This window comes from Medicago sativa, chromosome 8 (assembly GCF_051527215.1).
Source record: "Medicago sativa cultivar Bolivia chromosome 8, Bolivia_mono, whole genome shotgun sequence".
NCBI lineage: Eukaryota > Viridiplantae > Streptophyta > Magnoliopsida > Fabales > Fabaceae > Medicago > Medicago sativa.
This window is the reverse complement of record NC_140756.1, coordinates 60,345,009-60,489,187: the sequence shown is the minus strand read 5'-3', so window position 1 is coordinate 60,489,187 and position 144,179 is coordinate 60,345,009. Positions and strand designations below refer to the sequence as shown.

Sequence of the window (144,179 nt, the reverse complement as noted above, 5' to 3'; positions counted from 1 at the left end):
AGTCAAGTGATAAAATCGAAGATCAGCTCAAAATAATTGCCGCGGCTTGTGTTGTGGTCGTTGCGGACATCCGTGTTAGAAGATGAAGCAAGCGCGTCTCAGATAAATCGCGTAATGTTTGACCACTACGTTGGCTTTCAGTAGTCCAAGCTTCTTTCTTAGAAAAGGCTACTACTGGCAAGTACTTTAACTTTAAGGGGAATGATCCAAAAGAAACTATTTTGTATAGAACAAAATGTGATTATAACTTGGGGAATTAGTCACTTTGATCCCTGAATGGGGAAGGAATAGTCACTTTAGTCCCTGAATGCAGAGAAATTGTAAAACAGTCTCTGAATGTAGACTCTGTTGGTCAATTTCAGGGACTAAAGTGACTAACAGAATCTATATTCAGGGACCAAATTGACTAATAGAGTCTGCATTCAGGGACTAAATTGACTAACAAAATCTACATTCAGGGACTATTTTGTAATTTATTTGTATTCAGGTACTATAGTGACGACTCCTTTACTATTAATGGACTAAAGTGACTAATCTCCACTTTAACCTATGTTTCACTTGTGTTTTTATAATAAAATTTCTTTTAAAGTATCACTTAAAGCATTTATTAGTGTAATCTTTTTGTTACCAGTCTCACTCTCATTCTTTAAAGCGTATAACTTTAACCTATGTTTCACTTGTGTTTTTATAATAAAATTTCTTTTTAAGTATCACTTAAAGCATTTATTAGTATAATCTTTTTGTTATCAGTCTCACTCTCATTCTTTTTTTTTTGGTAGTGTCCGGGGTTTGAACCCCGAACCTTGCATATTTTATGCATTGTCCAATCAATTGAGCTAAGCTCACGATGACGTCTCACTCTCATTCTTTTATTTGATTTCTAATGTACTTTTTTTGAACAAAAAATGAATTACTACTAAACATTTTGATAAGTTTTGACAATTTGGTTTCTAATGTACTATATATAGGTTTGTATCAAGAGGTTCACTTGAATGATTTTGAGTTTGGTTATTTTGTCTCTATTTCTGAAATCATTTTTTCATAAAATTAATTTATTTTAATAATTTATATATGTCAATTAAATACATTAATATCATCAATATCATCAAAATTCAATGTCACTTGAATATTTTCCCTGGACCAACCCAAGATCCTGAGTTCCATCTATTAGAGGCTAAGAGTGTTTTATATGACATAAAAAAAACTATATGCAAATGGACTAAAAGGACCAAAATGACGTAAAAAAGATAATGGACAAAATTGTTACCTGAAATTATGTTAAGGGACAATAAGAGTAATTTTGCCGAAATAATGTATAGAAATACCACATTAATATTGTATTTTGAAAATACTCACGAGTTTTTAAAATTTTATAAGTGCAATTCAAATATTTAACAGATTTTCACATATAAAATAAACAAATATTTTATAGAAATACTACTTTAATGTTAGTATTTTGAAAATATTCACGAGCTTTCAAAATTTTATCATATCAGACATAAAAAATTGATTATGCATATAAGCACATAAAATCCGCAACGGACGCCGTGCAAATACTTAACGGATTTTTCATATAAAATAAATAATATTTTGTAAAAATACTACAATTTCATTTTTGAAAACTCGGTATGTGGTCCAATAATCGACTAATATGATGAGTCCAATGTCAGCATCCGTATATGAGGGGTCCATTTAAAGACAGAGTAAAACACTGTATGCACTTGCCTATCGAAATATACATTGGGAGAACCGAACATGATCACCTGGAGATGAGCACACTCCAAGGTCCCAAGTCAGTACTACTAGACCAACCAAGTGGGTTTATCGAAATACTCCATTGTCAACTTTTGATATCAATTACAAATCAACATACCATAAAAATTTGTATCTGTAGATATAAACATATCTTTATATATATAAATGTTAGACAGTCCTGAAAGTTGCCCTAATTAACCCTAATCCCGCCTTTTTTGCTGGAAATTTTTATGAAAAAAATGGATTTGCAAGGAATCGAACCAGGTACCTTATGCCATCACTTCATAACTTTTACCACTTAGCCACAACCCTCTTTGTTGAAAAATTGTTGCTTCTCAAATAGATATGTAAGGTTTTTTTTAAGCCACTAACACCTTGACGGTTCTTTAACAGTTACTTTTTTTTATTATTGGTAGTTCCTTTATTTTATTTTTCCAGTTACTACATAGCAGTTTCTTTTTCTTATTTTTTTTCCTTTTGTCACCGAATAACAACTTCTTTTCATTGTTCTTTTTTTTCCTTTCTGTCACCCCATATCAGTTTCGTATTATTTTCTTGGTGCAAACTTTTGTATATTATTTTCTTTTGATTAGAATGTTCTCTATGATTTATCATTTTAATTGTGTTGATATCCACCTTTGATTACTTCCGCTGAGCGTTAGTTATATGAAACTCTACAAAACCCGTGCGATGCACGGGTAAGAGTCTAGTAAAATCCATAATCGGACCCATGTGAATGCACATATCATTTACTAGTTCATGCAATGTTCAAAGCATTCTAGCTTGAACATAACATAATGAGAAAAGGTCTCATTGCTTAAAAGGCTCAAACACATCAAAGCTACACATTTGGTCGCCCTTCACCAGCCTAGCGCCGCGCACAATCATGAAGCTCAGGATCCTTACAATTTCGTAACGCTTCTTATCTTCAAAGCATAATAACGATGGATGGTTTTTACACTTAGACTCAAGTTGTGCAACTTCTAACCATTTAATACTTCACGCTTTTTTCTCTTTTAAAGACTTGAGAGTCAATGTGTTTGCAAGTACCCCCAACTTGCAACTCAGTGATTGCTCCTCGATACAAAAGAAAAAATGAATTGGAGATCTTGTGTTCAAATTCACATGAAGGGTAGCTCAATTAGTTAGAAAGGCAGAATTTTTTATATTTTTCATCATTTATAATGGGGTTTTCCAGAACCTCTTATGGATCTCGTATTGCTGATGCCTCACCAAACCTCTATCTGCCTCCTCTTAAGTTACGAAATATTCTATGCTTTTAGGACTTAAGATTGCTGCCTGCGTGGATGGTGACATGTATGGTAGGGTCTTCATATATTTTTTTTTTTTTTTTTTATATATTTTGAGAACTACATGGTCCATCTTTGAATAAATAGAGAAGCGTGTTTGACCTTTGATTTTTATTTTTTAATTGAGTATGTCTTATATTTAATAATCTTATGAACACAAAACTATCATACTTTGATGGATTCCACTTGTGTCTTATACTTTGATGATAGCCGTAAAGACGTTGATAAGCATTGTCTCAATTTAAATTTGGAATTTTCCACTTTTCATATATTAAGCTTGTGATTTTTTTTTAAAAAAATGTAAATATTAAACATGTGAGTCTAGTCACTATATTATTTGACGAAAATAAAATAGAACTATGGTATAGAATATAAATGGCTTTAAAGATCAAAATTTAATAAATTCAGCAAAAACTCCAAGTCATTGTCTAATTTTTTTTGTCAAATAGTTTAATCATTTGACTCACATATGGTAGTAAGTGTGGACAAGTGATGAATTAAGGATTAAACACCGACTTCTGTTAAAAAAATCTATGAAACTATTTGAGATGAAGTTATGACAATCATTGTTTAACTATAATAGTAAAAGGATATTTTATATATATATATATATATATATATATATATATATATATATATATATATATATATATATATATATATATGACATATCTAGTGAGAATGGGTTAGTTATATGAGAATGGTGAGAACAATTCTCAACCCTTAGATCAAAAATAGATGATTAAGATTAAAAAAACTTACATGTGCCTCTCTCTAGTCTATCATTTCTTATAAACCTGTTTTACCTTTTCATCTTCTTCCATCGACCATCATCTGCAGCTGATTTTCACCTTACGCTCGTAACAACAAGTATCTTCATAAAAAGCTGATACTATTTATAGACTAATTAGTTATTGGAAGTATCTTCATATGTGCCTCTCTCTCTCTCTCTCTCTCTCTCTCTCTATATATATATATATATATATATAGGGTTATGATAGAAGACACATTTTATGAAAGTGTCTTTTATCAAGTTACTCTATGAGCATTTGCGAAAAGACACCAACTTACTTTTATGAATGTGTCTTTTAGCAAAGTTATAACTAAAAAGTGAAAATCACACCTTAAGGTGTGACTTGTTAAAAGACACCACCAAAGGGTGGCTTGTAACAAAACTCATATATATATATAAAGTGAGTGATTACAACACACAAATTTTAACATATAATCTTTGATTCGTTAAAGTTCACATAAATCTCATGTAGATCTTATATACATTTGATGAGACCCAAGTAAATTTGAATCAACATGTTAAAGAATGTATGCTAAGTAGTGTATTGCTAGCGTTTGATTAATTTATATGTAAGTTTTAATCATTTATTTATGATTTATGTGAACCACACTTTGACAGAATATATATCAACAATATCTATCTATTGAAAGAAAAAAAACAAATACTAAAAGTAGTTTTTCTTTTGACAAAACATGAAGAATTTTAGTGGTACTAAATTAAATTGGATAATGCAAAATAGAAAGGGACGCGTTGTGGTCTCAGAGAGAATCACGGTCTTTGATTTAGTCGTCAATTATTTTGTCTTAAAAACATAGTAAAATACTGTTAACCAATTATTATTGAGCCACGTTTTCCTTGATGCCTGACCAATGACGTGTATGATTTTTTAATTTTTTTTCTCGGTTGAGCACATGTAAATACCACTTTTTGCATGTGAAAAACCAACCCTCTCTATTATTTTATTTGGTGCCTATTATTTTATTCTTATTTGTACTAAGCCTGGAACATTTCTTGTTTTATTAAAGAGTAACTTTTCATTAAGTATAAGCATCCTACAGATCATCATGGATTTTATTATTTAAATTACACTTCAAGAAAATTGGATTTGCTGTCATGATTTCAGTACTAATTGTGTTAGTGTTAATCTCAAGTGACATTAACTACCAGTATAGGATGCAAAGCAATGTATTATTTAATCATTTTTCTATGTAGAGGTAGCAACACCACAAGTTGGGGGCTTTCCAAAAGGGAATGATACAAGTGACTTTGGGAGCTAAAATTATTTAAAACAAAACAAATCATCTTTAGGAGACACATATGTTAGCGCAGTAGGGATTTCTTGCTTTACAAGCAATCAACATTGGAAGTGAGTTAAGAGAAAATTGAGAAAATTGAGAAAAGAATGAGATATAGATTGTGATTGTAAATTATGTTCTTATTAGTAAATGAAGATATGAGAATTGAGATTACAAGCTTATATACAACTATTTATATATGACATACTTCCAATACAAGTAATTACTGTTTTTAACAAACTAATAACTGTTTTTAACTATTTTATTTTGTAACTAATTTTAATTAAAATACACCATCGCCCCTTAATTCTAGTTCTCTAATTTCATAACTCTAATCCTACTTCTCAGCTTGACGAATCTGTCAATCTTCACAGTCTTAATAAACATATCTACAATTTGTTCTTAAATTGGACAGTGTATCCCTTTCAGCATTCCCTTGTTTACTTTCTTTTTGATAAAATGAAATTTTGCGTATATGTGTTTGCTTCTACCATGTAACACTGGATTGTTGGCCAAATCATTAGCTCATTTGTTTTCAATCTCAATAAGAATAAATTGACACAATTTTCTAAATAAAATTTTCACTTTAAGTTCCTTAACATGTGCCCTAAGGGCACAAGTTAGCATTTTCCATTTTCTATTTCTATTTTAAGCTCCTTAACTTGTGCCCTAAGGGCACAAGTTAGCATGACCTTAAACTATTACTTATATCTTAAGCTAATGAATCTTATCTCTTAAGAAAACGGTGCTTCTATCCTCTAAGGTCCAATGATATGTTTTCTTAGTGACTAAGTATTAGAATCTAAATTGCTTCTCAATTCTTCTAAATTTTGCTTGATTTAATTTCTAACAAATAATAATTGATGTTGGGCGATTTGAGTTGTTGTTGAACTCGTAGGTGGTTGAATGCAAAATTAGAACGAGGGTTAAGGATTGTTTTTGTTTTTGTCATGAGACTACTTGTTAGTGTTGTGGTGGTATGAGTGGGGGTGGGGTGGTAGTAGTGAGGAAGAGGTTGTGAGGCTCGAAACAAGAGATACGAGAGAAGAATGTCATGGAGCAGGGTATGAAGGAGAGAGAATGGGAAAATATTTCGATGACTTTCTGTTTTGGTGACTTTAGAGTATTTTGATGAGAGGATGATAGTTGGATGATTAAAACAACTTATTTTGATGAAAGAGAATGATTGATTTTTTTTTTTTTGAAGAAACTAAAATGAGTTATATTAACACAACTAAATGGCCTTCCTAGCACTAGATGTGCTAAGGAAGAAACACCATAGTTCAAACAAAATCTGTACAATAATTACAAATCACCAAAAATCAAACCAGAAAGAATAACTATTAACCAATGCCGCATATCGCAAACGGGCTAAGCCACCAACCATGGTAATTGGAAGGGAGAGTAACAAATTTCCCTTTCAACCACGAAAAAGTCGACGACTTTATTTTGTCCACCACTTGCAATATAGAAGAATTTTTATTCTTAAAAATCTTGTTATTTCTTTCTTTCCAAATTTCCCACATTGTTGCACACCATATTACCTAAAGGATGAACCGTCTAGACTTGGCCACACCCCCTAAGTAAATAAACTGATGAAAAAAACTTGATGCATCATTAGGCATAACAGTTGCAACAATAATCCACCTGAGAATAAGATTCCAAACAAACCCAAAAGTACTACAATGTAAAAATAAGTGAGAAGATGTTTCCACCTCCCCACAACCTCCAGCACACATCTGATCATCGACACGAACCACATTACGACGGTGAAGGTTGTCCTTCGTAGGCAATCTATCTCGTAACAATCGTCAAACAAATAACACCACCTTCAAGGGAACTTCCTTGAGCCACAAATGAGAAACAGATACCTCAATGTCGACAAGAGCATCAACAGTCAAAAAATAATAGGCACTACGGACAGAATAAACAGAAGATGTTTCAAATCGCCAAAGTCTTCTATCGACCCTGTCAACCTGCAAAGATACACTTTCAAGTAAAAGCCTAAGTTCCCCTAGCAACTCCTCTTCCCACACAAACAACCTACGCCTCCAACTCCACGCCGCCCCCTCCTCCCCCCACCCTAACAAATACATATCATGCACAGACACACTCTTCACCACTGCCAACTCATATAATCTATTAAATCTAACATTGAAAGACACTCCCCCCACCCAAACATCCGTCCAAAAGTGAGTATTTTTGCCATCTCCTAAAGAACGAGAAACATTTCCACGGAACCACTCTTCCGAGCGCATGGTAGATATAACCTGCCACCAAGCAGAAGGCGCTCGACCACTATCACACACCCGACCATCCTCCACCCCATACCTAGCCGACAACACCCTAAACCATAAACTATCACTATCAACCAACAACCTCCAACACCACTTCTCTAATAATGTAACATTAAAATTCCTAATTCTCCTTACCCCCAACCCACCAACCTCCTGACTCCGACAAATGGAATTCCAATCAATCCACGTAATTTTCCGGTGCTCTACACTCCCCCCCAAAAAAAAAGGTATTAAAAATAGATTCAATCGAGGATACGATACCTGATGGAGCTTTGAAAAAAAAAGAGCATAAACAGGCAACGATGACAGGACAAACTTCAACAGAACCAATCGACCACCCAAAGACAAGTAACTCGAGCTCCACCCTGCCAGTCTAGAGTTAATACGCTTTAAAAGGGGATCCCAAAAATCCAGACGACGGGCGTCTCCACCAATAGGCAAACCAAGGTACAAAAAAGGAATAGAGCCAACTTTGCAATTCAAAACCATAGATGCTTCTGCCAACCAAGAACCAGGAACATTCACCCCTACCAATAGACTCTTAGAAAAATTAACCTTCAACCCAAACAAGTCTTGAAAGAGTAAAAGAGCTGCGCGCATAACACGGATATTTGCCCACAATTTTTCACCCACTATTAAAGTATCATCTGCGAACTATAAATGAGAGACTGAAACCGAATGTGTTGGATATTTGTATGTTGGCTTCACTTTTGCCTAAAACAAATATTCACTTCAGATGTGGAACATAATGTTCCAACATCCAGACCTGACATGTACGTTCTGTGATTTGCCTATGTTTACGCACGCGCTTGCTTGATTGAAGGAATCCACGCCAGCTTGAGTTGGTCTGAACCATGTGCAATTATGAGGAGATCAGAACATATGTGATTTCTTAAGGAATTGTTAAAATGACTTAGGAAAGTATTTTTAATGTGACTTTTAATAAGCCTACTTTCTAGGAGTTTCCTTATCCGGCCATGTTGATTGAGCAATAAGTCACTGATCCGATCTGAAGCATGATTGAAGGAATGACACGCCTTGCTTTAGTATATAAAGGAGGCTGCAAGACCTGAAGAATTATTCAAGACATTATTTTACAAAATAGAGTTTTGTTTAGGTTTTGAGTCTTATATCTTGTGAGCCTTTCGTGTATCATCTTGATGCATGTTTAGGATTGTACTTTGAGTTGTAATATTGTGCACTACTCCGAAGCTTTTAAGCAAGGAGCTAGGTAGATTGTGAACTGCATCCAAGCTTTTAAGCAAGGTTGCATGTTGTTATTTTTTAGGGTAACCTCATTTGAATTGAGTTTGTAATTTTAGAATCACAGGGGTTTGTGATTTGTTGTGAGGGTGTGAGATGGGATCTCAGATCTAGGAGTTCCTAGGTTGAAGTCTTGTTGGGGTAGGTCCTAGGTCATAAGTGCAAACGTGGTTTGCTGAGAACTTTTGAATACGGACTGCACTAGTGGATTTCCTTCCTGGCTTGGTAGCCCCCAGATGCAGGTGATGTTGCACCGAACTGGGTTAACAATTTCTCTGTGCCTCTTTTATTTCTTGTCTGTTATCTTTATCTTATTATGTTTGTTAGCTTAATGTTCTAAACATCGTACACAACATCTGTTATCTGTGTTGCGTGTTGAAACATCTCTTAGAACATCGTAAGACTAACATGCCAGAATTTCAATTGGTATCAGAGCAGGCACCCTGCCTGTTATTGGGTGAGATCCAGAGGAGATCTATTCTGGCAATATGGAGAAAGAAGGAGGTTTTGTTAACAGACCACCGTTACTAGATGGAACAAATTATGATTACTGGAAGTCACGTATGAGTGCCTATCTCAAGTCTATTGACAGCAAGACTTGGAAGGCTGTGATGAAAGGTTGGGGACATCCAGTTGTTCTTGACAAAGATGGCAACAAAACCACGACTTTGAAGCCAGAAGATGAGTGGACACTGCCTGAAGATGAACTGTCTCTTGCAAACTCCAAGGCCCTAAATGCTCTTTTCAATGGAGTGGACAAAAATATGTTCAGACTTATCAAAAAGTGTGAAGTTGCCAAAGATGCTTGGGACATCCTGAAGACATCCTGACGACCAAGTTTGAAAGTCTGAGAATGCAAGAGGATGAGACTATACATGAACATCCTTGACATTGCTAATTCATTTGATTCTCTTGGAGAAAAACTGTCAGATGAAAAATTGGTAAGAAAAATTCTCAAATCTCTGCCAAAGAGATTTGACATGAAAGTCACAGCCATTGAGGAAGCCCAAGACGTATCCAACATGCAGGTGGAAGAGCTCATAGGTTCTTTTCAAAACTTTGAGCTTGTTGTTGATAACAGATCTGAGAAGAAGGGAAAAGGCATTGCCTTTACAGCAAACACAACTGATGATGAAGGATTGGAAGAAGGTATAGAAGATGAGAATCTGTCAGAGGACTTTGTAATGCTAGGGAGACAGTTTAACAAGATTCTCAAACAAGTAAGCAGCAGATCCAAAGGTAATGGGCAGAACGTCAGATGGAACACTGACAGGCAACAAGGTAATCAAAGGTATGACAGAAATGAAGAGAAAAACAATCGTTACAAAGGAGTACAATGTCATGAGTGTGAAGGTTACGGTCACATCAGAACTGAATGTGTAACTTTTCTCAAGAAGCAAAAGAAAGGGATGATTGTTTCCTGGTCTGATGATGAAGGAACAGATGGAGATGTTGAAAGTGATGATGCTAAGCGTGTCAGTGCTATAACTGGGAGAGTGGAATCTGGGTCTGAAAATGAGGATTCTGACTATGAGAAGGTAACTGTGTCTTATGGTTATCAAGACATTCATGATGAAAGCACTTCCAGGAATGTGATGGAGCAGGAAGAAATCGTTAATCATCTTCAGGAAGAAAGGATTGGTCATCTGGCTAAAATCTCTGATCTAAACAAAGAGGTAATGTTACTCAATTCTCAACTTGATAATGTCCTTAAACAAGTTAGAATGATGACCACTGGAACTGATGTTCTAGATAGGATGTTAGAAGGTCAAGTGATAGGTAAACCAAATGGCATAGGCTTTACACATGAACACCTGAAACAGGAACAACAAAACAGTAGCTATATTCAGGCTTTAGAACACTATCATAAGGCCAAGAAAGGAAAACCAGTAAAGAAAATTAAGTTTGTAGCTTCAATTAGAACAGATAATGACACTAGTAGAGGTCCAATGTTGGAACATTCTGTACAACATCCTAAAACTGACTCAGTGAAAGAGAATCCCTCTTGGAAGTGTCATTTTTGCCACAGACAGGGTCATAAAACACCTTTTTGTTTTGATCTGTATGGTGTACCTAGACAACATCAACCTAGTTCAACCTTGAGAGGGGTCAAGAAGGAGTGGAAACCTAAATGCTTAGGTCTAATAACCCATACCTCCTTAAGAGCATCCTCCAGTGAAGATTGGTACTTTGATAGTGGGTGTTCTCGTCACATGACAGGGATGGACAATTTTCTAGGAAATGTCAGACCTTATGCCAAAAGTTATGTCACATTTGGGGATGGTGGTAAAGGTAAGATTGTGGGGATTGGAGATTTAGTTAGTGAAGGATCACCTAGACTGAACAATGTTTTGTTGGTCAAAGGACTGACAGCAAACCTGATAAGTATTAGTCAACTATGTGATCAGGGGCTAAGTGTAAATTTTAGTAAAACTGAGTGCCAGATCCTAGATGAGAAGGGTAAGGTGAGTATGAAGGGCACTAGGTCTAAGGACAATTGTTACTTATGGATATCTCAAGAAAAGGCTCTCATATCTTCATGCATGCTGAGCAAAGATGAAGAGGTCAAACTGTGGCACCAAAAACTAGGTCATTTGAACATGCAAGGAATTAAGAAAGCAATTTCTCTGGAAGCAATCAGAGGCATACCCAGACTAGAGATCACTGAAAGGAGTATATGTGGAGAATGTCAGATTGGTAAACAGACTCGAATGTCCCATCCTAGGTTGGAACATCTGGGAACCTCTAAAGCTCTTGAACTTCTTCATATTGATTTAATGGGACCCATGCAAGTGGCAAGCATTGGTGGAAAGAGGTATGTTCTGGTGGTTGTTGATGATTTTTCAAGATTCACCTGGGTGAACTTTATCAGAGAAAAATCAGACACCTTTGAAGCTCTCAAGGAACTTTGCATTCAACTTCAAAGAGAGAAAAATAGAGGTATTGTCAGAATAAGAAGTGATCATGGAACAGAATTTGAAAACTCCAGATTTCAAGAATTTTGTGCAGATGAAGAAATCAGGCATGAATTTTCATCTCCCATAATACCTCAACAGAATGGAGTGGTGGAAAGGAAGAACAGGACTCTACAAGAATCAGCCAGGGTCATGCTACATGCTAAACACCTTCCCCTTTATTTCTGGGTTGAAGCTATGAATACAGCTTGTCATGTTCATAACAGAGTCACTTTGAGGACAGGTACTTCAACTACCTTGTATGAACTATGGAAAGAAAGAAAACCTACTGTAAAATATTTACATGTCTTTGGTAGCAAGTGTTACATTCTAGCAGATAGAGATTACAGAAGGAAAATGGATCCAAAGAGTGATGAGGGAATCTTTCTGGGCTACTCTACTAACAGCAGGGCATTTAGAGTATTTAACAACAGAACTCAAGTTGTTATGGAATCCATCAATGTGGTAGTAGATGATGTGGTTAAAGAACCAACATTTAAAGTTGTACCAAGTGTTGAAGCATATCCTGAAACATCCGTTCAAGAAAATGTAATTCTTGAAGTTGTTGAAGAACCTGAAACTAACTCTGAGGATACTGAGTTGGAGCATGGAGAAACAAGCAAAGGACCTTCAATTAGAATTCAGAAGAATCATCCTCAAGAACTCATTATTGGAAATCCAGATCAAGGAATCAGAACTAGAAGAGCTAATGATGTTATCTCCAATTCATGTGTTGTATCCAAATTTGAACCCAAGAACGTGAAGGAAGCTCTCACTGATGATTTCTGGATTGAAGCCATGCAAGAAGAACTCAACCAACTCAAAAGAAGTGAAGTATGGGATCTGGTGCCAAGACCAAATGACATAAATGTCATTGGTACAAAATGGATCTACAAAAACAAGTCAGATGAAAATGACACTGTTACCAGAAACAAGGCAAGACTGGTAGCGCAAGGTTATACACAAATAGAGGGATTAGACTTTGATGAAACATTTGCACCTGTAGCCAGACTGGAATCTATTAGATTACTTTTGGGAGTGGCTTGTATCCTGAAGTTCAAATTGTTTCAGATGGATGTGAAGAGTGCCTTTTTAAATGGGTATCTCCATGAAGAAGTCTATGTTGAGCAACCAAAGGGATTTGTTGATCCAAATTTTCCTGATCATGTGTACATGCTGAAAAAGGCACTGTATGGGTTGAAGCAAGCACCTAGGGCTTGGTATGAAAGACTCACTGAATTTCTGACCCATCAAGGATACAAGAAGGGAGGAACAGACAAGACCTTGTTTGTTAAGAAGGACAAAGGAAGACTCATGATAGCTCAAATCTATGTTGATGACATTGTGTTTGGAGGAATGTCGAATCAAATGGTTCAACATTTTGTTCATCAGATGCAGTCTAAATTTGAGATGAGTCTTGTGGGAGAACTGACTTACTTTCTTGGTCTGCAAGTCAGGCAGATGGAAGACACAATATTCATCTCCCAGAGCAAGTATGTCAAAAATATTGTGAAGAAGTTTGGGCTAGACAATGCCAGTCATAAAAGAACACCAGCAGCCACTCACTTAAAGTTATCCAAAGATGAAAATGGTGTAGCTGTTGATCAAAGTCTGTACAGAAGCATGATTGGAAGTCTTCTATATCTTACAGCAACCAGACCTGGCATAACTTTTGCCGTAGGGGTTTGTGCTGGATATCAAGCAGAGCCCAAAATGAGTCATCTTATTCAAGTCAAGAGGATTCTGAAGTACATAAATGGCACCACAGACTATGGAATTCTCTATTCTCACAGTGGAAATTGCAGGTTGATTGGCTATTGTGATGCAGATTGAGCAGGTAGTGCAGATGACAGAAAGAGTACTTCAGGAGGTTGTTTCTTCCTTGGGAACAATCTAGTGTCTTGGTTCAGCAAGAAACAAAATTTTGTGTCTCTATCAACAGCAGAAGCGGAATATATTGCTGCAGGAAGTAGCTGCTCTCAGTTAGTCTGGATGAAGCAAATGCTGGAAGAGTATGATGTTCAACAAAATGTTCTAACATTGTACTGTGATAATCTAAGTGCTATCAACATCTCCAAGAATCCTATACAACATAGCAGAACAAAGCACATTGACATCCGACATCACTTCATTAGGGATCTTGTTGAAGATAAGGTAGTAACTCTGGAGCATGTGACAACTGAAGAACAACTGGCTGACATCTTCACAAAAGCCTTAGATGTCAAACAATTTGAAAAACTAAGGAGCAAGCTGGGTGTTTGCATCCATGAGGAATAGAAATCACTGTTCAGAGTGTCAGGTACTTTTAGCTATATTTTATGCTTTCTTAATTTGGCATATTTTATGGCTAAAAAGGGGGAGTATATATATCCATGCTGTACTGTATGTTTCCTGACTATGTGCCTACGGATGCTGAGACATCTGATTCTGGCTTTCTGGTGATTTTATTTTTCTGGTATTCTTGTCTGTTTGTATATATATATATATATATATATATATATATATATATATATTAGTATGCATGAGTTCAAGGAGAGTAAAAGGTATTTGTTTGTACTCTTTGACTTCACTTTTTCCTAAAACAAATATTCACTTCAGACGTGGAACATAATGTTCCAACATCCAGACCTGACCTGTACGTTTTGTGTTTTGCCTATGTTTACGCACGCGCTTGCTTGATTGAAGGAATCCACGCCAGCTTGAGTTTGTCTGAATCGTGTGCAATTATGAGGAGATCAGAACATATGTGATTTCTTAAGGAATTGTTAAAATGACTTAGGAAAGTATTTTTAATGTGACTTTTAATGAGCCTATTTTCTAGGAGTTTCCTTATCCGGCCATGTTGATTGAGCAATAAGTCACTGATCCGATCTGAAGCATGATTGAAGGAATGACACGCCTTGCTTCAGTATATAAATGAGGCTGCAAGACCTGAAGAATTATTCAAGACATTGTTTTACAAAATAGAGTTTTGTTTAGGTTTTGAGTCTTATATCTTGTGAGCCTTTCGTGTATCATCTTGATGCATGTTTAGGACTGTACTTTGAGTTGTAATACTGTGCACTACTCCGAAGCTTTTAAGCAAGGAGCTAGGTAGATTGTGAACTGCATCCAAGCTTTTAAGCAAGGTTGCATGTTGTTATTTTTGAGGGTAACCTCATTTGAATTGAGTCTGTAATTTGGGAATCACAGGGGTTTGTGATCAGTTGTGCGGGGGTGAGATGGGATCTCAGATCTAGGAGTTCCTAGGTTGAAGTCTTGTTGGGGTAGGTCCTAGGTCAAAAGTGCAAACGTGGTTTGCTGAGAGCTTTTGAATATGGACTGCACTAGTGGATTTCCTTCCTGGCTTGGTAGCCCCCAGATGTAGGTGATGTTGCACCGAACTGGGTTAACAATTTCTCTGTGTCTCTTTTCTTTCTTGTCTGTTATCTTTATCTTATTATGTTTGTTAGCTTAATGTTCTAAACATCGTACACAACATCTGTTATATGTGTTGCGTGTTGAAACATCTCTTAGAACATCGTAAGACTAACGTGCCAGAATTTCAGAATGATTCCTCCCAACCGAGTAACCATGAAACAAATCGATATCAGTTAAAGTTTTCATTAAAACATGGAACCCTTCTGTAGCTAAAAGAAAATGAAAGGGTGACAGAGGATCACCCTGCCGCAATCCCCGTAGGGGACCCGTTAACCAATACAGAAGCTGTTGCTGTCCCAATACATTCCTTTATCCATTTTCGCCAAAGCGTCGGAAACCCCATTTTCAACATTATCTCATCCAGATATTTCCAATCAATTGAGTCATAAGCTTTCTCGAAATCAACCTTAAAAAGAAGAAATTCTATCTTGAATTTGCTAGCCTCGTCAACCATCTCATTAGCCACCAAAATCCCATCTAGAATTTGACGACCTTTAATAAAAGCCGACTGAGTCTCAGAAATCATAAAACCAATCACAGTACGGAGCATATTTGCTAGAACTTTTGCCAATATTTTATACATACTCCCCACCAAAGAAATGGGACGAAAATCATTCAACCTTTGCGGGTTATCTACCTTAGGAATAAGCGATATGAAAGTGCTATTTATTCCTTTAGCCAATTTTACGTTCCGGTGAAACTCCACCAAGAACCGCAAAACATCTTCCTTCAAAATATCCCAAAAATCCTTAATAAAACCAACGGTAATGCCATCTGGACCCGGACATTTGTAACTATCACAATCCCACATTGCCGCTTTCACCTCTTCCAACGAGAATGGCTTAATTAGAACCGCCCCTTGTTGACAAGAGAGTCTGAAATTGCATTGTATCCAAACTAGGCCGATCCACCTGACAGGCTTGGAAGTGAGTAGAAAAATGATTGAACACAGTTGTTCGAACTTTATTAACTCCATCAACTAAGACGCCATTCACCATGAAAAATTGAATTGCATTCCTACGGCGCCTACCAGACATAATACTATGAAAAAATTTAGTATTTGCATCCCCTTCACGTAACCACTGAGCCCGCGACTGTTGCCAACATATGCTAGAATTAATGCACTATAAGGAAAACAATTCTTCAGAGTACCCATGAAGCTCTTCGACTTCCTCATCCGACAACATCGTTGACTCTCCCTTTAATTCAATTGAGGAGATCTGGTCCTTCAAGTTTAATATTCTACTTGGTAAATTTTTTGAATGCCGTTGGTGCCAATCTTTTAAAGCCAATTTAATGAGCTTTAATTTTTCTTTCAATACGTATCCACCCCAACCAACCACCTGAAAGCTTCTCCAACTATCACGGATAAAATCATGATAACCTGTGAACTTCTCCTTAACAAACGCAGCGGTCTCGAGCCCCAATTCTCCACATCAATACATAACTGAATTGGGCAATGATCGGAAAGCCCACGCGTCGAAGCCAACTGAAAACAACTTGGCCACGTCAAACACCATCTCTCTGATAACAAAAAACGGTCAAGACGACTCATAGATTTACCATCTCCACGGTACCACGTAAAATTGCGACCCCGCAACGGTAAGTCAAACAAACAAGTGCTGCCAATAAACTGATTAAAAAATGCACTCCCTGCATAAGCACCAGCGCTTCCCACACTTCGACGTTCATCAACCCACCTAACAGTATTAAAATCCCCACAAACACAGACATTACGATCCACCAATGTTGACAACCTCAAAGAAATATTATTCCAGAGAACCTGCTGACGAGAAGTATCACAAGGAGCGTATACATTCAAAAGAGTAAACTCGTCACCAGACTTCACAAGGCGGCCCTGTATCCCTAAAACATGCTCAAATTGCAAAGAAGCCCAAACCTCAACCTCTGTACAATCCCACATAATAATCAGACCTCCCGATGCACCCGTCGATGGTTGAAAAGAAAAATCAATATTTACATCCCTCCAAATAGATTTACAAAACGACAAATCCACAACAGACAACTTCGTTTCTTGAATGCAAAAAACAAACGGATTCTTCTCCCTCACCAACTGACTCGCCTCCCTTCTTTTTTCAAACCCGCCTAACCCCCTAACATTCCAAGAAATAATCTTCATCACACACTTCCTTACCCCCCACCACCTCACACCGGCCACAACACCTATCCCTCGTTCCCAAGACCCTTATTATTTTTTCTTCCCACCCCTGACAACACATCAAACATATTATTTTTGTCCCCTTTAAATTTTAACCCCACCGTCTGACCAATCCCACTAACATCATCTGACTTTGCCTGCTCACTACCATGCAGAACCAACCAATGTTTTCAATCATTACTAACTGAAGCCTGTGACCCACTTTGAGAAGAGCTATCATTCGAAGTTGCCCGTTCTTTTAAATTCTCTGAAATCCCTTTTCGACGACGTTGAGTCTTTCTTAATGCCTGGAGAACTTCTTTACGATCTTTATCAGAAAGCCTTGCAATGCGCTTCAAGTTTTGAGCACAATGCCGAAGATACCCACTTCCCTTTTTCTTAGAAACTTGATGCACACCAGAAGTAATAGATTGAGTACCCTTGATATTTGCATGCTTAAATTTGTCAATAAAATCATGTTTGCGCCTGTTAACCCATTCCAAACTCCAAGGGCCTGCTGAAGCTGAATGAGTACGCCCCGATGAACACGACGTAGTCCACTTTGCTGGACGCTTCTCAGCCATTGAAACATTGCCTGGCCGAGAGTCAGAAACAGCTCCACCAAACTGTTTTTATTCACGTGATTCATTGATTAAGAGACCATTTGAATCAAAAAGATTATTCACGCATGACTGCCTGCTCACCGAACCGTCACAAAGAGCCTCAACTGAAACATGTTGATTATTTTTCTGAACTAAAGAATCTGGCTGCTGCACAACAGCTGTAACCTTCTGCTGTTCGACATCTGCAGTCCCATTCTTTTGCCCACCGCTATCAACAGTCCCCTCCTTATGCCATTCCTCCGACAAGTGATTCAAAAGAACGTCAACATCACCACCAACAGGGCTGTCATCATGAATACCTTGTGTATGACAATCATCACCAACTTGTGATTCTTCTTCACCGCCTAAGCATGCATCCTCCCCAAGTGCGAAACCCCATTCCTCAATAATTTTAAAATCATAATCAACACCATCCACCAGAACCTTTGCACTAGTATTTAAGACTTCCAACGACGACGTTGAAATAAGGATGCGAGCATAATCAAACCGAGCTTTGTCCAACGTCATATCATCCACACGCAAGAACCGACCACAATCATAAACACATAATTTGAAAAAGTCTAGATTCCATGCATGCAGCGGAACCCCATAGATTCTTACCCACGCACCTCTTTCACGAACCACCAACTCCTTTTTCCAACTTACAATATTAGTAAAAAAATTGTTGAAGAATTCAGCGGCGTCCGATAAAATATTACCGACATCAGAATCATCTTCCGTACGCACCATCACCTTATCAGCCCCCAATGGTATAATGTCAAGCTTTAGAAACCCGACATCATAAATTCTTCGTTGAATCACCGGTATCACCTCACCGTTTACAACAGTGGCCACCACCCCCCTTCGTGCCCATAAGACATCTTGTTCCTTTGATGTATATTTGGGGACTAATATTCCGCCCGTTGCACCCACGTCATTCACCACCTTGCCTCCAACAACACCACCGGCCACCACCTCACTCCCCACTACCTCCCTTCGTACAACAAGACCAGACCCTACCTCCTTACTTTTTTCTCCCTCTTTAACATCCCCTACATCGACATTAATTTTTTCTCCCTCAATAACTCTCCCACCACCACCATTACTTTTTGCTCCCCCAATATTCAACTCCACCCTTTTATTACCTCCGCCTTCTCGCTCTCTTTCCACCTCCTTCCTGTTACCAAACCTGTCAAAGGTGGCCACCTTAGCAACCACCCTCCAGTCACCAAACCACACATTATTCACCGCCTTTAGTAATTTCTCAACATCTTTCACATTACCGTATCTAACAAAGCCAAAAGCACCACCATTGACATTGCGTTTACGAGCCAGGTAAACATCTTCCATCATTCCACAAACCTCAAAACCTTGTCTCAGCGAACTATAAGATATGTCATGCGGTACATTTGTAAAGTAAAAAGAGACCAAGTTTGAATTCACCGTAACTGAATGATGACATGGATTCACTGCTGAATGTCGAATCCCTGACCTGGGCCGCTTCTGATGTTGTTGTTCTTGGTTTACAGCTGAACGCTCCACCACAACATACTCACGATTGGAAGGAGCCTTGCGTTCCTCTAGAACATGTGGAACATCATAGGTCAATGTGTCGCAATCCCTAACCCTAGCAGGTTTAGCATATCGAATTGTCACTCTGCCATCATGCCTTAATTCCTGATATCCACAGTCATCCTCTTCATCTGTACCAAACCATGAATCTGAACCAAACCGACGCCTAACCCTAGACCTTCCTTGTCGACGCTCCCAAGCTCCTCCGTGCCGGTGATCCTCCCGAAGCCTGTCCCGTTGTCTGTCCACCTGTTCCTGCGCTTTCCCCGTTCGCGGTCTCACATTGGTCCACTCTCCCCTATCCCCCCCCCCCCCTTAGTGGCACCCTGCTTGGCCCCCTTCCCCACTGTAGTACCTTACTTCCGGTGAAGGTGAATACCGACGCGATTATCCCCGATGACGACGAGGAAAACCTCCACGCTCTCTCTCTAGACCACCTCTCTCTCTCTCTAGACATTATTGAAAGAGAATGATTGATTAAGAGAGATACATGAACAAAGTCATCAATGTCACCAAAATTCAAAGTCATCCAAATGAATGCTGAGAGACTGATAGTATAAAAAAAATGTAGTATTAAAATACTATGATAAGAATATGTTATTTATTTGATCTATTGGTCAAAAATTAACTTTTTCATGGTGAAAAAGTTTTTAACTGTTCCATGTTAAATGCCAATTTATTTTTGGCTTAATTAATGATTTGGTCCCTTAAGTTATTTGTTGGTTACATTTTGGTCCCATAAGTTATTAACGTTACAAATTGGTCCCTTAAGTTATTTGTTGGTTACATTTTGGTCCCATAAGTTATTAATGTTACAATTTGGTCCCTTAACTTAATTTTTGTTTTCGTTTTGGTCCCTTAACTTATTTTTTGGTTTCGTTTTGATCCCTTAACTCTAATAACATAAAGGACCATAATGGTTGACAGAGGAAGAGTTAAGGTACCAAAACGAAACCAAAAAATAAATTAAGGGACCAAATTGTAACGTTAATAACTTATGAGACCAAAATGTAACCAACGAATAACTTAAGGGACCAAATTGTAACGTTAATAACTTATGGGACCAAAATGTAACCAACAAATAACTTAAGGGACCAAATCATTAATTAAGCCAATAAAATTTTTTTACTTATTGAGAGAACCAAACTAAGGGAAGACGTTATTTTTCACACTTTCTTTCCATCCATTATGATTCTTCTATTTGTCAAAAAAATTATCATTCTAACTATTGATGTACACATCAACCATTCATTCCAATACTATTGATGTACACATCAACCATTCATTCAATACTCAACTGCTGTTCACCATCTATAAATAAGTGGACAAAATGAGAGGGAGAAAATTGCACAGATCTAAAAAACATATAGATGAGGGGATACAATAATATATTGACTAAATTATCATTATCAAAGATAAGTGTATTTTTCGTGTCAAAAATAAAATTATAAGTGTATTTTTTTAGTTACTTTATGAGCAAATTTTCTACAGCCATTTAGAAACCACTTTTTAAGGGGTCTAATTTCTTACCACTAGGATCAATCTATTGTTGGTAAGTATAAGTGTATTTATCACTATAATTTTCTTTTTCACTGAACAAAAATTCATGTGAGTTGGACTCCAAAGATTTACAAAGGTCCTGCCGGGTCTTAAGTACCGAAGTATTTTCACTAAAAAAAAATACGAGATACTATACACGACTGATTTTATTGATTACTGGTTGATATTCTCATCCATTTCAGGAATAAAAAAGCCATCATTAAATCTAATGGTTATATTTGTACCAAAAAAAAAATCTAATGGTTATATTGTACCCAAAAAAAAAAAATTAATGGTTATATATGGCGTTATACTGTTAATGTTACTAGTTACTAATAAACAATATTTTCTTCAAAAAAAAAAAACTAATAAACAATATTTATTTATTTTTTGAAAGATAATGAACCATATTTATAGAGTGGTTAACCTTCGAAAATGTATATGAGATGCACACATAGTAGCCCATAACCTATATACATGTTTCTTTGATAATAATACTAATAATTATTAATAACTACAAATTTTGGGTAATATTAATAATATTCAGGCATAAAGTTTTTTATGGATCACCCTATCATCGCATGGCTCAAAAGGAAATATGAGGTGCAGCTGCAGACAATAATGGATTCGTATCTGCTGGACAGCAAGCAAGCAAGCAAAGAGAGCACGTTGTTCATGCATATGATGCTGACGAGCAACTCTTATATAGACACAATCCTAAATGAAAAACACTTGGGCACACACATACAACTAGAAAAATTTAATAGAGAAATAAATTAGTCACGTCATTTTTTTACTTTTATCTTTTAATTTTTCTCATCTATGTATGTGTGCTTAAGTACTTTTTATTTGTGTTTGTGACCAACTAAGACTTTCTCGATGCTGACACGCCTGCTTACTGTACTCCCTCCGTCAATATTATAAACAATTTTTTAAAAAATTTATTGAATAATTGATATATTTGGTTTATAATACAGATTAAGAAGTATATCAGTTATTTTACAAATCAAAAAAATAAATTTTTGTTTATAATAGTGACTAAAAGAGACTAAAGGGAGTACTCCATTGTACTAAGAATTTACCTTCCATGGCCTTCTAATGATAGAATTAAGCTCTTTACCCAACACATTTTGCTCATTTCCAATTGAAATTCCCAAAATACCCGTGTATGAGTTAACTCACGCTATAGTGTTAAATCTGTGTGACTTAACTCATGTTGCGTGAGTTAACTCACGCAAAGATTTACAGTAGCGTGAGTTAACTCACGCAGAGATTTACACTAGCGTGAGTTAACTAATGTAGCATAAGTTAACTCACTCAGGGACATTATAGTAATTTCAGTTGGGAATGAGCATTTTTGGTTGGGTAAAGAGCAGAATTCCTAATGATATGAGAAGCTTGCAAAGTGGGCTGAGTCGTTGTGAATGAGCCCATGTGCTATATCGTTTGGTGGGCTTAAGAAAATCTATTGGCCATTGTTTGGAAAGTTACTCTGTAGAGTTTCAAAATTTCTCTCATCCATCATGAAATTATTCATTTACCCTTAGCATCAATTAGATGTTGTTCAGAAAACTTAATAAATCGGTTAAACTGATTTAAAATATGGTGAAACCAATCTAAAAATTTTGGAACGACAATTATGTGCCGCTTATCATATGGCTTATCATATGAGAGTTGAAAAAAAAAAAAAAAAAAGAGAAATATGAAAAGTAAGAAGAATAATTTTTCATTGTTTGCAATGTATGGATCTCGCATTTATGTGTAAAGGGCTTGTCTTGACCATTACCTCATATGAATTAAGAAAATTTTGTAATGTGTTTAATCTTCTATGGCAAAAAGATTTTGTTTGAGGTAAATAGACTTGTAGCATTTCATTAGATATCAGTTTAATAATATGGCGGTACATCAATAAAAATGTGGAGACTAGTTAAAAATGTGACCTCTCTAACTAACGTATGATCGACCTCATTCGCTTGTCTTTGTTTAAACTCAACATGAGAGTTTTCAAAATACATGTTATGACGGCGCTTACAATCATCTATCTCTACACCAAATTCGGTAACGTCGTCTGTTAATTTCATCCACAACTTTCTTTGACAAAAATAAATATTTAATATTGGTTCATATTATATATTTATTGTATATCAATTAAATAATATCAGTAATATTTATGTCAAAAGTTATTTTTAATTGAATAAACAACCAAAGCTAAGATTAAGCTTAAATATCTCATTGGTCCCTGCACTTTCACCAAATTTTGGCATTGGTCCCTGCACTTTTTTTTGTTTGATATTGGTCCCTGCACTTTATAAATTTTTTGGTTTTGGTCCTTCTGTCAAGTCCAAGTTAAAAAAAAAAAAACAAAACTAACGGTGTGCCACGTGCACCAATCATTCCACGCCACGTGGCACACTAAAAGACAAAAAAATATTCCAACTTTTTAATTATTATTTTATTAATTATTTTTTCGATTTAAGTCCTTGTACTTTCACCATTTTTTTATATTAGTCCCTACACTTTGGTATTGATCCATGAACCCTTTTAAAAAACAAAATAGAAACTTTCAATGATATTATTATGTTTTATTATTATTTTGTTCATTATTTTTATTGAGAATAATTATAAAAAATAAAATAAATAAAATCTTTTTAAAGAATAATTAAGCTTTAATTGTAATGTCTCACCTTTGTAATTATTTGATTTGATGAGATGCAACACTGAGCTTCAACGTTGCGCTAGCAAGTAAAGGAAAAAATTAATCAGAATTTGCCAAGTTTCAAGGGTTTTCCTGACAATATAAAACAATCCATGAAACAAATGATGCAAATTCAAAAGATACTTCAATCCATCTATATGAAGAAACAAATTTTCAAATTTTTCCATGCCTGTTTCTATGGTCATTATCTTTTGATAATAAGATTATGTGATCTAGAATGCTTGCCCCCTTGGCGATGTTGGTATACATTTACAATTAAAGCTTAATTCTTTTTTTAAAAATATTTTATTATTTTAATTTTTATAATTATTTTCAATAAAAATAATGAACAAAATAATAATAAAGCATAATAATATCATTGAAAGTTTTTTTAAAGAAAAAAAGGTTCATGGACCAATACCAAATTGTAGGGACTAATATAAAAAAGTGTTAAAAGTGCAAGGAATTAAGTCAAAAAATAATGAATAAAATAATAATTAAAAAGGTTAAATATGTTTTTTGTCTCTATAAAATTGGGACCTTTTACGTTTAGTCCTTACTTAATTTTAATAGTTATTTTAGTCCCTATAAAAAAAATTGCACTCAGTATTAGTCCCTGCTCAATTCAAATTTGTTTAATTTATGCGTAAACTCTTGAGTTTTTGAACAATTTTTTGCATACATGTTAAGAACATTACTAAAAGTTTCTCTGCAAAAAATTGTCGCAAAATTTGATTTCTACGACAAGATTTTGTTAGTTCTATCTTTAACTTTTGTCGTTTAAAAAAAATCATATTTAATTCCCTTCATGTTAAAAAATTCTAAATTTTAGTAAATGAACCTTTCATAGTGTTCTAAACTTGTCTCAAAAAAATCGTTCAAAAATTTAAGAGTTTAAGGATAATTAAACAAACTTTGTTTTAGCAGGGACTAAAATTAGAAGTAATTTTTTTTGTAGCGACTAACAAACCTATTAAAATTAAGTAAGGACTAAACTTAGAAGTTCCCAATTTTACAGGGACCAAAAACATATTTAACCCTAATTAAAAAATTAGAATTTTTTGTCATTTAGTGTGCCACATGGTGTAGAATGACTGGTCCGTGTGGCACACCGTTAGTTTTGCCTTTTTTTTTTTAACTTGGACTTAGGAGAAGGACCAAAGCCAAAAAATTTACAAATTGCATGGACCAATGCCAAACAAAAAAAAATGCAGTGATCAATGCCAAAATCTAATAAAATTGCAGGGACCAAAGACATATTTAAGTCTTAAGATTATTATTAGGGTTAATTGTTAAAATTGACTATGCAACCCACTCAAAATCTGAAAATTGACCGTGTAAAAAATACAAATTATACCCTTATAATTTGAGATTCTTCTTATTTTACCTCCTATTTTTTCTGGTAGACATAAAGTCCAAAAAAGTGATTTAGAAGTAGAATTTTTTTATGATTTTTTTGCAGGCATGTCAAGAACGTTTAAATATGACTTTCCTTGTTAAGGACAACTTATATTAAAATCAATCCCTTTAATATTCGTTTTAACCCTTATCTTGATGTACTAAAATCAAATATTTTACATATTTGAGGGGACAATTCTAATATGAATATTAAAACAAAACAACAAAGGCAAAAAGAAAAATGTGGTATATTTGCAAAAGCTAAAAAATACTACCAAGACTAAATGTAAAAAAATGATATATTTATAAGAAACAAAACATATTTTATTTTTTTTTACAATTTTAAAATTTAATGAATACTAAGTGCATCGCTCCTATGTCTATATCTTTGAATTTATATTTGTAAATTGATATATATATAAACTAAATAGATCTTTCACTCATTGTGGGACGGAGTCAGATTGCATACATTTTTGTAAAATCTTGGCCTATATACATATGTGTTTATATGGTTTTAGCTATACATGTTACTATTTAGCGGTGTTTGATATAGAAAGCAATCAATTGAATGATTTTGCAAGAGCTACTATAAATTAGTAGTTTCATAGGTTGTTTAGCATTAAAACTAGTGGAAAAAAAGAAATACTAGAGAGGACACTTATGTTGCGACATATGGAGGAGAACCGAATCACAAAAAACCAACAAATAATCAAAATTCTGTTTTTAGCACCTCAGAACATGTCATCAAAGTCTAGATTACCTTTTATCGGAGAAGCTGGATGGTGCCCAAACGTCATAAAATTTGGTTCGTCTAATGCAGTAATGTTACAGTTTGATCAGCTGCCATAGAAAAACAAGCCTTAGGTTCTTGCCAGTCAATCAAAAATCCCTTATCTAAAAACTAAACTTATAGAGTGTCATTTACTCGCACCAAGAGATGCCAAATTACGGGTGTAATTTTAAAACGGTTTTCCTATTTTTCAATAGTAAACACGGACATTGATTGTCTTACGTTAAACAATTTGTACACAATGCCACAAAACGTTTTAAACCTACTGCGTGACTCAACCAAATAATATTGTTAGTAATTATTTTTTTTCCAAACAATTTTTTCGAAATTAAAAAACAACAATATCTGCGATCGATGGATAAACCACCCATACCTACTCACTAAATCACCATCTTCGAATCTCTAGTTTGAGATGATTGTGTAAGTGCAATTTGAATTTGAATATATATTTTAAAGAGACTTTCATTTCCTTTAGCTAGGTGCCGTTTAATTTGGGAAAACAAACTTTTTTCCCATGATGGGAAAGTTGAAGCAGGGCCATGGATATAATAGTTGTTTATTTGGACGGTTGAGATTTATCACCTGGTAATTGCCATAACTTTTTGTTGGCCTCTATCAAACAAAAACAGTGACCCCACCTCAGGATTTAATAATGTTACTCTCCTTTGTTTGAAGGCAATTAGATATGGGCTGGGCTATTAATTTCAACCTAATTTTGTTTTTGTTACTACATGATTATTTCTTCTATGTATTGAGTTTTTTTTTTACTAATTTCTTGTATATTTTTGTTAATTATTAGATATAATATTAAAATAAATTAATATACCAAAATTAAAATCTACCTTGTACAATATTTTGAAAGAAAATCATAGTGTGGTGTTCTTGTATATTTTTGTTAATTATTAGATATAATATTAAAATAAATTAATATACCAAAATTAAAATCTACCTTGTACAATATTTTGAAAGAAAATCATAGTGTGGTCTGTGGTGATTCTTTAAACACACGTAGTCATAATTAGTGTCTAAAACGACCCTTGTTGAAATTATCAAGTAATCAAACTAGAGAAAAAGAAGAACTGATGTTCTGTGTTATGTAATCGAAGAACAATAAACTATGTTAAGCTTTTTTCTGGGTTTCCATATGTTCTGTGTGTTTGTAGTGTTTAAGAAGAAGAAGAAGAACAATGCTTTGCTGTTAGCAAATAAGGAGGTGCGCACGGTTACAAACAACAATAAAAAAATATACTGAGTTTTTTTTTTTTGTTCAGCCAGTTTTCAACTGAGAGCTGTCCTGGGTAAAGGGACTTTCCCATGGTGGGAAAGAACTCTTCTTTCCCAAATTAAACGGCACCCTTTAGCTAATGTATATGCATCACTTTCTTTTTTACTCAATTACTCCCTCCGTCTCTATATGTAAACACTCTTTTATTAAAGGCAAATGGTGCTTACATATAGGGACGGAGGGAGTAATAATTAATGTATATGCCTCCTAACCTCATCTTAGTGTAGTAATAGAGTCTATAAAAGGAAATATTTGTAGTATGATTTAAAAGAAAAAATACATTGGTTACAAAAAAAAAATACTCCCTCCGGTCACATTTATAAGCAAAAAACACATTTTTAGGTACATTGAATAACTAATGTATCTAACATATAAATGTGACCGGATACATTAATTATTCAATGAACCTAAAAAGGTGTTTTTTGATTATAAATGTGACCAGAGAGGACATTATATCAACAATATATAATTATAGATCTATTGAGAACTTAGATTAATTGATGGTTAACTCTTGGTCACGGACAACAACCATTCACTGACTCCTGAAAATCCAAATTTCAACAACACCTTTGTTTTCCCTCAATTCTCAAAGGGTATTTCCGTCATTGCAACCAATATAAAAAAAACACCCTTTTTAAGACGATCGAAAATGGAAAACGAGGAAACACTAAACTAAGAAAAACAACACACACGACACAAACAACACCAAATTTTGCGGTTTCAAATTACACAACAATTTTCATCCCCTAAATTAAAAATAATAATAATCTATATTCTTCAGGTGGTGCTGCTTTTCTAATAAGCACCCCTTAAGATTCAAATTCACATTCAAATTCTAGATTGTAATTTCATTTCATTTCCATTTTCATTTTTTGTATTGTTTTTAATTATTGGGTTTTCAACAATGGCTTCTGATGGTTTCACCGATAAGAACCTCGTATTCAGAAAACTCAAGTTGAAGTCTGAAAATAAGGTTCTGCATTTGAATTATAATTTTTCTTTTGATTTTTTATCTTGGTTATTGTGATTGTGATTTTTTACTTGAAAATTTTATTAGCATTTTCTGATTTATGTTATCGGGTTTAGATATGTGATTTTGATTTGTGTGTTGTGATGATTTTTTTTGGTTTCAGATGTGTTTTGATTGCAATACGAAGAATCCAACATGGGCGTCAGTAACGTATGGGATCTTCCTCTGCATTGATTGTTCTGCCGTTCATCGAAGTCTCGGTGTTCATATTAGTTTTGTGAGGTATGTTGTTGATTGATTTTCTTAAATGATGTATTTGTTAGTGTTGTGTTGTGCATTGGTGAGACTTTAATGTGTGCGTTGATTTAGAGTAATGCTTTGTGTTTAGGGATTTTCTTGAATTGAAATGGTTATAATTTGATTTGAATAGTGGATGGAATTGGACTCGGAGGTTTTGCTTGTAATATGTAGTTTTTGTTTGAAAAGGGTAAAATGATTTTGTGATTAGGAAGAATTATAAAATATGTAATGATGGTGGATATTTATAGTATATAGTGCATTAATTTGTATTATGGATGTAGACATGGGTTTCAATTTTTTGTTGTGGGTTTTGTAATTATTGGAAATCAGAATAACATATCACATATGAGATTTGTATTCGATTGAAAATATCCTCTCCTTTTTTGCATGCGTTGGGTTGAAATTGATTCTATGCCTTTGTGGCGGGGAAGTCACCGTGAGTTTAGTGTATTTTTTATGTATTTTATGAGAAAGATGAAAGGGAAATGATAGACAAGATGAGATAAAGAGGAATATAAGATAGAGACAGACACAATGTCTTTCCTGCCGTAAAAGGTAGCATATCTGTGTTGGGGGGGATGGAGTTACAGTTGCCGTTCAGTTTGATATTTATACAATGTGAATACTGATCTATGAGTAATGTTCAATTTGATTTTGCTTTGAATTCAAATTTCGTAATGATCTTTGCACATATTTTATGAAAGAGAAATGATAAGTAAGATGAGAGAGAGAGAGAGAAAGAGAGAGAGAGAGAGAGAGAGAGAGAGAGAGAGAGAGAGAGAGAGAGAGAGAGAGAGTCATAGTGACTTCCCCACATTAAAGGTAGTGGATCCGGATTCCATACTTTGTCCTCAGTTACTCTGATTTTAGCTAAACTGGATCATTTAGGAAAAGTAATGGTGGCTGGGAACAATGTCTAATTTATCATTTAAATGGCATTCTACGATAATAAAGTCTAAGAATGTATCATTCTTGTTTCTGTTAGCCTTTTGTGTTTTTCATTAATCAATATTATATTAGAACCAGGATTGAAAGATGATTGCTGATGTGTTTTTCATTGATCAATATTATATTAGAATTAAGATTGAAAGATGATTGGTGACACAAAGCCATGTTGTTGTGCTTCTTGAATTTCCATGTTGTATAAGAACTTCTAATAAAGCACTTGAGTAGATAGTTGAAAATAAATAAGCAACTAATTTACTTATGTGAAGAGTTTTGCCATTGAAAAGACAAAATTTCACTCAATTAAGAGGTTTAATTACTGTCTTTGCAAACTTTCATATGAGTATATGTCAGGAAAACATTGAGCATGCTTCATTTCCTTAATTAATTTTACTAGGCTGGTAAACATAATTCTTAATCTAGAAAGATTTGATTGGCCTCAGTTTCTTTTCTCAATTAAAACTTTTCAAAATGTCTGCGTCTTTGTTTTATACTTGGTTATTTTTAAAAATTGCACTACAATCAATAGAGAGGAATTGATAGAATAGAATGAAGAAGGTAGAAAAGATTGATACCTATATGCCTTTTGTTATGTAGATCTACAAACTTAGACTCATGGACTCCTGAGCAACTAAAAATAATGAGTTTTGGAGGAAACAGTCGTGCACAAATTTTCTTTAAGCAACATGGTTGGACCGATGGTGGTAAAATAGAAGCAAAGTATACATCCAGAGCTGCAGAGTTGTACAAGCAAATTCTTGCGAAGGAAGTAGCTAAAAGTATGGCTGAAGAGAAAGGCTTGCCTTCATCACCTGTTGCTTATCAGAGTTCTAATGGACTTCCTGGTGTCAGGATCAATGAGGTACTAAAAGAAAACACATTAGAGAAGGCAGAAAAGCTTGAGAGTACATCTTCACCTAGAGCCTCGCATACAATAGTATCAAATAATTTGAAGAAGTCTATTGGTGGTAAAAAGCCTGGGAAGAGTGGGGGACTTGGTGCCCGTAAGCTCAATAAGAAGGTAAGCAAATAGTTGGCTCAGTAGAAAGGCGTGCAAATTGTTGTCTTTTTTTTTTTTTTTTTGTATACTGGAACTGCCTATTGGATTATTTTTGTATTTTTCTTTATTTTATGTTGATGATCAGAATTGTTATGTTGATAATTTATCCTTGTCAAATGTAGCCAAGTGAGTCTCTCTATGAGCAGAAACCTGAAGAACCACCTGCTCTAGTTCCATCCACGACAAACAACAATGTTTCTGTCAGGCCATCTATGACTTCTCGTTTTGAATATGTGGATAATGTCCAGTCGTCTGAGTTGGATTCCGGAGGTTCAAATACATTCAATCACGTTTCTGTACCGAAGTCATCAAACTTCTTTGCAGACTTTGGAATGGATAGTGGTTTCCCGAAGAAATTTGGGTCAAATAACTCAAAAGTGCAAGTAAGCCCTATGCCATTAACCTTTGTTTTGTATAGTGCAACTTCTACTGCACGTGGTCAGCTTAAACAATTTTGGTTATATATGTTTGTCTTCGAAGTTTGATATTGAGTCTATGTCCAGTTCAAAGTTATAACAAGATACAAATTCATCATGCAAAGCATGGTGGAAAGTGCTGACATCAAAGGGTTATATAATAAAAGGAAGAAATACTAGCGTAAAATTTATTTTAATGTTGAGTTTTTTTTTCTTTCAAAAATTTGTCGGTCCCTAAATTTTAATGTGACATTAACATAACCTCCCTGAATTAATTTTATGGTTGTACCAATTTAATTACCAAAACTAGAAGATATGTTTTAACAAAGGTGCATATCTTGATTGCATGTGCAGAGGTTGGGTGCTATAATAACAATATTAAGGTATGGTCTGTCTTACATGGTTTTGCAAGGGGACTTTCAATATTCTTTAAAACTACAACAGTCTAAACATGAAATCATTGAAAAATTCTAGGAATAGAAACAAACTTGAGACTCAACCGGACACCTCTACAAAAATCAACCATGGTTGTTACACAACACTTTGCCATGATCCAAAAAAAAAAAAAAAAAATATGGAGTGAAGTTACACAAACATGTGTATCTGAATAAAAATAAACCAAGCAAGACTATTTAGATTTGATTGTTGTACATAGTGTTTCTTTCAACAATCATTTAACGTGCAAGTTATTCATCTTTTTTCCTTTTGCCATGCACTTATTTATTTTTATTTTTTTTGTCATGTATAAGATTGAGGAATCTGATGAAGCAAGAAAGAAGTTCTCAAATGCTAAATCTATTTCGTCATCTCAATTTTTCGGAGACCAGAACAAAGCAAGAGATGCTGAGACTCGAGCTACTTTGTCAAAGTTTTCAGTATGTGTCCTTTCTTATAGTATTTTACTGCAACATACAGTGTGAAAGTACACATTTGTGATTATCAATCCCCTGTTATGGGACTATATTGGATTGTTTCTTTCGAATCGTATTCTTTTGATTGCTGGAACTTATATTATTAATAAACAAACCCCTAAATTCATCTCTAAGAAATTTTTTCATGGACACATTAATTTCAAATGTAAAACCCCTTTCCTAGTCTCTATGGAACTTAGAATACCTGTCATATTAGTTTTCAACCACTAAATACAATAATCTCGAAAAATGACTAATATAATTGGCATTTATGGTTCTTTAGCGACTAGGGGGCACTCTTACATTATCAAGGACAAGTAAAGTATTTGACACCAAATTTCTTAAGGAAAATTATTATTTGATATGAAAATTAGGTGCCAAAGAGCTAATTTTCTTTGTAAAGTTTATTTCTTATTGAAAAATCTTATAGGAAATTCGAATCACTTTGTACTATCAAAATTAATTCTAGTCACTCTTGTTACTTCAGGGTTCGTCTGCCATCTCTAGTGCGGATTTTTTTGGTGACTCCGGAGATTCCTCCATTGATCTTGCTGCTAGCGATCTCATCAATCGATTATCTTTTCAGGTATTCCTTTCGTTATTGATATAGAAACGTCATGGTTAATGTTATCCCTAATTTCATTACCATTATTCAGTTTTAGTTCTTGAATTGATGTCTGATGGGATGCTTTGCCCCTTTTCCTCCCAATCCTGATTGTTTTGCTCCCAATCCTGATTGTTTTGCAGGCACAACAGGATATATCTTCCCTTAAGAACATTGCAGGAGAGACTGGGAAAAAACTCAGCTCCTTGGCCTCCTCCTTAATGACAGATCTTCAGGACCGAATCCTCTAAAATTGTATGTTCTGTATTTAAGAGAATCCTTCAAGTTTTTACCTATACTAACCAATTGTATTTGTAATGTAATAGGAAATTTTAAAATACCATTTTTGTGGAAAAAAAAATTACTATAAATTTCAATCTTGTGATATAGAGGGGAATTTTTTTTTTCCCATTTACTTTTTAAAACGAGTTTCCATTTCTTAAGGTATTAAATATTTACTTCTTGATGGTCAGTGCATATATTTGATAGAAATAACGACTAATTGTAATGAAATTAAGTTTGATTTAAGCAAGCACACCTTTGAAGCAGTGGTCACAATGAATACGTATGTGTAAGATATTTATAATAACTGTATGTCATAATGTTTATTTTTTATATAGTTTTCATCATTGAAAAAGTGAGATTGTCTGAAGTGAAATGGTTGATACATCTTTTTTTTTTAGAAAGAAATGGCTGATACATCGTTTCCTAAAATTTTGATGATAACAAATATTACATTTGAGTGAAATTTAGGCTCTAAGGTATATTCACAAATTTGGTTCTACGTTCAAAAGTTTAAATTTTATTTGGAACATTTTAAGCCTAAAAGGTTTATGTTAAAGTTGACGCTAACATGAGCCACTTAAATAGTAGTAGATGGTAGTCGTCCATAGTGAAATTTATAAATATTAACATTTTGATTAATCTTTATCGCAACTAGGGGTGTTCATGGTTCTAAACTGCATTGGAACTGAACCACATTAATGGATACAATTCAGTTTTAAAAACCACTTTAAAAAAAACTGGTTAATTTTTCAAACCAGTTCCAGTTCGGTTTAGAACCGGTTCAGAACCGGTTTACAGTTTTAAACCAATTTATTTATTCAGATTTTTTTTTTTTTGTTTTCGTTGGAATATAAGCTCTGTGTCTCTTTCTCGACAAAAAAAACTGGTTTATAATAATTGCTTTTTCCAATTCCGCTTTTCAATCATAATTGCTTTTTTTGTTTCACAATCGCTTTTCCAACTCTGCTTTTCTATCATAATCGCTTTTCCAACTCTGCTTTTCTATCATAATCGCTTTTCCGACGCCGATTTTTACCAAACCTGAGCTTCTCTCAGATATCTCTTCGCTCTCACCTCCAATTCCCACTTCCTTCTCTCATAATCGCTTTTCCAACATTGCTTTTGGACGCCGATTATTTCCATGTATTCCGTAATTAATGCATCAATTCTTTTATTTGTATTGAATTTAATTGAAATTGGATGAGAAATTTCAGGAATTCTGCATTTGGGAATTAGCGTATTTCCGATTGTGTTGACTTCAATTGAAATTGAAATAAGGAATCGTAACAGTAAGGAAATTTTCAATTGCTTCTTGAAGTTTTCTTCACAATTGTTTATGAGATTAAGCTGAAGATTTTGAGCTCTTTGATTGAGATTTTTTTATTTTAAATCTTGATTTTGATTTTTTTTGTTTTTTTTGTTGTTGGTTAATTTAATTGTTTGAGATTAAGCTGAAGATTTTCGTTCTCTTTGATTGAGATTTTTTTTTTAAATCTTGATTTTGATTTTTTTTTGTTGGTTAATTATGGGTCAAATAAACATATTGTACATTTTACTTATTTTGGTTAAAAAAGGTTCATAAATACAAACCAGTTCTGAACCGGTTTTAAACTGAACTGAAACTGGTTTTAAAAAGTGGTTCAGTTCAAAACTGTATAAAGCAGTTCAGTTTAAGTTATGGTTCAATGCAGTTCGGTTCATACTTTGGTTCAGTTAACTGAATTATTTGAACACCCCTAATCGCAACATAGTGAATCTTTTACACTAACTTTTTCTTCTCTCATTCCCACATCTTTACAACCACAAAAATAGAGAAGATTATAGATGTCTTCTCTCAAACTCCCTCCCCCGGAAATTTCATCTAGAACTCTTTCTTGAAAATTTATCAGCCTTGAACTGAAGCCTCCAAGCGTTTCTCCACGTCGCCTGTAACACACTCAATTCTAGGGAGTAGGGATACCCATGTTTGGTTATCTAAATGGAATCATCAAGTGTTATGTTGTTTCAGTAGTCTAGTATGTCGTTTGTGACTTGAACGACGTCGTTTTAGATACCGTTGTTTCCTGTTGCCCTTATATTATTGCAATGGAATGGAAGCAGGAAGCTCGATCTTGTTTATATTAGTTGTTGAAGTTCCTTCCAAGTTCAATGCATGTGAGAGTTATGAAAACGATGTCGTTTAGTTGAAGTTTATAAGTTTTTTTTCACTGTAATAGAGGGTGTTATTTTGAACTTGATGAGTTTCTCTACAAATGTCTAAGAATTAAAGGTTGGTTCACAATTGTGTTAACCCTTTTAGTGTTGATCGTGTAACACTCTGATTTTAGGTAACTTTGTCTTGACCTGTTAAGTAACACTTATAATTTGTGCATTGACTTGTTTAACTATGTTGTGGATTTGTTTAAGAAAGTATTTGAGTCTTTATAGCCATACATCTAGTGTTTGTTCCCCATTGTCACTTGTTTTCTTGACCTTTGTGTAGTGTAACAATCATATCTAAATTTATCATAATACCACTTTAGAAAGCTAAGAAGATGATCTCCAATTTTTATGTCTAAGATAAAGTTGGTTCAACCATTTCTAATCTCCAATTTGGTGATACATAGTGTAACTATATTTTATTCTTTAACTTGACCTTTGATCGGTATTTTGACAATATTTTGAGCTAAAAAATCCTTGTGAGATGAAACTACTAATTAAATAAAAATAATGCTAACAACACTCATTTTAACACATTATTTTCAACACTCATTTTTTTATGAGTGAAATACATATGAGTCCAATTTAACCACACTTTAGTGATAATATTATTTTTGAATTGGTTATGAAAATTGTGAATTTATTAAGACTATAAAAAAACCAATTTTTGAAAAAGTTTGGACCAATGAATCGATTCTAAAAGACCCAACTCATGACCAACATTTAAAGCAACTACACGTCAAACCCTCATATTCCCGAGTATAGATTAATCCCTATTCTCTTTATTCTAAACAAAAAAGTCCAAAACCCCATAGCCAAACTTCCATTTTATACGTTGGTCAATACAATGCAAATGATGTAACACCCCGTTTTCCCAACTTAAAAATTTCATAAAAATTATCAGAGTTTATCAACATAACGGAGCATCACATACATCAATACATCACTTCCAACAAATATAATAATAGGAAATACTATTTATTTAAGCAACCTGTCTTTATAAAATTCAATAATCAAATGCAGCGGAATTTAGTTTACATCGTCTCATAAAATTCTTGGCATTAAAAGGCCACAACTTAACATTTAAATTAGTCTTCACAAAATACTTCAACATTATTAAAATAAAATACGTAACAAGGAAAAACAAACATCAGACAATCCCCATCCCGTTACGTATCAGAGCATCCTAGACACGATGTGAGGAGTCTACTCACGAACACAGCTAGTCCTGGTTACCTGTAAGTTACCCATACGAAGGGCAACATTTTCAAGCAGAAGGGGTGAGATTTCACATTCATTAATTAACAAATAATAATTCATAAAAAGATAACCAACAACATATATCTAACGTTAATATCATCATTTTAACATCATTTAACAAAGCTAAGTAGTCAACAACTTCTTAGTTACCAAGAGCAACATATTCATTCTTATAACTCATCATTTATATCATTTATTAATGTTAGGACAGCAACAACAACGGCAAGACAGCAACATCATCACAGCATTCATCATTTATTACAAGTTATGATGACTCTCTACAATGCAACAACAACTTCAACAACAACTTAGACAACTTCAACATGCATGTGGTACCACCAGGGCATTAAGCCCCCATCGCTAAGGTCATATTTGGACCTGTCGGGCATTAAACCCCCATCGCTAAGGTCATATTTGGACCTGTCGGGCATTAAACCCCCATCGCTAAGGTTATAAGGAACCTGTCAGGCATTAAGCCCCCATCGCTGACTATGCAACAACTCGACTCTAAATGCAACAACTTCATTTTTAATGTTAAATTAATTAACAAATATTCACAAGGACTCATTACATCAAAACAGCATCACTGGAACATCATATTTAACAACATCATCATTAATGTAAACATCAGAAGCTAATTCATCAAAGAAACGGGCGAAAGGACACAATTTCGCAAAACAGCAGGTCTGCACTGCACTAGCTCGCAATGGAGAGCTACTCTACTCGCAACGACGAGCTCAACAGGGGAGCTCGCAACGGCGCACAAAAACACTCGCAATGGCGAGCTGAACAGGGAAGTTCGCAACGGCGAGCAAGGTTACTCGCAATGGCGAGTTGGGGTTTACTCGCAATGGCGAGCTGAATCGCTCGCAACGGCGAGCGATGTCAGAACAGGGTTCTGTCGCAGCTCTGTTTCTCTCATCTCAGTCATCCAATTTCACTACCCAGGCCCCAAATTCGTTAGGAATCAACATCTAAACGTTTTCTATGATTGATTAACATCATTCTACATCAAATTACACAACAATTCACTTAAATCTTCCAAATTTAATGATTTTTGACCTAATCCCAATCCCTTAAACCTACAACATTTGACCACTTCCTATGAATCAAAACTTGTTAATAATGAGAGTTAGTCTCACCCTTACCTTAAATTATCTTTCTGAAATCCAACAGTCGCGTTCTTTGTTCTTTAGGGTTCTCTCTGACTTCTCTTCTTTCTCTCCTCTTTTCTCAGTTGTACGCGTTCTAATTTTTCTTTCTCACTTACAGACTTTATTCTTTCCCTAATTGCTCTTCTCACCACAAACTTACTCTTTCCCCTAATAATTAATTATTTCTACTAATAACAATATTTCTCCCCCACTTAAGAATAATACTTATTTATTAACTATTAACATATATTCCACCAATATAAATATAATAATAATAATATTCTAAATAAAAGCCATAAATCACTCAAATAATAATTATGAAAAAGTGGGCGTTACAAATGACAAGTACAATATTTAGGTAACAATAGCTAAAATACATGTACTAAAATACAACCTGAGGAGATATGACATCAGTAAGTGCTAATGATGATATTTTGCAAAAGGGTAAAATATGCTTTTTGTCCCTGCAATTATATGCCATTTGAATTTTCGTCCCTGAGCTTACTAATCCTCCCATTTCGTCCATGTAAAAGTTAATCACTTGAAATTTCGTCCCTCTCCCCTTTTAATCACTACCACGTCAGCAAATTACCAAAATGGCATGGGAATTGACGAAAATACCCCTGGCTTATTTTTTTTTACGATTTTTTCTCCGAAAAATTTCAGTTTTTTCAGTTTTAATTTTAACATTTTTTTTCCGAAATTTTTTATGATTTTTAATTATTTTTTTAATTTAAAAAAAAATTTTCAAAATTTTGAAATTTTTTTAAGGAAAAAAATAAGCCAGGGGTATTTTCGTCAATTCCCAATGCCATTTTGGTAAATTGCTGACGTGGCAGTGATTAAAAGGGGAGAGGGACGAAATTTCAAGTGATTAACTTTTACAGGGACGAAATGGGAGGATTAGTAAGCTCAGGGACGAAAATTCAAATGACCTATAATTGCAGGGACGAAAATCATATTTTACCCTTTGCAAAATGTGGGTAAAAAGTAATTATATTCGTTGTCATTCCAACATTCTAATGTGTATTGACCAAATGGTTTCAATTGATTATTACAATTTTGTAGGTCAAAATCAAAATGAGAATTGACATTATATGACTGTCTTTGTAAGATTATGAACAACCATATTAGACCTTCTCATAGAAAATTCAGCATAAAAGTTGTTATAAATATCAGATAAATTATCTCTACATCTAGTTAAAACAGAGCCTAACTCCTTATCATCTCACGTATCAAAGTTCACAGAATCCATAGCTGCTTTAGAGTCCAAGCAGAAAATAACTATAATGCCAATTCTATTACCCATTCAGCAGCTGCTGCCAGTTCTAATGCTTCTCCAATAGCAACTGCCATAACCTATTGCATCCAGATTGTTTTCACTCCTATGAACATAGCAAATTCATCCCTTAAGCACATTGTAGTTAAATTATGTTTGAACCAACTTAAGTTGGTCTCGTTGGTAATAATATGAATCTTCAAACAATTGGTTCAAGTCCTAGTTTTTATAAATGAAAAAAAATAGATTAGTTAGAGGGATCTTCTTGTTTAACTTTTTCAAGTCGCAGCTAAGGTGCTTTCCATACATTTATGCTACTACCATTTCCAACACGCCATCTTTGATCACCTCTAACTAACATCTGTGAAGCAAAGATACTACGCCAAATAAAACTTGGGTTATGGCTAGGGGTGTGCAAAGTTAAAACCAAACTAAAACCAAAACCAATATTTGGTTTTGGTTTGGTTCTTGAAACCACTTCTCTAAAAACCGGTTTTTAAGTACAACCAGTTCGGATATGGTTCAGAACCGGTTCAAAACCGGTTTGTCGTAAAAACCAATATTTTTACTTTGGTTCGGATATGGTTCGGATATGCCCTTGAAACATCGGTTTTTACTTCTTCTTTTTCTTCTTTAGTGTCTCTGAAAAACAAACCACAATTACAACATTCAATTCGAAAGAATTCTCAAACAGAAAAACAAGCTGAGTGAATTCGCAAAATTACATGTGATTTGAAACATCAGCTACCGCCGCATCGTTTTGTAGATTATCGGCGCCGTCGCTGGAAGAAACCACCGGTGGTTACTGCATATTTTCCTGTGGTTGCGTCTCCATCATAATCCCTCTACAACCGCATTAAATTAAATCGCAGAAACGGTCAATTTCCACTTTGAACAGTGTATGTATACTCTATAGATATAGTGGAAGAAGAATTACCTATAAACGTTGTCGTTTTGGTGATTTGAAAGCGAATACCGATGATCGACATAACGGACAGGTTTGATTCGATGATAACCAAGCATTCCGTATGGAATGCGTGACAGCAGAGAGGTAGAAGACGGAGGAGATCGTTTTGGTCGAACTTTGATAAGCAAACGACGCAGTCGCCGGAGATGACGGTGGAGGAGCGGCGTTTGATGGAGGGGAATGTGAAAATCGGAAGAGAATCAACGACGGAAGATGAAGTTGATGAAGTAGGCGTCACCAGAGAAACTCTAACAGTGAAGGACGATGACAGAGAGAAACGGCGGCGACGGAGGATGAAGTAGGGAATGAAGAGAAAACATACAGAGAGAAATCGAGAGTTAGAGCGTCCAGAGAGTGTGCCAGAATTTGGGTTAAAATCCGGATCCGAATTTTAATTGGTTAGGATATCCAACCCATTTAAAATGGATTGGTTAATAACTATTTACAAAAAATCCGGATATTTTAAAGTGGATCTGGATATGGTTATGGTTTGGGCCTTAAACTGGTTATTATGCACACCCCTAGTTATGGCCTAGATGGGCCCCCAGAAAATCAGTTCTTGGAAAATATTTAGCTTTGTAAATCCTTGTAACAATAGTATCTGGTTCGTGCAACTTCCAACCTTGCTTCCCTATTATAGCTAAATTAAAGCCAAAAAAGTGTCGAAAACCCATACTTCCATATTCCTTTCTCATAGTTAGCTTTTTCCAACTAAGCCAATGTATTCTCGTCCTTGCCTTCTATTTGTCCCCCACCAAAATGAGTTATTATCTTCTGAATCTCTTCCCCGAGGGAGGTTGGTAAGAGGAAAATACTCATACAATAACATTTATAAATGATTGAAAGTGTATAAAGTTTTTTTTCTTTTCATAAAGAGTATAAGAATATTTTTATGCACTAACAATATAAAACTAGTGTACAAACAAATCCAATTAAGTGCCTATTTGGATATGCGTTATTTTACGAACAAATCCAATTAAATGCCTGTTTGAATATGCGTTTGTGTTCACCAAACATGAGTTTACGGAATAATCGAGACAAAATGACCATGACTTCAAGAAGTTAGAAAAACAAGCTTTTAGGTAATCCAAAATAAAATAAAATCCAATTTTCTTACACGATATACATAATTTTCATACCTCTAAGATAAAATGCTACATCATAATTTTTACACTTGCAAATGAAATCCAATTTTCTTACAAGATATACATAAACTAAATAATTTGCTATTTTGTGGTTAAAGTTATGGTTGTTATGTTTGAAGAGTAAAAAACAATATTTGTACCAAACAAAAAAGAGTAAAGAACACTAAAAGTTATTTATTCTCATTTTAAAAGAGAAAACAAGTGAAATAAAAACAGAAATAAAGTTTTGCGTTTCGTCTGCAAATTGCTCAGGAGGTGCTCTTCTTCTTCCCCAAAAGCACCCCCTGAGATTCAAATCAAATTCAAAACCCTAAATAGATTCTAACGAATCAAATCAAATCAAATCATATTCATATAAAAAATCAAAAATCATTTTCAATTTCATTTTCCGTTTCATTTTTCACTTAATCGCATTTCAATGGCTTCCGATAGCTTCACCGACAAGAACGCCGTTTTCAGAAAACTCAAAACCAAATCCGAAAACAAGGTTCGTTTTATTTGAAATGTTGAATTTTCATCTTTGATTTCAGTTATTTTTGAATTTTGAATTTTGAATTTTCATGATTCTTGAGATCGGGTTCAGATCTGCGATACTGTGTGTTTGTGTGTTTGATTTATGAAGTTGTGATGGTTTTTGTTTCAGAGTTGTTTCGATTGCAATGCGAAGAATCCAACATGGGCGTCTGTAACGTATGGGATCTTCCTCTGCATTGATTGCTCTGCTGTTCATCGAAGTCTCGGTGTTCACATCAGTTTCGTGAGGTAATTTGTTGATTGATCTTGTGAAATGATGAATTTGTTTACTCATTTTTGAAATTTGATTTTGTATGTTGATGAGGTTTGAATTTGTTTGTTGATTAATTTCTTGAGTAATGTGTTGTTTTGCGGTTATGTGTGTGTGTGCTGGAGTTGTAATTAGATAAGAAGTAAGTAGTTAGTGGGGGGTCGGGTAGCTCAACTGGTTTGAGCCAAGTGTTGAAGAAGTTTGATGATCCGGGTCGGTTACGTGTTTTTGATGATCCTGGTCAAACTCTGGTGAAAAAGAAAAATACTATGAGCATGTTTGGATTGACTTATTTGAGCTGATCTACTGACATAAGTTTTTTTTTTTTTTCTACTTATTTTCATAAGTTCTCCAATGCAGCTCACAAAAATAACTTATAGCATGTACGAAAACAATTTAATGTTATGTTATCTTTTACTATAAAAATAGCTTATGCAAGCTTATACATAAGCGCTTATCATGATAAGCATTTGTGCTATAATATGCAAATAAGTTGTTTATCCAAACATGCCCTTTGTCTATTTGGGAGGTTTTTTTTGGAGGGTTTTGGAGGGGAGGGCTAAGTTTATATTCTGATATATATTTGATATTTTAAATTTTTTTTAAAGGAACATCATGATTTATGATCATATAATAGTTCAATCACACTTGGTTGATTTAAAAAATACTTTGTAGTGTCCGTAATTTAAAAAAGAAAAGTAAGCCTTCCTCTCCTAATCCTAAACCCTCCATCCAAACATACCCTAACATAACAATTAACAACTAAAAAAAGTTAGTAATTAGTTGGTGATTTATTAGTAGTTAGTTACACACTTACTTGCTATGTAAGTGATGTAACACCTTTAATGCTACACACTTTCTCATTTTTACTATAGAGTTTCATTGAAGGTTTGTATTATTTTCTCACTTCTATGGGTTCTACCATGTTTCTTAACAGAGTGATTAGTAATTTTCCCAAATCAAATGGTTAAAACTTGAAACGTCTATGAAATCATATTGGGGGTTTTGCCTCTCAGTATTTGTGTAGTTGAAATCATTCATTCTACTTTGGAAAGAGTAGAATGATATTATGCTTGAGAAGCTGTGTAGAATGAATAAATAAATGCTGGCGAATATTTATACCCTAAGTTAGTTTTTGGAGCACAAGGTTAGACATGATTTACTTTTTGCAGCAGGTTGGAATGCAGATATCGTTGTTGATTCTGGTAGCCTTATATTATTTCCCTTGAGATTCTTTACTGAGTTAAGAGGAGTGTTTAGATGGGAGTTTCTTTATTGAGTTAAGAAGAGTGTTTAGATTGGAAAATGATTGATTATGTAATGTAATTTTCTGGTGCTTTTTGAGTTGCAATGTGTGATAAGTATTTGGAATTTAGAAACTGATTAACTGGTTTAAAATAGATGAAGCAAACTTGGAACCAGCAAAAATTAAGTTTGATTCTGTAAGAGAAAACTTCACTTATTGCCACTGCAAACCAACATTTTAGTTTGGTTTTTCAGAGTATATCATAGGAAAAAGTTGAGCAGGAGCTATATGCCATTATGCCAAGTAAAATTTGTTAGGGTTGATACGCTTAATTTATGAATCAAAAGTAAAAACTATTTCATCAAGCTTCTGTTTTCTCTAACTAAAAATTGAATCTCTCACCCTGTTTTTGTGTCTTTGTTTTATATTTAGTTATTCTATGAATTACATTACAATCAACAGGGATGAATTTGTCCTGTACTGTAGTAGAATACAAGTGAGAAGGCATAGAAGATTTATACTTATATATTTTTTATATGTAGATCTACGAACTTAGACTCGTGGAGCCCTGAGCAACTTAAAATGATGAGCTTTGGAGGAAACAGTAGGGCACAAGTTTTCTTTAGGCAGCATGGATGGAACGGAGATGGTAAAGTAGAGGCAAAGTATACATCCAGAGCTGCAGAGTTGTATAAGCAACTGCTTTCAAAGGAAGTTGCTAAAAGTATGTCTGAGGAGGCTGCCTTGTCTGCACCACCTGCTGCTTCTTCTCAGTCTGCCCAAGGGGCTAATGGACTTCCTGATGTTAAGACAAATGAAGCCCCAATTGAAACTGTGGAAAAAACCGTGGAGAAGCCAGAAAAGACCGAGAGCACTTCTTCACCTAGAGCTTCATATACTGCAGTTTCGAATAATTTGAAGAAGCCTATTGGAGCCAAAAAAACTGGTAAGAGTGGGGGGCTTGGAGCCCGTAAGCTCACTAGAAAGGTATGCAAATAGTTATCTTTGATTAAAGATTGTTTACAGAAAGTTCCTTTTGGTTCATCAGCATCTTGTTCTCTATTTTAATTTGGTGATATAAAATTTTAACTGGTTATTATCGTACGTTCTCTATTTTAATTTTATGCGCTGATAAGCTTGCTTCCATAGGGCTTAGTCTTCAAGGTATCACTATTTGGTTAGAAATCCCTCCTTTCATAAACAGCCTCTATGGCCATGATAGGCTAGGATTACCAAATTTTAGGTTTGTAAATTGTTAGGAGGTTTTGGTTTTTGTCCCCCTCCTTTTGTTTGTTTTCCTTCTCCATATATATATATATGTTTTGAGGTAGCAGTCCTTTCCTGCTCCTCCTTTTTGGTTAAAAAAAAAAATGTTCTCTATTTTAATTTGGTGATATAAAATTTTAACCAGTTATTATCATAATGCAATGCAGCCAAGTGAGTCCCTCTATGAGCAGAAGCCTGAAGAACTACCTGCTCCAGTTTCATCATCGACAATTACAAAAAACAACTTGCCTTCTGGGCCACCTCTAACATCTCGGTTTGAGTATACAGAAGATGTCCAATCATCTGAGTTGAATCCTGGAGGTTCTAATGTAACCGGTCACGTGTCTGTACCAAAGTCATCATCAAGCTTCTTTTCGGACTTCGGAATGGATAGTGGCTTTCAAAAGAAATCTGGGCCAAGCTCCTCCAAAGTGCAAGTAAGCCTATGCCTGCATCTCTTACCTCTGCATAAATTAACTTCTGCACGTGGTGAGCTTACAGAGTACTTTATACACGATTTAGTTCAAATTTGATATTTTCGCCCAGTTTAATGTTTTTAACAAAATACAATCCTTTGAGAAAAACAGTGTTTGCAATTTCGGGAGAAATTACCAGCATTGCAAGTATTTTGCAAAAAAGATGAAATTGCATCCATACGTATGTAGAATCGCATGTTTTCATACCTTGTGCACTTCCAAATTTTTAATGGAACATTATATCCCTTGATTTATTTTACTAGGGCTTTCCGTGTAATTTTGAAAACAGAGATTTGTGGCTGAAAACTATGTGTTTGTAAGTGCAGTGATTGTGTACTACTATTATAGGCTTAAATATGCAAATGGTCCCTGTGAATATAAGCAATTTGATTTTAGTCCATGCATTTTTTGTTTTTGTTTTGTTTGTCTTGCAAATATGAAATATTTTGTTTTGGTCCTTGGTGTTTTGTTTTAGTCCCTGTAAAATCTATTCATATTAAAATTGGTCCCTATAATATTTATTTTAGTTCTTATTTTGAGGGACTAAAATCAAATATTCTACATATTACAAGGACCAAATCCAATATGAATACATTTTGCAAGGACTAAAACAAAATAAAAAAGACTAAAAGCAAAAAATTATATATTTGCACGAACAAAAACCAAAAAATATTTTTACAGGGACTAAAACCAAAACGCTTGATATTTCCATTGTTTATTTAAGCTTACTATGATATCAACATTGTGGTCTTGGATGGTTTTGCAGTAGGACCTTCAGTATTATTCAAAACTACAATAGTATTACCATGAGAATGAGATTGCTGAGAGAAGTGCCAGTAATAGAAACAAACTTAAACAAGACATAGATAGAAAACTCTAGAGAAAAAATAACCACCATTACATTACAACTAACTGCTATAGTATCCCAAAGAAAAGATATGGAATAAAGTAACACATGTATCTGAACAAAGATAAACTTTATAGGTCCATGGGTGTACCTTTTTTAAATTAATTATTAGTAGATGGGCATTATTGCAATCATAGGCCGAATGATATTGATTATCTTTGGACAAATTAGTATTTTTGTTCCGAATCTTAGTGTTATTTGCCTATATGTTATGCCCATGTAATCTTTGAACATTCTTTTATATCCCACCTAGATGTTGCCATTCATCTGAGTGTTTTTCTCAATAAATTCATTCAACCTGCACAATCATATTTTTTATTTTTTACCACAGTTATGCATCTCATTTTGCTTTGTCTGTGTCTGTATAAGATTCAGGAATCTGATGAAGCAAGAAAGAAGTTCTCAAATGCAAAGTCTATTTCTTCATCCCAATTTTTTGGAGACCAGAACAAGGCCAATGCGGATGCTCAAGCAACTTTATCAAAGTTTTCAGTATGTGTCCTTTCTTTTAGTAACTTACCGTAACAAAGCGTTAGTATGTATGCACATGTAGATCATAGATGTTCAGTGCCCTGTAGTGGCACTGTATTGGATGACTTCTTTCATGTCACATACTCTTTTGATTGGCAGAATTTATACTACCTACCAAATTTCCAAAATCAACCCTGATAAATTTGATGTCAAACACTCTAATCCTGAATACAGAAGTCCCGCCTTATTAGTCCCTAAGGAACTAATATTAGTCAAATTAGTCTTCAGGCACCAGACCTTACAAGGACTAATATTATTTACATTTGGGATTCATGCATATTAGTATTTAAATTAGCATTTTTGCATTATCAAGGATCACTATTTACGCCATCAAAATTTTCTGGGGAAATTAGGCAAAATAATCTATACTTACACGGAAATTTAAGGGCTAGTGATCTATGTTGTTTTGAAGTGAATATTTCATAATGAAGATAAAATATGAATGATATTGTACTCACAGGTGTTTTTCTAAAGATAAGTTATTCCAGACTTGTTTTATAGGTCACAGTTTTTTTTTTCTTCTGTCCGACTGTACTCTGTAGGGATTACAGTTTTACTAGTAAACACCATTGTGGCAAACCATTTATATCATACATAATTGAAGGCCTGAAATTATTTCTGAACACAATGTCTGCGAATTATTTTGCCTTAATATTAATTAATTGTATAATCTTGTAACCCAATGTTTACAAGTGGAAACTCATTTTTTGGTGCTTTAGTATGGTTTTCTCTTCTGTCAAAATGGGTTGTAGTGCATCAATTTACAGAATTTAACCCAATGCATTTGAACATGCTTTTCCTTCTTGAAAAAGATGTCTCTTCTATTCGTTATAATTTATCGGCTAGGGTTGGTTGAGTGGGATGAGTGCGAGAAAGGACAAGTTATGTTCCAAATTTAATCAAGTAATTTTTGGCATCTATTTGGTGTAAAGCAAATTAAGCCATGGAATTTCAGATATTATAGATATAGATATGTTGAGGGATTGGTAAGCTATGTTCCGGTAATCTTCTCTATTCTTTCTTGGGTATTTTTGTCTTTGTTTTGAAGAAGTTCTTATTCTCCCATGTCTTTGCAACTAGGAATGGAAAAACGAAGAGGGCCCGGGAGAGAGGGAGTTAAATATTGATACTTAACTTGGTCTATCCTTTTATATTTCCAGGGTTCATCTGCCATCTCCAGTGCTGATCTTTTTGGTGACTCGAGTGACAACTCCGTTGATCTTGCTGCTAGTGACCTTATCAATAGAATATCTTTCCAGGTAATCCTTATATTATACTGGACACAAACTTAATGAGCAACGAAGGCATTATTAGATTCTTTGTATTTGTTCTGTGTGGATGTTTTGTGGTATGCTGATACCCTACACCCCTCCCTTATTACAGGCACAGCAAGATATCTCTTCCCTTAAGAACATTGCTGGAGAGACTGGGAAAAAACTCACCTCCTTGGCATCCTCCTTGATGACAGATCTTCAGGACCGAATCCTCTAAAATTGTATGTTCTGTATTTAAGAGAACCTCCGGTGTTTGCTACAGATACTAGCCGTTTATGTTTTCAATGTAATAGAAGAGAAGAGCTCAATACACAATTTTTTGATGAACAAAGAATAAGACACTTTAATATTCAAGTTTGTCATTTAGACTGGTGCTGTTGATTTTGTATCATAGGTACTGTTTTAAGGTTGCTAATATGTTTTGGTTTACATCTTACATTTTTAATTGGTCAATACTGGTTTGTCGCAAGGTCAATAATGTTATCTTTAATGTTCCCTTGTTCTGTTCACAATCTTTTTTTGTTGTAGTCTATCATGTATTCATGAGCTTATCAAGAATCATGAATAAAAAGAGTTGGTTTGTTACTGTAAAGAAAAGGTTAAACATCGTATTTTAAAATATCCCAACTAAAAAAAAACTTATCTTTTATGTAAATAGAATTTTCAAAAAATAGTTGGGATAAGCTCTTACATAAAGGATCTATACTCATTATTGGATGTTTGATTAGAATAAGTAGAATATGTGATCTCGTGTTTTTTCCACACCAAGACAAACCAAGTAATAGCTAGCAACACACCCTTTGCTTCTGCTTCCTGCACATTTGGTAGATCTTGAAACCATTAATCTATGCTTGAATGAATGCACAATGTTGGTCGATGATGCATAGTTGTACACTGTACTGCCCTTTGGTCTCGCAAAATGGCCGCACCTACATTGCAAGTAACTGTCTACAGATGGTTTTTGTTAAGTAGTGATGCCTCAAAATCATGCATGCTCCATTTCTTACTACACTGCGATGTGTTACCTGCCAGTTTTGGACCATGTTCTCTGATAGTTCACTGACACATGTACTGGGAGAACCTCACCATCCCAAAATGAGTATTTCTTATTTTCCAGAAACACAACATCCCTGTCAAATGGACTCAACAAATGAGGACTCTTGCTGTATGATATTGTCATTTGTCAAGAGGTTCCGGAACCCTCAACACCTCCAACACTGATTTCGCATGAAAAATACTGTTTAATCTAACTTCTTTTTTTTTAAGAAGAAAAGTCAAACTCTTTTATATGTTTTTTTTTTATTGCAATTGGGGGGTATCAAGCAGTAACTGAATTTATATAACAATATATAAGTGATATCTGTTTGGTGTTCCAAACATGACATTGCACTTTTTTTTTTTTGAGTTAATGACATTGGACGTATTGATTTTATTGTGCCTTATTTATTTATTTTTTTGTCAAGTAGTATAGTGGTTATAAATTCACATCTTAATGTTAATAAATGGGCTCTGTCTCCGGTGAGAGACCTGAATAGGTCTCCTACGGTAGGAGACATGGTTGTTTTGTTTTTTTTTTTAGTAAAATGAATATGAACCTTTGGATAAGGATTAATTAACTTTTGGATCAAAATGCTTACTATACACCCCCAACACCCAATTCCCTTCTTTTGGGGAATTAGTCACTTTAGTCCCTGAATGGGGAACGATTCATCAATTTAGTCCCTGAATGAAGATAAATTGCAAAATAGTCCCTGAATGTAGACTTTGTTAGTCAATTTAGTCCCTGAATGCAGACTCCGTTAGTCAATTTAGTCCCTGAATGTAGACTTCGTTAGTCACTTTAGTCCCTGAAATTGACCATGCAGGGACTGTTTTGCATATTATCTGCATTCAGGGACTAAATTGACGGATCGTTCCCCATTCAGGGACTAAAGTGACTAATTCCCCCCCTTCTTTTATTTTAAATTACTCTTTTCTTTCCTCACTCGCAGCAGTAACCTTGGTGATGTTGTTGTTGCCACTTCATTCTTTCCCTTTGTCTTTCCAATACTGTTATGTCGGAGGAGCAACTCTCGGTTGCTAGATTCGCTGAAGTGCAACATTTTTTTTGTTGAGAAATTCAAACAGTGCAACATGTTGATCACTGTTATTATGCTTAAATAATAATAACAATTATGTAACTAATAGTGATTGTGATAGAGTTAGTGTGTGGTGATTAGTTTAGCTTCTTGTTGAATTGAAACAGTGGATGGATGAATGATATGTGATTCAGTTTTGTGGAGGAAAGAATACTCAAGCTTCTTGGTCAATGCACGTACCTCCATCTTCCTTCTCTTTCCTCGAACACTCAGTATTTGAGCTAGTTCTTCTAACACCCAATTATTTTCTGGGTTTGTAAATTTCCCACAAAATCAAAATATAGAAAACAACAATAGATTTGTTGTCACTACTGTTAGTCACCTATGTTGTTTGCAAGCAAATTAAAGCAAAATTAAAATCTACCATTTTTTTTTTTAAAATCTGCAATTTATGTTTACGACACAGATTGGCTTTAAAATTGAATCTTCAAGCACCACCCAAATTTGCTTTAAAACATAGATTGAAGGGTTATTTGATTGATTTTGCTCCATTAAAGTTGTATGTGTTGTTGCAGAAAAGAAAGAAGGAAGATGGAAGATGGAGCTAGAGAGAAAAGAAGAGAGTAATTTAGAATAAAAGAAAATGGGGAATTAGTCATTTAGTCCCTGAATCGGAAGGGATTCGTCACTTTAGTCCCTGAATGCAGATAAATTGCAAAATAGTCCCTGAATGTAGACTTTGTTAGTCAATTTAGTCCATGAATGCAAACTTCGTTAGTCAATTTAGTCCCTGAATTTAGACTCCGTTAGTCACTTTAGTCCCTAAAATTGACCATGCAGGGACTGTTTTGCAATTTCTCTTCATTCAGGGACTAAAGTGACGAATCCTCTCCCATTCAAGGACTAAAGTGACTAATTCCCCAAAAGAAAATAATTGGGCGTTGGAGGTGTATAGGAAGCATTTTGATCCAAAAGTTAATTAACCCTTATCCAATGGTTCATATTCATTTTGCTAAAAAAAAAAAAAACAACCATGTCTCCTACCGTAGGAGACCTATTCAGGTCTCCCACCGGAGACAGAGCCTAATAAATGGGGTGTATGGGATTTGAACCCCGACTCTGTATATATAATGCAATGTCTCATCAACTGATATAAAGCTCACACCAACATTTCTTTCAAATTTCAGTTTACTTTTTTTAATTAAAAATAAACGATATTCATACATGCATATTAAATATTATACTTATGGAAAAAAAATTAATATACTTTTTTTTTTGAATGAATAATATACCTTTTTTTTGGTCAACATTTAATATGCTTTAAATTTAATATGACTGTCGCTAAAGTGCAATGAAATAAATAAATTGGATTGATATTTTAAAAAATAAATTATTTTTTTGACAAATTTAAAAAGTAACTGACATATATATTATATTTATGAAAAATAATTAATATACTTATTTTTGGTCAACATTTAATATGCTTTTCATTTAATATGACTGTCGCTAAAGTGCAATAAAATAAATAAATTTGATTGATATTTTAAAAAATAAAATAAAAAGTGACTAACATTTTTTTTTGAGAGAGTGACTAACATATTAATGTATGAATAAATAAATAAATAAAAAGTAACTAAAAATGTAAACCAATATAACTCTATGCGGAAACCTTATTTTATATAATATAATTTTTAGGGGATTATATAATATTACTATAGAATAGATAGATTTATGTCTAAATAATATAAATTTAAATTTCAATAACTATATTACTCCATTATTCCATGTGTATTTTATTATAAGTAGTTTTTGACATTTTCACATATATTAAGAATTGTGGATAATTTTGTATTGAAAAGAGAAATTGTGAATGATTTTACAAAACTATCTGTTATTAATTATATGGGAAAAATATATTAAAAAAATAGAAAAAAATGTGTACATTAAATTTAATTTTTGAATTTGTAATAAATTGAATGCACAAAACTTTAAAAAATATTTCTATTTTTGAGTTTCTTAACATGTGCCCTAAGTAACAAGTTAACATTTAAAATAAAACCAATTTTTTTCTTTCCCAAAGTGACTTCTTATAAAATACAAAAGTGGTAATGCTAATGAATGCCCTAAAATCACTCTTTAAAGACTTTAATACTCTCTCCGATTGCATTTATAAACAAAAAAAAAAAACTTTTTAGTTTCATTGAATAATTAATGTATTTGGTCATATTTATAAACGAGATACATTACTTATTCAATAAACCTAACAAGTTGTTAAAGTTGTTTTTTGTTTATAAATGTGACTAGAGGGAGTAGCAAATTTTGATGGAAACTTGTGCATGCATCGAAAATTGAAGTATTATACTCCCTTTGTTGCCAATTATAAGCAAATTTGACTTTTTAGGTTCATTCAATTAACGATGTATGTGGTTCATATTATATACTAAATATATCATTAATTGAATGAAGCTAAAAAGTTAAATTTGCTTACAATTGACAATAGAGGGGGTACTTTTTAATAAATTTTTTTAACTGGGAATCAGTAAACAATGCCACACTAGTTAGCAAAACGCTTATTTAATTATTCTCATAAATTAAGGGAAAATGTTAATCGGTGTCCCAGCTCAGAGACGCTGCTTATGGAATCAAATACATAGTATTACATTGTTCGGTCAATGCTTTAAAGTTTAAAAAGTATTAAGAAAAATGTATAAGTGAGGGAGAGAGAAAAATGATTTTACATGCTCTTTTCAAGTATTAGTGTATATTCTATTATCATAAATGGAAAGTGAAATATATTGAATTGAGAGTGATAATAAAAAAATAATAATTAATGTTACATTAAAAAGTGAAAGGAGTCCGTTATTTTAGGACAATATTTTTTTACAAAAAGGTCAATTAATATAGGACAAATCAAGTACTCCATCCGGTCCTATTTATAAGAGAAATAGGTCAATTAATATAGGACAAATCAAGTACTCCATCCGGTCCTATTTATAAGAGAAATTTTGGTCAACAAAAGTTAATGTATTTGGTTAAAAAATTGGATCAAATACATTTACTTTTGTTGACCCAAATTTCTGTTATAAACATGACTGGAGGGAGTATTATTTTTGAGTTAAAACTTTTTTTTTTTTACTTCATTAACCAATGCATGTGCCTCATGGACATTTGTCAGGACAGGGCACCTCTCAGGCAGCATGACTCTAAAAAACTTAATTCCCTTAAAAAAAAAAAATTAAGAACTTAATTGACTTTAATGAAGATGATGTAAGAACTTTTTTGTAAGAGTGAAAGCTAAAAAAATGACACATCAGATGAGTGAGTCACTCAAAGCAACTCTTCACCTCTCTCATGCTTTCCCTCCATTTACTCTTTTCGAACAAACTTTACATCAACACATTCACACTCTCATTCTCAACAACTATGAACAACATTGCATAATTCATTCTAATACTCATTGATCAAAATTAATAATCTCATAACCCAATCTTAATTTCCTTATATATACTAACCCAATGGTACCAATTTCAGATTTCCCATTAATGTTCATTCCACCAGCTATGCCTTCTTCACCTTCTTCTCCCAAACTCGTTCACTCCGAACCTAATCCCAATCCCATTCCCGAACCTGATCCTAATCCCGAACCTAATACCTCTCACAATGCTCCATCTTCTCCTCCACAAACCACCGCAAACAAACCACCTCCAACCGCCGCAGAAATCGCGGCGCGATATATTCTACAATCCCCGCCGTTATCTTTTGCACCAAAACCACTGACTACGTCGGAAGTTACGGCGGAGTTCGGTGTCGTCGACGATCTTCCATCGTTAACTATTGAAGAACCGAAGCCACTGACTTCGATCTTAACAACTTCCTCCGGTGATCAGTTTTCTGGAACCTCTTGGTGGAACAAGCAGTTAGAAACTGGAATCTCTGCTCTTGCTGATCTTGCTAATCCTTCTGATGATGAAATTGGTTATCAAGGTTACTCGATTCACACAAATCTTGCTTCGTATAATAGCCGTAAACCTTTCGAATTCGATAATGGCGGTTGGTCTCCCGTTGATTACGGTTATAATTTCAACAATTTCTTCGCCACCGCGTCGTCGCCTAGGTCGCCTTCGTCGAAATTGGTGGTGCGTTATCATCATCATCATCATCATTAATTTGTTACTATTATATTTATTATTGTTTATTTTTTATGATGTATCGTGAATTTTGATAATTTCTGAAATTGAATGAATTTCTTGGTGCATGCATGAATAGCTGAATTATTAGTATTATTTTTTATTTTGAAAATTCGGTATCCCACTCGATCGTTTTGCAGGGAGCTGGAATTACGAATATGGGAAACACATGTTTTATGAGTGCAATTCTTCAGTGTTTTACACATACAGTGCAAATGTTTCTTGGTCTTCGTTATTGCACTCATGCATCTTCATGTAAGGATTTATATTTATTCAGTGTTGAATTTCTTGGCATTCTTTTGTGTTTTTCTTTAATTTTGAAAATAAATGATTATTAAGATTTTGATGTATGGAAATGGTTGGATTTGATTTTCAGGTGATGTGAAAGGTTTCTGTGTTATCTGTGCTTTCCGGGATCACCTTGACGATGCTTTAGAACGTTCTAGATTTCCAATTGTTCCTAGAGAGCTTGTTAAAAATTTGAACTGTATCCTTTTTTTATTGTTGTTAATTGGGAAAGTTTATCTATTTATTATTTGAATGTGTTGTGAATTGTGATCCATGACATATATGGTAACAGATTTTTCAGCTGGTTTTGTAAGAGGTAATCAGGAGGATGCACATGAGTTTATGCAATGTGCTTTGAATAAACTGCAAAGAGGCTTCCCAGTTGGAGAAGAAAATCTAATTGATCAAATATTTGGGGGTCTTCTTGTTAGCAAAGTATGTATGATCACATTAATTCAATTATTTTTTATTCTTGTAGTTTATTATTGGATAATTAATCAACTTTCTGTCATTTATAAGATTTTAAGTTATGGTCAGCATTTACATTGCACAGTGTTTTAAAATAATGTATAGAGCTACAATTTAAGTTACATCATTAGGCTTTTTGGTATCTCTGCAGTTGCAACTATGATTTAGAAAAAAATTGGCTGATTCTGCCACAATTGTAATCGTGGCGGTTGAAATACCTTGGTGCCACAATTGTAATTGTGTTAATTGTGGTGGTCGAAAAACCTTGGTTTGATGGTGTCACATCACCAAGTGTAGTTGCTAACTTAATTTAAAATCACACTTCTTTGCATAGTTTTAAATTGGGGATGCGGTTTTTGTTGTGGCCACACTGCAAACCTTTACATTGAGGTGAAATGCAGGAAAATGTGTCCGATGCAGTTGAAATTGTAGTTGTGATATATCATTGCGGAGACTTCAAAATCCAGAATATTGTGCGGTGGAGGATAGCAATTTATAACCATGCTTCTTTGTGCTTTCATTATTCTCCGATGATTTTAATTTTATCTTGTATTGATGTTTGTTATTATTCAGCTTCGATGTTGCTGCTGTGGTCACTCTTCTGATAAATTTGAGCCATCGATCGACATGAGTTTAGAGATAGAACATGTGAGTACCATTCAGCAGGCTCTGGAATCTTTCACCATGGTAGAAAAGATGGATGGGAAGTTTACTTGTAGTGGCTGCAACCAAGAAGTAACTATGGAAAAACAGCTTCTGCTTGATACAGCTCCTTCAGTTGCAGCATTTCATTTGAAAAGGTTTCTAAAAGATGGAGACTCTGTTAAAAAAATTGACAAATATGTTGATTTCTCTAAGGAACTGGACCTGAAGCCTTATACATCTGGTAGTAGCAGTGACAATGTAAGTTTGGAATTCCTTTTACACTTCAATACATTTTTTCAAGTTTTTGGCTTTAAATTGTGGTTCGATTGTGGTTAAACTAAAGACATTTAAATTGCAATAAAATGTGGAAAATTAAGCTCGATGTTTTAGAAATTACGATTTTAATGCTATTGGAGAGATCTTAAAATCCTTAATGTTCTGCCACAGTTGCATTTGTGAACTGCAATTTAAATAATTGTCCCAATTTCTCTGAGTTCCATATTTTTTGTACTCATATAACAGGTACTTTTGAAGTATGAGCTATATGCTGTTGTCGAGCATAGGGGACCTTCACCTAATTCAGGGCACTATTTTTGCTTTGTGCGTTCTGCTCCAGACAAATGGTATTTGATGGATGATGATAAGGTAAAATATAGTGGAAAATTCTTTCTTTAGGCTAGCTTAACCCTTTTTACCTATTTACATAGGTTCTGTTTGAAAATAAAAAGTGATAGTATAATTAGTATTGAGTCATATATATGCTCATGCATTGTTTAATTAATGCCTGTGGATTTTGCAAAATTTTAAATTGCGCACATAATTTAAGCATTTACTAGTAATTTGCTACTTTAAATTACTATTTGCAGATAGAACATAGATTGTGCTTTTTTAAAGAATGTTTTGCAATTTTGTTGTTAATAATTTGTTGAAATGTGAATCATTATTTGTCTGATAATTAATTTCTTTTCAGGTTTCTAGTGTTTCTGAAGAAGAAGTTCTGAATCATAAGGCATACATTCTGTTTTATGCCCAACAAGGTACACCCTGGTTCTCTAGTATTGTGGAAAATGAAGAGACAGCTCCAAAATCAAAATATTTACACAACAAATATGGTTTTGATTGTGATAATAATGGAGAAAAGGATGATAATGACTCAACCGATGCAAATTATGATAACTGTGTGAGTGATATGGATGAAGAATGTGATTCCGGAATGCAAGATGTTTCACCTTGATCAAGAGCTAGTGTCATGTTCAGCAGAAGTTCCGTTAATGGGGTGAGAGAATTTGGTTAGTTTTAAGGTTCCCCATCATGTAAAATTTGTTCAATATTATCTCCTTTTACTTGTTACAGAAAATTGTTTCTATAGATGAATATGATTCTCATACAGACTAATGAAAGTCATAGAGGTAAATACTCCGAGGAATGTAGTTAAGGTCAATGGTTAAATTTTCAGTGTTTTTTCGTAAAAATCTTTGATATTGAAAAATTCTATGGTTAATGGTATATTTGGATCTGAGTTGACACATCAAATCTTGCGTTCTGATGTATGTTGAACGTGAATATTACAAAGCTACAATGTTAGGCTTCTGCGCAGCCGTGCTATTGCAATGCAATTTCATAAAAATCCATCGTGGATCCAAAAGCGTTCACTAAATACATTCTTGATTAAAGTTGTGTTGCAGATAACTTGAAATCGTGATGCTGCAGTCGAAACCACAATTCACAATTGCAGACCTCTTTTAACAATTGCAGTAAAGGTTTTAATTTTGTTCCAAATAGTTAAAGCTGTTTTTTCATTTAGGAACACTAAAAATTTTTACTGCTAGAAGAAGTTTAGATAAGAAAAGAGATAGCAATATATTATCTTTACAACATTTTTTTGTGGTAAGTGTTTAAAAAAAAGTGTTTTGCTAACGAGATTAGTTGAACCTACAAATAATAGTGTGTATTAAAAGAAAGTGTTAGGGAGGGTTTCACTATTTCTTGATTTATACTTTGACTATTTTTGCTTTAGTATCTTACTCCTTGTGATTCTTTTCTTATTCAAACTCAATGCAACAAATAGTGTTAGCCTCTTTGCATGCAAACTAGTAGATTACACCACAAGTTCAGAGGTACAAAGGTTACTCTATCATGAATCCAACATCAATTATCCCTTTTCTGCACAATTGGATTGATGCTTAGTTTGCTTACATGTAAAGTTTCCCTTTTTTTTTTTTTTGTAATTGTGAAATTTCCCCTGCATCTAGTTCTATATAATCCAGTGGAGTTTCCATCGCCACCTTAAGTTGCTCCTTTCAAGCATTTTTTCAATGAATCTTTTAGAAGTTAAAGGATCAAAATGAAGATATCGGAGAAAAGATAAAGAGCCAATAACATACTTTAGCATAAACTTTATATTTTAACTTTTATAATAAATTCGCACCTGGTTGGATTTCTACACCCCTAAAAAAATGTTGGTCTCCAAAAAAAACTAATTGTTACTGATTTCTCTAAAAAACTAACTGTTACCAATTGATTATTGTTCGTGTGAAACTCATTGAGTGCTAGCTTTTTGATTAGCAGCATTATGGTTATCTTTGGCATATGAAGCCTTCGATAAAAAATTTAATGGTCAAATATAAATTGACATAAAAATTATTGAGTTATTTTTTTGAAAGATAAAAATTATTGAGTTCTTGAAAAAATAATGAAAAAAAAAGTACAATTTTTTTCTCTCATTTTATTTACTTTCAATAGCAACAATTCAAATTATCATAAAAAATAGCAACTATGATTATTTTTTTCTCTCATTTTATCTATGTTCAATAGCAACAATTCAAATTATCATAAAAAAATAGCAACTATTAAATTCATATCGAAAAAGTGATGTAGACATTGAGAGATGAAGATAATAAAAAGTGACGTGGTATACGTAATAGATTGAGAGAAAATAAGTATTAAATGTGTATGAATATCTGGGGTGTCCAAATATTGTTGCATCGTGAAATACAAGCATTTTTATTATAAAAGAAATGTGAATATTCTTGTTTCATCAATTATGATAGATCACCATCTTTTTAAAATCTTAGCTTAAAATGAACATTCTTCTGGAGCAAGTGTTCTCAACCCCGAATTAAAAAAGCCAAGAATTTCCACGGTTTAGTTTTGATCAATTAGCTTGCACCCTTCTTTTGTTTTCATTCTTCTACTTATAAATAAGGGTCTTGTGAGTAATATTTGTCTTGAAAGCTGTGTAATCAATGCATTAAAAAATTAAAAAGTGTCTTTTTTGACTTTCACTTTCTTCTTTTAGCTTCCTTAACAAGTGCCCCGGGGCACTCGTTAACATTTTCCTATAAATAAAGGGTCATATTAACTTGTTTTCTTAGGGCACGTGTTAAGAATTCTATAAATGGTAAATGTTTATTACAAAACATTAATTTCCAATAGATTAACTCAGTCTCTCTCCACTTTTTGATAGATTACAATGGTATACATTTTTTGTCCCTATAAAGTTGGGAACTTATAAGTTTAGTCTTACTTAATTTTAATAGGTTTTCAGTCCCTACAAAAAAAAATTACTTCTAATTTTAGTCCCAGTTACAACAAAGTTTGTTTAATTATCATTAAACTCTAAAATTTTTGAACGATTTTTTTGAGACAAGTTTAGAACACTATGAAAGATTCATTCACTAAAATTTAGAATTTTTTAACATAAAACAAATTAAATATGAATTTTTTAAAACGACAAAAGTTAAAGATAAAATTAACAAAATTTGGACATAGAAATCAAATTTTGCGACAATTTTTTGCAGAGTAACTTTTAGTAATGCTCTTAACACGTCTGCAAAAAATTGTTCAAAAACTCTAGAGTATAAGCATTAATTAAACAAATTTGAATTGGGGATGGACTAATACTGAGCGCATAATTTTTTTTTAGGGAATAAAGAACTATTAAAATTAAGTAAAGACTAAACTTAAAAGGTTCCAATTTTATAGGGACTAAAAACATATTTAACTCTATTAAAATAAATAAATTTATTAAAATAAAATGATATATAGTTATTCATAGATCCCATTTAAAAAAAATAATGAGCCGTTAAGTTTGAGAAATTGATCTCGTCGAAGAAAAGTTGGAGATATTAAATGTTTATTAGGTAATAAGTAATAACATTAAAAAAAACTTAGTATAACATGAATGAAACGTATATGTTAGGCCTACTAAAGCACAAAACGTCAGAGTCTATCTATATATCTATCCATTTTCATAGAGCTTCTTTTTTTGGTAGTGTATTTTCATAGAGCTTCTTAAGAGGTATTAAAGAGTTTAGAATTTTTTCAAAGATAATATATGATATTTATAGGGATTAGTTTTTTTTATTTTTTTTATTTTCATAAGGCAAGAGCATAGTGGCATTAAAAAGAATAGTGGTCAACTAAATTGGAGCCATACTCTAATCTTTTGTCAATTGCTCATATATATTATTAAAAAAAAAGAAAAAAAATACATAAAAATTAGGAGGACATAAAACCTGACTCAGTCAATCCATACAAATCAACCCTAACAGGTAATACATTAAGAACAACACACAATAGATCCAACCCTAATCGAACATCATTACATTTATGAGAACCAAATAGGTCTATAATTTGGCGAATGAAACGACCGTCAACACAAAATCGGACCACGTATCAACTCCCTTCAACAACAACAACAAGCATTAACGACTCTTTCGAGTCCACACAGTCTCATTTCAATCTACGAAACCACATACAATTGACAGTGGGGAATGGATTCGATCGCCAACACGGTAATTAGCGAAACCACAAACACCAACCGTTTACTACGATCTTCAACAAAGTAACATCCATTTCTGAACCGACTGCCAACATGGATCAGATCCAAGGACCAACAACCCATGCGAGAAAATCATAGCAAGCATACCAACGCTTTCAAGCTGAACAACACAACAAACCAAGATCTAAGACATCCAAATACAGACGAACAAAGAACTTTGAGGCAAGAACGAGTCCAAACATCAATAGAACCCGTGGTGGGTGAGATGGTGGCAATCTAAACGCCTTGAAAACTGCAGATATCAACCGGAAAATCTAAACATAGAACATAACATATCGTTAACGGATCATCATTAATCCGACACGATTTAGAGGAAACCATAGCGAACCCAAAATCAAAGAGGCTGGGCAAGCTTATAGACAAACAACTGCCACTGAATATGGAGGTGGAGCTGTTAAGAAAACAACATAAAACCGGTCAAGAGCCGACAGTGACGATAATGTAACGGATACGAACGCGCCACCACCGACCAAGCTACGGTGGTACGGCCGTGAAAGGCGTCGCACCACATAGGGTCTAGTTTTTTAGGTGGTATTAATGTATACATACGTTTTTTTAAATTTTTTTTTATAAATTAATTGTACATACTGTACTTTTAAAACAATTTTAAAATTTTGGGTTAAATATGTTTTTGATCTTTATAAATATACCAATTTTTTGTTTTAGTCCCTCTAAAATTTTCATTCGACGTCTCTATAAAATTTTCAAGCACCATTTTTTGTCCAAACTTTTTAGTCAACTCTTGTGTAGCCTTTGTATTTTCTAATGTCATTGTGGAGAAATGTGTAAAATATTGTAAAAGTCTCTCCCAAATAAAATTAGAATTTGTTAACATTGAATTAAATATAATTTTTTAACCGGGAAAAATATAAAAATTCATGTTTTGTTATTTTTTTTGGGAGAGATTTTTATTATATTATAAAATTATCCGCAAAATTTTATTAAAAAATAAGAATTCTACATATGATTTTACTTAAAAGAAAGGACTAAAAGTGGAGATGGAAAATTTTGGTGAACTAAAAATCGAATAAATTTTTTAGAGGGTCTAAAACGAAAAATTTTATGCATTTATAGGGACCAAAAATATACTTAACCCTGAAATTAAAAAGTTAGTTTCTTTTTTGACTAAATATAAAAGTTAGTGTGTCTTTTTTTTTGAACAATCTTAAAAGTTAGTGTGTTAAACACGGTTGAAATGAATAAAACTCGTTTTCTTTTGAAGCAGTTTAGCCCTTTTCAACTCTCCTTACGAAAATGTAGAACCCTCACACTAACCCTTCCATTCTTCATTACATAAGTTCTTGATATTTTTGAGGCCACGTGCAAACTAGAAAAAAAAAGACTTTCCTTAAAATTTTTACTGCAAAATCATTAATTATTCATTCATCTTCAAAATTATTTTTGAAAAGCAAAGCAATAATACTCTGTAACATAGCTGTTTCTTTATGAACATTTGGATGAATCACAAGAGTTGGTGATGTGAACTTTACGTCTTGATATTAGTGATCTACACGCCTTCTTCTGGTATGCTCTTTCACCAAATAGGGAGGACGAAGGTGTAAGTGCCAAAACACTTTTGTATCAATATAAAACATGATATGTGATAGAAAAATAGATTGCAAGAAAAGATGTGTTGAATGTGTATGAATATTTGGGATGTTAAAATATCATTGTTGCATAGTGAAATACACACATTTTTTTTAACAAAAAATGTGAATATTCTTGTTTCATCAATTATGATAAATCACCATTTTTTTTAAATCTTAGCTTAAAATTAACATTTTTCTAGAGCAAGTGTTCTCAATCCCGAATTCAAAAAGCCAACAATTTCTGCGGTTTATTTTTGATCAATTAGCTTGCACCTTCTTTTGTTTTCATTTTTCCACTTATAATATTGTTAATTACAAAAATGAAAGTAACACTACAAAAAATAATTACAAAAATGGAAGGAAATATAATCATTCGGTGGACATAAGAAGATAGTTTTTCATGATAGTGCATCAATTTGCATGAACTCAACATTGTAAATAATAATATATTACTATTAATTAAAGTTTATAAGAATCCTTACAACATTATCTTATTCTTGTTGATATATTCTACAGAATATATATGGTTATTAGGAGGATAGCTACATATTATTTATGAAGACATCACTATAGGCTTAGTGATGACCATCAGGTACCTAGGGAATAAAGCCTCCTTCATCACCGACCGCGGGTTGAACTGGAAGGTCACTATTTTGGGGTTGATAGCCGGGTGAACCCTGGGGAACATAGGAACCTTCATCACCTGGTGCACCAGGAAGTCCTCCAGGCAGTCCTCCAGATCCTATGACTCCATCACCCAAACCTGGGAAATAAACTGGAAGGTGTGCACCTACCGGTTTATAGCCATCTTGATCACGATCGACACCACTAGTCGGTCCTCCATTTCCTCCACCCACATCCTCATAATCACGATTGTCGTAGAGTTTTCTAGTAGCAGAACACATGCTTAAACCCAACAGCACAAAGAGAGCAATGCTTAGAACTTTCGAAGTTGCCATATGAAAAATTGTTTGAATCTTGCACAACTGGACTGAGGTTTCAAGATTCATCAGACGGGTATTTGTAGGAACGGAACTAGGCTATGAAATAGTGCAAATGTGCATTTTGTGCTGTGTTGTCCCACATTGAGGACCTCATAATTAATATACATTTGTCCCTAAATTTATATTCTCCTTGATTTTTTTTCTTCTTTTTCCTTTTTTACAAACCCCGTTCAAATATTCATGTGCATTAATATATCCCTAACAATCCTTCAAATAAAATATATATCCATAACAAAAATGCTTAATGGCACGACATGATATGTTGTGTATTCCAAAAGAGAATTTTAAATTTATTTTAATTAAAATTTGTTGGAATAATAGTGTGAAGTTAGAAGGAAGTTAGAAGGTTGGAAGATATATTAAACACAGTCATTAGAATTTGAATTATTGTTGTGTGAATCGAAAAAATTGTGTGCGAAGGTCCGATTAAAATATATTACACATTAGTAGCGTTTATATTGTGATTTTTTTAAGTACCCGATAATTATATAAAGTAATGGTAATTAATTTTTTAGATTCATGTATGTCACTTTTCATAATTTTAACCCATGTTGGTTGTGATAAGATTGAAAATTCAACCAAGTTTTTTATCTTTCCTCCATTCATATCCAATTAGTCTGTTTTCTCCACTTTCGTTGGTTATTATATATATATTTGTTTATCTTATCTACAAGAGTACTTGACTGTTCAAATTGCTGCCACAATTTTAGCTAAATTCAGTTACAAAATCTCTATATAGATAAAAGACTTTAGTTAAAAAAACTCCAAATAGTTGTATTGATTTATCGAGAATTGTTTATCTCTTCTCTCTCTTTCTACTCAATGCATTTCCTAGCCACTTTTTTCTTTTTTTTTTCCCTTTCCCAAATAAGTGTGTTCTTAATATCATAGTTCCTTTTGAGGTATATTGTCCATTCAGAATCAAGAATGGTTTTAAGAGCGTATTATCTTCAATAATTCAGGCCCCTTCAAAATAAAGAGTATTTTTAAGATCATGATCCCTTTTGAGGAAAAATGTCCCTTCAAAATTATAAATGATCATAAGAGTGTAATCCCTTTCGATATTTTCTACCCTTGAAGAAGTTAAAGATTAGAATGATGGCAGCACCATAATTGAGTGGTCGTAGTATCATAGTTGCAGAAGTTAGAGCTTTGAAATGGTGGTAGTTTCCTATTTGAGTGGTCGTAGTACCTTAATTTGAGAAGTTAGAGGCTAAAAATGGTGGTAGCATTATATCTGAGTGTTCACAATACCATAGTAGAGTGGTCATAGTACCACATTTAAGTGGTTTCAGTCTCAATTTCAACTGTACTTTGTACCATATTGGTGGTGTAATTATAGAATGGATCCTACAATGCAGTAGGACTCCGAGATAGTTGTAGCTGAGTTGTTTTATTCTAGAGGAGACGTGGTTCATTATCTACTTGCACAATTTATGGTCACATCCACGAAACATGTTAAAGAGAGCAACATAATCGTGACTTATCCCAGTAATAACTTTGGTGGATGAAAATTCATTTTCAAAACATACTTTGGAAATCTTAATGCAACTGTTTTGAATTCCAAAAACCCAACAAAATTTGATTTAAACAATTGACTTAAAGCCATGTAATTATCGTGTAGTTTCGTTGTTGGTCGATGTGATGAGTTCAATATGAATCTAGAGGGGGGCAAATATACTCTTGATTTTAAAAATTATTCGGAAATGTGGTTTTATAAATTTTGTGAAATCGACTTGACCATTGAAACTAATGCAATTATCTTCATGAATGACTAAGTAAGCAATACGATAATAGTATAATTCAACTTTGAATGAGGATTTCACAATTGAACTATTATTATTCAATCAAAAAATATTACACAAGTTAGGTCCAAATCCAAATCAATCTCAAACCAAACCTAAACTTTTACAAATAATAACTATCACAAGAATTAAACAATTTTGATCTATGATGAATTAATTGACAAGGAAATATCAACTATGTCAAGTAATTGATTTGTTAAATGTATCTTCAAGATATTATTAGAAAATCATGTTCTAAAATATTCAACCACTTAGCATATGCTTCAATTAATCTAACCAACAATTAACATAGATCAAATTATATGTTGCAAGAAATAAAGAGAAAGGGAGAAGAAAACACCGAATTTATAACCCCCAATCGTCCTCGCTATGGGATACATTCTCTCCATAGAGAAAAATCTCTACGGCCTTCTACTAGTAAGTTAAAAGATTACATAGTCAATTACAAAGGTTTATTTAATTTACGAATCAACCCGATCCTAAATGATTTGAATCATTTGTACTCTTGCAAGAATTGATTCAAATCACTAAAGCAGGGATAATTTGGCAAGGAAATGATTCAATTCAATGGATGGTTAACAGAAAATAAACCAAATAAAACGTTTGAAAAATAACATTTTGAAAAGAAATTTTTCACCAGGCTTATTCCAAAAAACCATATATCTATAGACAAGTTTTTGAAAACTTAGGAAGACACATGCGATGTTAAAGATCTAGATGAAACTGGTGCCTTACAATATAAACTAGGCTAGTAAAACAAAAGCATTATCAATCTAACGAAATCAAGAGGTAAACATCATCACAACTATGGTTGAACCACCGAGAGCGCGAACTGCATTTGTTTGTGTAATATGTTGTTCACAATAGCATTGATCATATCCTTAGATATATTATATCCTCAGTATAGTTCATCAGTATGGATGAGTGTTATCCAACCACACTACCACTAATTCTGAATGGTAATTCCCCGACATCTTATTATAAATTCAAGATGGTATTTACCCCGGTAGCTCCTAAGTTGGAAAGATATATTACCCGACCATCTTATATTTTCGTCAGCAACATAGATACATGTTTTAATATTTCACATATTTTGATGTTTATCTTATATCTCACGGACTACGTAACAGAAAACTCCCAATGCTAAAGAATGTCAAATGTTGCACCATCTTTCGGGATAGGTTCGGAGAATCCCACTCGAGAGCTAGCCGCTATCCACCTCTGCAGGCGATGCCTCCAAATAAGGGATGAAAGGAGTCACCCCTTGAATAAAGCCAGACTTCCTCGAATTGACAACCCAAACTCGCAACCTAAATAAATTGCAATAAAAATATTCCTCCATAAATATGCACTTCAAAAATCATAGATGCAGGAAGAAATAAGAAAATCCATTCAAGATTAAGAAAGCAACGGGCATGTACGCCATAGTCCAAAATCTTGAAAAACAATTCAAATGTTCACTGCTACTCGTTTTTGTAGCAGTACTTCTTGTTTCTCACTGATCTTGCAATCATACTCCATCGTCATAATGACTTTAGCACACCCTAAAGTGCAGAGTCAACATAAAGCCTGAAAAAGGCTAACCTACTATGTAACCATTCCATTATTCCAGAGCCTTCACGTCGAAGGCCTTAATCATACTCCACGACCCTAACCTCAAAATGCCTTAATTCTTCTCTACGACGTTGACGTCAAAAGCCCTTGATCATTCTCTACGACCCTAATCTCAAAAGCCTTCAATCATTCTTCATGGCCTTCAACGCTAAGGGCCTCAATCATCCTTCATTGTCTCCACTTTGAAAGAGCTACTACTCATTTTTCATGATGATCTACAGTTCAAGATCTCTAAATTGCCCTTCCACGACCCGAACTCAAGGCCCCATAAAAAGGCCTCAAAGAGTCCATCTGCTCATTATAATGGATATCAATTCTTGAGTGAAGACGACCCCAAAGGACTACTACTAAAAAACTCGTTTATAGTGACAGTATGAATCCGTCGCAAAAATGGGAAAATCCTGCCGCACACAATTTTGTGATGTGCACTCCCAAAATCTATCATAATAATGGGCGTCGAAAATCATCGCAAGGGATTTTCATTTCCCTCACAATTTGCGATGGTAATCTATCTGTTACATCCTAGAAAAATCCGTCACTAATTAGTGATGGAAAGAACAAAACCGTCACAAATTTCTGAGGGAAAAATATATTACAAATTTATAAGAGAATTTATCTGTCGCAAGTTTTTTTTGAAAATTTAAGTAGATTCACACAAGTTCTTGGAAACTTCTTTTGAGACGCATTAAATTTCGTCGCAATTAGCAATTTATATTTTATTTTTTGCTGAATGAAAATAGGTGTAGGAAATTTCCCGATTCTTTCTCAAAATACATTTGTAATATTAAATGAGATGAATCACAAATATCAAAAAACATTTAAGAAAACAAAAAATACATATAAATCACATTAATATTTGATTGGAAAAAGATTTTGATGGTTGCGTTCCCAAGTATAACACTGTATTTTTGCACCAAAATACATTGAAATTATAACTAATATAATATTATACCATCGTACATGAAACAATCATATAATAAATATCAAGTAGGTGGACACGGAGGTGGATCCTAACTTGAATGATGAGGCAGATCTGAATGTGGAGGTAGATGTGAATGACCTTGTGAAAAAGACTCGATAAATTGCTGGAACAACTCTCGGATGTGACTCCTCTTGAGATGCAAGAATCAACTCCTCATGAGTCTTCAACTGCTCCTTGAGTGCCATGTTTTCAATTGACATTTTATAAATTACAGTCCTCATATGCTCATATTCATATGGTGAGATGCCGTCAACGATCATCCGAATTTTGCGCCATAAGGGAAAATTCCACATATCCAAGCCCCAGAGGTATAAAAATAGGACATGATACACCAAAACAAGGTATACATCAGTTTAAAGAATAAATTTATCACTCTTTCATATATATATATATATATTGATTGTTGGTTCCATCCAACATTGTAGGTCGACACTTCACGAGCGACTATGCTTAAGTTGACTACTTACGACCCCTTAAGCAGATTGCAACTCATTACAAAGCTATCTATAAATGATCTTATATTAAGCGACAAAGGACGAATTGTTTGATTCCAAGGTGAAACAATTCTTGACAGGCTTTACTTACCTCTCGATCGAACTCTAGATTATTAGGGCCTTTTGCGATGGGAATCAGAGGGTTAACAAAAATAAAATATTATTAAGGGACAAATAAAAAGTAAAAAATGCAATTATTTAACCTAACAAATTCCATATAAAAAAATGCATTGCACACCAATTTCATTCCTATCCTCTTGCTTTTTTTTTTTGAAGAAAATATTTTCTACCATATTAATGATCTTACGGGTTAAAGATTATTTATTGGTTTCTATTATAGTCAAGAAAACCCGTGCGACACACGGGTCAAAAGTCTAATTAATTCTTCGTTTTAGTTCCTCTAAAAATTTCATTCGACTTTTAGTCCCTATAAAATTTTCAATCACCACTTTTGATCCTTATTTTTAAGTCAACTCTTGTGTAGCCTTTGTATTTCCTAATGAAATTGTGGAGAGATGTGTAAAATATTGTAAAAACCTCTCCCAAATAAAATTAAAATTTGTTAATCAAACATGAATTAACTATGAATTTTTAATTGAGAAAAATATAAAAATTCATATTTAATTCATATTTTGTTCAAAAATTCAATTTTTTTGGGAGAGATTCTTATTTTATTATAAACTTTTATGCAAAATTTTATTAAAAAATATGAATTCTATATATGAGTTTACTTAAAAGGATGGACTAAAAGTGAATATGGAAAACCTTTGGGAGACTAAAAATCGAATAAATATTTTAAAGGGACTACAATGAAAAGTTTGTATATTTATACAGACCAAAAACATATTTAACCTAAAAATTTAAAAATAGTTTCTTTTTTGACTGATTTAAAAGTTAGCGTGTCTTTTTTTTTTGTTGAACAAGTTTAAAAGTTTGTGTGTTTAACACGGTAGAAATGAATAAAACTCCTTTTCTTTTGTAGTAGTTTAGCCCTTTTCAACTCCTTACGAAAATGTGGAACCTTCACACTAACCCTTCCATTCTTCATTACAGACGTTCTTGAAATTTTGGAGGCCACATGCAAACTAGGAAAAAAACTTTCCTTACATGTTTTACAGCAAAATCATTAATTATTCATTCAACTTCAAGATTATTTTTGAAAAAAATATTTTAAATTAAAAGAAAAGCAATAATATACTCTGTAACATAGTTATTTATGTATGAACATATATATGGATGAATCACATGAGTTGGGGATGTGGACTTTACGTCTTGATATTAGTGATCTACACCATAGTTTTAAAAATCGGCTCGGACCTGTCGGTCGAACCGGTCCAACCGGAAACCAGAGGGGTGACTGGTTCGAGCTGTCTTGTGGATCGGGCATGTTTTTAAACCGGTGCGAACCGGTATGGCTCGGCCAAAACCGGTAAAAACCGGCGACTCGGCGGTTTTTATAAACCGGACCGGGTTAATACTTATTCATTCTTCAAACAAAAATCAGAAGAAAAAAGACAAACTCAGAACAAAAAATAAGAAAGGAAGGTAGGATTTAAAGAAAAGTTGCAGATTAATCAAGCAATCACGTGATTTTACTGAAGATGAGAAAAACACAAGAAGGGGGGGGGGGGTTGAATTGTGTTAGATTTTTCTTCATTTATCCTAAACTGAAGCACACTGATCAGAAGCAAAGTGAGACAGCTTCTGAAGTGATATTCAGGATCTAAATGCAGCGGATAAAAACAGAGAGAGAGAAGAAGAAAGACACAAAGCAATTATACTGGTTCTTTCCACAATCCGGAAGTAGTCCAGTCCCCCTTGCACTTCCAAGGAGAGTTCACTAAAATGTAATATCTGATTACAATTGCTCAAGCACACAGCAAGAGACTTCCTTTGCTCAAGCACACTTTGCAAGAGTCTTCCTATGCTCAAGAACACAATCAAGAGACTTCTATGCTCAAGCACAACTGCAAGAGACTTCTAATGAAACAAGATTACAAGGAAAAATGTTTGAGGTTGAACACTTGATATACAATCATAGGTGCTCAGATACAGACTCTTAAGACTTTAGAATTTCTAAGACTTGAACTTGAGAAACAGAAATTCTAAGTGAACTTTTGGATGTAGAATGATTTCAACAGAGTTTTGACGCTTTCAACTTTATTCTTCAAGTATTCACTCCTATTTATAGAGGTGTGAAATGAACGTTGTAAGTGCCAGCACATCCAAAAAGAGTCGTTGTTGAAGCTTGATCTTTCACCAATGATTCTTTGCCTGATTAAGTGATTGTCCTATGAAGGATCAATTTCAAATCCATTCCAGTTGAAAGGGATCATTTCTGCAGGCTTGGTTGTATATTCAGAGCTGTTATCTTGTCTTGTAGCAGAGACACAAAACAGAGTAGTGGAGAAGGTGGTTGTACAGTTCATACATAGTACAATGTCAACCCTCTTGTTCCTTTTTGCAAGCAAATGCCTTCAAATATTTTTGAAATGACCGTTGCAAAGTTCCACTAGTCTTCTGCCATCTTTAGACGAGTTTCAATCCATGAAACAACTCTTGAATCCTTGAATTCTACAAATTCAGTTGATCTTCAGCTTCTGGTGAAAATAGCTTCTGATGAAGTTGCTTCTGAGTAACTTGCTTCTGATGAACTTCAGCTTCTGATGACGTCATCATCTTCAGGAGCACTTTGTCTTCAGGAGCACTTTTGACTTCAGGAGCACTTTTCTTCAGACGCTTTAAAGCTTCCTTTTTGTAATTCCTTAGCTCTCTTTTATTCTTCAGAACCTTTACATGATGTAAATTTTTAACTATGGTCCTGTACACTTGAACAAATATTAGCTAGTCCAATTGACAATTTTTAATACCTTGTTATCACCAAAACTCTCTAAGGTTTATTGTTAAACACATTTTGTTCCAAAAATCTTCCCCTTTTTCATGATGACAAACAATAATATTTTAAAATTTGATCAATTATTGTTAATCTAATTAACAAGTTGACTTTGGGGTTCTGAGGTTTGTAAGCTCAGAGTATGAGGTTTGTAAGCTCTAACTCCCCCTGAGTCTGATAGTCTTTAAGGTGAGGTTTGTAAGCTCCCCCTAAGTTCTATCCAGGTTAATTAAATTCTTTTAATTGCGCAATAATATTTCAAAAAGATAAGAAGTAGATTATAGATAAAAAAATGGTTCAATTAATTTTATTTGAAATTTGATACTCCTTCTCACGTTCAGAGCTTATACCTTTCAAGTAAGAATGATAGAAGTTTTTCAAAATTAATTTTCAAATAACATTAACGGGGCTTAGAGCCTTTAAATACTATCACATATACTCCCCCTTTTGTCATTAGCAAAAAGAAAATAAACAAAAAGAAGAGATGAGAAAAACATATAGTAAAAAGTTCAGAGCAACATAAACATATAATCAGAGCATATAATCAGATCATAACATAATCAGAGCAGGAATAATAATGTATATTAGAGCAAACATATATTAAAGCATAAACAAGAGATGATATTCAATCAGAAGCAAAAGAAATTCAGAGTATAGATAAATTTCAGAAGCATATCAGAGGAATAACATCAAAAACAACAACAAAATAGCTAAGGTGTGCATCTAATAGTTGGGTTGTTGGATCAACGCCTTCATGCGAGAAATCTCCTCAGATTGCTTCTTCAGGAGCTCAGATTGTTGCTTCACAAAATCTTCAAGAGCTAACTGTCTCAGAAGGAGAGAATTTTCCCTAGCCTTAGATTCTTCCTGCTGTTTTATCAATCTCTGCTTCAACATCTTGAATACCTTTGCTTCCCTTGATACATATTCTGACTCTGAATAGAAAGGCTCATTTGCTAGATACAACATTGAACCTCTAGCTTGCTCAGCTAAGTGCATCCTCAAATGTCTTCTTACTGCAGCAGCTTGGATCCTAAGACATTTCATGCTCACAACATCTAGCAGTTTAGAAGCTTTGCTCTTCAAAGATGTCCAATGATCCTCATAGGCAACAGACAATGTTGGAACTCTTCTTAGTTGAACTGTGGTTCAGGTGGTTATTGTTAGGGGCTTTCTGAAGCAACTTCCTCAGAAGCAACTTCAGAGGCTATTTGTAAGCTAAGGTTATCCTCTGATAGTTCACCTGAATAGTGACTAATCAGATTGTCTAAGACCAAGTTGTCTTGTGTGTGTTTAGGAGCAGGTGGTTGAGATGATGAGGGTGAGATAGTTATTATGGGTTCTAAAATTTGAGACACCTTGACTGAGTTGTCAGCTTCTGAGGTAGACTCTGGAGCAGCAGATTTTGGAACAGCTTCTGAAGCACCAGCTTCTGACGTTCCTTGAATCTCCTCCAGACCCATCCGAGCTTCCTCCACAGCATCTTCAGCAGTTTCACCAGCTATTGCCTTAACTTCAGCAATTTTCTTCACGAAGTATTCATCACAGTTTTCCAGCCCTAAAGCCTTGAGTTTCTCATCCCTTTCCAGTCTGTATTGTGCAGCCTTTTCCTTCTTCTCTGCTATCAAATCATCAGCATGTTCCTTAGCCATTCTTTCCAAAACAGGTGTCATCACAAACATTGGGCTGACAATTTGTTCAGGAGCTTGCTTCATCTTTCTAGGCTTTTGCTCTTCTGCTTCCATTTCTTCAAGAGCTTGTTCCACCTTTTCCTTGGTGATTGAGGTATCTCCTTTACCTCTTCTTTTCTTAGCCTTAACACCAGAAGCACTTTCGTAGTTAGTTGCTTCAGACTTAGCAACCTTCTGTTTCTTTGCCTTAGCACCAGCAGCTTCAGAATCAGTATAGGTCCTGGTCCTTTTGCCCTTGATTCCATCAGGAGCATCAGGAACAACTTCATCCTGAATGATGGCACTAGATTCTCTGGCATGTGCAGCTACATATCCAGCCAAAACTTTAGGATTATCTTCTTTTAAGATGGAAGGAAAATTCCTCAACAGTTCAGTTTCAACTGTGGACTTTTCCATACCATTCTCGTTGAGAGGAAGTTCCTTGATAATCCTCATAGCAAACAGAGTCCTGCTATTGATAATCTTCTCAGAAGTGGTAGTCTTAAAGCAGCTGTCAGAAGCAGGCTTGACTCTCCTCAGAATCTCCAGCAATTTACCTTGATAGAAGATTTCAGACAGAAGTCTCCCACATGGTACTTGCTTTCTTTTCTTGTTGATTCCTTATGTGATAGCCCATCACAGATGATGCATGAGGTATCTTGGAAGATTTATCTTCTCAAAAGCAGCCACGAAATACATAGCCAGTTTGTGGTCCTGATTTGGTTGGTCAGACCCTCCTCCTTTCTAAAAGAAGCAGTCTGCGATAATCTTCAGGAGAATCCTGTGATTATCTTCCATGTCCACATACTTAGCTTCTGGGTTTCCTTTCAGCAGCAAATTGGTGAAGCTTTCCAACAAGACATCATTCTTGCTGACGTTCCACTGAAATCTGCCTTCAGGAGCCACTCTGCATGCTCTAGCAATTACTTCTTTTGTGATGGTTATAGGAATACCCATCACTGCTGACCTGATTTCCAAACCCTTGAACTGTTCAAGACCCATTTCTTTTCTAGTCTTCCCTTTCAAACTAGAATCTCTTGACACAGCTTGACTTTCTTCCAACCTTGCAGCTTCCAGATTGTAGACTTCAGCCCTTACCCAGAAATCCTTGACCAGATTCTCATATGTTGGTCCATTCAACATACGAAAATAACCAGATAACTTTTGAGCGTTTACCCAAGCCCCACTTTATATTCTTTAAGAGAGGTGAAATCCACTGGTGATTCCTTTTGAACAATCAGGGATTCAAACGGAATGGACATGGTCTTTGATTTGATAACGTAACTAGCTTCTGGAGCACCTTGTTGTTGCATGCAGGATGTAGATTCTGGAATCTCTTGTTTTTGCGAACTGGATGATGCCATTTGATGATGATGAAGATTAGGGTTCTAGGTTTGAGTTTCAGAAAGTTTGCGCTTACTTCGCAAAGGTTTGAGAGTACAAAGTGTTTGTTGTGAAGTGAGTAGTGTGTGAATTGTTTAAGTGTTTTAAGCAAAACGTTTGCAATCCAGAAAAACGACAAACAAACATAACATTAATGACAAAGGGGGCGCGTGTTTAGTACATTCAAAGCTTATAATCATCATCGCCCTTTCAAGTTATACACCAATACAAATAAGCCACGTCAGAAGTTCTCAGAGAAACTGCCAAGTTAGTGGGCCAGGAGTTACTAAAAAGTAACTTCCAGCGTTTCCACTAACTCTGATATTCAGAAGCATAAAATCCAGCTTCTGGACTTCAGATGCTGACGTCATCATCAGAAGCACATTTTCCTCAGAACCTCAATTAAGAGCTTCTGATGGACTTAGCTTCTGAACAGACTTCAGAACCTAAAATCCTATTTAGGAGCAAGCAAGCTTTAATCAGACACAAAATGCATGTTCAATTTTTTCTTTGTAAAATCAAATCTTTCAATAGTTAAAGGCTTAGTAAATATATCAGCCCATTGATTCTCAGTATCAATGAATTGTATATCTAAAATTCCTTTTTGAACATAGTCTCTGATAAAATGGTGTTTGATTTCAATATGCTTAGCTCTTGAATGCAAAATTGGATTTTTAGACAAACAAATAGCAGCAATATTATCACAATAAATGGGAATACTGTTAGCAATAATCTGATAATCTTCCAACTGATGTTTCATCCAAAGTAGTTGTGTACAACAACTTGTAGCTGAAATGTACTCTGCTTCTGCTGTAGACATAGCAATAGTTGCTTGTCTCTTACTAGCCCAGGATATCAGATTATCACCCCAGAAATTGACAATTTCCACGGGTTGACTTTCTTTTAATCATATCACCAGCATAATCAGCATCACAAAATCCAACCAACTTATATTTGGGATGTTCAAATATCATTGTTGCATAGTGAAATACAAGCATTTTTATTAACAAAAAAATGTGAATATTTTTGTCAAAAAAAAATGTGAATATTCTTGTTTCATCAATTATGATAGATAACCATTTTTTTGAAATTCCCTAAAAAAAAAAAAAACCATTTTTTTGAAATCTTAGCTTAAAATTAACACTCTTCTCGAGAGAGCAAGTGTTCTCAATCCCGAATTCAAAAAGCCAACAAGTTCTACGGTTTTGTTTTGATCAATTAGCTTGCACCTTCTTTTGTTTTCATTCTTCCACTTATAATTTTTTTAATTACAAAAATGAAAGTAACACCACAAAAAAAAAATAATACAAAAATGGAAAGAATTATAATCATTCGGTGGACATAAGAAGATAATTTTTCATGATAGTGCATCAATTTGCATGAACTCAACATTGTAAATATATTATTAATTAAATTTTATAAGCATCCTCACAACAGTATCTTTTTTTTATTTTGATACATACCTTACAAGTATCTTATTCTTGTTGATATATTCTACAGAATATATATGGTTATTAGTAGGAGAGCTATATAGATATTATTTATGAAGATATCATTATAGGCTTAGTGATGACCATCAGGTACTAGTCCTCCAATATGCCCACCTTCACGGCTGTCCTCCCACGATGCCTCCTACAGTAGGCACTAGTCCTCCCACGATGCCTCCTATAATAGGCAGCCCACCGAAACCTCCTTCACCTGGTACACTAGGCACTCCTCCTCCAGATCCTTCTTCATTAAGAAATGGAAGGTGCTCACCTTCGGGTTGATAGCTGTCTCGATCAGGATCGACACCACCAGTCAGTCCTCCACGTCCTCCACCAACATCCACAGAATCACGATTGTCGTAGAGTTTTCTCGTAGCAGAACACATGCATAAACCCAACAGCACAAAGAGAGCAATGCTTAGAACTTTCGAAGTTGCCATATGAAATTTTGTTTGAACCTTATACAACTGAGATGTGGTTTCAAGATTCATGAGACGGGTATTTATAGCAATGAAATAACAATTTGAATAATTTTAATTCTTAGAAATGTAAATTATTCCTGACCAAAAAAAAAAGAAATGTAAATTATTTGCGTTAACTTAAATAACCGGAAGAATCTAAGCAGTAAAAAAAAAAACTTAAAAGATTACTACAATTAAATAACATAAAGAAGGAAGTACTAAAAAAACTTAAAATCAATTTGTTATAATCAAATAACTTAAAATACATCTAATGTAATTTAACCTTTAAAATAACCCTTTAAAATTTTCGAGTGCATTAATTATTTCTGGCTTAATTACCTTTTTGGTCCTCTAACTATTTAATTGGTATCGGTTTGGTCCTCTAACTAAAAATTGATTTATTTTGGTCCTCTAAGTTTGTGACCGTTACTACATTTCGTCCTCTCCGTTAATTTTATTCAAATTCTGTTAGGGTTTGTGTCATGTGGGTACCAGGGCTGATTTGGCAGATAATCTTATGATGACATGACATATTATACATTGTAGAGAGATATATGAGATAACTTTAGATAGAGAAACATAAAACCAGAAGACGAAAGGAAAACGAACTTTTTCTGGGAGAAGAGGAAAACGAAGGACGTGTTCTTCACTGCGATTCACCGATCGAAACCAGGTTTAATCTCTATCTCTTTGTTTTGATTTCGTATTGCTGTTTGGGTTAAACGAAATTTGGATTTTAGGGTTACTTTTTTGGGTTATTGTTTTTGAATCTGGTTTCTGGTTTAATCTCTATCTCTATTTCTATGATTTGATTTCGTATTGCTGTTTGGATTAAACGAAAATTTGGATTTTAGGGTTACTTTTTTTGGGTTAGGGTTTTTGAATCTGGTTTCTGGTTTTAGGGATTTTTGTTTATGGTATCTGGTTTAGGGTTTTATGTTCGGTTTAGGGTTTTAAAAAGTGCAATTTTTTAACCTTTGTTGTATGCGGTTGGTGGTTTAGGGTTTTTCTTTTAAACAAAATATTAAATAGTGGTGATCTTGTTGTGTTGATATTTGTATATATTTGTTTTATTAGGATTTGTGGGCGAGTTGTGATGGAGGATAAGTTTGAGGTGGTGGTTCACCACCAGGGGTACTTTAAAGTGCTGAAGCATGATGAATACAAAGGTGATGAGATTACATGGTTGTGTGATCCAGATTACTGGCCCTATTTTGAAATTATGGGTAATCTTGAAGTTTTAGGGTATAAGGATGTGGACTCTATTTTGTATTATGACCCTTACATGGCTGAAGAGATGGTGTTGTTGAAGGAACATGATACATGTTCTAGGAGGGTTCAAGCTATAACACAATCTGAAGGAAAGGCACATATTTATGTGATTCACCCAGTCTCACAACCAGAAATTATTAAGGTATTGGAGTATAATGTAGGGCCCATTGTTGTTGAAGAACCAAATGATGTGGCAGAGGATAATGTTGGTGTGGGCCCCACTGAAGCAGGAGTGGAGACATAAACATTTGGTCCCACTGAAAAAGTTGGGCAAACTATTGGTGAAGATAATGGGCCACATGTGGGTGAACAGGAAGCTGGGCCAACAGTTGGGCTAGATGACATTGACATTGGGCTAGATGAAAATGGTGCAAGTGACATTCATACTGCAGAAAAGAATTTAGAAGGGTGTGGTAAGGAAGTTTATGGTGTTAGTAAGGTAAAAGACAAGGGCAAGGAGGCTGTTGTAGAAGAAGATGATTTTTGTGTTGAGTTGAATGAGGATAGTGATGACAGTGCTTATGACATTCATTTTGAAGGTGAGGATGAATTTGTGCTCAATGACAACTTTGATGGTATTGATGAGGAGGGAGTTAATGGTAATAATGGTGATGAAGGAGTTGAGATTGGTGGTATTGGCGAAGAGGGAGTTAATGCTGATAATGGTGATGAAGGACATGAGGTTGGTGAGACAAATGTTGCAGACCCACCTTCTGCAGAGGCTTCTGTTACTAAAGGTATTAATTACTGACTTTTCTACTTTACATACTTCTATGTGTATTAATAATTGTCCTTTTTTGTTTTAGGTTTATTCATAATTGTACTTGAATCTTGTATGTGTATTAATAAGTGTCTTTTTTTGGTTTATGTGTATTATGCATGGACTGTAGATGCAGGGGGTGCTGATGCAGAGGTACATGTTACAGCTCCACCAAAGAGGAAGAGGGGCAGACCTAGGAAACAAATTGTCATTGAGGAAAAGAATGTTGAGCCATCTATAGCAGATAATATTGTGAATGAAGAAGATGTTCCAACTGAAAGCAGTATGCCTGGATCTGTTGTGCCTGATGATGATGATGAGGAGCTGGATTGTAGGGTTGAAACTGGTCAAGCAAGTAAGGGACAAGAGAAAGGATTGAGTGACAGTGAGGGGTATAACTCAGATGAACTTGATAGTGGAAGTGAAAGTGAGGAAAAGAGGTCTAGTAGGAAGAAGTTTCCAACTTTCAAATTACCAACCAAAATGTATGATTATAAGTGGCAGGTTGGTACATATTTTGGTACTAAACAAGAGTTTATCCATGCAATGAGGACATATGGCATTCATTCTAGTAGGCAAATTAAGTTTGAGAAGAATGATAAAATCAGGGTGAGGGTTATTTGCAAGGGTAAGGGTAACTGTTTGTGGTACATTTTTTGTGGCAAGATACCAAATGAGGAAACTTGGCAGATAAGGAAAATTGGTCCCAAGCATTCATGTAGTAGGAGCTTCAAGGTGAAGATGCTGAATTCTAAGTGGCTAAGTTCTAAACTTGAGCCTAATGTTAGAGACAATCCAAGTTTGAAAATTGATACCATAATCAACAAGACTAATGAAAAGTGGATGATCAAGATAACAAAGACAAAGGCAATGAGAGCAAGATCCATGGCTTTTGATGGAGTTGATGGTTCATTCAGGGAGCAGTATGTCAGGATGCATGACTACTGTCATGAGCTGCTTAGGTCAAATCCAGAGTCAATAGTTAAGATAACTAGTACACCATATGTACCTAGTGAAGATGAGTTATAAGATCCAAATGCTAATCTGAATCCTCATTTCCAAAGGGTTTACATATGCTTTAAGGCATGCAAAGAAAGTTTCAAAGAGTGCAGACCTATAATTGGATTAGATGGTTGCTTCCTCCAAACTTATTATGGTGGTCAACTGTTGACAGCTATTGGGACTGATCCAAATGATCAAATGCTCCCTATTGCATATGCTGTTGTGGAAGGAGAGACAAAAGAGACATGGGCTTGGTTTCTAGAACTGCTAGTGAATGATCTTGGTGGTCCAGTTAAGTGTGGAGGGTACACTTTCATTAGTGACCAACAAAAGGTATTACATAAGTACTTTTGTAATTTACATACTCATTTGTAAAATAACTTTATACATTTTTAATTGAAACCAAATAATGATTATGCAGGGGCTGCTGCCAGCTATGGATGAGTTGTTGAAGGATGTTGATCATAGATTTTGTGTCAGGCATTTGTACAACAATTTCAAAAAATATTACCCTGGAAAGAAACGGAAGGAACTGATGTGGAAAGCTGCCAAAGCTACATATCCAAATGCATGGATGGATGCTATGAAGGAAATAAAAGCAATCAATGCTGAAGCTTTCAAGTATCTCATTAAGATACCAACAAGGAGATGTAGCAGATCATATTTCAAGCCTGACCCTAAGTGTGACACATTGGTCAACAACATGTCAGAGTCTTTCAACTCTGTCATTGTGGGTCCTAGATCAAAACTTGCTGTGACCATGCTTGAGGAAATAAGAGTCTACATCATGGAAAGATGAGAGAACAACAGACATAAAATTCAGCACTATCCTGACAGTGTGTTGCCTAACATCAAGAAAAAGATGGAAAAAGAAGTTTGTTTTACAAATAAGTGGCTACTAAGGTATGATGGTATTTACAATCAAGTGGTCATCTAATTATTTAAAGTAGTTTTAAAATGGTCATCTAATTATTTAAAGTAGTTTTAATCTGGTCATCTAAATATTAAAAGTGGTTTTAAAATGGTCCTGTAACTTTATTTATTAGTATCATTTTGGTCCTCTGCCTTATTAAGGTGTTATGATTAAATAGTGACTGATATTATTAGTAACTGTTATGGTTCATATGTATGTGTGAAACAGGAGGTCTGGTGAAGATTTTGTTGAGGTTTGGCACATTTCTAATACTAGGGATCAAATGTCTGTGTGTCTTGGTAAGAAAGAGAGTTCATGTAGGAAGTGGCTACTGACTGGCCTACCATGTGTCCATGCTATTTGCTGTATTAGAGAAATGGAACTTGACATGTATGATTTTGTTCCTGATGAGTATAGGAAAGAAAAGCATGAAGCATGTTATAGGCATATCATATATCCTGTCAATGGTAGATCTTTGTGGGAAAGAACTAGATACACTGACCTGCAGCCCCCACCCATTAAAAGACAACCAGGTAGGCCTAAGAAAAAGAGAAACAAGGACCCATCTGAGTTGCTAAGAGATGATTCAGAGATGAAGAGAGCAAGGAATGGTATAAAGTGTAGTAGATGTAAACAATTTGGCCATAATAAGTCAACATGTAAGTTACCTCCACCACCACCCCCACCACCTACTGAAAATCAACCTGAGTCACAGTCTCAGACAACTAGTGTCAACCAACCTACTGCAACCACCACAGTTCACATTCAACCAACTGTTGGTTCCCTAAGGCAACCAACCAACACCACCACCACCACCACTTCCACTCAACCACCTGTTACACAACCAATTGCTACTCAGACATCCACCATAGGTTCACATGCCTCAAATAGAACCACCAACACTCAAGGTGCTGCTCCGACACAAGGTGCTAGGACACAAGGTACTACCCCACATGCTGCTGCCAAGACACAATCTTCTGCCAAGACACAATGTGCCGCCACACATGTTGCTGCCAAGACACAGTCTGCTGCCAAGACACAAGGTGCTGCTAAGACACCAGCTGCTGCAAAAACAGATGCTGCCAAGACACAAGGTGCTGCTAAGACACCAGCTGCTGCAAAGACACTAGGTGCTGCCAAGAGACAGGTTGGATCCAACTCAGAAGCAAGCAAAAAGAAAGGTCCAATCACAACCACTACCAACACTAAAAGACAGAAGTTACCTGTCACAAGGGGTCAACAGAGTGCAACAAAACCACCTTGGGTTTGAAGAAGCTATCATAATATTATTTACTCTTTATTTTCATATTTTGAGCTGATGTAATGATAATGGTTTGATACCATTTCTGTTGATGCTTTTATGTAATGAGAACCTATGGTGTTATGCCTTTTTGAGTTTGGTCTCATTTTTATAATGATGACATAATATGTAACTGAGAACCTATGGTGTTATGCCTTTTGAATTGGTCTCACCTTTATCATTCATTCATGTTTATGTAATTGAGAAAAATGATATATTTGGCAGCCATTATTTTTTTGTCATTCATTAAGAAACTGATAACCTTTTGAAAGTTTCTCACCTTTATCAGTCATGATTATAACATGACTATAACAAATTAAGCATTTACCACGAACTACATTATTGAATTATGTTTCAGAAAATTAACCATTGCATTGACAAATTCAGGATATACATTACATTAGAGCATGAACATTACATCAACAACATTCACTGCATACACATTTGACTCATCATACTAAACCCTCATCATCTTACTCTAAACACACTTAAACTACTTTAGATACATTGACATCAACAATGTCATTTGCACAATGTTAAACCCAAAACATACAACCCCAAACATTATAGCAATCTTGCAACACCTCCTACTATTACACAACTCTTCCTTTAGGAAAGAAACTTCATTCTTCAACTTTCCATTTTTCTTCTTTTGCCTTGCAATCTTCATTTCACGTTCATCAACATCATCACATTTATCATCATCATCATCAACAAATTGAAAATAGTTACAACCACTATCATTTCGGTTCCTCCAATTCCTACAACCCCAAAACTTCTTCCCACAGTTAGGGTTTGTAATTTCAGTAACATTCTTCAAAACTACAAACTCACCACACTGGCATTTTCGAATTTGTCTCCTAAACCCAGAACTTACAGATCCGGACATGACCCTTCCACCTTCGTTGTTGCTTCTTCGGTTAAATCGAGATCTTGCACTGGACATGGTGAAGTGACGAAAATGAACAAGAAGAAGAAGAAGAAGAAGAAGAAGAAGAAGAAAAAATTCGAATTGGAGGAAGATGAAGATGAAGAAGGATTTCGAATTGGAGGAAGATGAAGATGGAACCCTAATTTTTTGGGGGAAAAAGGAACAAGAAGAACAAACCATTAAAGACCCACACGATTATATAGTGCTGACTCATATATTGCCAAATCAGCTCTTAATTGCCATCTATGCACAACCCTAACAGAATTTGAATAAATATAACGGAGAGGACGAAATGTAGTAACGGTCACAAACTTAGAGGACCAAAATAAATCAATTTTTAGTTAGAGGACCAAACCGATACCAATTAAATAGTTAGAGGACCAAAAAGGTAATTAAGCCATTATTTCTTTACTAACATATACTTTAAAAAAATGCTTAATGGCATGACATGATATGTTGAGCAATCCACACGACTTATATTTCACAAAAAGAAAATTTAAAATTTTGTTTTAATAGGAATTTATATTACATTTGTTATATTGTTGATATCATTAAAAAAAAATAGTTTGCTACCAAAAGAAATTGCATAATATCTATTATTTATACTTATAATTTTAAATAAAATCAAAACAATTTTAAACGAATTCTTATAAAAAATATTTTCCGTAATTTATACATATTAGAGTAAAAAAAAGCAGACAGACGATCACGAAATGTACGTCTCAACGCTACATTGATCATTAAGCTCTTGCTTTTGTGTATTGATGGATTTTCAAATATTAGTTTAGTTTATATGGTTAGCAAACATTAATTCGTTATTATAGCTAGAAATAGCTTATTTGTTTTTGTAATACGCAACTTGCTAATATTCTATTTGTATCTTTTTTGTCAAGTAGCTAAATGACTGGAGTTCACAAATTTAAAATGTGAAGAATTGAGTTGTCTGAGGTTCGAACTTCGGTCAATGCATATAATATACAACGTTTTTACCAATTGAACTAAACTCTATCTGTATCCTTTATTACAAGAACTTCCAGAAAAAATTAACAGCCATTAAAAAAAATTGTTTAAGTAATAAATTTGTTTTAAATGTATGTTAGTTATGCATATTTAGGCCTGCAATTATTACTCGCTCTGTCTTAAATTAGGTATTCCATTTGATATTTACATGATTAATAAGAAAATGATCAATTGAGTTGATTTTAATGGTAAAATACGCATTCTCTCCGGTCACTATTAATTATAAGCAAAAATGATCTTTTTAGATTCATTGAATAATTAATGTATCAGTTCTACATTATAGACCAGATGCATTAATTATTTAATGATTTTATAGTTTTTTTTCTTATAATAATGACAGTTAAAAAGTGAAGGGTTAATTAAGTAAATGATCCTTATAAATATTCAGAATTTTGTTTTTAGTCCCTACAAAATAAAATCACACTTTTTAGTCCCTATAAAATTTTCCATCAACATTTTTAGTCCCTATAAAATTTTCCAACAACTTTTTTAGTCCCTATAAAATTTTTCCATCAGCATTTTTAGTCCCTAAAATGCTTAAGAAAAATGTCACAGGGACTAAAAAGTGTGATATTATTTTGTAGGGACTAAAAACAAAACTGTGAATATTTATAGGGACTAAAAACTTAATTAACCCAAAAATAAAAGTGTAAATAATTTTCTTATAAATAAAGACAGAGGAAGTAAAAGTGTTTTTTTGGTGTTAAAACCCTCCACTTTATATGATAATGAAATCTTAGTAATCTGAAGTTTGATTAAAAGATAAATTAAGTGAGATCAAGATCATGATTCAAACACAAACAACTTCAAACAAATTTCTTGTCATTTAGTAAAATTTATTAATCTCTTGAAAACAATCACTTAATTAAAGGGAGTAATAGTGTAATATTGATTGTCTACCATTTACATGCATATATTATTTATTATTTTTTTTATTTTTGTGTGTTGATTAAATCGTCCACACAGATAGAGAAAAAGTTATAGGATATTGCTTTGAATATGTTATTTTCTTTTAATTTAGGTAAATAATAATTAAACCTATACATCTATGAAATTCGTACTCTAGCTAGTTTTTTTTACGCCGTATTCTAGCAAGCTAGGGAGCTTAGATTTCGCAAATCTTGTAGACTAAATAAAAGAGCAAATCTTCCGTGTTAACGAAGGCAAAGGGTTAATTTTCATTAAGAAAAGACAAAGAGTCTAGGAAAAGATAATGAGTTAGACCATCCACGATGGAGCTTCCCTATTTAGGTGTTTAACCGGATCTCACATGTACACGTCATTTATTTTATAAATTTTTAATATCAACAAGCACTTAATCTCTCTAACCCACCACCACAACAAAATTTACTAATATGTCTTAATAATAACTTATTACATTTCTAAAATACTCATTTATTTCATTAGAAAATATTCAATGAAATTTACAAAAAAAAAAAAAAGAAAAGTGAGAGAAAAGGTCCTTATATAGGCACCCTTCTATGTAAGCACTGATAAATATCACTCCACAATAGAGGTGCATATTTAACTTGGTGCTAAATAGGTGAAACACCATCATTGTGGATGGTCTTAAGACACTACCCTCTCTATTTCATAATAATTGCTACGCAAAATTGATTAGTTTCGAAGTGTATTATTCAATTAATATTATATCCTCCTATTTTTTTTTAATATAATATCAATCACTGTGAAGTTTTTTTTAACAAACAAAAATAGAATATCCTTAAAAAAAATAGAATATATTAACACCAACAGAGAGCCCTTATAAGTATAATGTGTCTCAAAAATTTACAATTTTACATATAAAGCAGTGGAAATGAAAGGAAACAAAAAGAAATTAACATATAGTCATACACCCAAACGGGTTCTACCAATTATCTTTCAATTTATATTTTGAGGAGTTCATTTTACATCTATAAATTCTATCTTTCAATTTATATTTTGAGGAGTTCAATTTACATCTATACTATTAATAAAAAGGTACATAATCTTTTTAATGTAACCTATTTTAAATATATCTAAATTACCTTCAAACGTCTTAGTGAGCTTAGCTCAGTTGGCAGGACAATGCATAAAAGCAGGACAATGCATAAAAATATGCAAGGTCTGGGGTTCGAACCCTAGCCACCACCAAAAAAAATTACCTTCAAACCATTTTACTCTTAAGTATTCATGATTCGATTCATGATTCGATTGCTGAAACTGAAAATATACATTTGTTAGCTCTCTTTCTTAATCCTCGCATTTACGTTATCGAATATTGAATCCTATGACAAAGTGTATTTATTACCATCAAACTAATCTCATATACCATGTCTTATACTCGTTCCATCCCACAATAAGTGAGCATTTTGTAAAAACGTTATCGAATATTGAATCCTATGACAAAGTGTATTTATTACCATCAAACTAATCTCATATACCATGTCTTATACTCGTTCCATCCCACAATAAGTGAGCATTTTGTAAAAAAATATTATCCTAAAATAACTGACCCATTTCGTTTTTCAATGCAATATTAATTACTTTTTTCTAATTCCTTCAAAAAAAAGTTATTTTTTTCTTCTAATTATATAACTCTAATACTTTCATCATTCTCAATTCAATATATTCTACTTTGCATTTATGATAATGGTAAAATACTCACTTAAATTGGGACAGAGGGAGTATTTTTTTTATTTTATTACAAGAATCTTACCTTTTAATAACTACTCTTTTTTATTCCTCCATTTTATCATTTCTTACCAATCAAATAACTTAATATTTTTAAGAATGAGATACAGCTTTAAACTTTTTACTACATCCGTCTCTAAATATAGGACCCTTTTACTAAAATCACGGGAATTAAGAAAGTTGGAAATATTATTAAATTTGTTTATAATTACTATTGTTTTTACAATTTTATCCTTAAGATAGATAGTTAGTTTATGTTTTCAACATAATATTTATTGTTGATTGAAGAAAAAGATGCAAAATAAATAGGGATATGGTGGTAAAGAAATAATTAATGTAATTGAAAATAGCAAAGGGGTCTTATAAAAAGGGATGAATTTTTTTCTCAAAAGGGTCTTATAATACTTTCATCATTCTCAATTCAATATATTGATGAAAGTGGAAAGAAGAGCACATTCATGTTTGTCTTGACGCTAATTTTTTTTGGTTACATGTCTTGACGCTAATTTATGATAATGATAATGCACATATAATTAATAAGGATGATTTAGCATAATCATTATTATTTTTTCTTTTTTATATACTCCCTCCGTTTCAAAATACATGTCCAATTTTTACAATGTGCACTATTCACTTGACTTACTTTGACCATACTTTTTAACTAATGTATAAATACAAATATTAACATGTAAGATGTTGTTTGATTTGTCTCGACAAATATTTTCGAAATATTAAATTTTTATAATTTTTTACTTTAGATAATTAAAGATATTAACGGTCAAAATTGTACATTGGCATATGTGAAGTGGTTGACTTGGACATGTATTTTGAAACGGAGGGAGTATATTCTTTTCTTAATCTATGTGAAATTTTCAAATATCACAATTGTGAGATAATGCTTCAAATTAAATCAGCCATGTTGGGGCGTATATATATGTTTTTTCATAAAAAAAAAAAATCTTCATTACATTATATATGTTTTTTCGTTAACATATACCCCAAAGATACTCGTTAAAATTCTCTTGAATCTTGAATGTTGGGGCGTATATATATATATTCTTTTGAATTTCTCAAATGAAACCACCAATTTGAAATTCTCTTGCAATCTTTACATGGTAGTTATTTTTTGATGATTTGGAACGTTTCTAATATGCATGCTATCTTCAAGGGTAGCTTTCTTCGAATTGCATTTATATAATTTTCAACGAAAGGCTTCTTTGAATATATATGAGCATTTCATAAAGCCACATACATTAATTGTCACTTGACTTTGGCTAATTATCTTTTTTGAAATGTAATTTGAATTTTGGGTCTATCAGATGCCCCCAAAATGTTAGTTATTAAATGAAATTTGAAATTAACATTTTAATTTATAGATAATTGGAAGTTGAGATGTTTCGACTGATTCATAGACATCATCAATGTATACCATGCAATTCGAATGAACTTGTCTTTGAGAATCATTCAATTTCTGCTTTAATCTTTGTGATGACTGCATGTACAAACCTTTTTGGTCTTGCTTGATTGACTTCATTCCTGGCTTTAAAGGCAATCTATGCTCCACCAATTTCTATGTCTTTGCAATCCCATGCAAAAAAATATTAGAGTTCTCAAAGAATTTGAATAATTTCTCTTCTGAGGTCTTCATCAAAAGTGAACTAATGTAAGTAGGTCAAAGGTTTTTCACATTCTTCAGCCAAATCTACTACGTCAATGGATCTTGTGCTTCCAATTTCCATTTTTCATCATACCAATTACTTTCAAATCCCAACCTACGCTTTCTTCCTCATTATCATTTTTACCGAACTTTTTATGAGGATCGAGACTCTTCAACAATCTAGCAATGTTTAATATTCCAGCATGTGTGCCTTTGTAAATGGATTGATACGCTTTTACATGCTCCACACAACCTTCTTTGTCCCAAATAATTGATGGGTTGCAGAAGGAACATCACCAACAACATGTATCCATTCTCGACCTAACAATAATTTTTAAGTGTGTGAGACATGGATGATGGAGAATGTGATTCCGTAATGTTCCGGTAATGTATTGAAGAATATGATTCTGGTACAGATTAATAAAAGTCACAGTAGTCCTAAATACTTGATTAAAGTTTTTAAACAACGTGTTTTTTCATTAAAATCTTTGATATTGAAAAGATACTAGACTTCTACCCGTGCTCCGCATGGGTCATTCACACGTTAAATATTAACCACAAATTGAAAGATACATAGAAATAAAACACTTGATAAATACAAACTACATTGAATGTCAAATCAAAATTGTCTCGTGTATACACTACCATATTTGAAGTCACATTAGTGTTTTTACCATCTTCATCGGTTATAATCTCTTGAAGTAACTCTTGCATGTAAAAGTTCAATTCTCTTGCATGTAGAAGTTCAATTGAAGGGAGCCAATGCTAAAAGGGCATTAAATACACGTGCACATGCTTAGAATGATACCCTGTAGCTTTCTAACCTCAACATTTGTCATTAATATAAGACATAGTGTACATTTGAACTGCTCAATGCACTATTAGTCACAAAAATATGATGGCCCTTTGAGTGTTGCTCGAAATCTTTGTTACAGTGATAACAAAAAACTTAATTATAAGCTGCATAAACGAATATATAGAAACTTGCCTACATTCAGCCATTAGAGGTTCGATGATGCGTTGAGAGAATTCTTTATAGTTGAATGTAAACTGCAAACAAAGGAGGGTGCCATTGCACATGTATATATAGAGTGGAATGGAGAGTTTGAATCATAGATATGTGTGTACATAATGATAGAATAGAATATTTTGTTATAATTTGCTATAATTAATTGCTTGTAATTATGTTGTATAATGATTAGATAGTTGACTAAACGTTACACAATACTCCTAGTTGTATATATTCTATTCAAACTACCCAATCAACATCCTTTATGTGATAGAATATAATATTTTGTCATAATTGACTATAATTAGTTTCTTGTAATTATGTTGTATAATGATTAGATAGTTGACTAAACGTTATCAAAAGTCATGACAAATGTTTGAGGGTTTAGTGGTTAGTTGGGAGATATGATCGCATTAAATGCTGGCAAAGGAGGGAAAACTTGGAGTGTTTAGGGTTAACTGCTAGCTTGGCAAGTTTAGCTTTTATAATAAAGGATATGCTTAATGATATGAAAAGATATATGGTTAATGATATATATAAGGATCTGAGTTGACACATCAAATGTCACGTGCCATACTTGAATTGGCAAATGTCATGTAGTATTATGTCACGCAAGTGCAATTCATGTTGAACGTGAATATACAAAGCTACAATGATAGGCTTTTTCGAAGACGGCAGCTGTGCTATTTCATTAAAATCCAACGGGATACCAAACTTATGCTAAATAAATTCTTGATTAAAATTGTGTTGCAATTGCAGATAACTTAAATTTGTGATGTTACAGTTGAAATTACAATTGCAAACCTCTTTTAAAAATTGTTAAAGGTTTTAATTTTGTTCCAATTTGCTAGAAGAAGCATATAAAAGAAACGGGATTGCAAGATTATCTTCCAATTGCAACAATTTTTTGTTGTAAGTGTTCAGAAGGAAGTATTAGAAAGTGTTTTGCTAGCAACTTGCTACAAATAGATTACTGGAACCTACAAATAGTTGAGAGTGTATTTGAAATTACATAGGAATGAAAAGAAAATTGAACAACAAGCTGCACTGGTAATGCTACTGTGGATCAATCAAGAAGTTAGTTCAGAAGTGTCTTCTTCATCATACTCCTGTCCACCTAAATATATATAAAAAAAGGACATTCCTAACAAAGTCATGTATGTTTTTGAAGCCAAAAAGCTTCTTACATTAAACTGCATGCTAATCAAAGGTATCCAAAAACCAATGGCAGATCCAAATATTTATCTGTGTGGGGAAAAAATAGTCTTTGATTAGTATAATCTTTTACAAATACACAAATTTATTAAGGAAAAAATCTCCCAAAATAGTCTATATAATGTATGTTGTAGCACTCTGTGTGCTTAGTATTAAAGAAGTGATCAAACTTAGAAGAATAAATGATTAATATTAGTACTAATTTATTATGTTTTATCTATTACGACGTTCTATGTTTATTTTCTTTAAAACAATTATTATATAAACAAATAACTATTATGTTATGAACGAAAAATAAAATTTATCAGTGATTTTTAAAGGTGTTTTTTTCGTTGTGGGGGCGAAAGCCCCAAACCCATACACATTGATCTGCCCATGTCATAGGAACGCCTTACAACAAATAGGAAAAACCTCATCAATAAGAAATAATGAAATTATAAGACGATGTCTCAGAATAGTACGATACTTTAATTGTGACATATGTTCTTTTCTTCTTCATCGTGTTTAAAAACATCGTGTTTAAAAATCCAAAATTAAAAACATATTTGGATTTTGAAGATAGCCTTTTGAATTGAGAACTGCTAGTTAAGTTGGATTATTGAATTTTGGTTAAAATTTATTTTAAGTTATTTATCTTTTTGTTTTTAAGCAAAGGGAATTGCAGGAAGTATAATATATATTTAAACTCAATGCAACAAATTAAATAATGATAGCCTCTTTACATGCAAACTAACACATTACACCAAAAATTCAATGGTACAAAGATTACTCTATCATGAAGTTTGCTTATTTTTTTTTTTTTTTTTTACAAATTGTTAAATTTTCCATGCATCAAGTTCTCTATAGTCCAGTGGAGTTTTCAGCTCCGCCTTAACTTGCTCCTTTCAAGTATTTTATTTTATTTTTTCAAATTAAAATCCCGATATTAAGATATGTAGTGTCCATCGATCCAACAATTATGATGTGGTGACTGCATGAATGTAGGATTAATTTTGTGTTTGCAAGAAATTTGGATTTTAAATTTTTGTACTTTTGATCGTCTCTGTTAAGTAGATCACATATTAGTGTACCAGATCGAACCATATTGTAGTTCCATTTCCAGATCAATATGCATTCATTCAACATTCAGACATACATGCAAAGTAAATATTATTAATCAAAGTTTGTAAACATCCTTACAACAGTATCTTATTCTTGTTGATCTATCTATATATATGAACCAACCTATATATATAATATGGTTACGAGGAGAGCTAGATATTATTTATGAAGATATCGTTATAGATTTAGTGATGACCATCATTATATTATACATAGCCTTTTTCATCAGGCAGAACTCCTCTTTCATCAGGCAGGACTCCATCTTCCAGACCTCCTTCAACTGGTCCAGTACCAGGCAGTCCTTCATCTCCTCCTTCACCAGGAACTTCTGCACCAACGGGTTGATAGCCGTCTCCACCGGAATTCACACCACCAGGATATTCACCAGGCAGTCCTCCAAGTACTTTTTCATCACCCAAATCTCCTTCATCTGGTACACCACGAAGTCCTCCAGGCAGTGCTCCAGATCCTATACCCCCAGGCAGTCCTCCATCACCCAAACCTCCTTCACCTGGTACACCAGGCAGTCCTCCAAGAAGTCCTCCGGATCCAGTGGTTTGTGGAACTGGAAGGTGATAACCTTGTGGGTGAAAGCCGTCAAATCGTCCAAAATCCTCAGAATCACGATTGTCGTAGAGTTTTCTAGTAGCAAAACACATGCTTAAACCCAACAGCACAAAGAGAGCAATGCTTAGAACTTTCGAAGTTGCCATATGAAATTTTGTTTGATTCTTACACAACTGGACTGAGGTTTCAAGATTCATGAGACGGGTATTTATAGGAATGAAATTGGCATTTTGTTATGCGTTGTCCTGCGGAAGTGATAATTAACACTACGCTTTTTTTTTCTCAATAAATCTTTGCGTCTGCTGCACATTTTCTAACACATTTTTTTATCCGTTAAAATTGATATGAATCACATTAAATCACGTGGGTCACGTATAATTTTGGTGGGACAGGTAAAAATTTCATCTAATAAAAGAGAATGCCACATTTTAATTTTATAGCTTATAAGCTCAAATGACCAAAAAAGGACGCGTTTGGTAACATTTTTTTATCACGAGTTTATAGTTTACTTTTACTAGCTTATAACTTATATTGATTATCTAATTCAAGTAACTTATAATTTAAAGGTTATAACTTATCATTTTTCCTCAATTTTTCCGCTCATACCTTACTTGAAAAATAAATGAATATTAATCAAATATATCCTTTTAAAGTAATTTCTTGTTTATAAACTCCCACTCGATGGACCATCCACATGAGGCAAGAGCAGCCACACAAGTGAGTGAAACACCACTCTTTCACCCAATTTTTTTAGGAAATGTGTTTATGGGTCCTCTCACTTATAAAGTGCTCAATATCTTTGTTTTTAACCGATGTGAGACTTCTAGCTCATACTTTTAATCACAACAATCTCCCCCTCAAGTGTGAGTCCATCAAATTCATGATTCCCTCAAGCAAAAGTTGTGTCATCCGCATGCACTTGCACTTGTACCGTTGTTGCTAGAGGCACCAATTAATGGAACCCGCCACTTGAACACCCTTGGTCAGGAAGACTTGACATAAGGATCCGTTTGAACCCTTGTCGAACCACGTCTTTGATACCAATGTTGGGTCACCAGTGGAGCCGGGGGGACCACCCATATTAGGCAAAAGAAACAACAAGAGAGAGACACCACACTTTTATCCAAAATCTTAAGGCAATGAGTTTATGTGCCCTTTATCTTATAATGTGCTCAACCTCTACTCTTCCAATGCATGTGAGACTTCTAACTCATACTTGCTTAGGGGTGGAAATGGGCTAGGCCGGGCCAGGTTTTGTAAGGCCTAAGACTGACTTACATAAAAAATTATAGGTCTGATTCTGGCCTATTACCCGTCATAGGCTCATTTTTTAGGTTTGACCTGGCCTTTAATGCCTGATGAAGCTTGAAAGCATATTTTATACTAATGCCTATCAAGACCAATAAGCGTACTACTAAATATACCGAAACTTATGAAGGCCTAAAGCACACGAATATGTCTGATACTAAATAACAAAATTTTACGAAGGTTTAATCACACCAATGTATCCGCTACCAAATAACAAAATCATATGAAGGCTTGAGTTTATGAAAAAAAACTTCAACGATATCAATAATAAAAGATATTCTATATACACAAAGCTTAATAGGCCAGCTTGATGGGCTTAATAGGCTCTTTTGTGAGTCTTAACTTGGTCTATTTAATTAAATAATTTTATAAAAAGTTTAAGCCTGACTTTTTATTAAACGAACTGGATCGAGTTAGGTTTTAAATAGATTAGATAGTAGACCTCTGTCGAATGGCCTGACCTCTTTCCATCCTTATACTTGCTACATGATAACAAGAGGGGAGATGGTGCGGAGTGCAATTCAAGTTGGGAAATGTAATTTACCTACTAGACAACTTGAAGAGCATTGATTTAAAAAAATAAAGGCAGGTCACACTACCTTCTTCCACTCCTATCGGAAATTTAGCTAAAACAAATTGAGAATTCAGTCCTATCCAATTCCGCTACAGGGATGCCAAAAATTTGTTCTTGATTACATGATTTTAAATGATTAACTCCAAGGTGATGACCTTTAGTTCCAGGAGTCAACAACAACAACAACTTGTGTCCCCTCATTCTGCGACGGATTCCTCAAACTAATATCATGAATTCATCAACTCTTCTTCTTTCCCTTACATTGTTTAGAAGTGTTGTGAACGTGACTCAAAATTGAGTTTCTTTAGGTGACAATGCGGTGGCCGAACCGATTTTGCTATCTTTTTTATGGCCTTTGTTTCGACATTTTTTGGTGGCTGAATGGTGCAATTCGGTGGCCGATTTTGACTGCAGGAAATAAAACAGAAACGTATTTTTGGGTCTAGATTTGTTCCAGTTTTTTTAGGATACTTTTTTTATAAATATAAACCTTGTATCAGATGTAAACCTTGAGGTAGAGAGTCTGAAAACAAGAGTTTAGAAGTCAACAATAAAACTAGGGTTTGTATAGAGTTTGCTCTTGGCAACAAACACTAGGGTTAGGGTTGAGTCACCTTGGGAAACACTATTAGGATTGAGTCTCTTGGTCACGGGAAGAGATTGAGACTTTGGGTAGAATTATGAGGGAGACTTATTCTTGTAACCCATTGATATCTCTTTTGTAAATTTACTCATTACATAGTGGAACAGAGGGCTGCTCTCTCCCCAGACTAGGTCAGTTTTTGACCGAACTAGGCAAACAAATTTCGTGCGTTCTCTCTTTCTTTTCTCTCGTTGTTTTCTACTTTTTCTTGTGTTTATAACTTCCATACACTTTGTTTTGGTTGCTTGATTATTACTTGCTCCACACATCATGTAACATCCCGCTCGTCTGCTAATGGAAAGTTTATCTGACAAACGTATCAGAGGACTAAGAGTCATAGAAAACGAGTATGGTGAAGAATGTTATGTACGATGGAGGATATTATTAAGTGATATTAGTAAAGTATGGACTTATGTATCAGAGTCAATCGAACACGCTTAAGGCAAGGGCATAATGGTAATTGCTCGCAAAAGGGGTATTTAAGTGATTTTGGCTCCAAAATCTCTCATTTCCAATTCTCTTTCTCTCTCTAGGTTTTGAGAAGAGAATTCTCTCCTCCTTCTCTCTAACCCACGCCCTCCCTCTCCACTCTAAATCATCCAATCTTCCTCTAAACATGATCAAGCAAGGATTAAGGTGGTTTAGCAAGCAAGAAGCAAGTGGAGGAAAGGATTTAAGCATGGTTTTGGATGGAAGCTAAAGATTGAGAATGAATCAAAAGCTAGAGTTGATGCTTGAAGCTTGAAGTTATGCAAGAAACATGTTTAGGTGAGTTCCATAGATAGTTTACCTACCTTTGGTTGTGTAAATTCATGTTAGAAAGGATTGAATTATGTTTATGTGAGGTTTAGAACCCTAATGTTCTCTTGATCAATTCTTGTGATTTATATGTTAAAATTGCCATGAGATATGTTTAAATAAGTCTATGTATGTTGTTGGATGGATTTGGTGCATTACAGGGTCGAATTGGACGAGTTTTGGGTCGAAAATGGCGAAAACCCGCGGCCGGAACACGCGAAAACGCAGAATTCGCAGCGCTGCGCCTGTACAAGGGCGCTAGGCGCCCAAACTCAGAGAGGCCAGCGCTAGGCGCCCTCCCTCTGGCGCCAGGCGCCCCAGACAGGACAACGTTCGCGTTGTTCTGCGCTCGGGTGCTTGGGGACAGTCGCGTGGGGGTCCGTAGCAATCGTTTCGAAGTGTTCTTTCACTGTTTTTACTTATCTTTCTACTGGAACAAGTTTGGCTTTATCAAATCATGAAATTTGTAAACGGCTCATAACTTGGGTTTATGGCATTTTCGGTCTTTAGTAAGTATTGAAAATTTGCACGCATCGTCAATTGATCCTTGCATCCTTAATCGTGGCAATCTTAGCATGTAACACGAGGGTGGCTCAAGAGAGCTTAAGTATGATGGGGTAGTAATAAGCTAAGAAAGAAAATGTATGTAGAGCCTCGGCTTAGCTAGTCGAGAACTAGTATGTTTAGCAAGAATCCCTAGAAAGATAAGACGCGAAGTGTAATCTCTTCGCACAAGAGCTAGTATGATTTAGCAAGTACGTAAGCCGTGGTTTGACTAGTTAGTCTCTTCACCATGATTAGGTATGTTTATGAACAAGTATAGGTTACCAATAATCGGATCGATCAAGGTTCCGAGGTAAACATGTATGTATGATTATGTTTAACTTATGCACGACAAGACTATGACTAATAAGTGTAGGTGACATGTCTCTTGGTATCCACATCAGGGGGATACAAGGGGTTCTCATTATGAGAACGATTCAAGCCGTAAGGGACCCGCATGTCACCGAGTAAGCAAGACGTAGGTGTTCGTGTCTCTCATTATCCACGCCAGGGGGATACGGGAGGTTCTCGACCTAAGGGGAACGGTTTAAGCCGCAAGGGACCCGCACGACACCGAGGGAGTCCGATGTACGTACATCGGTCATGTATGGGATTGATCTCGGGGTTACTCCACCCGGGACTATCCGTAAAATGAATCAAGATAATAACTGTTTGTTCAACGCTAACCAATTAATGAACTTAGACACGATTATGTTTATTATGATTATGATTATGTTATGTTTATGCTCATGATTGAGCCCATGTATGATTATGTTTAAGAACAAGAACAAGAGCATGATATGTTATTAGACGGGAGCTAGATATGTATAGGACAAGTAAAGAAAGCTATGCCGTGACGACCTTAGGTTTCCCTAATCGTCCGGTTTAGAATCATGTCATGAATATGCTATGTTATTTATGTTTAGGCCTTGTTACGTATAGCGTACACTTGGCAATGCGGTTTAGGTTCCCTCAACCGCCATGACATGTATAGGTGAGAAGCCTATAACAAGTAAGATATGACTATGACGGCTCTAGTATGCACTACCGTCTAAGTTTGCAAGTCCCCACACACGTATAATCAACCGTCAGGTTGTAATGTAGACACGTGGTGACCGTAGGTTTTCCCTTGAGGTTACCTATAGCCTAGGAATTAGGGGAACTCACTGAGACATTATGTCTCATCCCAATCCTTATTTGTTTCAGATAAGCAGGATGTTTATGCATGTTCGGAGCCGGATGGATATTACTTCAAGGGTTCGTTCGTGAAGCTGCAGGATGTTATGGACTTCAAGGATGTATTTTTACGTATGGATGAGTTGTATTGTATTATTATTTATACGAACGGAACTTGATGTAAATATTATTCATTCGAAGTTTTTAATTGTTGTATATTTTAATGTATCCAGTACTAATATTAACGCACGTGCCAGACTTTCTAGATACGTCTGGTATGGGTGTTACAATTGGTATCAGAGCAGGTCGATTCAGATCGTGCCTTGGGTCATTAGATTACAACTAAGGTAGTGGGACCATTGGGTTCCAGGTAAAAGTTCTAATTGTTGTTGTTAGTTGAGCCTGATCAACTCAATTTAGCATTCGACGATTGGAATGGATGCCTGAGAGCTGAATAGGACCCAGGAGGAATGAAGTATATGATGAAGTAGTTTGATCGTGCCAAAAGGTGGCCGGTGAACTAATCAAGTACAAGTGTGAATCCTCCGGGAATGTAAGGCATGTTAAGAAAGAACGCTCCGACAAATTCGAGTATGATGTTAGTGATACTTTAAGTATCCGTAAGTGAAGAAGTTGGATATATATATATTCTGGAACGTAAGTGTGAGACTACAATTGAAGGATAAGTCGACACATGTTGATGGAATTAGTAAGCTCTCAGGGATTGAGATATGAGAACAAAGATTTATATGTTCAGCGAGAATAAGGTTCTAATAGTGAATGAAGTTGAGCACATGTATGTTGGATGAAGTTGAAGTCTTATGTGGAATTTTATGTCAAGTGATATGATGAACAAGACAATGGTTCCTAATATGCCGTGAATTGAATTGATTGGTGTTAATGCTTGTCGTGCAACAGTTATGAAATTTTTTTTTTTTTTATGATGACCAAAATGAATGATGTGCATCAGATTACTTGAGAAAATGAGATTTTTATGTGAAGTATGTTTTCTTGAAAACTAATTTTTAGAAAATACGCCAATAGCGAAAATTTGGCTAATAGCGAAATTACTCCAGAGGATTTCGCTAATAGCGAAACTGGGGCGAAAATTTTCAGTTTTTCCAAAAACTGTCATTTTGTCTCTAGGGCCTTAGTAGCTATTGGGGGTTGTTTTTACAATCTTTTAGGTAACCAACACTCTCTATAACATCAAGTATCGAATGCACATCACATCCTATGATTTCTAAGGAAGAAAATGCATGGACAACTATTAACGGAATCAATCCGGTTCAAGGTAACATTAGAAGTTAACGTGGCAGGAGCTGGCGAAGAACTTGGGTCAAGAGTTTTAAGGTTTGACTTATGGAACGGATTAAGTGGATGCAAAGACATGAGATGGAAAGTAAAGTGGTAGAGAATTATACGAATGTCACAAGATTTTCAGGTTTTATGAAGTCATGAGTACCCCCGGATCTATGTTTTGCTTAATTGAATTGCTAAAGCCCGTTAAATGTTGAATTCAAAAGTTTACAAGATTTTAGAAAGGTAGACACATATGGGTGATTGGAGTTGATGTTTATAGATTTTAAAATGGAATTTTGTAGGTACCGGTTGTTACGACTCACGTAGAGTGGGCTAAACTCACGGGAACTAAAGTTAGATGACACAGTTGTGTTGTCAACTTATTCCGTGATTTTAGAGCAACGACTGGGGCCAAACTTATTACGTTTTTATATAAAGAGAAATTGTCAACGCCAATGACCCGTGTGTTGTATTATAATGTTTTCTTAAAGAAAGAAATTAACGAGCAAGCATCCGTTGATTACGCAAAACATAGTATACGAGAATACAGGGATGCAATGAAGCAAGATCAAGAAAAGCATGTATAATTTATGACGAGTCTTCTATGGGAAATTCGAGATTGCTCGGAGACAAGTTTAAAGTACGATAAGTATATGTCATAAGGTAAACTCGACTAAGGAGAAAGTAGGGTCTATCCTCAAGTAAAGTATTATGGTAATGTGACAAGTCTACCGTGAGATTCAACCTTATAAGGTAATGAAAGGTGTAAGATTTTGGCATTGGTTACCACATGATAGGTCTTGACAAGAGTTCAAGAAGATGATGCTCATATGTAAAGTTTCAGTTGTCTTAATGGATTAGAATATTGGTTAAAGCTAACTGGTGGGAATCAGAGTGGCGCAACGAAAGTTAATAGATAAAGTTTCGGACAGTAACCATGGAACTTGAAAGTAAGAGTCTTCTTAAGAGGTATTATGGAACAAGCGAGGAGTTCTCGGAATATTGAATAAGTAATGAGACTGATCCGGTCAGCGAAGAATATGACAAAGGCATAATGGATATGACTTTATTTAAGTATGATAAGAAGGATATATGTAAGGATATGTGCTATGACAAGAAAAAAAAATGCAGGTAAGAGTCGAAAGGTTTCTTTTTGCAACTCAAATTAAAGATTGAATTATCAAGTGTGAGGCCGGTATTAAAAGAAGAAGTGTTATGCAGGATGAGGTGACATTGTGTGAACGTAACCGGATATGATGTTTTGAAGATTCTCGTAATTTGTTCTCAGAATGAGGAGATGAGATAATGTTATGAGGGTCAAGGATCCTATATGAATTATGTTATGCAATTATGCGAGTCTCCAAGATATGCATGTAAGTCAAGAAAGAATAAGAAAGAAGTTACTTTAAAGTTCAAGAATTTCATTCTGGATGGAGATATAAATCATGAGTTATGCACGATTAAGTGCATACTCTCTTATGTCAGACCTGTTAAACGATCACGATACTTGCTATGAAGATTTTGAACTATGATTTAAAAACTCTTAAATTTAAAATGGATATTGAGAGACTTGGAAACGAAATTATTTAAACATGACAATTTTTCACAAAATTCTTTTAAAAGATTATGTCTCTATTCATTCCAAGGATCCGAATACTCATGTTTAGAAAACTTTTTAAAGTAATATGTTAGAACGAGTATCGTTATGATTTAACAAGAAGCGACATTAGGAAGTATGCGATTGTTATGGTGAGTAAGATGTGTTGATGTAACCAACAAAGTTGCTCGAAAAGTATTATGAAGCGCACAAGTATATGATAAGAGTATTCAAATGCAAAAGGTTTAACTCAGAAGTTTTAAGAGCATGTAAGTTACGAGATGGGTTGACGAATGTTATATGTATAGGCGTAATTAATTTCACCTCTCTATGACAAGTTATATGAGTCATCCATAAATTTGGGTGCAATAGGAATGGTAATGAGATCGAAAGATTTCTTAAGACTCTGAAAAGAGACAAGAGATTCGTAGAATCGTCAAGATAAGTAATGTTGGAGTGAGGAAAATGTCTCATGGTACACTAAGTAGACTGATGTATGAATTATACGTAACACGATAGGATCATGTATACATGAAAAGATGTTTTAACGTTACAAGTAAGCACTGCAGGGCAAACCTGGTTTCTGGTAGGATTCCAGTTAAAAGGCAAATCCTGAGTGTTCATGTTTATGACAAGATACCATTAGGAATGGTTATGTTAAGCGGGTAAGATCCGAGTCTGGGACCATAAGTTTATGTCTAGAAAGGTAAGCTCTGAGTCATGATATGTTAAGAAGACCCTAATTTTGAGTGATGTTAGGATTAAGAAGGCTATGTTCAGTTACATGCAGGTTAAGACCAAGATGAGAAAATTATACGATGAACTTCTTGATAATGTATGATTAGAACATGTTTGGCTCAGACCATATATGGTAAGTTTTGTCATGATGATTGGTAGTCGATCTCTAAATTTCGAGGACGAAATTTCTTTAAGGGGGGTAGAGTGTAACATCCCGCTCGTCTGCTAATGGAAAGTTTATCTGACAAACGTATCAGAGGACTAAGAGTCATAGAAAACGAGTATGGTGAAGAATGTTATGTACGATGGAGGATATTATTAAGTGATATTAGTAAAGTATGGACTTATGTATCAGAGTCAATCGAACACGCTTAAGGCAAGGGCATAATGGTAATTGCTCGCAAAAGGGGTATTTAAGTGATTTTGGCTCCAAAATCTCTCATTTCCAATTCTCTTTCTCTCTCTAGGTTTTGAGAAGAGAATTCTCTCCTCCTTCTCTCTAACCCACGCCCTCCCTCTCCACTCTAAATCATCCAATCTTCCTCTAAACATGATCAAGCAAGGATTAAGGTGGTTTAGCAAGCAAGAAGCAAGTGGAGGAAAGGATTTAAGCATGGTTTTGGATGGAAGCTAAAGATTGAGAATGAATCAAAAGCTAGAGTTGATGCTTGAAGCTTGAAGTTATGCAAGAAACATGTTTAGGTGAGTTCCATAGATAGTTTACCTACCTTTGGTTGTGTAAATTCATGTTAGAAAGGATTGAATTATGTTTATGTGAGGTTTAGAACCCTAATGTTCTCTTGATCAATTCTTGTGATTTATATGTTAAAATTGCCATGAGATATGTTTAAATAAGTCTATGTATGTTGTTGGATGGATTTGGTGCATTACAGGGTCGAATTGGACGAGTTTTGGGTCGAAAATGGCGAAAACCCGCGGCCGGAACACGCGAAAACGCAGAATTCGCAGCGCTGCGCCTGTACAAGGGCGCTAGGCGCCCAAACTCAGAGAGGCCAGCGCTAGGCGCCCTCCCTCTGGCGCCAGGCGCCCCAGACAGGACAACGTTCGCGTTGTTCTGCGCTCGGGTGCTTGGGGACAGTCGCGTGGGGGTCCGTAGCAATCGTTTCGAAGTGTTCTTTCACTGTTTTTACTTATCTTTCTACTGGAACAAGTTTGGCTTTATCAAATCATGAAATTTGTAAACGGCTCATAACTTGGGTTTATGGCATTTTCGGTCTTTAGTAAGTATTGAAAATTTGCACGCATCGTCAATTGATCCTTGCATCCTTAATCGTGGCAATCTTAGCATGTAACACGAGGGTGGCTCAAGAGAGCTTAAGTATGATGGGGTAGTAATAAGCTAAGAAAGAAAATGTATGTAGAGCCTCGGCTTAGCTAGTCGAGAACTAGTATGTTTAGCAAGAATCCCTAGAAAGATAAGACGCGAAGTGTAATCTCTTCGCACAAGAGCTAGTATGATTTAGCAAGTACGTAAGCCGTGGTTTGACTAGTTAGTCTCTTCACCATGATTAGGTATGTTTATGAACAAGTATAGGTTACCAATAATCGGATCGATCAAGGTTCCGAGGTAAACATGTATGTATGATTATGTTTAACTTATGCACGACAAGACTATGACTAATAAGTGTAGGTGACATGTCTCTTGGTATCCACATCAGGGGGATACAAGGGGTTCTCATTATGAGAACGATTCAAGCCGTAAGGGACCCGCATGTCACCGAGTAAGCAAGACGTAGGTGTTCGTGTCTCTCATTATCCACGCCAGGGGGATACGGGAGGTTCTCGACCTAAGGGGAACGGTTTAAGCCGCAAGGGACCCGCACGACACCGAGGGAGTCCGATGTACGTACATCGGTCATGTATGGGATTGATCTCGGGGTTACTCCACCCGGGACTATCCGTAAAATGAATCAAGATAATAACTGTTTGTTCAACGCTAACCAATTAATGAACTTAGACACGATTATGTTTATTATGATTATGATTATGTTATGTTTATGCTCATGATTGAGCCCATGTATGATTATGTTTAAGAACAAGAACAAGAGCATGATATGTTATTAGACGGGAGCTAGATATGTATAGGACAAGTAAAGAAAGCTATGCCGTGACGACCTTAGGTTTCCCTAATCGTCCGGTTTAGAATCATGTCATGAATATGCTATGTTATTTATGTTTAGGCCTTGTTACGTATAGCGTACACTTGGCAATGCGGTTTAGGTTCCCTCAACCGCCATGACATGTATAGGTGAGAAGCCTATAACAAGTAAGATATGACTATGACGGCTCTAGTATGCACTACCGTCTAAGTTTGCAAGTCCCCACACACGTATAATCAACCGTCAGGTTGTAATGTAGACACGTGGTGACCGTAGGTTTTCCCTTGAGGTTACCTATAGCCTAGGAATTAGGGGAACTCACTGAGACATTATGTCTCATCCCAATCCTTATTTGTTTCAGATAAGCAGGATGTTTATGCATGTTCGGAGCCGGATGGATATTACTTCAAGGGTTCGTTCGTGAAGCTGCAGGATGTTATGGACTTCAAGGATGTATTTTTACGTATGGATGAGTTGTATTGTATTATTATTTATACGAACGGAACTTGATGTAAATATTATTCATTCGAAGTTTTTAATTGTTGTATATTTTAATGTATCCAGTACTAATATTAACGCACGTGCCAGACTTTCTAGATACGTCTGGTATGGGTGTTACAATTGGTATCAGAGCAGGTCGATTCAGATCGTGCCTTGGGTCATTAGATTACAACTAAGGTAGTGGGACCATTGGGTTCCAGGTAAAAGTTCTAATTGTTGTTGTTAGTTGAGCCTGATCAACTCAATTTAGCATTCGACGATTGGAATGGATGCCTGAGAGCTGAATAGGACCCAGGAGGAATGAAGTATATGATGAAGTAGTTTGATCGTGCCAAAAGGTGGCCGGTGAACTAATCAAGTACAAGTGTGAATCCTCCGGGAATGTAAGGCATGTTAAGAAAGAACGCTCCGACAAATTCGAGTATGATGTTAGTGATACTTTAAGTATCCGTAAGTGAAGAAGTTGGATATATATATATTCTGGAACGTAAGTGTGAGACTACAATTGAAGGATAAGTCGACACATGTTGATGGAATTAGTAAGCTCTCAGGGATTGAGATATGAGAACAAAGATTTATATGTTCAGCGAGAATAAGGTTCTAATAGTGAATGAAGTTGAGCACATGTATGTTGGATGAAGTTGAAGTCTTATGTGGAATTTTATGTCAAGTGATATGATGAACAAGACAATGGTTCCTAATATGCCGTGAATTGAATTGATTGGTGTTAATGCTTGTCGTGCAACAGTTATGAATTTTTTTTTTTTTTATGATGACCAAAATGAATGATGTGCATCAGATTACTTGAGAAAATGAGATTTTTATGTGAAGTATGTTTTCTTGAAAACTAATTTTTAGAAAATACGCCAATAGCGAAAATTTGGCTAATAGCGAAATTACTCCAGAGGATTTCGCTAATAGCGAAACTGGGGCGAAAATTTTCAGTTTTTCCAAAAACTGTCATTTTGTCTCTAGGGCCTTAGTAGCTATTGGGGGTTGTTTTTACAATCTTTTAGGTAACCAACACTCTCTATAACATCAAGTATCGAATGCACATCACATCCTATGATTTCTAAGGAAGAAAATGCATGGACAACTATTAACGGAATCAATCCGGTTCAAGGTAACATTAGAAGTTAACGTGGCAGGAGCTGGCGAAGAACTTGGGTCAAGAGTTTTAAGGTTTGACTTATGGAACGGATTAAGTGGATGCAAAGACATGAGATGGAAAGTAAAGTGGTAGAGAATTATACGAATGTCACAAGATTTTCAGGTTTTATGAAGTCATGAGTACCCCCGGATCTATGTTTTGCTTAATTGAATTGCTAAAGCCCGTTAAATGTTGAATTCAAAAGTTTACAAGATTTTAGAAAGGTAGACACATATGGGTGATTGGAGTTGATGTTTATAGATTTTAAAATGGAATTTTGTAGGTACCGGTTGTTACGACTCACGTAGAGTGGGCTAAACTCACGGGAACTAAAGTTAGATGACACAGTTGTGTTGTCAACTTATTCCGTGATTTTAGAGCAACGACTGGGGCCAAACTTATTACGTTTTTATATAAAGAGAAATTGTCAACGCCAATGACCCGTGTGTTGTATTATAATGTTTTCTTAAAGAAAGAAATTAACGAGCAAGCATCCGTTGATTACGCAAAACATAGTATACGAGAATACAGGGATGCAATGAAGCAAGATCAAGAAAAGCATGTATAATTTATGACGAGTCTTCTATGGGAAATTCGAGATTGCTCGGAGACAAGTTTAAAGTACGATAAGTATATGTCATAAGGTAAACTCGACTAAGGAGAAAGTAGGGTCTATCCTCAAGTAAAGTATTATGGTAATGTGACAAGTCTACCGTGAGATTCAACCTTATAAGGTAATGAAAGGTGTAAGATTTTGGCATTGGTTACCACATGATAGGTCTTGACAAGAGTTCAAGAAGATGATGCTCATATGTAAAGTTTCAGTTGTCTTAATGGATTAGAATATTGGTTAAAGCTAACTGGTGGGAATCAGAGTGGCGCAACGAAAGTTAATAGATAAAGTTTCGGACAGTAACCATGGAACTTGAAAGTAAGAGTCTTCTTAAGAGGTATTATGGAACAAGCGAGGAGTTCTCGGAATATTGAATAAGTAATGAGACTGATCCGGTCAGCGAAGAATATGACAAAGGCATAATGGATATGACTTTATTTAAGTATGATAAGAAGGATATATGTAAGGATATGTGCTATGACAAGAAAAAAAAAATGCAGGTAAGAGTCGAAAGGTTTCTTTTTGCAACTCAAATTAAAGATTGAATTATCAAGTGTGAGGCCGGTATTAAAAGAAGAAGTGTTATGCAGGATGAGGTGACATTGTGTGAACGTAACCGGATATGATGTTTTGAAGATTCTCGTAATTTGTTCTCAGAATGAGGAGATGAGATAATGTTATGAGGGTCAAGGATCCTATATGAATTATGTTATGCAATTATGCGAGTCTCCAAGATATGCATGTAAGTCAAGAAAGAATAAGAAAGAAGTTACTTTAAAGTTCAAGAATTTCATTCTGGATGGAGATATAAATCATGAGTTATGCACGATTAAGTGCATACTCTCTTATGTCAGACCTGTTAAACGATCACGATACTTGCTATGAAGATTTCGAACTATGATTTAAAAACTCTTAAATTTAAAATGGATATTGAGAGACTTGGAAACGAAATTATTTAAACATGACAATTTTTCACAAAATTCTTTTAAAAGATTATGTCTCTATTCATTCCAAGGATCCGAATACTCATGTTTAGAAAACTTTTTAAAGTAATATGTTAGAACGAGTATCGTTATGATTTAACAAGAAGCGACATTAGGAAGTATGCGATTGTTATGGTGAGTAAGATGTGTTGATGTAACCAACAAAGTTGCTCGAAAAGTATTATGAAGCGCACAAGTATATGATAAGAGTATTCAAATGCAAAAGGTTTAACTCAGAAGTTTTAAGAGCATGTAAGTTACGAGATGGGTTGACGAATGTTATATGTATAGGCGTAATTAATTTCACCTCTCTATGACAAGTTATATGAGTCATCCATAAATTTGGGTGCAATAGGAATGGTAATGAGATCGAAAGATTTCTTAAGACTCTGAAAAGAGACAAGAGATTCGTAGAATCGTCAAGATAAGTAATGTTGGAGTGAGGAAAATGTCTCATGGTACACTAAGTAGACTGATGTATGAATTATACGTAACACGATAGGATCATGTATACATGAAAAGATGTTTTAACGTTACAAGTAAGCATTGCAGGGCAAACCTGGTTTCTGGTAGGATTCCAGTTAAAAGGCAAATCCTGAGTGTTCATGTTTATGACAAGATACCATTAGGAATGGTTATGTTAAGCGGGTAAGATCCGAGTCTGGGACCATAAGTTTATGTCTAGCAAGGTAAGCTCTGAGTCATGATATGTTAAGAAGACCCTAATTTTGAGTGATGTTAGGATTAAGAAGGCTATGTTCAGTTACATGCAGGTTAAGACCAAGATGAGAAAATTATACGATGAACTTCTTGATAATGTATGATTAGAACATGTTTGGCTCAGACCATATATGGTAAGTTTTGTCATGATGATTGGTAGTCGATCTCTAAATTTCGAGGACGAAATTTCTTTAAGGGGGGTAGAGTGTAACATCCCGCTCGTCTGCTAATGGAAAGTTTATCTGACAAACGTATCAGAGGACTAAGAGTCATAGAAAACGAGTATGGTGAAGAATGTTATGTACGATGGAGGATATTATTAAGTGATATTAGTAAAGTATGGACTTATGTATCAGAGTCAATCGAACACGCTTAAGGCAAGGGCATAATGGTAATTGCTCGCAAAAGGGGTATTTAAGTGATTTTGGCTCCAAAATCTCTCATTTCCAATTCTCTTTCTCTCTCTAGGTTTTGAGAAGAGAATTCTCTCCTCCTTCTCTCTAACCCACGCCCTCCCTCTCCACTCTAAATCATCCAATCTTCCTCTAAACATGATCAAGCAAGGATTAAGGTGGTTTAGCAAGCAAGAAGCAAGTGGAGGAAAGGATTTAAGCATGGTTTTGGATGGAAGCTAAAGATTGAGAATGAATCAAAAGCTAGAGTTGATGCTTGAAGCTTGAAGTTATGCAAGAAACATGTTTAGGTGAGTTCCATAGATAGTTTACCTACCTTTGGTTGTGTAAATTCATGTTAGAAAGGATTGAATTATGTTTATGTGAGGTTTAGAACCCTAATGTTCTCTTGATCAATTCTTGTGATTTATATGTTAAAATTGCCATGAGATATGTTTAAATAAGTCTATGTATGTTGTTGGATGGATTTGGTGCATTACAGGGTCGAATTGGACGAGTTTTGGGTCGAAAATGGCGAAAACCCGCGGCCGGAACACGCGAAAACGCAGAATTCGCAGCGCTGCGCCTGTACAAGGGCGCTAGGCGCCCAAACTCAGAGAGGCCAGCGCTAGGCGCCCTCCCTCTGGCGCCAGGCGCCCCAGACAGGACAACGTTCGCGTTGTTCTGCGCTCGGGTGCTTGGGGACAGTCGCGTGGGGGTCCGTAGCAATCGTTTCGAAGTGTTCTTTCACTGTTTTTACTTATCTTTCTACTGGAACAAGTTTGGCTTTATCAAATCATGAAATTTGTAAACGGCTCATAACTTGGGTTTATGGCATTTTCGGTCTTTAGTAAGTATTGAAAATTTGCACGCATCGTCAATTGATCCTTGCATCCTTAATCGTGGCAATCTTAGCATGTAACACGAGGGTGGCTCAAGAGAGCTTAAGTATGATGGGGTAGTAATAAGCTAAGAAAGAAAATGTATGTAGAGCCTCGGCTTAGCTAGTCGAGAACTAGTATGTTTAGCAAGAATCCCTAGAAAGATAAGACGCGAAGTGTAATCTCTTCGCACAAGAGCTAGTATGATTTAGCAAGTACGTAAGCCGTGGTTTGACTAGTTAGTCTCTTCACCATGATTAGGTATGTTTATGAACAAGTATAGGTTACCAATAATCGGATCGATCAAGGTTCCGAGGTAAACATGTATGTATGATTATGTTTAACTTATGCACGACAAGACTATGACTAATAAGTGTAGGTGACATGTCTCTTGGTATCCACATCAGGGGGATACAAGGGGTTCTCATTATGAGAACGATTCAAGCCGTAAGGGACCCGCATGTCACCGAGTAAGCAAGACGTAGGTGTTCGTGTCTCTCATTATCCACGCCAGGGGGATACGGGAGGTTCTCGACCTAAGGGGAACGGTTTAAGCCGCAAGGGACCCGCACGACACCGAGGGAGTCCGATGTACGTACATCGGTCATGTATGGGATTGATCTCGGGGTTACTCCACCCGGGACTATCCGTAAAATGAATCAAGATAATAACTGTTTGTTCAACGCTAACCAATTAATGAACTTAGACACGATTATGTTTATTATGATTATGATTATGTTATGTTTATGCTCATGATTGAGCCCATGTATGATTATGTTTAAGAACAAGAACAAGAGCATGATATGTTATTAGACGGGAGCTAGATATGTATAGGACAAGTAAAGAAAGCTATGCCGTGACGACCTTAGGTTTCCCTAATCGTCCGGTTTAGAATCATGTCATGAATATGCTATGTTATTTATGTTTAGGCCTTGTTACGTATAGCGTACACTTGGCAATGCGGTTTAGGTTCCCTCAACCGCCATGACATGTATAGGTGAGAAGCCTATAACAAGTAAGATATGACTATGACGGCTCTAGTATGCACTACTGTCTAAGTTTGCAAGTCCCCACACACGTATAATCAACCGTCAGGTTGTAATGTAGACACGTGGTGACCGTAGGTTTTCCCTTGAGGTTACCTATAGCCTAGGAATTAGGGGAACTCACTGAGACATTATGTCTCATCCCAATCCTTATTTGTTTCAGATAAGCAGGATGTTTATGCATGTTCGGAGCCGGATGGATATTACTTCAAGGGTTCGTTCGTGAAGCTGCAGGATGTTATGGACTTCAAGGATGTATTTTTACGTATGGATGAGTTGTATTGTATTATTATTTATACGAACGGAACTTGATGTAAATATTATTCATTCGAAGTTTTTAATTGTTGTATATTTTAATGTATCCAGTACTAATATTAACGCACGTGCCAGACTTTCTAGATACGTCTGGTATGGGTGTTACAATTGGTATCAGAGCAGGTCGATTCAGATCGTGCCTTGGGTCATTAGATTACAACTAAGGTAGTGGGACCATTGGGTTCCAGGTAAAAGTTCTAATTGTTGTTGTTAGTTGAGCCTGATCAACTCAATTTAGCATTCGACGATTGGAATGGATGCCTGAGAGCTGAATAGGACCCAGGAGGAATGAAGTATATGATGAAGTAGTTTGATCGTGCCAAAAGGTGGCCGGTGAACTAATCAAGTACAAGTGTGAATCCTCCGGGAATGTAAGGCATGTTAAGAAAGAACGCTCCGACAAATTCGAGTATGATGTTAGTGATACTTTAAGTATCCGTAAGTGAAGAAGTTGGATATATATATATTCTGGAACGTAAGTGTGAGACTACAATTGAAGGATAAGTCGACACATGTTGATGGAATTAGTAAGCTCTCAGGGATTGAGATATGAGAACAAAGATTTATATGTTCAGCGAGAATAAGGTTCTAATAGTGAATGAAGTTGAGCACATGTATGTTGGATGAAGTTGAAGTCTTATGTGGAATTTTATGTCAAGTGATATGATGAACAAGACAATGGTTCCTAATATGCCGTGAATTGAATTGATTGGTGTTAATGCTTGTCGTGCAACAGTTATGAATTTTTTTTTTTTTTATGATGACCAAAATGAATGATGTGCATCAGATTACTTGAGAAAATGAGATTTTTATGTGAAGTATGTTTTCTTGAAAACTAATTTTTAGAAAATACGCCAATAGCGAAAATTTGGCTAATAGCGAAATTACTCCAGAGGATTTCGCTAATAGCGAAACTGGGGCGAAAATTTTCAGTTTTTCCAAAAACTGTCATTTTGTCTCTAGGGCCTTAGTAGCTATTGGGGGTTGTTTTTACAATCTTTTAGGTAACCAACACTCTCTATAACATCAAGTATCGAATGCACATCACATCCTATGATTTCTAAGGAAGAAAATGCATGGACAACTATTAACGGAATCAATCCGGTTCAAGGTAACATTAGAAGTTAACGTGGCAGGAGCTGGCGAAGAACTTGGGTCAAGAGTTTTAAGGTTTGACTTATGGAACGGATTAAGTGGATGCAAAGACATGAGATGGAAAGTAAAGTGGTAGAGAATTATACGAATGTCACAAGATTTTCAGGTTTTATGAAGTCATGAGTACCCCCGGATCTATGTTTTGCTTAATTGAATTGCTAAAGCCCGTTAAATGTTGAATTCAAAAGTTTACAAGATTTTAGAAAGGTAGACACATATGGGTGATTGGAGTTGATGTTTATAGATTTTAAAATGGAATTTTGTAGGTACCGGTTGTTACGACTCACGTAGAGTGGGCTAAACTCACGGGAACTAAAGTTAGATGACACAGTTGTGTTGTCAACTTATTCCGTGATTTTAGAGCAACGACTGGGGCCAAACTTATTACGTTTTTATATAAAGAGAAATTGTCAACGCCAATGACCCGTGTGTTGTATTATAATGTTTTCTTAAAGAAAGAAATTAACGAGCAAGCATCCGTTGATTACGCAAAACATAGTATATGAGAATACAGGGATGCAATGAAGCAAGATCAAGAAAAGCATGTATAATTTATGACGAGTCTTCTATGGGAAATTCGAGATTGCTCGGAGACAAGTTTAAAGTACGATAAGTATATGTCATAAGGTAAACTCGACTAAGGAGAAAGTAGGGTCTATCCTCAAGTAAAGTATTATGGTAATGTGACAAGTCTACCGTGAGATTCAACCTTATAAGGTAATGAAAGGTGTAAGATTTTGGCATTGGTTACCACATGATAGGTCTTGACAAGAGTTCAAGAAGATGATGCTCATATGTAAAGTTTCAGTTGTCTTAATGGATTAGAATATTGGTTAAAGCTAACTGGTGGGAATCAGAGTGGCGCAACGAAAGTTAATAGATAAAGTTTCGGACAGTAACCATGGAACTTGAAAGTAAGAGTCTTCTTAAGAGGTATTATGGAACAAGCGAGGAGTTCTCGGAATATTGAATAAGTAATGAGACTGATCCGGTCAGCGAAGAATATGACAAAGGCATAATGGATATGACTTTATTTAAGTATGATAAGAAGGATATATGTAAGGATATGTGCTATGACAAGAAAAAAAAAATGCAGGTAAGAGTCGAAAGGTTTCTTTTTGCAACTCAAATTAAAGATTGAATTATCAAGTGTGAGGCCGGTATTAAAAGAAGAAGTGTTATGCAGGATGAGGTGACATTGTGTGAACGTAACCGGATATGATGTTTTGAAGATTCTCGTAATTTGTTCTCAGAATGAGGAGATGAGATAATGTTATGAGGGTCAAGGATCCTATATGAATTATGTTATGCAATTATGCGAGTCTCCAAGATATGCATGTAAGTCAAGAAAGAATAAGAAAGAAGTTACTTTAAAGTTCAAGAATTTCATTCTGGATGGAGATATAAATCATGAGTTATGCACGATTAAGTGCATACTCTCTTATGTCAGACCTGTTAAACGATCACGATACTTGCTATGAAGATTTTGAACTATGATTTAAAAACTCTTAAATTTAAAATGGATATTGAGAGACTTGGAAACGAAATTATTTAAACATGACAATTTTTCACAAAATTCTTTTAAAAGATTATGTCTCTATTCATTCCAAGGATCCGAATACTCATGTTTAGAAAACTTTTTAAAGTAATATGTTAGAACGAGTATCGTTATGATTTAACAAGAAGCGACATTAGGAAGTATGCGATTGTTATGGTGAGTAAGATGTGTTGATGTAACCAACAAAGTTGCTCGAAAAGTATTATGAAGCGCACAAGTATATGATAAGAGTATTCAAATGCAAAAGGTTTAACTCAGAAGTTTTAAGAGCATGTAAGTTACGAGATGGGTTGACGAATGTTATATGTATAGGCGTAATTAATTTCACCTCTCTATGACAAGTTATATGAGTCATCCATAAATTTGGGTGCAATAGGAATGGTAATGAGATCGAAAGATTTCTTAAGACTCTGAAAAGAGACAAGAGATTCGTAGAATCGTCAAGATAAGTAATGTTGGAGTGAGGAAAATGTCTCATGGTACACTAAGTAGACTGATGTATGAATTATACGTAACACGATAGGATCATGTATACATGAAAAGATGTTTTAACGTTACAAGTAAGCACTGCAGGGCAAACCTGGTTTCTGGTAGGATTCCAGTTAAAAGGCAAATCCTGAGTGTTCATGTTTATGACAAGATACCATTAGGAATGGTTATGTTAAGCGGGTAAGATCCGAGTCTGGGACCATAAGTTTATGTCTAGCAAGGTAAGCTCTGAGTCATGATATGTTAAGAAGACCCTAATTTTGAGTGATGTTAGGATTAAGAAGGCTATGTTCAGTTACATGCAGGTTAAGACCAAGATGAGAAAATTATACGATGAACTTCTTGATAATGTATGATTAGAACATGTTTGGCTCAGACCATATATGGTAAGTTTTGTCATGATGATTGGTAGTCGATCTCTAAATTTCGAGGACGAAATTTCTTTAAGGGGGGTAGAGTGTAACATCCCGCTCGTCTGCTAATGGAAAGTTTATCTGACAAACGTATCAGAGGACTAAGAGTCATAGAAAACGAGTATGGTGAAGAATGTTATGTACGATGGAGGATATTATTAAGTGATATTAGTAAAGTATGGACTTATGTATCAGAGTCAATCGAACACGCTTAAGGCAAGGGCATAATGGTAATTGCTCGCAAAAGGGGTATTTAAGTGATTTTGGCTCCAAAATCTCTCATTTCCAATTCTCTTTCTCTCTCTAGGTTTTGAGAAGAGAATTCTCTCCTCCTTCTCTCTAACCCACGCCCTCCCTCTCCACTCTAAATCATCCAATCTTCCTCTAAACATGATCAAGCAAGGATTAAGGTGGTTTAGCAAGCAAGAAGCAAGTGGAGGAAAGGATTTAAGCATGGTTTTGGATGGAAGCTAAAGATTGAGAATGAATCAAAAGCTAGAGTTGATGCTTGAAGCTTGAAGTTATGCAAGAAACATGTTTAGGTGAGTTCCATAGATAGTTTACCTACCTTTGGTTGTGTAAATTCATGTTAGAAAGGATTGAATTATGTTTATGTGAGGTTTAGAACCCTAATGTTCTCTTGATCAATTCTTGTGATTTATATGTTAAAATTGCCATGAGATATGTTTAAATAAGTCTATGTATGTTGTTGGATGGATTTGGTGCATTACAGGGTCGAATTGGACGAGTTTTGGGTCGAAAATGGCGAAAACCCGCGGCCGGAACACGCGAAAACGCAGAATTCGCAGCGCTGCGCCTGTACAAGGGCGCTAGGCGCCCAAACTCAGAGAGGCCAGCGCTAGGCGCCCTCCCTCTGGCGCCAGGCGCCCCAGACAGGACAACGTTCGCGTTGTTCTGCGCTCGGGTGCTTGGGGACAGTCGCGTGGGGGTCCGTAGCAATCGTTTCGAAGTGTTCTTTCACTGTTTTTACTTATCTTTCTACTGGAACAAGTTTGGCTTTATCAAATCATGAAATTTGTAAACGGCTCATAACTTGGGTTTATGGCATTTTCGGTCTTTAGTAAGTATTGAAAATTTGCACGCATCGTCAATTGATCCTTGCATCCTTAATCGTGGCAATCTTAGCATGTAACACGAGGGTGGCTCAAGAGAGCTTAAGTATGATGGGGTAGTAATAAGCTAAGAAAGAAAATGTATGTAGAGCCTCGGCTTAGCTAGTCGAGAACTAGTATGTTTAGCAAGAATCCCTAGAAAGATAAGACGCGAAGTGTAATCTCTTCGCACAAGAGCTAGTATGATTTAGCAAGTACGTAAGCCGTGGTTTGACTAGTTAGTCTCTTCACCATGATTAGGTATGTTTATGAACAAGTATAGGTTACCAATAATCGGATCGATCAAGGTTCCGAGGTAAACATGTATGTATGATTATGTTTAACTTATGCACGACAAGACTATGACTAATAAGTGTAGGTGACATGTCTCTTGGTATCCACATCAGGGGGATACAAGGGGTTCTCATTATGAGAACGATTCAAGCCGTAAGGGACCCGCATGTCACCGAGTAAGCAAGACGTAGGTGTTCGTGTCTCTCATTATCCACGCCAGGGGGATACGGGAGGTTCTCGACCTAAGGGGAACGGTTTAAGCCGCAAGGGACCCGCACGACACCGAGGGAGTCCGATGTACGTACATCGGTCATGTATGGGATTGATCTCGGGGTTACTCCACCCGGGACTATCCGTAAAATGAATCAAGATAATAACTGTTTGTTCAACGCTAACCAATTAATGAACTTAGACACGATTATGTTTATTATGATTATGATTATGTTATGTTTATGCTCATGATTGAGCCCATGTATGATTATGTTTAAGAACAAGAACAAGAGCATGATATGTTATTAGACGGGAGCTAGATATGTATAGGACAAGTAAAGAAAGCTATGCCGTGACGACCTTAGGTTTCCCTAATCGTCCGGTTTAGAATCATGTCATGAATATGCTATGTTATTTATGTTTAGGCCTTGTTACGTATAGCGTACACTTGGCAATGCGGTTTAGGTTCCCTCAACCGCCATGACATGTATAGGTGAGAAGCCTATAACAAGTAAGATATGACTATGACGGCTCTAGTATGCACTACTGTCTAAGTTTGCAAGTCCCCACACACGTATAATCAACCGTCAGGTTGTAATGTAGACACGTGGTGACCGTAGGTTTTCCCTTGAGGTTACCTATAGCCTAGGAATTAGGGGAACTCACTGAGACATTATGTCTCATCCCAATCCTTATTTGTTTCAGATAAGCAGGATGTTTATGCATGTTCGGAGCCGGATGGATATTACTTCAAGGGTTCGTTCGTGAAGCTGCAGGATGTTATGGACTTCAAGGATGTATTTTTACGTATGGATGAGTTGTATTGTATTATTATTTATACGAACGGAACTTGATGTAAATATTATTCATTCGAAGTTTTTAATTGTTGTATATTTTAATGTATCCAGTACTAATATTAACGCACGTGCCAGACTTTCTAGATACGTCTGGTATGGGTGTTACAATTGGTATCAGAGCAGGTCGATTCAGATCGTGCCTTGGGTCATTAGATTACAACTAAGGTAGTGGGACCATTGGGTTCCAGGTAAAAGTTCTAATTGTTGTTGTTAGTTGAGCCTGATCAACTCAATTTAGCATTCGACGATTGGAATGGATGCCTGAGAGCTGAATAGGACCCAGGAGGAATGAAGTATATGATGAAGTAGTTTGATCGTGCCAAAAGGTGGCCGGTGAACTAATCAAGTACAAGTGTGAATCCTCCGGGAATGTAAGGCATGTTAAGAAAGAACGCTCCGACAAATTCGAGTATGATGTTAGTGATACTTTAAGTATCCGTAAGTGAAGAAGTTGGATATATATATATTCTGGAACGTAAGTGTGAGACTACAATTGAAGGATAAGTCGACACATGTTGATGGAATTAGTAAGCTCTCAGGGATTGAGATATGAGAACAAAGATTTATATGTTCAGCGAGAATAAGGTTCTAATAGTGAATGAAGTTGAGCACATGTATTTTGGATGAAGTTGAAGTCTTATGTGGAATTTTATGTCAAGTGATATGATGAACAAGACAATGGTTCCTAATATGCCGTGAATTGAATTGATTGGTGTTAATGCTTGTCGTGCAACAGTTATGAAATTATTTTTTTTTTTATGATGACCAAAATGAATGATGTGCATCAGATTACTTGAGAAAATGAGATTTTTATGTGAAGTATGTTTTCTTGAAAACTAATTTTTAGAAAATACGCCAATAGCGAAAATTTGGCTAATAGCGAAATTACTCCAGAGGATTTCGCTAATAGCGAAACTGGGGCGAAAATTTTCAGTTTTTCCAAAAACTGTCATTTTGTCTCTAGGGCCTTAGTAGCTATTGGGGGTTGTTTTTACAATCTTTTAGGTAACCAACACTCTCTATAACATCAAGTATCGAATGCACATCACATCCTATGATTTCTAAGGAAGAAAATGCATGGACAACTATTAACGGAATCAATCCGGTTCAAGGTAACATTAGAAGTTAACGTGGCAGGAGCTGGCGAAGAACTTGGGTCAAGAGTTTTAAGGTTTGACTTATGGAACGGATTAAGTGGATGCAAAGACATGAGATGGAAAGTAAAGTGGTAGAGAATTATACGAATGTCACAAGATTTTCAGGTTTTATGAAGTCATGAGTACCCCCGGATCTATGTTTTGCTTAATTGAATTGCTAAAGCCCGTTAAATGTTGAATTCAAAAGTTTACAAGATTTTAGAAAGGTAGACACATATGGGTGATTGGAGTTGATGTTTATAGATTTTAAAATGGAATTTTGTAGGTACCGGTTGTTACGACTCACGTAGAGTGGGCTAAACTCACGGGAACTAAAGTTAGATGACACAGTTGTGTTGTCAACTTATTCCGTGATTTTAGAGCAACGACTGGGGCCAAACTTATTACGTTTTTATATAAAGAGAAATTGTCAACGCCAATGACCCGTGTGTTGTATTATAATGTTTTCTTAAAGAAAGAAATTAACGAGCAAGCATCCGTTGATTACGCAAAACATAGTATACGAGAATACAGGGATGCAATGAAGCAAGATCAAGAAAAGCATGTATAATTTATGACGAGTCTTCTATGGGAAATTCGAGATTGCTCGGAGACAAGTTTAAAGTACGATAAGTATATGTCATAAGGTAAACTCGACTAAGGAGAAAGTAGGGTCTATCCTCAAGTAAAGTATTATGGTAATGTGACAAGTCTACCGTGAGATTCAACCTTATAAGGTAATGAAAGGTGTAAGATTTTGGCATTGGTTACCACATGATAGGTCTTGACAAGAGTTCAAGAAGATGATGCTCATATGTAAAGTTTCAGTTGTCTTAATGGATTAGAATATTGGTTAAAGCTAACTGGTGGGAATCAGAGTGGCGCAACGAAAGTTAATAGATAAAGTTTCGGACAGTAACCATGGAACTTGAAAGTAAGAGTCTTCTTAAGAGGTATTATGGAACAAGCGAGGAGTTCTCGGAATATTGAATAAGTAATGAGACTGATCCGGTCAGCGAAGAATATGACAAAGGCATAATGGATATGACTTTATTTAAGTATGATAAGAAGGATATATGTAAGGATATGTGCTATGACAAGAAAAAAAAAATGCAGGTAAGAGTCGAAAGGTTTCTTTTTGCAACTCAAATTAAAGATTGAATTATCAAGTGTGAGGCCGGTATTAAAAGAAGAAGTGTTATGCAGGATGAGGTGACATTGTGTGAACGTAACCGGATATGATGTTTTGAAGATTCTCGTAATTTGTTCTCAGAATGAGGAGATGAGATAATGTTATGAGGGTCAAGGATCCTATATGAATTATGTTATGCAATTATGCGAGTCTCCAAGATATGCATGTAAGTCAAGAAAGAATAAGAAAGAAGTTACTTTAAAGTTCAAGAATTTCATTCTGGATGGAGATATAAATCATGAGTTATGCACGATTAAGTGCATACTCTCTTATGTCAGACCTGTTAAACGATCACGATACTTGCTATGAAGATTTCGAACTATGATTTAAAAACTCTTAAATTTAAAATGGATATTGAGAGACTTGGAAACGAAATTATTTAAACATGACAATTTTTCACAAAATTCTTTTAAAAGATTATGTCTCTATTCATTCCAAGGATCCGAATACTCATGTTTAGAAAACTTTTTAAAGTAATATGTTAGAACGAGTATCGTTATGATTTAACAAGAAGCGACATTAGGAAGTATGCGATTGTTATGGTGAGTAAGATGTGTTGATGTAACCAACAAAGTTGCTCGAAAAGTATTATGAAGCGCACAAGTATATGATAAGAGTATTCAAATGCAAAAGGTTTAACTCAGAAGTTTTAAGAGCATGTAAGTTACGAGATGGGTTGACGAATGTTATATGTATAGGCGTAATTAATTTCACCTCTCTATGACAAGTTATATGAGTCATCCATAAATTTGGGTGCAATAGGAATGGTAATGAGATCGAAAGATTTCTTAAGACTCTGAAAAGAGACAAGAGATTCGTAGAATCGTCAAGATAAGTAATGTTGGAGTGAGGAAAATGTCTCATGGTACACTAAGTAGACTGATGTATGAATTATACGTAACACGATAGGATCATGTATACATGAAAAGATGTTTTAACGTTACAAGTAAGCACTGCAGGGCAAACCTGGTTTCTGGTAGGATTCCAGTTAAAAGGCAAATCCTGAGTGTTCATGTTTATGACAAGATACCATTAGGAATGGTTATGTTAAGCGGGTAAGATCCGAGTCTGGGACCATAAGTTTATGTCTAGCAAGGTAAGCTCTGAGTCATGATATGTTAAGAAGACCCTAATTTTGAGTGATGTTAGGATTAAGAAGGCTATGTTCAGTTACATGCAGGTTAAGACCAAGATGAGAAAATTATACGATGAACTTCTTGATAATGTATGATTAGAACATGTTTGGCTCAGACCATATATGGTAAGTTTTGTCATGATGATTGGTAGTCGATCTCTAAATTTCGAGGACGAAATTTCTTTAAGGGGGGTAGAGTGTAACATCCCGCTCGTCTGCTAATGGAAAGTTTATCTGACAAACGTATCAGAGGACTAAGAGTCATAGAAAACGAGTATGGTGAAGAATGTTATGTACGATGGAGGATATTATTAAGTGATATTAGTAAAGTATGGACTTATGTATCAGAGTCAATCGAACACGCTTAAGGCAAGGGCATAATGGTAATTGCTCGCAAAAGGGGTATTTAAGTGATTTTGGCTCCAAAATCTCTCATTTCCAATTCTCTTTCTCTCTCTAGGTTTTGAGAAGAGAATTCTCTCCTCCTTCTCTCTAACCCACGCCCTCCCTCTCCACTCTAAATCATCCAATCTTCCTCTAAACATGATCAAGCAAGGATTAAGGTGGTTTAGCAAGCAAGAAGCAAGTGGAGGAAAGGATTTAAGCATGGTTTTGGATGGAAGCTAAAGATTGAGAATGAATCAAAAGCTAGAGTTGATGCTTGAAGCTTGAAGTTATGCAAGAAACATGTTTAGGTGAGTTCCATAGATAGTTTACCTACCTTTGGTTGTGTAAATTCATGTTAGAAAGGATTGAATTATGTTTATGTGAGGTTTAGAACCCTAATGTTCTCTTGATCAATTCTTGTGATTTATATGTTAAAATTGCCATGAGATATGTTTAAATAAGTCTATGTATGTTGTTGGATGGATTTGGTGCATTACAGGGTCGAATTGGACGAGTTTTGGGTCGAAAATGGCGAAAACCCGCGGCCGGAACACGCGAAAACGCAGAATTCGCAGCGCTGCGCCTGTACAAGGGCGCTAGGCGCCCAAACTCAGAGAGGCCAGCGCTAGGCGCCCTCCCTCTGGCGCCAGGCGCCCCAGACAGGACAACGTTCGCGTTGTTCTGCGCTCGGGTGCTTGGGGACAGTCGCGTGGGGGTCCGTAGCAATCGTTTCGAAGTGTTCTTTCACTGTTTTTACTTATCTTTCTACTGGAACAAGTTTGGCTTTATCAAATCATGAAATTTGTAAACGGCTCATAACTTGGGTTTATGGCATTTTCGGTCTTTAGTAAGTATTGAAAATTTGCACGCATCGTCAATTGATCCTTGCATCCTTAATCGTGGCAATCTTAGCATGTAACACGAGGGTGGCTCAAGAGAGCTTAAGTATGATGGGGTAGTAATAAGCTAAGAAAGAAAATGTATGTAGAGCCTCGGCTTAGCTAGTCGAGAACTAGTATGTTTAGCAAGAATCCCTAGAAAGATAAGACGCGAAGTGTAATCTCTTCGCACAAGAGCTAGTATGATTTAGCAAGTACGTAAGCCGTGGTTTGACTAGTTAGTCTCTTCACCATGATTAGGTATGTTTATGAACAAGTATAGGTTACCAATAATCGGATCGATCAAGGTTCCGAGGTAAACATGTATGTATGATTATGTTTAACTTATGCACGACAAGACTATGACTAATAAGTGTAGGTGACATGTCTCTTGGTATCCACATCAGGGGGATACAAGGGGTTCTCATTATGAGAACGATTCAAGCCGTAAGGGACCCGCATGTCACCGAGTAAGCAAGACGTAGGTGTTCGTGTCTCTCATTATCCACGCCAGGGGGATACGGGAGGTTCTCGACCTAAGGGGAACGGTTTAAGCCGCAAGGGACCCGCACGACACCGAGGGAGTCCGATGTACGTACATCGGTCATGTATGGGATTGATCTCGGGGTTACTCCACCCGGGACTATCCGTAAAATGAATCAAGATAATAACTGTTTGTTCAACGCTAACCAATTAATGAACTTAGACACGATTATGTTTATTATGATTATGATTATGTTATGTTTATGCTCATGATTGAGCCCATGTATGATTATGTTTAAGAACAAGAACAAGAGCATGATATGTTATTAGACGGGAGCTAGATATGTATAGGACAAGTAAAGAAAGCTATGCCGTGACGACCTTAGGTTTCCCTAATCGTCCGGTTTAGAATCATGTCATGAATATGCTATGTTATTTATGTTTAGGCCTTGTTACGTATAGCGTACACTTGGCAATGCGGTTTAGGTTCCCTCAACCGCCATGACATGTATAGGTGAGAAGCCTATAACAAGTAAGATATGACTATGACGGCTCTAGTATGCACTACTGTCTAAGTTTGCAAGTCCCCACACACGTATAATCAACCGTCAGGTTGTAATGTAGACACGTGGTGACCGTAGGTTTTCCCTTGAGGTTACCTATAGCCTAGGAATTAGGGGAACTCACTGAGACATTATGTCTCATCCCAATCCTTATTTGTTTCAGATAAGCAGGATGTTTATGCATGTTCGGAGCCGGATGGATATTACTTCAAGGGTTCGTTCGTGAAGCTGCAGGATGTTATGGACTTCAAGGATGTATTTTTACGTATGGATGAGTTGTATTGTATTATTATTTATACGAACGGAACTTGATGTAAATATTATTCATTCGAAGTTTTTAATTGTTGTATATTTTAATGTATCCAGTACTAATATTAACGCACGTGCCAGACTTTCTAGATACGTCTGGTATGGGTGTTACAATTGGTATCAGAGCAGGTCGATTCAGATCGTGCCTTGGGTCATTAGATTACAACTAAGGTAGTGGGACCATTGGGTTCCAGGTAAAAGTTCTAATTGTTGTTGTTAGTTGAGCCTGATCAACTCAATTTAGCATTCGACGATTGGAATGGATGCCTGAGAGCTGAATAGGACCCAGGAGGAATGAAGTATATGATGAAGTAGTTTGATCGTGCCAAAAGGTGGCCGGTGAACTAATCAAGTACAAGTGTGAATCCTCCGGGAATGTAAGGCATGTTAAGAAAGAACGCTCCGACAAATTCGAGTATGATGTTAGTGATACTTTAAGTATCCGTAAGTGAAGAAGTTGGATATATATATATTCTGGAACGTAAGTGTGAGACTACAATTGAAGGATAAGTCGACACATGTTGATGGAATTAGTAAGCTCTCAGGGATTGAGATATGAGAACAAAGATTTATATGTTCAGCGAGAATAAGGTTCTAATAGTGAATGAAGTTGAGCACATGTATTTTGGATGAAGTTGAAGTCTTATGTGGAATTTTATGTCAAGTGATATGATGAACAAGACAATGGTTCCTAATATGCCGTGAATTGAATTGATTGGTGTTAATGCTTGTCGTGCAACAGTTATGAAATTATTTTTTTTTTTATGATGACCAAAATGAATGATGTGCATCAGATTACTTGAGAAAATGAGATTTTTATGTGAAGTATGTTTTCTTGAAAACTAATTTTTAGAAAATACGCCAATAGCGAAAATTTGGCTAATAGCGAAATTACTCCAGAGGATTTCGCTAATAGCGAAACTGGGGCGAAAATTTTCAGTTTTTCCAAAAACTGTCATTTTGTCTCTAGGGCCTTAGTAGCTATTGGGGGTTGTTTTTACAATCTTTTAGGTAACCAACACTCTCTATAACATCAAGTATCGAATGCACATCACATCCTATGATTTCTAAGGAAGAAAATGCATGGACAACTATTAACGGAATCAATCCGGTTCAAGGTAACATTAGAAGTTAACGTGGCAGGAGCTGGCGAAGAACTTGGGTCAAGAGTTTTAAGGTTTGACTTATGGAACGGATTAAGTGGATGCAAAGACATGAGATGGAAAGTAAAGTGGTAGAGAATTATACGAATGTCACAAGATTTTCAGGTTTTATGAAGTCATGAGTACCCCCGGATCTATGTTTTGCTTAATTGAATTGCTAAAGCCCGTTAAATGTTGAATTCAAAAGTTTACAAGATTTTAGAAAGGTAGACACATATGGGTGATTGGAGTTGATGTTTATAGATTTTAAAATGGAATTTTGTAGGTACCGGTTGTTACGACTCACGTAGAGTGGGCTAAACTCACGGGAACTAAAGTTAGATGACACAGTTGTGTTGTCAACTTATTCCGTGATTTTAGAGCAACGACTGGGGCCAAACTTATTACGTTTTTATATAAAGAGAAATTGTCAACGCCAATGACCCGTGTGTTGTATTATAATGTTTTCTTAAAGAAAGAAATTAACGAGCAAGCATCCGTTGATTACGCAAAACATAGTATACGAGAATACAGGGATGCAATGAAGCAAGATCAAGAAAAGCATGTATAATTTATGACGAGTCTTCTATGGGAAATTCGAGATTGCTCGGAGACAAGTTTAAAGTACGATAAGTATATGTCATAAGGTAAACTCGACTAAGGAGAAAGTAGGGTCTATCCTCAAGTAAAGTATTATGGTAATGTGACAAGTCTACCGTGAGATTCAACCTTATAAGGTAATGAAAGGTGTAAGATTTTGGCATTGGTTACCACATGATAGGTCTTGACAAGAGTTCAAGAAGATGATGCTCATATGTAAAGTTTCAGTTGTCTTAATGGATTAGAATATTGGTTAAAGCTAACTGGTGGGAATCAGAGTGGCGCAACGAAAGTTAATAGATAAAGTTTCGGACAGTAACCATGGAACTTGAAAGTAAGAGTCTTCTTAAGAGGTATTATGGAACAAGCGAGGAGTTCTCGGAATATTGAATAAGTAATGAGACTGATCCGGTCAGCGAAGAATATGACAAAGGCATAATGGATATGACTTTATTTAAGTATGATAAGAAGGATATATGTAAGGATATGTGCTATGACAAGAAAAAAAAAATGCAGGTAAGAGTCGAAAGGTTTCTTTTTGCAACTCAAATTAAAGATTGAATTATCAAGTGTGAGGCCGGTATTAAAAGAAGAAGTGTTATGCAGGATGAGGTGACATTGTGTGAACGTAACCGGATATGATGTTTTGAAGATTCTCGTAATTTGTTCTCAGAATGAGGAGATGAGATAATGTTATGAGGGTCAAGGATCCTATATGAATTATGTTATGCAATTATGCGAGTCTCCAAGATATGCATGTAAGTCAAGAAAGAATAAGAAAGAAGTTACTTTAAAGTTCAAGAATTTCATTCTGGATGGAGATATAAATCATGAGTTATGCACGATTAAGTGCATACTCTCTTATGTCAGACCTGTTAAACGATCACGATACTTGCTATGAAGATTTCGAACTATGATTTAAAAACTCTTAAATTTAAAATGGATATTGAGAGACTTGGAAACGAAATTATTTAAACATGACAATTTTTCACAAAATTCTTTTAAAAGATTATGTCTCTATTCATTCCAAGGATCCGAATACTCATGTTTAGAAAACTTTTTAAAGTAATATGTTAGAACGAGTATCGTTATGATTTAACAAGAAGCGACATTAGGAAGTATGCGATTGTTATGGTGAGTAAGATGTGTTGATGTAACCAACAAAGTTGCTCGAAAAGTATTATGAAGCGCACAAGTATATGATAAGAGTATTCAAATGCAAAAGGTTTAACTCAGAAGTTTTAAGAGCATGTAAGTTACGAGATGGGTTGACGAATGTTATATGTATAGGCGTAATTAATTTCACCTCTCTATGACAAGTTATATGAGTCATCCATAAATTTGGGTGCAATAGGAATGGTAATGAGATCGAAAGATTTCTTAAGACTCTGAAAAGAGACAAGAGATTCGTAGAATCGTCAAGATAAGTAATGTTGGAGTGAGGAAAATGTCTCATGGTACACTAAGTAGACTGATGTATGAATTATACGTAACACGATAGGATCATGTATACATGAAAAGATGTTTTAACGTTACAAGTAAGCACTGCAGGGCAAACCTGGTTTCTGGTAGGATTCCAGTTAAAAGGCAAATCCTGAGTGTTCATGTTTATGACAAGATACCATTAGGAATGGTTATGTTAAGCGGGTAAGATCCGAGTCTGGGACCATAAGTTTATGTCTAGCAAGGTAAGCTCTGAGTCATGATATGTTAAGAAGACCCTAATTTTGAGTGATGTTAGGATTAAGAAGGCTATGTTCAGTTACATGCAGGTTAAGACCAAGATGAGAAAATTATACGATGAACTTCTTGATAATGTATGATTAGAACATGTTTGGCTCAGACCATATATGGTAAGTTTTGTCATGATGATTGGTAGTCGATCTCTAAATTTCGAGGACGAAATTTCTTTAAGGGGGGTAGAGTGTAACATCCCGCTCGTCTGCTAATGGAAAGTTTATCTGACAAACGTATCAGAGGACTAAGAGTCATAGAAAACGAGTATGGTGAAGAATGTTATGTACGATGGAGGATATTATTAAGTGATATTAGTAAAGTATGGACTTATGTATCAGAGTCAATCGAACACGCTTAAGGCAAGGGCATAATGGTAATTGCTCGCAAAAGGGGTATTTAAGTGATTTTGGCTCCAAAATCTCTCATTTCCAATTCTCTTTCTCTCTCTAGGTTTTGAGAAGAGAATTCTCTCCTCCTTCTCTCTAACCCACGCCCTCCCTCTCCACTCTAAATCATCCAATCTTCCTCTAAACATGATCAAGCAAGGATTAAGGTGGTTTAGCAAGCAAGAAGCAAGTGGAGGAAAGGATTTAAGCATGGTTTTGGATGGAAGCTAAAGATTGAGAATGAATCAAAAGCTAGAGTTGATGCTTGAAGCTTGAAGTTATGCAAGAAACATGTTTAGGTGAGTTCCATAGATAGTTTACCTACCTTTGGTTGTGTAAATTCATGTTAGAAAGGATTGAATTATGTTTATGTGAGGTTTAGAACCCTAATGTTCTCTTGATCAATTCTTGTGATTTATATGTTAAAATTGCCATGAGATATGTTTAAATAAGTCTATGTATGTTGTTGGATGGATTTGGTGCATTACAGGGTCGAATTGGACGAGTTTTGGGTCGAAAATGGCGAAAACCCGCGGCCGGAACACGCGAAAACGCAGAATTCGCAGCGCTGCGCCTGTACAAGGGCGCTAGGCGCCCAAACTCAGAGAGGCCAGCGCTAGGCGCCCTCCCTCTGGCGCCAGGCGCCCCAGACAGGACAACGTTCGCGTTGTTCTGCGCTCGGGTGCTTGGGGACAGTCGCGTGGGGGTCCGTAGCAATCGTTTCGAAGTGTTCTTTCACTGTTTTTACTTATCTTTCTACTGGAACAAGTTTGGCTTTATCAAATCATGAAATTTGTAAACGGCTCATAACTTGGGTTTATGGCATTTTCGGTCTTTAGTAAGTATTGAAAATTTGCACGCATCGTCAATTGATCCTTGCATCCTTAATCGTGGCAATCTTAGCATGTAACACGAGGGTGGCTCAAGAGAGCTTAAGTATGATGGGGTAGTAATAAGCTAAGAAAGAAAATGTATGTAGAGCCTCGGCTTAGCTAGTCGAGAACTAGTATGTTTAGCAAGAATCCCTAGAAAGATAAGACGCGAAGTGTAATCTCTTCGCACAAGAGCTAGTATGATTTAGCAAGTACGTAAGCCGTGGTTTGACTAGTTAGTCTCTTCACCATGATTAGGTATGTTTATGAACAAGTATAGGTTACCAATAATCGGATCGATCAAGGTTCCGAGGTAAACATGTATGTATGATTATGTTTAACTTATGCACGACAAGACTATGACTAATAAGTGTAGGTGACATGTCTCTTGGTATCCACATCAGGGGGATACAAGGGGTTCTCATTATGAGAACGATTCAAGCCGTAAGGGACCCGCATGTCACCGAGTAAGCAAGACGTAGGTGTTCGTGTCTCTCATTATCCACGCCAGGGGGATACGGGAGGTTCTCGACCTAAGGGGAACGGTTTAAGCCGCAAGGGACCCGCACGACACCGAGGGAGTCCGATGTACGTACATCGGTCATGTATGGGATTGATCTCGGGGTTACTCCACCCGGGACTATCCGTAAAATGAATCAAGATAATAACTGTTTGTTCAACGCTAACCAATTAATGAACTTAGACACGATTATGTTTATTATGATTATGATTATGTTATGTTTATGCTCATGATTGAGCCCATGTATGATTATGTTTAAGAACAAGAACAAGAGCATGATATGTTATTAGACGGGAGCTAGATATGTATAGGACAAGTAAAGAAAGCTATGCCGTGACGACCTTAGGTTTCCCTAATCGTCCGGTTTAGAATCATGTCATGAATATGCTATGTTATTTATGTTTAGGCCTTGTTACGTATAGCGTACACTTGGCAATGCGGTTTAGGTTCCCTCAACCGCCATGACATGTATAGGTGAGAAGCCTATAACAAGTAAGATATGACTATGACGGCTCTAGTATGCACTACCGTCTAAGTTTGCAAGTCCCCACACACGTATAATCAACCGTTAGGTTGTAATGTAGACACGTGGTGACCGTAGGTTTTCCCTTGAGGTTACCTATAGCCTAGGAATTAGGGGAACTCACTGAGACATTATGTCTCATCCCAATCCTTATTTGTTTCAGATAAGCAGGATGTTTATGCATGTTCGGAGCCGGATGGATATTACTTCAAGGGTTCGTTCGTGAAGCTGCAGGATGTTATGGACTTCAAGGATGTATTTTTACGTATGGATGAGTTGTATTGTATTATTATTTATACGAACGGAACTTGATGTAAATATTATTCATTCGAAGTTTTTAATTGTTGTATATTTTAATGTATCCAGTACTAATATTAACGCACGTGCCAGACTTTCTAGATACGTCTGGTATGGGTGTTACACATCAAGTATCTTATTGGTGTGATTTTCATCGAATTCGCAACAACAAGGGAGAGGGATATGTCAATCACACCGATCCACGAGGATTTTTTAAAACTACAAACATTTGCAAAATCATGACAGGTCACCGTGATACGTGATACCAGATACACACGTACTTTCTACGATTACCAACGCCTCCAAAAACCTATTTCTGCTTTAGCCACGTGACCTTTCAATGAACTTTGTTTTTGTTTTAAATCAATCTATTACTTTTTTTTTGGCCAATTACAATCATCCAGGTTTTATTATAATTGTAAAGTCGTTACATCTGGGTCAAAATTTGTTTGGGGCTAGTATAGTAACACAGAGATAAAAATAAGAAGTCCACATAAAAGATAAAAATTAAGAAGTTTGAAATAAAAAAAAAAATTGAAACTAGAGAGATCAAAAGTGTATGTTGTACTTTTTTTGATTTAAATTAAGATTTTTTTTTAACCAGAAAACATTTAGATGTGATGATACGATTCTCCTAATTTAACCAAAATTCTGGTTTCACATCCAGTTTTGAGGATGCAACATCGTTAAAACTTTTAGGGAGGATTTACCGTTCATTTGTGTCCGAGAAATCTTGAGGAGTAAAACTTTTAGGGAGAGTTTGTCGTTAATTTAGGTCTCAGAAATCTCGAGGGTTTAGTTTATGCAGTTGCGTGAAGATATCCAATTTACAGGGAAAAAAACTTTCTTTTAAGGAAGCAAGAACTTGTTTTTTTAATGGTGGAAGTACAAACTTGTTATTAATGTAAACCTAATTAATTTCCAGCTCTTGTTTCCGTGTAGTGATGGATTTTCGAATATAAGTTTTACACGCTATGCAAACATTGATTCCCTATTATAGCTAGAAATAGCATATTTGTTTGTGTAATACACAAAAATTAAAAAAAAATTGTTATCCGACTCAAAGAAGAACTAATTTGAAGTGTCTAATTCCACCGTCCATCTTACAAGGACTCTATTTAAAGTTATAACAAAGCTTTTTATGGACTAGCAACCAAAATTGACATAAGGTGATATTGAAACCTAAGACGTTGAGAGGAACATATTCTCAGGTCTCAAGGCAATATCACTATGCCAACCCAGATAGGTCTAATACATAACTTGTTAATGTTTGTTATAAATTAATACTCCACACGTCTCTTATTATAAGAACTTTAGCAGAATTAAAGGTAGTAAGAAAAGTTGTTGGGGTAATAAATTTGTCTAATACGTGTTATATTTTAATATTTATCCTATATTATAATTATTAATATCATAAGAGAGATAAAATATTTTTATGTTTTTCAATGTAAATTTATATAAATAAAAATATTGTTGTAAAGAAATCATTAATGCATGTGAAATTTTGTAAATGGTCTTATATTAAAGAGAAATAAAATTTGAAAAAACTGTCATAAATAAGAAAAGAGGGAGTAATCATGTTATTTTTGTACTAACTCTCTGGTTTTTATGGGGAAGAGGGTTTTGATAGTATATAGTTTGGCCTATTTGTGAATAAAGTTTGATCAACTTTTATATTATTCATAAATTGAATTTGGGTTCTCTCAAACAATTTATCTTTTGATGAAGTTCATTAACCACTTAAATAATTCAATCATTTGGTTAGAGAAAAATATTGTAAAACTTCTTGTCTAAGTTTATTGTGAAAAAGAAATCATGTGAAGTTATTATTTCCTATTTCGTATTGATGATGATGAATTGAAGTTTCATAAGGATAATTTGTAACTCTCAGAAAAGATAAATTAGTACATTTATTATTTTCTTTTATATATTCTATTTTTTTTGAAGAGGTGTGTATATATATACATATATATATATATATATATATATATATATATATATATACACACACACACACACACACACACACACATATATATATACACACACACACACACACACACACACATATATATATATATATATATATATATATATATATATATATATATATATATATTCTTAATTTGTATGAACTTGTTAAATATCACAAATTATTGTGGGACGATGCTTCAAATTGACTATGCTGGGGTGTATTGATAAGAATTTTAAAGATATTAGAGGAGATAATTTTGATGGCCGAGTCTATATATCTATATTTCACAATAGAGCTTCTTCAATTAAGTGATATTAAAAGGTTTTAAATTTTTTTCAAAGATGATAGGGACTAGGGTTGAATTTGTGAGGCAGTAGTAAAGGGGAATTAGTCACTTTAGTCCCTGAATGGGGAACGATTCGTCAATTTAGTCCCTGAATGCAGATAATATGCAAAACAGTCCCTGCATGGTCAATTTCAGGGACTAAAGTGACTAACGAAGTCTACATTCAGGGACTAAATTGACTAACGGATTCTGCATTCAGGGACTAAATTGACTAACAAAGTCTACATTCAGGGACTATTTTGCAATTTATCTGCATTCAGGGACTAAATTGACGAATCGTTCCCCATTCAGGGACTAAAGTGACTAATTCCCCCAGTAGTAAATGTATACACTACAACTTTGAGGCTTTGTTTGGATTGGTGGTATGTAATGGAATGGAGTGGTAAGTAATTATGCGTCATTGTTTGGATTTGCAAAAAAAACAATGTAGTGGAATGGAATCCAATGGAAGTCATTCCAGTCCATCCCATCCCTTACTTCAATTCCTTCAATTTTCCCTTCCCCCAATTTTAGGTGTATCGAATGGAATGATATTTTATAATTATAATATTACTACTTTACCCCTATCTTTAATTTATTATTACTCTTTCCTCTTTCTCTCAACACCATTCTATCTCGAATTTCTTCTGTCATTGCGTTGTAAAAAAGTTGTTCGCGACCTTTACGTTTCTTGATTGTCTATCAATCCTCTTCGTTCTTCATTGCAGCATGGTACCCCTTTAATTCTGTTCTAGTCGTGTTTGTTGTTTCATGCTATGGTGTGTTTTTTTTCTTTTTCTTTCTACGTTTACCTTTTTTATGTTTTTAAACTTTGCTAAGTTGAGGATGTACATATATTCTTCAATTTTACTCTGCTATGTTTACTAACAATTGAGCTAGTATAACAAAATGATGAGCCGTGCATATATTTTTCTTCATTTTATTGCTTTAAAACATAGTGTTTTGGATTAATACAGTTTCGTAAAATTTTGGTTGGCATGCTAAATCAAATTAGAATGCTCTATGAGCTCTTTTTTTAAGTGTTGAATTGAAGAACATAAAATTTTAGTAATAGGGTTAATAGTGTTTTTCACCCCTGTAATATAGGCTATTTCCGGTTTTCGCCCCTATAAAATTTTCGGTTTGATTTGCATCCTTGTAAAACTATTTTTTCTTCCGGAAAACACTTCTCCTCCATCCAACTCATCAAATGCGCATATGTGGCGCTGACTTGGCTTTTATTTTTAATTGTCCACATCAGATTTTATTTTTTAAAATATCTGAAAATTAATTTTCAAAAATAAAAAAATCCAAAAAATAAGAAAAATATTCAGATTTTTTTTTCTTTCAAATATTAAAAAATTAGAAAAAACGGTAAGATTTTTTCGAAGTTAATTTTTTTTCAAAATAAATAAAGTTAAAATTAGACAAAACAAATTCGAAATTTTTAAAAAAAAAGTCAGATTTTTTTCCAAAAAAAAATATTTTTAAAATTTTTTCTGCAAAAAAATCTGGAAAATATTTTATTTTTTCGAAAAAGTTATTCTAGATTTTTGTAAAATCTTTTTTGAAATTAAAATTTTGGAAAAAAATCATTTTTTTACGAAATTAAAAAGTTCATTTTTTAAACAAAAATATGCATTAATTTATCATTCTCTAAAATACTACTCTTTTAAATTTTTCGAAAGATTTCTCCATTTTCCCTCATATTTTCCATCCCTCAAAGTCTTCCCTTGCACTCCCCTCCAAACTCGCAAACAAAGTCTAAATGACCAATTTCCTACAATTAAATAATTAAAGGACATATGGTGTAATTTAGCCTTTCAATTATTACTTTTAACTTGTTAGGTTAATTATTTTTTTTTTTATCTTTCTTGTGTTTTTTGGAGAATGCTAGAGTAGAGGTTTAAACACCGTAAAAGGCCTCATGGTGAGAGAATGTACAGTGCTTCTTGTGGAAGCAGAAATCTAAGAATTTTTTTTTTCTTCTGCCCCTATAACCAAAAAAATTGATATGTCTGCCCTTAGTTGAAGATTATTGTTACAAATGTCCCTGTTCTTCATTTAAGTTGGCGAGCATGACCATTTTTTCAACATCCTGCAGGCTTTTCTCTGAGCTTCTGTACTGCTCTACATTTCAGTTGGCGAGCATAATTTCTTTTTGTTTTTTTCTTCTTGTTCTTTATTTTAAATGGCGAACTAGCCATTTTAGATTAAATGGCGAGTTTATGAGAATCCAAATGAAGCACATAAACAAATAATGAAGCACACATAAACTTAAGTTTGACAGATTGCATGGAAGCCAAGCCAAGTGAAGCTCAAGGAGGGGATTGCCCATGCACGTCCCGTCTCCACCAATACCACTTAGTGATAAGTGATATTACCATTTGTTAGCAATATTAGTAACTATGTGAAATTTTTTATTCAATATGGCATGCTCGCCATTTAAAATAAAGAACATGAAGAAAACAACAAAAAATAAATTATGTTCGCCAACTAAAATGTAGAGCAGTACAGAAGTTTAGAAAAAGCCTGCAAGATGTTGAAAAATGATCATGCTCGCCAACTTAAATGAAGAACAGGTGCATTTGTAACAATAATTTTCAACTAGGGGCAGGAAAAAAAAATTCTCGAAATCTAATTCAATGGAAGATTGTCCAGGTAGTTTTTAGTTGTTGTGCATGTAGTTGGTATAAGAGCAACGAAAGCAGAAATCTAATTCAACAGAAATCTATACGTGTATATGAGCAATGAGAGAAAAAAAATTGTGCAGATCTTTAGGAATTATGGATTTAAGCGTTTTTTAAGTTATTTAATTACTTATATCTGCTATCTTCCTCTTTTTGCCTCTAAGGAAGTTTTCACTTGAGTTTCTTGTGTCTTTGTGAATTTTTATGTGCTTGTTGTGAATGGTAATTATATCATTTGAATTTTATATCTAGACCACATAATAGAACTTTGATTTTCTTGTTTCTTGTTTACTGCAACTAGAAGGAACCAAAGTGATTACAAAACCTTGCGCAATGGTCTTCTCTGCATCTCTGTTCAATATTCTCCCGTGTTCTCTCTATCGTTGGTCGACCACGCACTCTCTATGTCTTTGATCGATCTTGCTCTTTTTCTCTTTCTATGGTTGATCTTTGAACTCATCCTGCAAAATCAATGAAGTTTGACACGTTTTTGTTTACTTACTATCATTTTTCTTCCTTGCAAAATCAATCGAAGTCTTTTGGATGTTATTGACAAAGGTGTGTTTCCCTTTTGTAGACTCGTTTGTTTTTATTAATATTATAATTACGGTATATGTTTGAACAATGAGTTTTGCCCTATTGTTTAATTTTTTGTCTGTTGTTGACAAAGGTGATCTTAGTATTTCTATTTTATTATGTAATCTTTGTATCTTTTGTCTGTGAATCAATGCATAATCATTAATAACTATGCAACCTTGCAAATATATTTGTTTCGAGTAATATTTTACAGTCTAGCATAATCACTTTTCGATTATATACAATAATAATATTAACAATAATAATCTATCACTACAAGAAAATCAGCCTTTTAAAGACCGTATTTTCAATCGGCCTTTTGTTAATTACACACTGAGACAAAAGTGCTTGGTCCTGTGAGCCTTTTTGAAGCCTACCCTGTTTTAATTTGTTGAATTTATCCTTTCTTAACCAATTGTGAGCCGGTAGGATTAAAACTTTTTGTTCGGTGACAAACTACATTACAAGCCTAGAGACTTTTAGGACTTGTCCCTTAATGTATTTTCTGAGTTAAGGCATTGTAGAATGTTGCTAAAGATTAAGTTTGGGGTTGCTATTGGAATTTGCAACCAATTAAGTTTGGGGTGGGGGTACTAGAGAATAAGAGAACAAAAATGAAAGAAATATGAAATTGCCATGCAAAATATACACAAAAATGGTGTATGAAAAAAATGAATGAAAATGAATGCTGAAAAAAGGGACAAAACATTGAAAATCCAAGTAACTTCAAACTAGATTGTCCCTAAATGTTAAAAATATTCTCTAGTACCTTTGCATTGATTGTATTTCCACAAGGTGAATGATTAAAGGATTGAATTTTGTGCTTTAACTTCCGTAGAAATGCCTAACTCAAATTTTGTGTAGCCTACTTATCCAAATATATCCCACCTTTCATCTAAGCCCCGTTATAACCCTAAAGACCTCAAAAGTGTGTAATGATATTGACTTTGATTGATGTTTAGAAACTTTTCAAGCGTATGGTAATATGTAGACCTGCATGTCGACTGGTAGAACCCTATTTCAATTTGATGCGAGGAGTTGTGAATTGGTGGATGCGAACAAGTCAAACTAGCTCATCTTTAGCTAGAAGGAGAATGAACTTTTGGGTACTAACGTTTTGTCAGGTAACTGTTATTTTACTGTCGTTTGTCACTGTTGCAAGCAAATTCCTTGAGGACAAGGAATGGTTTAAGTTTGGGGTTGTGATGACATGCTGTCATTACATAATTTTTAGGACTTATTGTGACATTTTGATAGAGTTCTCATGCAATTTATACTGTTCTGGAGTGCAAAAAGCTGAAATATTGAAGTCTGTTTGAAGCAAATCGCGCCACGCCAATTTCAAGCCGTGCTGCGATTTTTGAAGCGAAATTACAACCTCCCTATTTGAGGGAAATCGCGGCACGCCATTATACAAGGCGCGGCGCGATTTTGACGGGTCAGGCCCATGACTTCTATAAATACTGCACTCAATCTGAAGAACAAGGGTTACGATTTTGGAGAGCAAAGTGCAATTTTGAGACATCGGAGACGGCTAGAAGGGCGATTTCTTCAACCTTTTACCAATTCATGTATGTTTTAATTATTTCATTGATTATGCTATTTGTAAACTCGATTATGAGTAGCTAAATCTCTTAGAGATTAGATCCGAGATGAATCTTTGTAACCCTAATTGACACATGTTGCTGTGAAACTCTATTTTGTTTATGAATTCAATTCTAGTTTATTCAATTCAATTGTTCTTAATGCTTTTTATATCTTGATCACATATAACTTGATTTTGTGAGAACGAATGACCACTGACCATGGCTTTCGACTTAGACCTAATTGAATTGTTCTAATGAACAGGGTTAGTCTAGGAATAGATAATCGTTTGTTAGTGATACTAGGTTAACGTTCGGTAAAACCTTCAAGAATTATTAGACCACGTAAGGAATTAGGGGTTGTAGTTTAAGAAGAGGGTCCTAACTCAAGGGATTGATTAGGGCTATTTTGTTAATCATCGTAAATTAGAAGAGGATTCATAACAAATAGGTGCAGTAGACCAATTAGGGGAACTTAGAGGATTCGAAGAATCTGATCTCATCTCTCTCATATTTTCTTAATCAAATCTTTATTTTCTGTTACTTGATTTAATTAAAATCAAACCAAATCTACCGCCTAGTGGCAAATCAAAATAAACTTTTATACATCCTATTCTTATAACGCGATTGAATTATTGAAGTTAAAAACAGTCCTCGTGGGATCGATATTTTTACTACTTCGATAGTATTTGGTGCACTTGCCAAACGTCTATCACTTGCCGTGCCTTTTTTCGACCAAATTGAATGATAAGAGTGATGGGGAAAATGCAATTAATTTGATTTGTTAGTATTAAACATTATGTGAAATTCATTCTTTGTTCCATGCAGTCTGTTCATAAAGGAATGCTTGGAAGAGTTCTATATGACATATGACGATAACAGTTTGAGATGGAATGGTGTTGATCTATTGACGAGGGTTGCACAAAAGTTTGTAGGAGAGAACAAAACTATTAAACAGTTGGAGTTGAATAAGTTTTATACAGCCTCTGGCGTTTAAAGTTACTGCTATGGTAACAACGAGGTGGTTGAATTTTAGTTTGATCACTTTTGTATATTTATTTTTTGTTAGATGAAACAATCAAGTAGTGATGTTTTGTTGGACAACTTTATATTTTGATATCAAGTGGTGATGTTATGTTGTATGAGTGTTTAGGATCAAGACTTTCATGTCATTTTTTGCAAAATTTGATGTTTATCAAAATATAATTGTGACATTCTTGAGAGTTAGATCAACATAATGAATATTATAAACATTATTTTAGTACTAAATATTTAGAATATCAACGTAGATTTTATATATAAAAAAAAGGTTTTTAGAGACGGAATTGCGATCCGTCTCCGTTGAGACGGAAATTTAATGAATAGAGATGGAATTTTTAAATTTTTTGACAGAGTTTAGAGATGGAATTATATTAGATTGAGACCGTGGTTTCCGTCTCTAACTGCGACGGATTTTCAGCTTCTTTGATATAGATGTTAGCGAAGGATTTTATATATTGGAGATGGATTGTTTCCGTCTCTGATAGAGACGGAAATCTAAATTTCGTCTCTAAAGGCTTTAGAGACGACAAAAACAACGACATACCTATTTCCGTCTCTGATTCCGTCTCATACATGTTTAGAGACAGATTTCTCTCGTTTTACAGACGGATTTTTCCCGTCTCTATTCCCAATTTTTCTAGTAGTGCGGTCATCGACTCGGTAAGGGTACTGGGTCACTGAGTCAATGGTCGAACCATTGGTTCATTGGTCGAACCGCATGAAAGAATCGGATTAAATCGGTTGACTCGATTGTGTCACTCGGTCTATAAAAAAAATATCGAATTACATTGAATGATTTGTTATCTAAAAAGCTTATGAACCTTATAAAAAGTCAAAAAAAACTAATCCATTGTCTATGATACAATTACCTAATCAAACACAAAAATTAATTTTAAGCACACAAATTATTTTCATAAAAAGAAATTTAGAGACTATTTTTACTTTTTACAAAAAAATATGAAATTAATCACAACATTATTTACAAACAAGTGTATTTTTTGGTGTTAAAAATATTTGTATATAATTCTAAATATAATTTTGCAGTATATTTTATTTGAAGGAATAATTTTGCAATATATTATTAGGCTAAAATTATTAAAAATAATTGAAACATTAAATTATATGTTGAAATGTGAATTAAATTGTTTCATAAAAAAAATAAAAGTGAATTATCATGATCTTTCGAAATTGAATATAATACAATTCATAAGTAAAATGTGACACAAGCAAGAGCCTGTTGTGTTGTTGAAAGTGCATGCTTCAATTGGACTCCATGTTGCTGGGTCGATTCTCTCCCCAGCCTAAATTGCATATTTTTGTTGAATATAAAATGCATTTGTTTCTTGTCCAAAAAAAATCAATAACATAACCGATCCTATTAGTAGATCGAACCGGACACCCCACCGGTTACCGGTCGGACCGGTTCGATCGGCCGGTTCGGTCCGATTTTCAAAACTATGCTTTTAAAACGTATGTTTAAAACGTATGTTGAATATAAAATGCATTTGTTTCTTGTCCAAAAAAAATCAATAACATAACCGATCCTATTAGTAGATCGAACCGGACACCCCACCGATTACTGGTCGGACCGGTTCGATCGGCCGGTTCGGTCCGATTTTCAAAACTATGCTTTTAAAACGTATTTAATCTCTCAAATATTTCATATGCACCTAGGACATTCAAACATTAATTTTATTTTATTTTTTGAAAAAAGGCAAGGACAAATTTATTAATTTAGGTAACATAGTATCATCAACATAACTGTTACAAACTAAAACCAAGAAGGAACAAATAGCATGCTACAAAACACCTAATACCATGGCACAAAATGGAAGTAGCCTACAACTAGAAAGAAAATATAGTAAATTCCAAAATCACTAATAAAAAAAAATGTTGTCTTTATTTTTTGCCTTGAATAGTTTCACTTTAAAAATAATGAAATACAAAAGATAAAAATATTACATTAGAAAACATGTGCATAATTATACCATCGCCATTGAATATTCACCATGTATCTTAGCATTTGTAGGATTAACAACAATAGTTTAATTGGGTCCTTATGAAATTCAGAAACTAATGAACAAATTATAATTGTTAACATATAAGAACTGCATATTATGATCCTCTAAAAAAAAACTGGATATTGATGAGAATACTTGTTACAACATGTTAATTGAAAATTTTACCCTAAGCCTTGCACGTGCAGCCATATAACAATACATTGCAAAACTACTATAATAAATGCCTGGTTTATTACATGATAATACTAATAAGGATACCTTAGAATCCAAGCAAGTTAGTTTAGCTTAGTTTCTTGTTCTATAAGCTACTGCAGTACCATAGTATGTTATGGTGCAACTGCATTTCTCTATATATACTCTTGTACTCTTTGATCAACTCAATAATAAGATTCCATTTTTCTAGTTTCATAATATGGTATCAGATTTTCCCTCCAAGGGAAAGTTTGTTACGGTCCTGTAACCGTTTTTCGCTGTGCTTCGTAGATGCAGATTCGTTGAATCTTCATCTTCTTCCTTGAGTTCTTTCGCCATTGTTCCTGCTTCTTCTTGCAGTGATTCTTGTTGATTTGCGAAGAACTTCTTCTCTTTTTAGTTTCGTTTGATTGAGTTTAATTTTACTCAATTTGTTACTTTGTTTCTTTGATTCGATCTTTCTTCACCTTTTTTTTTCGCCATTGTTGAATCGTTCATTCACCATGGTTCGTAACAACTGTTTTATCTTGGTTTTCGGGTGTCAAACATTGATTACGTTTGAACCTTTTTAACCTTTGATATCTCATTTTTTCTTGGGAAGGGAAACAATAAGCAAAACCCTTGAGAATCGAGGTCCGGGAGTTGTTTTCGCTACGGGAAGGTGTTAGGCACCCATAACGACTATAGTATCCTATAGGAACCGTCTTTACTTTCTACGCGCGCGCTTTATTTTTAAATGCTATTTGAAAAGTGATATTTACACCTAAGAGTTTACTAAGTCAAGAATTGGAGGGAGGAGAAAGTGTTTGAATTTTTATTTTATTTGAATTGAAGGAATATTGGTTCCTTGCCTACGTACCCTTTTAAGGGATCAAATCCACCGTAGTTCTCTTCCAAAAATGTTTTTGTTTTTGTTGGTTGATTTTAAGTTTGAAAATTGGAATTTTGAAGAATGAGAGAGAGAGAGAGGCCTCAAGGGCATAAGATTGTGAAATTGTGAGGTTGAATTAGTTATTTTGCAAAAGAAAGTCAAAGTATGATTAAAATTCGTTAAGATTTTATTTAAGAAAAGATAAGGAAAATTCAATGGGATTTGATCCCAAGGTTTATTTAGAAAATGATTTGAGTGATGTTGTTCATGTTTTTTGGAAAAGAGAGTTTTTTCTAAGTTTCAAATCTCCTAAACATACATCTAAAAATATCTATGTGATGTGTGTGCATGTGTCGGTGCTTGTGTCGGTGTACATCATTAGAGTCCATTGTCCTTTACATCATGCCCTAGTTTACATTCTATGGTCTTGCAAGAATTTAAAAGCATAAAGTAAAATACAAGAATTCCTAGGTATTACATTCTAATTTTTACATGAATTTTAAAGTGTAAGAAAATAAAGTGCAAGAAATAAGAGATGAAAGTATGATGTGAAATGCTATGGGAATGAGACATGAAACAAGAAGGGTTAGTAGCATGAGTGAAATAGAAACTAGCAACAAAATGCATAGTAAAGCTATTATAACTTGCAAGAAAAGTAAACCAACAAGCTTGACAAAAAAATGATAAAAAGAACTTGAAATTTAATGCAAAACTAAAACTAGATTGAAGCCTAGATTCTCATGATATTGGAGAAATTTTGAATGACTTGTTTCAAGAAAACCAATATGAGAATCTAAGGATTTAACCATGCCAAAGTTTACAAGATTTTCAAGTTCTTTATGCACTTTTATTTCATAAGATAGCTTCACATTATTTACCAAAATAAAATCCACAAAAACTATACCAAGACAGCAAGTACACACCACATTAAGAGGCAAATTTATTCCCCAAGATTATGTGTCTAAGGCCACAATCATGTACCAACATCCAAGCTCAAAATCACACCACAATTTCACAAGAATATTAACAAAGAGTGAGCTACAAGTAAGGAAAGGTCACACATAATCTTGAGGTGAATTTTGGCATGAAACCACATCACAAATGATAGGTTTCAAGTGCCAAAATTACTACAAGAAAAAGTTCACAAACACTTAAGAGTTTTTAACAAGATTTTAACAAGAATTAAAACATTGAATTAACAAGAGTACAAAATATTTTTCATACAATTTTGATCAAGATTCAACATGCAAACAGCATCAAGATTCAATCAAAATAGCAAGAAAGACATTCACAATATTTTTGGAATTTTTTAGTAACAAATCACATGTTTAGGGGGTGTAAACAGCAACAAATTATCAAAAACACTCAGACAGGGGGGGTGCATACAGCAATAACACGAAGAACAGTGGAAAAGCAATTATTGGGCTTAGGAGCAAAAAACAGTGGGCTGGGTTTGGGTTAAAGAGTTGGAGCGGGTAGGATCCATGGGTTATGGGTTATGTGCACATATATAAGGAGGTTTTTGCTGGTTCTCTTCATTTCACAAGTGTTTCCTCCCTCTACAACAAACAAAGCCTTTCCTCTCTCACTCTAAGACCAGGTCGCCGGAACTGTGGGGAAGATGACCGGAAGATTTCCGGTGCGGTGGTCGGCCGGAGCGCCGCCGCACCGGAGTTTCGAAACTCCACCAAACTTAAATTTTTTTACATGTTTCAACTCCTCTCATCTTCCTCTATTCAAATCAACAAACCAAATTTCCAAAAACTAAACATCAAAGCCTAGATCTACAATTTCACTTCGAAATATTTAGAACAAGAATGGACAAGCAAACACAACGACGATTTACCTTTGTCAGATCGGAGAACACCAACGAAGGATGACGGAAAGCTTCAGATCGTTTCCTTCCTTTACTTTTGCTTCGCGAATCTGCTATTTCTTCGTCTTTGCATCAGTTTGGATTTTGCTTGTTTCGGTTGGAGATTTGTCTTTGTTGATCGGAGACTTGTGACTTCAAAAACAGACTGGATGGTAAGCTGCTTGAAACGGTTTCGAACTCTTCCCTTCTCCGCCGCGATTCCGAATCAGTGTTGTTTGGCGTTTGTGAGTTCTGTTGGATTCATACATTTCTCCTTTGTTCAAGTTCGAATTTCATGATGGTTTGAGTGAAATTGATTCGAAAATGGTGTTACCGAAACTGTGTTGGTTTAATTGTGAGGGTTTTTGTGTTAGTCGGTGAAAATTGGTGGAGTTGGTGAGTTTGTGACGAATTCGGGGGGTTATGGAGGTTGTTATGGTGGTGGTGGAGGTTGTTATGGTGGAGAAATTCTGTTAGGGTGGTTAGAGGTGGTGATGGAGGTGGTTAGGGATGAAGTTGGAGTTTGTTATGGTGGTCACGATTTGGAGAAGAAAGAGGGAAAAAAGAAAATTGATTTTTTTGTGGCTTTAGTGTATTTGTGGAAAAAATGATTAGTTAGTCCCCTTTGACCATGACTTTGACCTATTTATAGAATGCCAAGTAGGATGCTTGCCCAATGATGTGATGCCATGTGGCACTTGGACCCTAACTAACTTTGACCAACTTTGACCTGCAAAATAACAAACTACAAAGGACCAAAATGCAAATAACAAGACTTTGAGGGCTAAAATGCAATTAAAACTAAAATTGGTAAAAAAATGTAAATTGAAAAACAACGTAAAGTGAAACCAATAAAAAACACAAAAAGGACTAAAATGAACCAACTACTAAATGAGGTACTTCAAAGTAACCTCTCTCTGCCAAAATTTCATGTGAAATGACCAAAATGCCCCTAGGGACTAAAATGACTCAAAATGACTCAAATGCAATTTTAAAATGGTTTTTAACAGGGAATTAAAGCAAGAGTTTATACAAACTAAATGAAAAGACTCAGAGACAAGTTTTAGGTATTAAACAGAGTTTTAACACAGGAAATGACTAACATGCCCCTAGGGGCTAAACTGACTCAAAAACTTCAAATGTGATTTTTGAAATGGATTTTAACATGGAATTAAACAAAAAATTCATTCAAACCAATTGAAAAGACTCAAACAATTTTCCAAAGATTGAAAGAAATTTTAACATAGGAAATGACTAAAATGCCCCTAGGGGCTAAACTGACTCAAAATGACTTCAAATGTAATTTTTTGAAATGGATTTTAACATGAGAGTGAAACAAGGACTTATACAAATCAAATGAAAAGACACAAACAATTTTCAAGGACTAAAATGAGTTTGAATGCAGGAAATGACTAAAATACCCTTTTTCATGAATTTTGTAAACAATATTGAAATAAGATGCAGAGAAAGATGCAATTGATCAGAGACAAATTCAAATGACTTGAAGTGCAAGAAAAGAAGAATGGAGCTAGTATTTTTAGGTCCAAAATTAGGGTATAACAACAACGCCCAACAATTTCAATCCGATTCTGAATCTGCATACTTCGTTCATCCTAGTGAAGGTCCGAATTTTGTTGTAGTTTCCCCCAAATTCAATGGTTCCAATTATCTTTCATGGAGTCATTCTATGCAACGCGCTTTTGGTGCTAAGAACAAGCTTCCTTTCATCAATGGAACTCTTCCTGAACCAGATGTTGATGATCTGAATCGCAACGCTTGGTAACGATGTAATCATCTTGTTCATTCTTGGTTGATTAATTCTGTTTCAGACTCCATTGCTCAAACAATTGTCTTTCATGACAATGCTTTCGACGTTTGGGAGGATCTCAAAGAACGCTTTTCCAAAGTTGATAGAATTCGAATTTCTCAATTAAGATCTTCCATCAATACACTTAAACAAGGTACAAAATCTGTTTTGGACTACTTCATTGAGATGTTGGCTTTATGGGATGAATTACATTCACATAGGCCACTTCCAAATTGTCGTTGTCCATTTCAGTGTAAATGTGATGCTGTTAGAGTACCTAAAACCTATAGAATTGAAGACCAGATAATTCAATTTCTTACTGGTCTTAATGAGCAATTCTCAGTGGTTAAGACTCAAGTTCTTTTAATAGATCCACTTCCTTCATTGAACAAAGTTTTCTCTTTGGTTATTCAAGAAGAGAGTAACAACATTTCTGTTCCTGCTATGTCCACTCTTGAAGATAGCAATGTTTTCATCAATGCTTATGATGCAAGAAAGTCTCAGGGGCGTGGTAAAGGAGCCTATAACAAACCTACTAGACATTGTACTTTCTGCAACAAAACTAATCACACTGTTGATTTTTGTTATCAAAAGCATGGATTCCCTAATGTGAATAAGCGAAAGTCACAGGCAAATGCCACTTCTAGTGATGTATCTGAGGTCAACAACTCTTCTGGTTTATCTAGTTTGTCTCAAGACAAGATGGAACAACTTGTAGCTTTATTGCAGCAGGCAAATTTGCTTCCTTCAGCTTCACCTTCCTCTACTAGTTCTTCCAACGATATCAGTGCTTCCCCACAAGTTTCTTCCAGCTATGTTATTCCTTCTTCAAGTTCTCATACTTCTGCAGGTATAATCAATGCCACTTCTTGTTCCTCTTTATCTGACTCTTATTGGTTAATTGATTCTGGTGCTAATGAGCACATTTGTTGCAATCTGAAATTGTTTAGTTCATATCATTCTATTCCTCCTGCAAATGTTACTTTACCTAATGGTTCTATTGTCACTGTCACTCACTCTGGCAACATTCATTTTAGTCCTCAGTTTTACCTTAATAATGTTCTATATTCTTCATCATTTAGACTAAATCTCATGTCTGTATCCAAAGTGTGTGAGTCATTGTCTTGTTTCTTTAAATTTTGACCTGACCATGCATCATACATGACTCCATATCCCTGAAGATGATTGGTTTGGCTAGTCAACAAGATGGCTTATACAAGTTCCATGCTTCATCTGTTTCTGCTAATAAAGTGCAAGATAGTTTAGCTTTATCAGTTTCTTGTAATTCAAGTATTGTCATTCCTAATAAAGCCATTTGGCATTTTAGGCTTGGACATCTTTCTCATCAGAGATTGAATATGATGTCTTCTTTGTACTCAGATATTGTTTAAGATAATAAAAATTCTGTTTGTGATATTTGCCATTTTGCTAAACAAAAACATTTACCTTTTTCTCTGAGTACATCTCATGCTTCATCCAATTTTGAGCATTTACATTTTGACATTTAGGGTCATTTGTCTGTTACTTCTATACATGGTCACAAGTATTTTCTTTCCATTGTTGATGATCATAGTAGATTTTTATGGATAATCTTGCTCAAAAACAAATATGAAGTTTCTCATCATGTTAAATCATTCATTAAAATGGTTCAAACTCAATTTAATGTCACTCCAAAATGCATTAGATCTGACAATGGCCCTGAATTTTCCATTCCTTCCTTTTATGAATCACATGGTATTTTACATCAAAGATCTTGTGTTGAGACCCCCCAACAAAATGGTAGGGTAGAAAGAAAACATTAAAAACACATTTTAAATGTGGGAAGAGCTCTTATGTATCAGTCCAAACTCCCTGCATCTTATTGGTCATATGCTTTATTGCATGTTGTCTTTCTTATCAATAGAGTGTCCACCCCTTTACTTCAAGGTCAGTCTCCTTATTATATGCTTCATCAAAAATTACCTGACATCAATACCTTCAAAGTATTTGGATGTCTCTGTCATGCTTCTTCTCTTCAATCTCATAGAACCAAACTCCAAGCTAGAGCCAGAAAAACTGTTTTCTTGGGCTACAAGCCAGACTATAAAGGCTTCCTTCTCCTTGATATTAATTCCAGAGAAGTTTTTGTTTCTAGACATGTTGTTTTTCATGAACATTACCTACCATATCCATCAAATAATGAGTCTATCACTACTCAATGGGAGTATTTTTCACCCACTCCAACTCCCATTCATACTTCTGAATCTGTTGATACTATATCACCCCTCCCATTATTGATGATGATGATTATTCTTCATCATCTCCTCACCTTTCACCTACTCATTCTTCACCAGATACATCCCCTGATGTTCCTCACTCACCTATTCACTCCTCACCTGATACTCCTACTGATATTCTTCAATCACCCAGAAAATCAACAAGAAATAAAATTGCACCTGTTTATCTTCAGGATTATATCTGTAACAATTTGCATTTCTCTCCTTAACATATTTCCAACTATTTGTCTCATCAAAATTTATCTAACACTCATTCTCATTTTGTCATGTCTTTGCATTCACACACTAAACCTAAAAACTATGCTGAGGCAAGTAAGCATGAATGTTGGAATAAAGCTATGCAAGTTGAACTGTCAGCTCTTGAGACAACTGGTACCTGGGAGATAGTTGATTTACCAAATCACATCAAACCCATTGGCTGCAGATGGATTTACAAAATCAAGTATCATGCTGATGGCTCAGCAGAGAGATACAAGGCTAGATTGGTTGCAAAAGGTTACACTCAAATTGAGGGCCTTGATTATTTTAATAGTTATTCTCCAATTGCCAAAATGACCACTATCAAGCTTGTGATTGCTTATCAATTGGATGTTAATAATGCTTTTCTTCATGGAGAGTTGCAAGAAGATGTTTATATGATGCTTCCTTCTGGTGTCACATCTTCAAAGCCCAATCAAGTTTGCAAGTTACTCAAATCTTTGTATGGTTTAAAGCAAGCCAGTAGAAAGTGGTATGAGAAGTTAACTTCCATCCTGCTTCAACAAAACTACACTCAAGCATCTGCAGATGATTCACTTTTCACTAAGCAGACTGATTCATCTTTCACTATTTTACTAGTCTATGTAGATGACATCATATTGGCAGGCAACTCTATTTCTGAATTTCAGCATATTAAATCCATTC

At 34.8% G+C, this 144,179-nt stretch overlaps 3 protein-coding genes, 6 long non-coding RNA genes and 1 pseudogene across 12 annotated transcripts; all 10 read left to right on the top strand.

Moving 5' to 3' along the window:
- Positions 1-27,777: 27,777 nt before the first annotated feature.
- LOC146900128 (putative ADP-ribosylation factor GTPase-activating protein AGD8) lies at positions 27,778-32,804 on the top strand. 3 transcript variants are annotated; one of them, XM_085735425.1, is made up of 7 exons: positions 27,778-28,099; positions 28,260-28,378; positions 29,939-30,362; positions 30,524-30,784; positions 31,567-31,692; positions 32,216-32,314; positions 32,476-32,804. In XM_085735425.1, the coding sequence occupies exons 1-7, from the start codon at positions 28,031-28,033 to the stop codon at positions 32,581-32,583; spliced, it is 1,206 nt and encodes a 401-aa protein (XP_085591551.1). In that variant the 5' UTR covers positions 27,778-28,030; the 3' UTR covers positions 32,584-32,804. The 3 variants fall into 3 exon arrangements, with proteins under 3 accessions (XP_085591551.1, XP_085591552.1, XP_085591553.1); XM_085735426.1 differs by having other exon boundaries at positions 27,789-28,099; positions 30,524-30,778; XM_085735427.1 differs by lacking the exons at positions 31,567-31,692; positions 32,216-32,314; positions 32,476-32,804 and adding an exon at positions 31,172-31,335 and having other exon boundaries at positions 27,789-28,099.
- An 8,027-nt stretch (positions 32,805-40,831) lies between these two features.
- Positions 40,832-47,595, top strand: LOC146900127 (putative ADP-ribosylation factor GTPase-activating protein AGD9). 2 transcript variants are annotated; one of them, XM_085735424.1, is made up of 7 exons: positions 40,832-41,108; positions 41,265-41,383; positions 43,194-43,638; positions 44,085-44,354; positions 45,676-45,792; positions 46,992-47,090; positions 47,215-47,595. In XM_085735424.1, exons 1-7 carry the CDS (start codon positions 41,040-41,042, stop codon positions 47,320-47,322), a joined length of 1,227 nt encoding a protein of 408 aa, XP_085591550.1. In that variant the 5' UTR covers positions 40,832-41,039; the 3' UTR covers positions 47,323-47,595. The 2 variants fall into 2 exon arrangements, with proteins under 2 accessions (XP_085591550.1, XP_085591549.1); XM_085735423.1 differs by having other exon boundaries at positions 45,670-45,792.
- Positions 47,596-52,571: 4,976 nt separating this feature from the next.
- On the top strand, positions 52,572-56,304 carry LOC146900126 (ubiquitin carboxyl-terminal hydrolase 21-like). Its single transcript, XM_085735422.1, has 7 exons — positions 52,572-53,319; positions 53,511-53,625; positions 53,747-53,857; positions 53,951-54,093; positions 54,700-55,029; positions 55,294-55,416; positions 55,742-56,304. Exons 1-7 carry the CDS (start codon positions 52,699-52,701, stop codon positions 56,003-56,005), a joined length of 1,707 nt encoding a protein of 568 aa, XP_085591548.1. The 5' UTR covers positions 52,572-52,698; the 3' UTR covers positions 56,006-56,304.
- Positions 56,305-76,092: 19,788 nt separating this feature from the next.
- On the top strand, positions 76,093-80,213 carry LOC146900125 (uncharacterized; annotated as a pseudogene).
- Positions 80,214-93,227: 13,014 nt separating this feature from the next.
- LOC146900124 (uncharacterized) lies at positions 93,228-95,674 on the top strand. Its single transcript, XR_015022838.1, has 2 exons — positions 93,228-93,709; positions 95,489-95,674. It is a non-coding gene; the product is annotated as an uncharacterized LOC146900124 (long non-coding RNA).
- Positions 95,675-99,097: 3,423 nt separating this feature from the next.
- Positions 99,098-101,762, top strand: LOC146900123 (uncharacterized). Its single transcript, XR_015022979.1, has 2 exons — positions 99,098-99,797; positions 101,577-101,762. It is a non-coding gene; the product is annotated as an uncharacterized LOC146900123 (long non-coding RNA).
- A 3,265-nt stretch (positions 101,763-105,027) lies between these two features.
- On the top strand, positions 105,028-107,850 carry LOC146900122 (uncharacterized). The gene is made up of 2 exons (XR_015023414.1): positions 105,028-105,885; positions 107,665-107,850. It is a non-coding gene; the product is annotated as an uncharacterized LOC146900122 (long non-coding RNA).
- Positions 107,851-110,849: 2,999 nt separating this feature from the next.
- On the top strand, positions 110,850-113,938 carry LOC146900121 (uncharacterized). The gene is made up of 2 exons (XR_015022999.1): positions 110,850-111,973; positions 113,753-113,938. It is a non-coding gene; the product is annotated as an uncharacterized LOC146900121 (long non-coding RNA).
- A 3,000-nt stretch (positions 113,939-116,938) lies between these two features.
- On the top strand, positions 116,939-120,027 carry LOC146900120 (uncharacterized). The gene is made up of 2 exons (XR_015022998.1): positions 116,939-118,062; positions 119,842-120,027. It is a non-coding gene; the product is annotated as an uncharacterized LOC146900120 (long non-coding RNA).
- Positions 120,028-123,027: 3,000 nt separating this feature from the next.
- On the top strand, positions 123,028-126,116 carry LOC146900119 (uncharacterized). The gene is made up of 2 exons (XR_015024064.1): positions 123,028-124,151; positions 125,931-126,116. It is a non-coding gene; the product is annotated as an uncharacterized LOC146900119 (long non-coding RNA).
- The last annotated feature ends 18,063 nt before the right edge of the window (positions 126,117-144,179 follow it).

What these genes read in the sequence shown, in the direction of transcription:
- LOC146900128 (XM_085735425.1), top strand. Translation starts at nt 28,031, where the DNA reads ATGGCTTCTGATGGTTTCACCGATAAGAACCTCGTATTCAGAAAACTC. An exon ending in AGTTGAAGTCTGAAAATAAG is followed by an intron (nt 28,100 to 28,259) that starts GTTCTGCATTTG and finishes TTTTGGTTTCAG; the next exon opens with ATGTGTTTTGATTGCAATAC. An exon ending in TCAATCGATTATCTTTTCAG is followed by an intron (nt 32,315 to 32,475) that starts GTATTCCTTTCG and finishes ATTGTTTTGCAG; the next exon opens with GCACAACAGGATATATCTTC.
- LOC146900127 (XM_085735423.1), top strand. Translation starts at nt 41,040, where the DNA reads ATGGCTTCCGATAGCTTCACCGACAAGAACGCCGTTTTCAGAAAACTC. An exon ending in AAACCAAATCCGAAAACAAG is followed by an intron (nt 41,109 to 41,264) that starts GTTCGTTTTATT and finishes TTTTTGTTTCAG; the next exon opens with AGTTGTTTCGATTGCAATGC. An exon ending in CCCGTAAGCTCACTAGAAAG is followed by an intron (nt 43,639 to 44,084) that starts GTATGCAAATAG and finishes AATGCAATGCAG; the next exon opens with CCAAGTGAGTCCCTCTATGA.
- LOC146900126 (XM_085735422.1), top strand. Translation starts at nt 52,699, where the DNA reads ATGGTACCAATTTCAGATTTCCCATTAATGTTCATTCCACCAGCTATG. An exon ending in CGCCTTCGTCGAAATTGGTG is followed by an intron (nt 53,320 to 53,510) that starts GTGCGTTATCAT and finishes ATCGTTTTGCAG; the next exon opens with GGAGCTGGAATTACGAATAT. An exon ending in GCTTGTTAAAAATTTGAACT is followed by an intron (nt 53,858 to 53,950) that starts GTATCCTTTTTT and finishes ATATGGTAACAG; the next exon opens with ATTTTTCAGCTGGTTTTGTA.